The 125,962-nt window shown below is 33.1% G+C and overlaps 25 protein-coding genes, 2 long non-coding RNA genes and 1 pseudogene across 52 annotated transcripts; 15 read left to right on the forward strand and 13 right to left on the reverse strand.

Moving 5' to 3' along the window:
* Positions 1-12,772: 12,772 nt before the first annotated feature.
* On the reverse strand, positions 12,773-14,994 carry LOC105681215 (cysteine-rich venom protein 1-like). Of its 3 annotated transcripts, XM_012389471.3 has the most exons (4): positions 14,387-14,977; positions 14,132-14,307; positions 12,926-13,018; positions 12,773-12,824 (listed from the first exon to the last, which is right to left on the reverse strand). In XM_012389471.3, the coding sequence occupies exons 1-3, from the start codon at positions 14,436-14,438 to the stop codon at positions 12,926-12,928; spliced, it is 321 nt and encodes a 106-aa protein (XP_012244894.1). In that variant the 5' UTR covers positions 14,439-14,977; the 3' UTR covers positions 12,773-12,824. The 3 variants fall into 3 exon arrangements, with proteins under 3 accessions (XP_012244894.1, XP_012244896.1, XP_012244895.1); XM_012389473.3 differs by lacking the exon at positions 12,773-12,824 and having other exon boundaries at positions 12,831-13,018; positions 14,132-14,304; positions 14,387-14,994; XM_012389472.3 differs by lacking the exon at positions 12,773-12,824 and having other exon boundaries at positions 12,833-13,018.
* Positions 14,995-35,289: 20,295 nt separating this feature from the next.
* Positions 35,290-37,947, reverse strand: LOC100745629 (COP9 signalosome complex subunit 2). The gene is made up of 9 exons (XM_012389501.2): positions 37,559-37,947; positions 37,036-37,230; positions 36,841-36,966; positions 36,599-36,766; positions 36,354-36,528; positions 36,133-36,271; positions 35,832-36,048; positions 35,612-35,752; positions 35,290-35,540 (listed from the first exon to the last, which is right to left on the reverse strand). Exons 1-9 carry the CDS (start codon positions 37,610-37,612, stop codon positions 35,421-35,423), a joined length of 1,335 nt encoding a protein of 444 aa, XP_012244924.1. The 5' UTR covers positions 37,613-37,947; the 3' UTR covers positions 35,290-35,420.
* A 26-nt stretch (positions 37,948-37,973) lies between these two features.
* LOC100745828 (neuroblastoma-amplified sequence) lies at positions 37,974-45,060 on the forward strand. Of its 2 annotated transcripts, none has more exons than XM_012389491.3 (14): positions 37,974-38,105; positions 38,202-38,436; positions 38,503-38,921; positions 39,002-39,385; positions 39,468-39,678; positions 39,755-39,975; positions 40,038-41,611; positions 41,693-41,992; positions 42,056-42,344; positions 42,414-42,734; positions 42,801-43,203; positions 43,284-44,233; positions 44,316-44,438; positions 44,515-45,060. In XM_012389491.3, the coding sequence occupies exons 1-14, from the start codon at positions 38,019-38,021 to the stop codon at positions 44,788-44,790; spliced, it is 5,793 nt and encodes a 1,930-aa protein (XP_012244914.1). In that variant the 5' UTR covers positions 37,974-38,018; the 3' UTR covers positions 44,791-45,060. The 2 variants fall into 2 exon arrangements, with proteins under 2 accessions (XP_012244914.1, XP_012244915.1); XM_012389492.3 differs by having other exon boundaries at positions 39,758-39,975.
* A 417-nt stretch (positions 45,061-45,477) lies between these two features.
* On the forward strand, positions 45,478-47,258 carry LOC100745947 (DNA repair protein complementing XP-A cells homolog). Its single transcript, XM_012389513.3, has 6 exons — positions 45,478-45,860; positions 45,949-46,124; positions 46,194-46,305; positions 46,387-46,511; positions 46,588-46,864; positions 46,972-47,258. Exons 2-6 carry the CDS (start codon positions 45,976-45,978, stop codon positions 47,131-47,133), a joined length of 825 nt encoding a protein of 274 aa, XP_012244936.1. The 5' UTR covers positions 45,478-45,860; positions 45,949-45,975; the 3' UTR covers positions 47,134-47,258.
* A 33-nt stretch (positions 47,259-47,291) lies between these two features.
* LOC100746066 (3-hydroxy-3-methylglutaryl-coenzyme A reductase) lies at positions 47,292-57,856 on the reverse strand. Of its 5 annotated transcripts, XM_033322560.1 has the most exons (10): positions 57,286-57,758; positions 54,484-54,581; positions 51,789-51,999; positions 51,547-51,658; positions 51,121-51,208; positions 50,747-51,044; positions 50,514-50,665; positions 49,435-49,966; positions 48,099-49,339; positions 47,292-48,020 (listed from the first exon to the last, which is right to left on the reverse strand). In XM_033322560.1, exons 3-10 carry the CDS (start codon positions 51,969-51,971, stop codon positions 47,897-47,899), a joined length of 2,730 nt encoding a protein of 909 aa, XP_033178451.1. In that variant the 5' UTR covers positions 51,972-51,999; positions 54,484-54,581; positions 57,286-57,758; the 3' UTR covers positions 47,292-47,896. The 5 variants fall into 5 exon arrangements, with proteins under 5 accessions (XP_033178451.1, XP_033178453.1, XP_012244918.1 ...); XM_033322562.1 differs by lacking the exon at positions 54,484-54,581 and having other exon boundaries at positions 51,789-51,993; positions 57,286-57,856; XM_012389495.3 differs by lacking the exon at positions 54,484-54,581 and having other exon boundaries at positions 57,551-57,758.
* Positions 57,286-62,249, reverse strand: LOC100746424 (BLOC-1-related complex subunit 8 homolog). The gene is made up of 3 exons (XM_003492053.4): positions 61,904-62,249; positions 60,897-61,815; positions 57,286-57,390 (listed from the first exon to the last, which is right to left on the reverse strand). Exons 1-2 carry the CDS (start codon positions 61,956-61,958, stop codon positions 61,409-61,411), a joined length of 462 nt encoding a protein of 153 aa, XP_003492101.2. The 5' UTR covers positions 61,959-62,249; the 3' UTR covers positions 57,286-57,390; positions 60,897-61,408.
* Positions 62,250-62,267: 18 nt separating this feature from the next.
* Positions 62,268-63,700, forward strand: LOC100746309 (translocon-associated protein subunit beta). Its single transcript, XM_003492052.4, has 4 exons — positions 62,268-62,406; positions 62,848-62,992; positions 63,065-63,379; positions 63,465-63,700. Exons 1-4 carry the CDS (start codon positions 62,384-62,386, stop codon positions 63,579-63,581), a joined length of 600 nt encoding a protein of 199 aa, XP_003492100.2. The 5' UTR covers positions 62,268-62,383; the 3' UTR covers positions 63,582-63,700.
* Positions 63,701-64,390: 690 nt separating this feature from the next.
* On the forward strand, positions 64,391-67,769 carry LOC100746545 (ceramide transfer protein). Of its 2 annotated transcripts, XM_024369911.2 has the most exons (10): positions 64,391-64,856; positions 64,952-65,005; positions 65,107-65,226; positions 65,325-65,562; positions 65,693-65,976; positions 66,048-66,215; positions 66,275-66,703; positions 66,780-66,912; positions 67,004-67,330; positions 67,379-67,769. In XM_024369911.2, the coding sequence occupies exons 1-9, from the start codon at positions 64,815-64,817 to the stop codon at positions 67,129-67,131; spliced, it is 1,596 nt and encodes a 531-aa protein (XP_024225679.1). In that variant the 5' UTR covers positions 64,391-64,814; the 3' UTR covers positions 67,132-67,330; positions 67,379-67,769. The 2 variants fall into 2 exon arrangements, with proteins under 2 accessions (XP_024225679.1, XP_012244921.1); XM_012389498.3 differs by having other exon boundaries at positions 64,391-65,005.
* Positions 67,770-68,337: 568 nt separating this feature from the next.
* On the reverse strand, positions 68,338-71,784 carry LOC100746666 (actin-related protein 2). Of its 4 annotated transcripts, XM_033322566.1 has the most exons (9): positions 71,643-71,784; positions 71,417-71,527; positions 71,066-71,083; positions 70,613-70,630; positions 70,183-70,262; positions 69,981-70,116; positions 69,534-69,893; positions 69,183-69,461; positions 68,338-69,099 (listed from the first exon to the last, which is right to left on the reverse strand). In XM_033322566.1, exons 1-9 carry the CDS (start codon positions 71,688-71,690, stop codon positions 68,929-68,931), a joined length of 1,221 nt encoding a protein of 406 aa, XP_033178457.1. In that variant the 5' UTR covers positions 71,691-71,784; the 3' UTR covers positions 68,338-68,928. The 4 variants fall into 4 exon arrangements, with proteins under 4 accessions (XP_033178457.1, XP_033178458.1, XP_033178459.1 ...); XM_033322567.1 differs by lacking the exon at positions 71,066-71,083; XM_033322568.1 differs by lacking the exon at positions 70,613-70,630.
* Positions 71,785-72,125: 341 nt separating this feature from the next.
* On the forward strand, positions 72,126-72,977 carry LOC100746785 (6-pyruvoyl tetrahydrobiopterin synthase). Of its 3 annotated transcripts, XM_033322573.1 has the most exons (4): positions 72,220-72,420; positions 72,502-72,581; positions 72,636-72,674; positions 72,904-72,968. In XM_033322573.1, exons 1-4 carry the CDS (start codon positions 72,347-72,349, stop codon positions 72,951-72,953), a joined length of 243 nt encoding a protein of 80 aa, XP_033178464.1. In that variant the 5' UTR covers positions 72,220-72,346; the 3' UTR covers positions 72,954-72,968. The 3 variants fall into 3 exon arrangements, with proteins under 3 accessions (XP_012244940.1, XP_033178464.1, XP_012244939.1); XM_012389517.1 differs by having other exon boundaries at positions 72,126-72,420; positions 72,636-72,977; XM_012389516.3 differs by having other exon boundaries at positions 72,490-72,581; positions 72,636-72,977.
* A 365-nt stretch (positions 72,978-73,342) lies between these two features.
* On the reverse strand, positions 73,343-75,557 carry LOC100746898 (alkaline ceramidase). Of its 4 annotated transcripts, none has more exons than XM_012389511.3 (5): positions 75,514-75,557; positions 74,333-74,445; positions 74,071-74,227; positions 73,761-73,998; positions 73,343-73,682 (listed from the first exon to the last, which is right to left on the reverse strand). In XM_012389511.3, the coding sequence occupies exons 2-5, from the start codon at positions 74,423-74,425 to the stop codon at positions 73,361-73,363; spliced, it is 810 nt and encodes a 269-aa protein (XP_012244934.1). In that variant the 5' UTR covers positions 74,426-74,445; positions 75,514-75,557; the 3' UTR covers positions 73,343-73,360. The 4 variants fall into 4 exon arrangements, with proteins under 4 accessions (XP_012244934.1, XP_003492105.2, XP_012244933.1 ...); XM_003492057.4 differs by lacking the exon at positions 75,514-75,557 and adding an exon at positions 75,118-75,190; XM_012389510.3 differs by lacking the exon at positions 75,514-75,557 and adding an exon at positions 74,615-75,067.
* LOC100747460 (tRNA (guanine-N(7)-)-methyltransferase non-catalytic subunit wdr4) lies at positions 75,339-77,830 on the forward strand. The gene is made up of 2 exons (XM_012389506.3): positions 75,339-76,602; positions 77,605-77,830. Exon 1 carries the CDS (start codon positions 75,414-75,416, stop codon positions 76,575-76,577), a length of 1,164 nt encoding a protein of 387 aa, XP_012244929.1. The 5' UTR covers positions 75,339-75,413; the 3' UTR covers positions 76,578-76,602; positions 77,605-77,830.
* Positions 76,651-78,607, reverse strand: LOC100741869 (26S proteasome regulatory subunit 10B). Its single transcript, XM_012389505.3, has 7 exons — positions 78,446-78,607; positions 78,199-78,278; positions 78,088-78,127; positions 77,866-78,002; positions 77,422-77,794; positions 77,076-77,339; positions 76,651-76,998 (listed from the first exon to the last, which is right to left on the reverse strand). Exons 1-7 carry the CDS (start codon positions 78,540-78,542, stop codon positions 76,808-76,810), a joined length of 1,182 nt encoding a protein of 393 aa, XP_012244928.1. The 5' UTR covers positions 78,543-78,607; the 3' UTR covers positions 76,651-76,807.
* Positions 78,608-78,744: 137 nt separating this feature from the next.
* On the forward strand, positions 78,745-80,226 carry LOC100747222 (mitochondrial RNA pseudouridine synthase rpusd4). Its single transcript, XM_003492060.4, has 4 exons — positions 78,745-79,105; positions 79,166-79,343; positions 79,419-79,608; positions 79,668-80,226. The coding sequence occupies exons 1-4, from the start codon at positions 78,928-78,930 to the stop codon at positions 80,163-80,165; spliced, it is 1,044 nt and encodes a 347-aa protein (XP_003492108.1). The 5' UTR covers positions 78,745-78,927; the 3' UTR covers positions 80,166-80,226.
* LOC100747575 (39S ribosomal protein L34, mitochondrial) lies at positions 80,225-80,732 on the reverse strand. Its single transcript, XM_003492063.4, has 2 exons — positions 80,571-80,732; positions 80,225-80,494 (listed from the first exon to the last, which is right to left on the reverse strand). The coding sequence occupies exons 1-2, from the start codon at positions 80,609-80,611 to the stop codon at positions 80,293-80,295; spliced, it is 243 nt and encodes an 80-aa protein (XP_003492111.1). The 5' UTR covers positions 80,612-80,732; the 3' UTR covers positions 80,225-80,292.
* A 327-nt stretch (positions 80,733-81,059) lies between these two features.
* On the forward strand, positions 81,060-83,244 carry LOC100747107 (proline-rich protein PRCC). 3 transcript variants are annotated; one of them, XM_033322565.1, is made up of 4 exons: positions 81,063-81,540; positions 81,614-82,037; positions 82,107-82,163; positions 82,231-83,244. In XM_033322565.1, exons 2-4 carry the CDS (start codon positions 81,627-81,629, stop codon positions 83,143-83,145), a joined length of 1,383 nt encoding a protein of 460 aa, XP_033178456.1. In that variant the 5' UTR covers positions 81,063-81,540; positions 81,614-81,626; the 3' UTR covers positions 83,146-83,244. The 3 variants fall into 3 exon arrangements, with proteins under 3 accessions (XP_012244923.1, XP_033178456.1, XP_003492107.1); XM_012389500.3 differs by having other exon boundaries at positions 81,060-82,037; positions 82,234-83,244; XM_003492059.4 differs by having other exon boundaries at positions 81,063-82,037.
* LOC112213416 lies at positions 83,134-84,340 on the reverse strand. The gene is made up of 3 exons (XM_024369913.1): positions 84,110-84,340; positions 83,999-84,018; positions 83,134-83,960 (listed from the first exon to the last, which is right to left on the reverse strand). The coding sequence occupies exon 3, from the start codon at positions 83,908-83,910 to the stop codon at positions 83,368-83,370; it is 543 nt and encodes a 180-aa protein (XP_024225681.1). The 5' UTR covers positions 83,911-83,960; positions 83,999-84,018; positions 84,110-84,340; the 3' UTR covers positions 83,134-83,367.
* Positions 84,258-86,088, forward strand: LOC100747340 (alpha-endosulfine). The gene is made up of 3 exons (XM_003492061.3): positions 84,258-84,702; positions 84,939-85,055; positions 85,220-86,088. The coding sequence occupies exons 1-3, from the start codon at positions 84,661-84,663 to the stop codon at positions 85,388-85,390; spliced, it is 330 nt and encodes a 109-aa protein (XP_003492109.1). The 5' UTR covers positions 84,258-84,660; the 3' UTR covers positions 85,391-86,088.
* A 939-nt stretch (positions 86,089-87,027) lies between these two features.
* On the reverse strand, positions 87,028-96,918 carry LOC100747697 (very long-chain-fatty-acid--CoA ligase bubblegum). 2 transcript variants are annotated; one of them, XM_003492064.4, is made up of 13 exons: positions 96,764-96,918; positions 92,037-92,104; positions 91,853-91,904; positions 90,627-90,825; positions 90,418-90,552; positions 90,140-90,335; positions 89,962-90,063; positions 89,742-89,888; positions 88,592-89,064; positions 88,001-88,215; positions 87,774-87,925; positions 87,579-87,704; positions 87,028-87,489 (listed from the first exon to the last, which is right to left on the reverse strand). In XM_003492064.4, the coding sequence occupies exons 2-13, from the start codon at positions 92,097-92,099 to the stop codon at positions 87,295-87,297; spliced, it is 2,055 nt and encodes a 684-aa protein (XP_003492112.1). In that variant the 5' UTR covers positions 92,100-92,104; positions 96,764-96,918; the 3' UTR covers positions 87,028-87,294. The 2 variants fall into 2 exon arrangements, with proteins under 2 accessions (XP_003492112.1, XP_003492113.1); XM_003492065.4 differs by lacking the exon at positions 96,764-96,918 and adding an exon at positions 93,171-93,291.
* On the forward strand, positions 94,370-95,050 carry LOC112213430. The gene is made up of 2 exons (XR_002947324.2): positions 94,370-94,826; positions 94,911-95,050. It is a non-coding gene; the product is annotated as an uncharacterized LOC112213430 (long non-coding RNA).
* A 637-nt stretch (positions 96,919-97,555) lies between the features above and the next one.
* LOC105680220 lies at positions 97,556-98,249 on the forward strand. Its single transcript, XM_012389519.3, has one exon. The coding sequence runs from the start codon at positions 97,713-97,715 to the stop codon at positions 97,947-97,949; it is 237 nt and encodes a 78-aa protein (XP_012244942.1). The 5' UTR covers positions 97,556-97,712; the 3' UTR covers positions 97,950-98,249.
* Positions 98,086-99,339, forward strand: LOC100741986 (protein TIPIN homolog). Its single transcript, XM_012389508.3, has one exon. The coding sequence runs from the start codon at positions 98,185-98,187 to the stop codon at positions 99,076-99,078; it is 894 nt and encodes a 297-aa protein (XP_012244931.1). The 5' UTR covers positions 98,086-98,184; the 3' UTR covers positions 99,079-99,339.
* On the reverse strand, positions 99,235-100,273 carry LOC100747898 (U6 snRNA-associated Sm-like protein LSm6). 2 transcript variants are annotated; one of them, XM_024369974.2, is made up of 3 exons: positions 100,164-100,273; positions 99,473-99,563; positions 99,235-99,410 (listed from the first exon to the last, which is right to left on the reverse strand). In XM_024369974.2, exons 2-3 carry the CDS (start codon positions 99,561-99,563, stop codon positions 99,262-99,264), a joined length of 240 nt encoding a protein of 79 aa, XP_024225742.1. In that variant the 5' UTR covers positions 100,164-100,273; the 3' UTR covers positions 99,235-99,261. The 2 variants fall into 2 exon arrangements, with proteins under 2 accessions (XP_024225742.1, XP_003492114.1); XM_003492066.4 differs by lacking the exon at positions 100,164-100,273 and adding an exon at positions 99,635-100,104.
* A 26-nt stretch (positions 100,274-100,299) lies between these two features.
* On the reverse strand, positions 100,300-100,928 carry LOC112213425 (annotated as a pseudogene).
* A 2,257-nt stretch (positions 100,929-103,185) lies between these two features.
* LOC100748017 (lysophosphatidylserine lipase ABHD12) lies at positions 103,186-107,273 on the forward strand. Of its 6 annotated transcripts, none has more exons than XM_033322570.1 (11): positions 103,186-103,451; positions 103,527-103,610; positions 104,396-104,478; positions 105,456-105,574; positions 105,646-105,751; positions 105,813-106,012; positions 106,117-106,252; positions 106,329-106,446; positions 106,526-106,687; positions 106,743-106,870; positions 106,928-107,273. In XM_033322570.1, the coding sequence occupies exons 3-11, from the start codon at positions 104,408-104,410 to the stop codon at positions 106,965-106,967; spliced, it is 1,080 nt and encodes a 359-aa protein (XP_033178461.1). In that variant the 5' UTR covers positions 103,186-103,451; positions 103,527-103,610; positions 104,396-104,407; the 3' UTR covers positions 106,968-107,273. The 6 variants fall into 6 exon arrangements, with proteins under 6 accessions (XP_033178461.1, XP_012245110.1, XP_012245111.1 ...); XM_033322572.1 differs by lacking the exon at positions 103,186-103,451 and adding an exon at positions 104,910-105,120; XM_012389687.3 differs by lacking the exon at positions 104,396-104,478.
* Positions 107,274-108,100: 827 nt separating this feature from the next.
* On the forward strand, positions 108,101-111,468 carry LOC100748138. Its single transcript, XM_003492068.4, has 11 exons — positions 108,101-108,520; positions 108,592-108,693; positions 108,784-108,914; positions 108,991-109,081; positions 109,164-109,283; positions 109,403-109,601; positions 109,677-109,812; positions 109,926-110,146; positions 110,311-110,576; positions 110,662-110,835; positions 110,926-111,468. Exons 1-11 carry the CDS (start codon positions 108,277-108,279, stop codon positions 111,333-111,335), a joined length of 2,094 nt encoding a protein of 697 aa, XP_003492116.1. The 5' UTR covers positions 108,101-108,276; the 3' UTR covers positions 111,336-111,468.
* On the reverse strand, positions 111,455-113,978 carry LOC100748260 (mitochondrial import inner membrane translocase subunit TIM50-C). Its single transcript, XM_003492069.3, has 8 exons — positions 113,747-113,978; positions 113,172-113,512; positions 112,971-113,090; positions 112,782-112,889; positions 112,139-112,270; positions 111,930-112,053; positions 111,750-111,853; positions 111,455-111,684 (listed from the first exon to the last, which is right to left on the reverse strand). Exons 1-8 carry the CDS (start codon positions 113,886-113,888, stop codon positions 111,592-111,594), a joined length of 1,164 nt encoding a protein of 387 aa, XP_003492117.1. The 5' UTR covers positions 113,889-113,978; the 3' UTR covers positions 111,455-111,591.
* Positions 113,979-122,949: 8,971 nt separating this feature from the next.
* Positions 122,950-124,635, forward strand: LOC117152089. The gene is made up of 4 exons (XR_004462332.1): positions 122,950-123,182; positions 123,333-123,434; positions 124,017-124,309; positions 124,530-124,635. It is a non-coding gene; the product is annotated as an uncharacterized LOC117152089 (long non-coding RNA).
* The last annotated feature ends 1,327 nt before the right edge of the window (positions 124,636-125,962 follow it).

Below are 125,962 nucleotides of genomic sequence, written 5' to 3' on the forward strand. Positions count from 1 at the left end.
AGGAGGGAAGGAGGATCTCCTTAATTAAGATTGTCACCTTCGTCCACACGGAAGCTTGTATTGAACTGGCCGTGTTACCTTCTCTACTGCCAGGAAAAAGCGACTGAATAATGACTATGCATAAGGACGCGCAAAGGATTTCATATAAATGATAATGTTCCCGGTAGCTCCTTCCGTCTCCGGCTACTAGTAGGATGGGCTCAAAGGAATTACAAATTTCGACCGAGGGCCAAAATTGGTCGCATGAAAAATACATTTAAAAATATACCGGGACCAAGACCTCGCCCCTCTCCTTCTCGATATCTCTGATATTGTCGGTAAGCTCGACTTCCCTTTGACCTTCTTTCCTCCGGTTCACAGGATGGAAATAGAACGAACAGTCTGCAACACTCTGCGTTGCACCGTGTTAAAGATCAGGTTTGTACCAAGCATCTTCTCGTACTAAATATCGACAATCTCTATTTCGATCAGTCGATGATGTAAATAGACGTCTCAGTTCGAGACATCTGACAAGGTAAGAGAAAAATCTCAGCTTATAATAAGACGATGGTAGGATAGAATGTTTCGAATTTTCAAAATCCTCGTGTTAAACCCAATTACTAGGAGAATATGTAAAAGAATATGAAAAAGGAATCTCGTGCTTATTCCCATTTTCCCTGCATTCGGCACATCGATTCTCCAACACCCTGTCCATTTCTCAGTCCCTTCACGTGTTTAACCAAAGTTGGTAATTTAGCTAAATTTTGGTGAACGTGGCATGGCTGCGCGACGACATCGACTGCATCCAGCCACTTGACGATAGAGTAACTTAATTCGGTGCATATTCACAGGAAACGAACGGACGATTCCCGCGAGGCGATCATACCATGGAGCAGATTCAACGAAAATGAATAGCAGTCTCATCGAGATTCCTCGGTTACAGATTGAAAATGTACGTAAGCCATACGTTGCTCGCATCGTATCGAGTACATCCGTAGAAACCGAATCAGCCCCTTGTCTGTTCGTCTGTACTTCGTGGCACGAAACAATTACAACGTTCCCCTGTAATTGAAACGAACGGTATTTCCTTCGTTTCGTGCGCTAACTTTTCGTACCGATCCACCGGAGCATTTCTAACGAGGCTTTTAAACTTCCGAAGAATTCCAACCGATAGAAACACATCGCGTTCTTCTTTCTTTTTCCGAAAGAAACCTGCTTTTTCGCTATTCCCATCCTATGCCTCGAGCTTTCAATTTCTACCTTCTCTTTTTTCCGTTATTTTTTTCTGTCCTTTTTCTTCTTTTCGTTTTTCCATCGACTCTCGAACGACGACGGGTTCGAACGGATTTTTCCCCGCAACCAACACGATCGCGTCTCGAATCGAGGACGCCGAAAGAATCGACATAAATTACGCATTAACGGGCGCCGGGCTTTTTCCGCGACGAAACGATACACTCGACTTTAACGACCGTCGGTTTCCTTCGTCGCTCGGGGGAAATGCGGCACGGCCCCCGCGGAATGCGACAACAAATCACATTCAGGAGTACACTCGTTCCTCGCGCACAGGAGCGTACGAAGGGTCTGCGTTTGATGTGTCAGAACCACGTAAATGTGTGCAGGTTTTTCAGTATACGCGCAACGCGACCGCGAGAAACTGAGGGAACCGAGTTCTGCGCGCGGATAGGGGCTGTACCGCGCGCGCGAACTAGATGCCGGGGAAAAATATTTTTTCTTCGCGCACCACGGTCTGTCGATAACAGCCATATTCGAGAGAGCAGGGTTTCAAGAAGCGAGCCATACCTCGCGACACCGTCGGGATCTCTGAAGCCGAGCTAAATCGAGCCGTGACAGCTTGAGTGCACGGTTTTCACTCTGTTCCGTGTATTTACATACTTCTCCGGAAACGTCGAGCATAATGACGACAAACCGTGACGAGTATAATGGAAAAGCTTAAGAGAAGCGTCGCTTTTTTCTTCGTCAATTACTTTGCCATCCTTCATCGACACGAGCGAAGAGCCGTAAAAACGAAAACCTTCGATTCACGTTGCAAGTGGCGTTTATTTCTTATTGGGCGAACCTTGCGTCAGAAACGTGCGAACGTTCCGCTACGAGACTGGTATAGTATGATACAACATGGGAAAATTTCTTGCGCTTCCTCCTACAGGAACAGAGATAAACCGCATTTAAAGTTCTGCCTAAGCCAAAGCGACTGCAAACTTAGTTGTAACTGCGCCTGCTTAGTTTTAGCGGAACACGTGTGTGCAGGATCGCGCGGAATACATCTTTGGCGTATCGTTTCGATCAACTTGCTTTAATCTGCTTTGTACTGGAAACCGAGCGTGCGCAGTTTCTACAAGTTATCCGTATTCGGGATCGAAGCTCGTTTGAAATTCATGATGGAAAAGGACGATATATCGCTCCGTCGTGGAAATATTTATCGCCTATACGTCAATACGTATAAATGGAAAAGTAATTTCGCCAATTTACTAAAGATTAATCTTTCAGTCCTATGGGTACTCGATGTAGATAGGTCACGTCGCCGAGACCGACTCCCTATGAGAATGCGGCTTGCAAATTTAATCGTAAAGCCGAACCTCGCCATCGATTTTTCATTATCGACTTTGCCTGATATTTAGGGATGACCACAGGCAGAATACATGGACACTCGTGAGACTCGAGATCGGAATTCGATCGAGTCAGGAAAAATAGTAAAAATAAAGTAAGATTCGTTGCGAGCTTTTATGCCCAGATTTTTTTCGCGTGTCACCGGCACGATCTAGTGTCGCGTCTAATGGAAACATCGCGCACGGGGAAAAAACGACGGCCGAACTCGGTTCTCCCTCGGTATCGTTCGCGTAATCACCTTCGCGGCAGTAGATATGCTCTCGACGGATGCGACGATAAATCAACACCGAGGAAAACATGGATGCAAAGAGGTCATCTGTATCTGATGCACCTATCGCCATACGCCGAATGTATCTCTCGCTCGGGACCGGAAGGCCTTTGAATTTTTAAATTTTCTACTCTCTTTTTTTTCAGTTCCCTAGTCGTTCGTTTTTATATACATAGGTGTGCGTGCCCACGCTTCGTATTCCGACGGTGGTGGTTTGCTGGCAATTCGCACGTTTACGCGTTAATTCGACGATCAAAGCGAAAAGTTAGTCGCAACATTCGTAAACAGAATGTTTCTTCGATCGACCGGTACGCCACCCCTACAACAATATCGCGATTCATCGAACGGATTAATTATTTCGTTACACGGGATAAACACGAGCAAACCAATTTCGTTGATACCGGATTTATCGGTTTGTTAGTTGAATTTGCCGGTAGATTATTAGTTTAATTCGAGTGCCGCTGAATTATCCACACCACCAGCCCGAAATCAAATCGAAAGTTCGGTTAAAAACATTCCCCAACTGGCCAGTCGCGCAAATATGCCAACGAGTTTAGCCGAAGACCGGGTAAACGGTGAATATTCCCGGTTAAAGTATCGGTACACATGATCAGCGTTCAAGTAGAATTAACAGAGAACGAATTCCACGACTCGACTATTCGAAAATTCGAGTCTACGAAAATATTGCACGCGTCGATCGTAAGTTTTCGGTGTTTTTCCAGCGTTCGCTTGCCCTGTAAACAACGAAACCGGCGTACAATTACAATGCGATAAAACAACGAAGAAACGCCCTCTCGCCTCGAAAAAAAAGAAAGAACGGTTTCAAATTACAAACACTAGGATAATTTGAACGGAAAAATAATAAAACAAGAAGCACGCTTGCGAATTACCATGTTCCATTAATTATCTGATAGCTTTTACGTGAAATTTCATACGGTCTAGAATACTAGAAGTACTACTACTACTACTACTACTACTACTACTACTACTACTACTACTACTACTACTACTAGTACTACTACTAGTACTACTACTACTACTACTATACTACTATACTAACTAGAAGTAGTGGAATTCGTGCAAGAAGGAAATAGACCGAACGAAAGTGTAATTTATAAAACTGTCGAATCGAACCGATAGAGACGAAACACAAAATTTCTCTGCGACTATCGAAGATCCTGAGTACGATGAATGACAATGAACGGACAGGTAGACAGGTGAAATCAACAGATTGATATTCTCCTCTGCGTCGATACCAATCGCGAGTTTGCATACGTAACCGGTACTTTCGCAGAGGCTATTATTCTCGCTGCATTTCCGTCGGAAGATGCATTCGATGTATCAGATAAGGGAGAAAGGGGAAGAGATCGAGGACACGGGAGGAGACGAGTCGCGCGAGAAGCAGGAAGTTCCATTTTTGTTTCGTCCCGGTCGACGCATCGACCGCCTTCCAGCAGCATACAATGTCGATAGCAGAGTTTCCATAGCCGGAATTATTTCCGGTTAATATTCTACCAGGCCGGCAGCAGCTAGATATAATTAAAAACCCCGCCATCCTGCGGGGAGCGCCTTCCACCGCGAAATTGCATGTAAAATTGGACCGAACACGCACACGTGCTCCCCGCGCCAGTGTCCGTGTCCGCGCGTGTATCGCGATACCGCAAAACCTCAGCGCGAGCTGGCCGTAGGTAATTTTCCAGAGGGGCGACTGTTCTCTACGTCCCTTTCTCTCTCTCTCTCTCTCTCTCTCTCTCTCCTTCCTCTCCCCTCCCCCCCTCCCCCCCCCTCCCCCCCCCCCCCCCCCCCCCCCCCCCCCCCTCCCCTCTCTCTCTCTCTCTCTCTCTCTCTCTCTCTCTCTCTCTCTCTCTCTCTCTCTCTCTCTCTCTCTCTCTCTCTCTCTCTCTCTCTCTCTCTCTCTCTCTCTCTCTCTCTCTCTCTCTCTCTCTCTCTCTCTCTCTCTCTCTCTCTCTCTCTCTCTCTCTCTCTCTCTCTCTCTCTCTCTCTCTCTCTCTCTCTCTCTCTCTCTCTCTCTCTCTCTCTCTCTCTCTCTCTCTCTCTCTCTCTCTCTCTCTCTCTCTCTCTCTCTCTCTCTCTCTCTCTCTCTCTCTCTCTCTCTCTCTCTCTCTCTCTCTCTCTCTCTCTCTCTCTCTCCCTCCGAATCCCACGCCCCTTTATCCCTCGCCTCTGTTCCCTATCCGTTGGTGAAATCAAAGCTCGGAAAAGAAAATCCCGAAATCCCGTGACCCGTGCGTGTCAACTGCATGGCTCTAGTTTTACCGCCGCTAAACACAGCGGCCGGACCGCATTTTGTGTCGGCGTACGAATGCGTTTGACTCGCGACACCAACACCCCTGTAACGTGACACACTATTTCCCGGCACGGACACGTCGAACCTGTACGAATTTCCATCAATCGATTTTCAACGTGTTTTATATGTATATAAAGGCTAGAGTAAATGTCCGAGCGAGAGAAGATGCGCGCAGTGAGTTTGTGAGATGGTGGTGGTTACGATGGTCGCTTATAATCTATCGTCTTACAGTGTCGAGTCACAAGTGCATTTGGTATGGATATTGGTTGCGATTCGACAAATGCAGATTGTATTTATGACGGACAATCGATTTCGCGATTACTCTAACTGTAATTCCAATTCTTTAGACCGGAACTTATCGCTTAAAAATTCATGGTAAGAATTCTTTATTAAGAATTAGTTAAATATACATCTATAAAATTAAGAATATCGTGCTAAGAGCAATGACTGAGCTTAATTTAGGCAGTTCGGACCAGAATCGTATAGAGGGTGGTGCTCGTCGATATGACAACGAGGAAGAAACGATAAATACACTGTTCGAGGGTCACGTGAAAATCTCGAATCTAGAACGAGAGTGTCAGATGCAATGGTTTGGATTCTCTGCCGCTAAACACGTTGCTACGACCGCAGCTCGCGGTACTTTCGTAGAACTAATATATGTGTCTGAGTTGTGGTCGGTTAGCCTCGTAAAGTGTCGGTATTTGTAAATGGCAGCGAAGCAAGTCCTGCGTTCGTATTACTCATACCGCGAATACTTGATTTCTTCTTCGTCACGTCGCCGAGCTACGCGTGGAAAGTGACTCCCTTCCGCTCATGGTGAAAGAGTACATTCCACCGCTATAGTCGCGCGTGACTACTCGGTATATTAACTTTCGGTCGTTGGAAAATTCGGCGTGAAATTTAATTTTCACCCGGCCGACAAACCGATGTCCGGTTCCGGTCGATTTAATTGCAAAACACATTGGAATCGCGAATGAATTTCAGTTTCCATGAATCCTCAACGTGGTTTAATTAGAATATAATTAGGCTTCGTTCAATGCTCGCGCTATTTTCTTTGCGTTCGTGCGCGCGGAAATCTTTTCCATAAAGTTCCCATTTGTGGTTCGTTTACGAACACGGACAAAAATGTAAAAGAGCGTACGAAACCACGGGAAAAAATTTATTCGCTGGTAATAACTAGATTAAAAAGAAAAGAGGGGAAAAAAAGGTAACATCGAAATGGATACAACGAAGGGAAAATGTTGCCAGGTCCATGGTACATTAAATCTACGACGATACGTGATTGGAGTGGAGCTCGTGTTTCTTGTTTCGTTCTTGGATAATCCCTCGACTTTCGAACCGATCGAATAAACATTGATAAAAAATTTGTTACTTCCGTGAGCAGTAGCGGCGAGAAACCCGTTAAAAGGTATCTCGATAAGATATTCATAACGAAACCTCCTATAGATCCTCTTCGGGTTAGCTCCGGGTCTCAATCCACTTTCTACACCGTAGCGTGCATTTATATTTAATGTAGCGTTCTTTAAAGAAGGGATTAAGGGAGATGACTTGCTACCCGCCATTTGTAAACCCGCCACGCGCATCCCGATCTTTCAAATTTTCACAGAATAACGACAGTATCTCGTTGTGTTCATCTTTAGCGTGTACCACTCGTCATGATTTAAGCGCGAAATTACTACCGAGCAAACATGTCGATGCGAAACTTTTAATTTATCCGCGCTTGAAAATACAAACAGCACGCGTGTATCTGCCTAGAAAATATATATTGTTGTGCAAACTTTGCGCGCAACCATTCTTTATTCAATGGTTTCGATAAAGCGTAGGTACGTTCTATTGAATTTCAGCGCTCATATTTTAATACTCTGTTAACTTCATGCTCTCACCTTCACCCCAAAGATATATATTTGCGATTAAATTGATCGAATCAAAGGTATACAATGGAGGGAATTATCAAGAAAAGCTGACTCGTCCCCACTCTGTCCTCGTCTCCTTCTACCGAAATCGTTTTATCGAAAAGAAAATCGTTGTTTCGATGGAAATTTCGAAATATCGTATCGTTTCACCTATCGCTAAATGCCCTCTGACGATAACGAACAACGTAACTTGGCCCAACACGTTGGTCGAAATGACTGGCCACGATACTTGCCCGGCAATTATCGAGCATTATCGATTCAAATTCGAGACTAATCGGCTCTAACTCCCGGTAGAACAGCATTAAGCACTGCACCGACCCGACGCGACGTCGGTAATATTTTATGAAATTGATAATCATCCGTCTAGTATTTCCGGCGATTGCCGTCGCGTTTCCCGCTTGAAACCCTGAACACTTCGGGTGGGGAAGCGAACGTTTCTGATTAATCAAATAGGAACATTGAAATTCCGACTCTGATATCCGAATGTATGACTTTCGCGCAGCTACGTGACATACGCGCCTGCACCGACACGCTTACACGCGTGCGCGCGATGCAGACGTATGCTAACTAAGTAATACACACCAATATACACGGAACCGTAATATAAACCAGGCTTAATGCTTCGCGGTTGGCACGAAGTTTCACGAGGTTAAGTTATTCACATTCTGTAAACCCTCGGGATATAACCAAAGAGAGGTGGAAGTGAGAGGATGGCGTGTCAGAGGTTGCTGAGAATTACCAGAACAAGAAGAACTTACTATTTTCCGCATCGACGAACCTATAGCAGAAACCATGCCAAAAAGTAATTACACGAGCACACGCGTACACGCGGAACTCGAGGTCAATTCTATTTCTTGCTGGTCATCTTTGTGATCTGTTTCTCGGTGAAAGGTCAATGTTTAGACAAAATGCGGAATATACAGGGTGGTTGATAACTGATGGTACAAGCGGAAAGGGGGTGATTCTACGCGAAAAAAGAAGTCGAAAATATAGAATACAAATTTTTCGCTCGAGGCTTTGTTTTCGAGAAAATCGACTTTGAATTTTGGCTCGGTACGTGTGCACTTTATCGCGTCTCGTTATAACGGATCTCACTGTACATCGTTGTCTCGATGGAAAAATTAAAAAAAAAATTAAAAAAAGAATTTTTATTCTATATTTTCGACTTCTTTTTTCGCGTAGAATCACCCCCTTTCCGCTTGTACCATCAGTTATCAACCACCCTGTATATTCCGCATTTTGTCTAAACATTGACCTTTCACCGAGAAACAGATCACAAAGATGACCAGCAAGAAATAGAATTGACCTCGAGTTCCGCGTGTACGCGTGTGCTCGTGTAATTACTTTTTGGCATGGTTTCTGCTATAGGTTCGTCGATGCGGAAAATAGTAAGTTCTTCTTGTTCTGGTAATTCTCAGCAACCTCTGACACGCCATCCTCTCACTTCCACCTCTCTTTGGTTATATCCCGAGGGTTTACAGAATGTGAATAACTTAACCTCGTGAAACTTCGTGCCAACCGCGAAGCATTAAGCCTGGTTTATATTACGGTTCCGTGTATATTGGTGTGTATTACTTAGTTAGCATACGTCTGCATCGCGCGCACGCGTGTAAGCGTGTCGGTGCAGGCGCGTATGTCACGTAGCTGCGCGAAAGTCATACATTCGGATATCAGAGTCGGAATTTCAATGTTCCTATTTGATTAATCAGAAACGTTCGCTTCCCCACCCGAAGTGTTCAGGGTTTCAAGCGGGAAACGCGACGGCAATCGCCGGAAATACTAGACGGATGATTATCAATTTCATAAAATATTACCGACGTCGCGTCGGGTCGGTGCAGTGCTTAATGCTGTTCTACCGGGAGTTAGAGCCGATTAGTCTCGAATTTGAATCGATAATGCTCGATAATTGCCGGGCAAGTATCGTGGCCAGTCATTTCGACCAACGTGTTGGGCCAAGTTACGTTGTTCGTTATCGTCAGAGGGCATTTAGCGATAGGTGATGATGAGTGTCCTAACGCGACGACTTAAAATAATTCGTAAGTTATTCGTTGTACGAAGAAATGTTTCAAACAAACGTTGCATGGTATCTAGGAGGACACATGGTTATATAATCTGTTTTTAATTAGCTTACCTTTTTAGCGAGATATAGGTCACCTTCAGTTTTTTTAACGAAATGTCTGATATTTTTTCTCAAATTCGAATAAATCGTCAAATTTTGGGTAAAAAGGTATTACACAAAATGGAACTTGAAATGAATAATTACCGAGGTATTTTCAAATGAATGATCTTCTATTAGGAAGTACGCTCGGCCAACGTGATTCTTAACACGTCTTTGTTTGCCGTACGTCGTGTTTGTAAACCTTAGTTTTTGTTATCTTGGCCCGATTATTTCCTCCGGGGAACACTAAAAAATGAAGTTTATCGCGAGCCATCAACGACAGTGGAAAATATGCGACAACGTATTATTAGTGCATGCGCTGCCATAACCACCGGAACGCTCGAAAATATTCTTCGCTCACTGATAATTCGATTACGCAAGTGCATCAACGTGTAATGAACAGCACTTCGAACACCGCTTGAAATAAAACCTGTTTTAAAATATTCGTTTTAAGTCCCACCGCGTGTAACGCTTTTTATTAAAAAGTACGAATTTGACGATTTATCTAAATTTGAGAAAAGATATTGAACGTTCTATATAAAAAACTGAAGGTGACCCTAATATCTCGCTATAAAAGTAAGGTAATAAAAAACAGATTAAAGCGCTCTATGTCCCTCTATATAACGTGCAACTTTTATTCGAAACATTTTTTCGTACAACGAATAACTTACGAGTTATTTTAAGTCGTCGTGTTATGACACTCACCCTGTATATATATAGTTGATTTTCTTTCTTTATCTTTTTATTTAATACTCGATGACGAAGTAATTTTGGATTCTCGTGATTGGGCCCGATAAGTCAGAAAGAATTCGATTTTAGCCACGAAAGATCGTAATTTGTCGGTGAGTTCAATCTTCTATCGAACGGTACGTCACACAGTGCGAGTCTGGGGAAGGCACCCGCGCTCATCAATTATTCGCGGCGGAACACGCGATTACGGGATACGTGAGTTCGAAAGAGAGAATGTAAGTATAAATGCGATGACCCACCCCGAGTCTTGCCCCTATAAAAGTTGCATTGCCGAACGGAGGAACCTCTCATGAATGTTCCATCCCAACAAGATGCCGTCCGGTGAAATCCACCAAGTGGCACAAGCCAGAAATTCTTTTCTCCGCTAAGCCGGCAAGGGCTCGATACAATGGTTTCGACGAAGGAAAAAGCTGCGTCGCTATCTGTCTCCATTATGTTTCCCAAGTAGTATGAATTTAAAATAGCATTCCGTAATCGTCGATTAAATCCTCGTCTTCTTTTGCATTTTTAATTTTATGTTTTTTTCGCTCGATATTCAATCGCGGAAAGTATCCAGCTGATGTCGGCGGAGTTTCTATAGAAGAGAAGAGAGAAACGATCAGAAGCAATTCCATCGGAAGAATAAATAAATCGTAGTTACGATTCGAGCAATAAATTCAATTTTAATTTTCAATTCGTCCTTAGCCATTTTTACGTTGTTCGTTTTATTTTTCTTCTCTTCTCTCATTTTTTTTCACCTGATATCCCACTGAAAACGGTATCGTTCGTGCCAGAGAAGTTTATATAGAAGAAAGGAAGGGGGTGGCGATCAAACGCGAACAACGGATCAACCGAATGCAATGACATTTTAACTATGCCAACAGTCAGCGAGTCTGCAACGACCATCAAATATGTCACAGGCTTGGAATTCCCTTTGATGACCCGTATACGTAATAGGCCCCCGTCCTGTTAACCGATTGCTTCACCGGATACGTCAGGAGACAGTCTACATTGTCGTGTACATCGTATACACGTATTAGAAATCCAAACCGGTGTACTTTCAACCCTAGTTACGTCGGCGTGTTCGTCCGTGCTCTTCCAGGAGCTCATGAACTGCGCATAAACTGACCGCTAACTACTCCGCGAGTAGTTTGAATTGCTCGCGTACAATGCTTGGATGTGTCCACTTAAGTAGTAAACGCTCGACCGTGAAGCAACGTCGCGGAAATTGATATCAGCGTGTACTAACTGCTGCGTTAATTGAACGGAACGAGTTTCCGTGGAGCGACAACGCGAGGAGAGCTTCTGCCAGAGGAAGGACGCGTTTCCTTCTCATCGAAAAGGATCGAAAGACGCGAAGAAATGCGTAGACGTACGGTGGAGGTGAAGAATAATCGATTTCGTTTTCTTAACGGTTCGAGAGAATCGGCCAATTATCGGACCGCAAATTGATCGTTCCGCGTTAAAGTAAGCGGAATTCGGGACGATGCAACGCCCGCAGAAGTGCAACGCGGATAACCGTGAGCCGGTCGATTAATTAGTATCGTATCGCGACGCGAGTGGCACGCTTAATTTCGCGCAGGACCCACGCTGGCAAGTACTGGCGAGAATCGGCCGGTCTCTGTGCGAATCAATTACCGATTATCCGTTTAGCAGACTCCGATAAACCCCAGTGAGGTTTCAAGGAATGTGAAACGTTGCTAATGAAATGCTTCCGATACGTCCGATACTTCTCGGTCTCTGGATCGAGTAACATTAAACGAGGAAGATAAAAGCGACCGCTGATAAGTAGAATGAATCGTAAGACGAATAAAAATGGAAATGGGATCAATGGAATGTACCGTATCATGTACTGGGAATAGGTTCTAATTTCATTAGAAAATCTCGAAAAACACGTACGTGCTTCGACGAAAATAATGATGCTTTTACACGTAAGTAGACTCGAATCTTGAACGAACGGGTTTAAAAGATGTAAACTATATGTTCAAGCGGGTCTGTATCTTTTATGAGCACTTTAACCGGAAGCTTCTTATTTTCCGCAAAGACGTATCACGGTGATACTCTTGTTATAACTTTCTCTTTATGGTATTGGATACAAGCGAAATCAGAACATACTGCACGTGTAGGAGCCTATATCTTTCCAACACCAAAGTTCCCCCAATTAAGATTTTATGTTTCAGGTTTAATATATCTTGTCGAACGATACCCACCAAATATCGTCCCGATCGGTCACCGGAATCATTTGGAAGAATATCCTAGTTTCCTTATATGTAAGTGCCTCATACGAGCGTTAGGTATCCTGCAAGTGAATTCCATATTAGCATTATACCGATAATAAGTATAATAAAATTGCAACCAAAAAAAGTTTCAAATTTTATGGTCAAACGCGACTACTTTCTTCAAAGAATCACTATGTGACTCCTTATAAACGTATTCAAAAACATGAATGGTACTTGATAATGCGAACATCACAAGCTGCAAACCTAGTGAATGACACAACATTTCTTCTGCCGTACATACTGCACAATTATTTGTGAAACGTGCTTTGAATCCAGTTGACAGATTCAAAGAAATGGTACAAAAAGGCATTAAAATTGTATATATTTTCATCGCTTCGATTCAGCCACATTCGCGTTTCAATGTAAAAACGGAAACGGTTCTGCTTACGTAACTAAAAACGAATACAAAACTGTTCTACAAGGTAGAATTCAAGGTAATCTATGCGTAAACAATTTGTGAACGATAAAAATGCAGTCGTTTTAACGGATAGAGTCGTTATATTAATAATTAATAATTTGCGAATCGCGCCACACGATTTTTTATAAATATTAAAATATATTCGATCTGAAATATTTCCATTTGAAACATGCTCTACAAACTCGTTAGTCTAATAACTAGTCGATATGAATATGTATTTAAGTACTGACTATAAATTGTGCAAATACTTATGGACAGTTTTCCGGTAGCACACATTCGTTAGTGGCTTCATTTCGTAAAGTACCTCCGACACACTGACAGCTGGGACCGGAAACGCATACCTGAAGAACATTTATCGATAACGTTAGAACACAAATAGCTATTTTATGCAGCTATTTTATGGTAGATTTTGAAGTTTGGATTTCAATAATCTATCTATATCTGAATATATGTTGACAAAATTCAGTCACATTGATATTCGGGCACGGACATCTCTTTATTTATTCCTTTGTATAAGGGACGATAATATAAACATAGTTGTTGCTTATTCTATGACAATGTGAACTATTTCTTGTAGTTTGAGGATATATAAACAATTTTTCCCGAATAATAACGCTTTTTATTATTATTTAACAAAAAATAAGGTTCCTCGTGAGAGGTACTACGGTCACGTTACCATCGTCAAAGCTTGATATTTAGACTGCTATATGATTCAACAAAAAAAAAAAACAATTTAACATTGAAATTCACGATCAAATCGATACTTTTGCTGCCCATTTTTAAGACATCACGAGTATACAGATTTAGCAGATCGTGAGTATAATTGTTGGACATCCTATGGATACAATAAAACGATGCAAGGAATTGTTTACATACTCTCAAACTACGGTAAATGGTTCGTATCTTCGTAGAATAAACAACGCGATATATAAATCATCACATTTTATGCAAAGCAACGAATGCAGAGATAGCGATGTGTCTAAATATCAACGCGACTATATCGAGCAATTTTCAATAACACGATCGTAAAGCTGTGCGTAAAATATCGGACACACGATATGGTCTGTAAAATGGCCATACATACGCGTTGATTTTTACTCACGAAGCATTCGACTATCCTTAACGCGACAGTATAACATATCGCGCAGTTGCGCCAAAACCGACGCAACTCAGAAAACACATTTTTCGAGTTATCACCGTGAGAATGTTACAACAACACTCGTTGACCGATTATGCAAATATTAATTTGACCGATACAGCAGAGTAGACGCTGTTGCTAATTCGAAAGGGACTGGCCTATATTGTACGAAAGTGCCTTATTACCAATTTTGTCATGATATTATCTGCCGATTACCCGATCAATAATCACCCAGTCTCTTTCCCACCCGTCCTAAGCATCGGGTCGTCCACTTTCTCGGGTTTTCGTACGCCTCTAATAATTTCATAATACTCACGGGACCAGGACCGCCTGGAAAAAGTTCAATACGTAGACTACGGCGACTGCGGGAACTGCGGGGACAGGGGTTTGTGATATTCGGGTGTCTATCGTCGCAACTTGGTTCGCACGACAGTCCGCAACGAATCCATTCTTCGTTTGTTGAGCAAACTGATGCGGTTGCAGTCGAGCCTACTAGTGTCGCATAGGCATTTATGAAAAGCAAGGAGCAAAATAACGCGGATAAGGTTTGAGGACAATGCAGAATACTTACAATCAGCGAGAACCACAACGACAAGTAAGAAAGCTACGACGTATGGCGGCATGATGACTTTCGTTGAGAATATTCGTTCGGTTAGCAGGTTCCCAGCGCGTTTTTGCTTTTAATGTGAAGGCACCGATGTTCGTGATTTTTATATGGCAAATTTCTGCCTAAAAACACGCATTTGTTTGGACAGTGTGTGCTCCACGTAGATAACACGTAGCAATAAATAACAGGCGTTTAACGAAGGAACGTTGATCAGTGTATTATATTTGGAGTTAAGGTGGAATTAACCGATGGAATTGTCGGAATTTTATTATATTTAACCTTACCATGCGGATATTTTTAACCTTGCTCGTTACATACAAATAAAAATCGCTATAGTAACATGAGATAAAACGTACAATGGGTAAGTTACGTCGAATATTACCTGTTCCATCAGCTGTGTTAGATAAGTTGGGATAATCTAAAGGCTAGTTCTAACTTAAAACACATAGTATAAATATATGAAATTGGCATTGTTTGGCAAACGTTCTTTCTAACAATGTCAATGCAACTCGTACCGACCAACAATATTTTTTCGAGTTTTCCTTAAACCTTGTCCGCTATATCTACAGATAAAAGTTGCTATTATAAGAGTAATAAGACAAACACACAATAAATAACAATAATAATAATAGCACACATAATAATAGATAAATGTCGTCGGAAACTATGCGTTTTCCAGGTAGTTTAGATAAGCCGGGGTGACTTAAAGACCAATTTCAACTTAAAAAACACGGTATTTATATCTAAAATTAAAATTCTCCGCCAACGTTTTTTCTATCAATGCTAATGAAGTTCATGCTGACGAACAATTGTAATGTCATAAAATAGTTTGAACTAGAGATCGATTGAAAATAGAAAAAACCGTGTACGTCGTCTTTCTGTGGTTTGTTTACATTTAAGAGCGCCTATGTGACTAAAGTCACCTAGTTCTTACATAGGTATGAGAAAAACAATAGACAACGTTAGATCAGAAGGACGGTTTCGTGTTTCAAGGTGGGACGACCGAAAGGTCAGAGTGTGCGAGTCGAAAAGTGTGTGTGTTGCGAGAGTCAGAGCTAATCGAGTCGTCGAAGAGTAGAGTCATTAGAGTTAATCGAGACACCGAAGAGTAGAGTCGAGAGAATTGATCGAGTTGTTAGAGAGAGAGAGAGAGAGAGAGAGTGTGTGTGTGTTAGATTCGTTTTGACGAGAGTGGCCAAATAACTGTAAAGTTATTTGATATAGATACGAGTATCACATTTAGTTTGCGTTAAACAAACATCGTTTCTGTCCAATTTATATCTGTATATTCGATTTAATATTAATAAATTGTAAGCAATCGGGGAAAAATGTATATCTTTATTTTCCGATATTACACAATGCTCTTTCGAGTCTTTCTTGAACTATCGACACATGCCTTTCGAAAATAGAACTTGTCATCGTTGAGATTCACTGCAGCCGGCTAGAGAAAACTTTAATACGTAACGTATAGAATATTCTTCTCTACTGGTACCAAGTTTATTCATTTTCCTCGCGATTATCGATATCTGACGTTATTTTAATCTTTATAAAATACGCTGCTTTAGCAACACCACCGAATAATGTTTGCAGAGAGCTGCAAAAGTTTATATTTTATCCTGAGTCGTTACATAAAACGCCAGCGACTTGCCTTTTAAAACCGGTATCGCCTTCATATCGGTGAGATAACAGCAACGCAACGACAAAAGTTTCCATTTCGTGGTTTCGTTAATGAAAATTTTACACTCTATCGATTTTAGTGACCCAGATTATTATGTTATGAAAGTCAACATGCCGATAATGAATAATTCGGCGTGTACATAATATAACCATTACCAAGCCTTAGTTTCCGAAATACAATAGGACTTTAATTATTCGAAGTCTTTTTCGGCCGCTCGATCGGAATAATGTCGACCAATAAAGGGAAACAAATATTATAAATACACCTACCTACGTGTTCATTACTATTATACCATTTATTATAAAACCGCGGAATCGTCGAGCACAGGGTTCAGCGAAGAAAGCAGGCGAAAATTAGGGTAATTTTAACGCGTTTGACAATGAAAATAACAATATGTACGACGTAGGTGGCGAAGAAATCGTGGAAAGAATGAAAGGGAGATTTAACAGTAGCAAAGACAGCAATGAATCGTGTTAATAGAAATATTTAGACTGTACAGCGCATGTACACGCACACATACATACACATATAGGCTAATTTTATTTTTTTATATCTTATAGTTTCTCGTATCAAAGTGACGTTGAGTTTTTTAAACGACATCGTGTATTTTTTATAGCCTTAGCCGACTCGAGATAAGCTGCCCTCCATGTCCGGTTTTGGGATCACTGTACTCCAGCTGTTCGAGCTGTCCTACTTTCGTTCGTGTAAGAAGGTTTGCTCGCACCCTTCCAAACGATTTTTAATCGTCAGTAACTAAGAAACAAAACCGAAAACGCAACTTTTATATTCATTTCGGATTCAAAAATCGCCCCTTAAATTTAGTTACACCTGTAGCTGAACACCCTGTATACCGTACCCAACGTTTGTAGTACGTAAGATACATCGTTTCGTCTTTCAAAGTTCGAGCACTACCTTCGCGAAGATCGATTCTTTGAAATGTCAAGGTACTTACAGATATAAATTCTAAAGTTGGAATCCCACGGAGGGGAAAATTTTGTATCGGAATCGACCTAGACTCGACAGTACATATTGAAATTGATCCGAGTGACATCGTAAAAGAACGACGAGGGGAGAAAGACTTTGAGTATCGAGAATACTTTCGTCGTGTTTGGGGAATCTCGAAAACAGTGTGGTGGACGTATGAAATACAGGTGTAATAATCGTCTGTTGGCGGAGATTGGTTTAGACGTTACATCGTCCATACGATAGAGGGTCAGCTGTTTCCTATTGTGCAGCTAATTACATCAGGGATCCAGGGACTGGGATATAGCTGCACCGAAATTAACTAATCTACCGATGAAAGAACCTACGCCACTAAACGCTCCACTGCATAAACTCGCATCGTAGGAGGTTGGCCTTTTGATACCCCATATCCCCGTGGTGTATTCGCGGAGAATGCAGCGAACTGCATCGATGGAAATTTGATTGCAGCAAGGTCGGATTTGCGACGTCTATTGTTACCCAGAGAACGGAATTTCAAATGAACGAAAGAGGCGATTCGTTTAGAACCGCGCACGAATATCCTAATTCGAAATAATTATTTATCAAGAGCAAATAACTTTCATCGTTTCGCCGATAGGAAAAATTACCATTGCAGTCGTTGCAATCGTGAAATTCGCGATGCCAGATACAATGTTTTACTTCTTAAAAGAAAAAGGCACGCAACGAAAGTACCTTTCTTTCGGTTTATGACAATCGCGTTAAACGAGTGGCATGATTCAGGATAATAAAAAGCGACCGACCTCCAAATTTTTACGACGTAACGGCTAGCATTGTACTACGTATACCTGCAAGCTTTTTCTGTTTCTTTCCTCTCTCCTTCCTTCTCCCCTTCTTTCTTTTTCCCTTTTTTTCCCCTTTTTTATATAAATTACGTCCACTTTTCCAGGATGACCGAAAAAAAGCAAAGGAAAGGGAAAACGAGAAGAGACAGCGCGAGCAGTGGGAGAGGAAAAAGAAAGAGAGACTAAATTGCGCGCATTAATGTCGCTCCCGCGATTCTCCAGTCAAGGGTCCCTCTAATGAAATTCACGAGCGTTTTGAAACGGGAAGCTTTATTAAACCAGGATTAAATAGCTGGAATTATTCAAAAGCTCAATTATCAGCTTATTGTCGGTCTAGCTGGCACTACTGGCTAAAAGCGTGAGAAGGGCGCAGATGGTGCACAACCAGCCCTCTCTTACTCTCCTTTCGCCAGCCTTCCGTTTGCAGCCTAGAAATAAAGGATTTTTAGTAGCCGGACTACAAACTAGAGATATATCAGCTCCTGGGATACGCTTTACAGGACTCTGCTTTACAGAGAACTAGGCTTTAATCCACTTCAGCTGGCCGTCCTTATTTTCACCGAACGTTTTTCCAAACGCCAGGGTCAAGAAACGAGTCGTCTTTTAAAAATATTTCTCGTCTCCTATCAACCTGTCAATCGTTGAAACGCGTGAAATTCGTGCGAAGATATAACTTCAAAATGGACACGGTGAATATCTGAAACTTGTCAGATCTAAGTTTCAGAAGGGATAACTTTACGATAGGCTATTAGAACTAGTTTGTATCTCTAGCAGGTTATCGTATTTTTAATAAGGCTGTCAAGTTCGCAACAACTCTGGAAATGCCAAAGTGGTAAGTAGTAAAAGTCAGTTTATAGCCAGACCTGAGACGCGATAATGACGTTTAAACCACTAAACTTGCGAAGACCAAAAAGCAATAAATGCTTAATTACAGCCAGATTTCAGTCGTTTCGGCAATAATAACGTTCCAGTCCCCGGCTGGTAGTCCACGTCTATAAGCGGTTAACGAGTAATTAGATTCCAAAGCGCACGTCCGGCCCTCATCTGGTTGGCGAGTCCACGGTGTGCACGTTAAGGAATAATTATAAAGCAATACGGTGAATCGGCAATCGACCACGTAGCTTACAGTAAACTATATGATATTCGATATAATATTTTATATTACATATAGTATTTTTGTGAATCGATAGACAAGATACGGAGTATATCACATATCGTGGGAATGAGAATTTATTTGAAATGACACGTGATTGAGAAGCAGATTGAGATTCTTGACGAGTATCGACGGCGAAAAAATTAAAAACCAGATTTGATTAAAATTGATTAAAATTTTAAATTTGATTAAAATTTAACCATGCGAAATTTTTATGCGAATAACGTCTGCACCGATGAATCCAAGATGAAACTCTCAAAGAGATTAATTTATTTATTATTTCATTATGCCACAGTATTTTTGGAACAACTTCGCAAACGTTTCGAAAAATGGGAAATCGCAAGAAAAAAATGAACAACAGAGAATAAAGCGCATCTGATATCTGATCTTTCACGCGATCGTGAATGCGGTTGGATTCGCGTGTTCTTGTATGCACTTCCGCAGCAACTAGCCGTACGAATTGGCTGACTTTCGGTCGAACGCCGGTCTCGCGAATAGCTCCGGAACATCGATATTGAAGTGCAAATTCCGTAAACCAAGGCTGAACGGAGCCATGCACATTTAACTTTGCACCTGCGACGATCATATAACGCGGCCAACCCCCATGTTTACAATGCACGTGTCGCATGGGCTGAGCCACAGCCACGAAGGCATTGTGACGCGCGCGATAACCGTAATAATCGAAGTGCTCGCGATCTACCGTTGCGGTCGAGCGAATTCGCGTGCCGCCAATCCCAAATTTCCCAAAAATCCCCGCGAATTGACGCCCAAAACGATACACTTTCCGTCTATATCGTAATATCGATAAAAATCGTTATAAATAGCAATTCTTTCACACGCCGAACTATCTTTAAAATGCCATGAATATCATAACACAAATTTAGAAAGGACCAATATATGCGAGTCAAAATTTATCCGTGTAAAGGATTCCTTATTTGGATTAATCGAAGTAAATGAAATTTCTATTTTGAAAGAATGGACAGGAAAATTGAGAGAAAATTCACAGAAACAGAACAGGGAATAATGTAGAATGTAACTTGTTTTCAAGCTTCGGATTTGACCTATCGTGTCGGTTTTAGGGCAGGGCTGAGTACGACCGCAACTCTAATAATAACGTTTGTTCCAGTTCTCGTGAAACACGTCGGTAAATCGTGACACGGAATAAAAATAATCTAAAACAGGCACAAAGAGCATCGATGGCAAGGTTGCACTCGCGATTTGTTATTTTTGTTAGGTCGGTTTCCGTTTGTAGAGCGACAGGTTTCACGCGGCGATATACCGCGTCTACACTCGCTGAATCTTATCTGGGAATATGATAGACAGCTACGTATTTCATGAATAAAACACGGAAATATACCTACGAGCTGACAAGCCGCGGTAACCGTGCCGAACATGCCAGAGTGTAAAGCGGGTTTACGTGCGCGAAATAAGAAGAAACTGCTGACATTGGACTCGCCAATTTTCGAATTCGATGGCAAAACGCTTAAATATTTGACGAGACAACGATCCGTTCGATTTCGCGAAACAGTCGAATCTGTGTACAAGATTCCGCGAGAGATTTCATTTATAAAATGAATGAACGCGATTTCGGTTTACGCGATACGAAACGTTTCGTGCAAACAACGACGATGTTCGGGAAATGTTTAGATAATCGTTCGAGACAGAAGTTTGAAGAAACGTATAAGAGATAAAGTTTGTCTGTATTAAAAAATTAATCGCAGTAAAGAGAGAAAATCAAATTAAATAGGAAATTAAATAGGAAATGATATTAATAAAGCGGAGTGAGAGTGAGAATCGGCGTTACTTTCAAACTCCATTTCTGCGCTCTTCAATGGGTATCGGTGCGTTACGCGGTTAATTTTACTAATTAATAAAGCCACTGTCACTCGGTCATTAAATTTAATTAATTGTGGTTACATCGCGTTGTGTTGCGGACCAGCGACAGGGCAAACGGAAAATTGTTTGATAAACGCACTCTTCTGGGCGGACGCATCATCGTGCCGCGACCAGCCGCTTTTAATTAATTAATTTATGCCCTCATCGGTTGATAAGTTTAAAACGTTCGTTTCGCACGATCCTCCCCTTTCAACCCTTACAGTTGCCGCGTGCAATTTCGCTTTTCATTAACCGTGATTTTAATCCGGCGTTACATCGCCGATCCCTCCATCAGATCCCAGTAGCTATGCCAGGACAGCACGAATTCGTCATCATCCGTTACGATAATAAAATTTTCACCTTCCATTAGTAGCAAGCGCGCTAACGCATTAATTAATGGCTAATTAATCAAGCGAGCGACGCGGCAAAATCCGTGATCCTTAATGCACAGTTATCCGACCATAAACACTGGGAAGGTGAGCGTTACATCGGTAACCAGCAGCCACCGTTTTCCATGGACAAAGTTTCGCGCCACAAGCTCTACTCTCCCTTTCCCCTTCGTCACTGTGTCTGCCTCTTGTTCAACCATCGAAGTACGAGGTAACGTTGAACACCGGTGGCAAGAGCGAGAGAAAGAAGGGACGGAAGACGAGGAGAAGTAGGATGCAGGATGCAGCCCGAAACTAGAAAGCGGCTTTAGAATTTAATGCGTGAGAGGTTTCGGGTGCAAAGGTATTCGAACGTATCCCGCTGGGTTTTATCGCTGCTCACACACAACTTCACTGGGCGTTTACGGGAAAGACGAAAAGGAGATAGAAGGAGAAAGGAAGAGTGTCGGAGAACGTTGGATAACAAAAAGAGAGAGAGAGACAGGCAGAGTTTGGAATAAGTATGCGGAGGACCGAAAGCCCCGGGTTTTCGCGTCGACGGCGCCCACGCCGGTATGAATATTTAAACGGATGTAAATTGCGAATTAACTATTGATAAAAACAAACCAGAGGGTCCGTGTTAAGCCTTCCTCGTAAATCACGAAAAGGGACGGATTCGGGGGCTGGTACGACAGCTGCGGCTTGGAATTTTACAGATCAACTTTTTCAACACCGGCGATAATCAAAATCGAGATTCTCCTGTGAACAGTGGTTTATTTTTGACCGTGAATCGCAATGGAAAGAGACGAGAGAAACGTGCAGCGGTTACTTTATAGCGGGTAATGAAAGTTTCATTCTGACTATGGTGTCTGCCAACTTCTCGCGAAGATGCGTCCATCAAATGTACTATCTTACACTGGATTATTCTCCGTATTCTGTCTATATATCTGGCTACGATAAATATTTTTGCAAATACTTTGCTTCCAACTTCGTCTCCTCTGATTCGAAAATTACTGAAGACAATTGCAGATTGGCAACTTGTGAATTAACTGAAACAAGGGTTAGTAGGAAGTAACACAAGAGCGGAATAATCGAAGAACTATTTAACCGAGGATTGTTCGAGAGGCTTTTGGAACACGCTGGAGAATGCAGGGCAAAATCCTCCGATAAAAACTTTCGAGTCATGACCGAGACATCGTTCAGAAATAAAACGTCCCGTAGGAGTAATAGAGTCGGTCTGGAGGATCTACGATCGTCCACACAGAATCATCGTCGCTGAGAGTTACTCTAGTCGACGACAGTTGTTGCCTCTGCTCGCGAGTGAACGCATGCTGCTGGAATAAAGAAGCGACGAGGAAAGGCTGGAAGAACGGAGCGACAAGAACGCTGCGAAGAAGGAGGCGAAAAGAAGAAAAGTGTAGCAAAGCGCAGGAACGCAAAAGAGAAGTTTAGAGATTGTAAAGATGAAACGATCCGATGAAATTGAAAGGCAAAAATAAGCTGCAGACCGAAAACGAAACGAAGCATGACGGAAAGAATGGCCGAAGTCGGAATTCTGAGTTAGCGTAAAGGGAAGCGCGGATAACGGGGGACGGTGAGGGAGAAGAACGGCTTGAGAGGCAAATAAAAACAAGACGAAAGGGATACGTGAAAGGATGTCAAGAAAAAAGAAAGCAGAATGTAAGGCGAAAAGTGATAAGGCAAGAAAAATAACATATACTCGCGTGGAATATGCAAGGACCGACGTGTTAGCAAAAGTGGGAAACGCAGATGCAGGTTCGAGAAAAGGCGCTAGTAGTCCGCAGACGAGAAGTCTACAATCGTGGAGGAGCAGAAACGAAATGGTAACGTGTGAGCAAGCGAGCGAGCGAGCAAGTGAGCAAAAGAGGACGAAGTAGAAGATTATAGGCACGTATTGGCGCATCGGCCCCCTGGGCTCACCCTCCTCCCTATAGCTTGCGTGGGGGTATAAATGTAATCCAGAAGCCAGACGTGACGTACATAGCTGGTAGAACGTTCGCCTTTCGTTCGTCCCTTCTTGCGTGCTCCCATGTCCAAACTCTTGCCGTAGATACACCGGTATTGCTGGCCGCGCATGCACAATGTATCGATACATCTCTTCTGCGTATCCGATGGATGCACGATGGATTTGGGTTATGTCTATACGAGCATGCTGTTCCAAAACGAAGAGGATATAGCTTATTTCAATTTCTTCGGAAAATCCGGAACAAATCTTCGTTTACGAAGCAACGACGACGAAACGGCACGGCGAGAGGCGTCAGAGGTAGTAGCTGTGCTCGACCGGAGCCCTTAATTCTGGATGGGACCGAAAGCGAAGAGATTAAAGGCGTTGCCCGAAGGAAGGAGCGTGCGGTGGATCCAGCGATCAAAAGTAACGCTAGTACGGCTGGACCGGTCGATTGAGAATCACGAACACGTAGGCGCTTAACGAGGGTGCTCGTGCGAAGAGAGCGAAAGAAGCGACCGAAATGTACGCCGACAATATGACGCTCGGAGATATTTGGATTCGTGAACGAGCATCATCGGCGCCCCCTTTTTATTGTGTCGCTTATATACGACCTGCTTCCTCGTCTTCGATTCTCATCGTGACTCTGGGCACGCTGGAACAAAAGCAGCCTGATATTATGGACGAGAAACCAATGAACCCTCGAAGAATCCCCTTATTCCAATGAAAATATGATCTTTGGTAACAATCTACGACCTTTCTATATCTTTCTCCTATACCCTTTTCGAGCAAACCTAAACACACGCACGGTGCACCAGACAAAGCCATTCTATGGCCGTTCGAATCGAAACAGCGATTAATAGGACAATCGACGTTTATCACGCGACAGGTATATGTTGTTGCTTGCGCGGTGTGTCGCGTATCAGTCAGCTCGTCGAGCCTGTAAAAGCAACGGGTTATGGAGTAATAATTCGACGTTGTACGTTGCAGCGCGACACCGGGACAAGACAAACACGGTTCACGGCTCGCCTGCACTTCCGTAAACTACAGATGATCCTCGGTCTCTCTTCTCTCTCTCTCTCTCTCTCTCTCTCTCTCTCTCTCTCTCATTCGACCTTTCTATTCCTCTATTTCATCGTTCCAAACATACACGTGGATTGAATTGAAAAAATTTCTCTTTCCAACTCTGAGAAACGATTTTCGAACATTCTTGAACGTACGAAGCTTTTGACCCTGAAGAAAACCAAGGATTTAAAACGGGATTTGGAAACTTTCAGCTTGTATTTTGAATATTCTAGGATGGGATACACGTTACGTGGTGTGCAAATAGGTGCAGAGCGTGAGGATTTACGTCATATCCGCAGAAGGGAGCCGTAAGATCTTGCCAAATACACGTCGCCTCCTCCCCCCGTCTCTCTGAAACGTAGAAACGTCCAATATCGCGTCCCAAGAAAGCATCGGTATCTACCGTACCAGCGAGAAAATATGTCATTCCGGATACACGTTATATCCGAGAGTTCCGATAATGATCGCGCGCGTGATACGGCGCGGCAATTTGAATTTTAAATATGTCGACGATTTCGAGCGGCGCGTCTCGTGAAAATTTTTAACCGGCTGAAAATTTATAAACTCGTCCGCCGTGTTGACGTTGGAAATCAAGCGACAAACGACAAAGAGCACGAGCGCTACCGATATTCGATGCTATCGGATTTACAGCGTGGCAACATTATCAACGCGATCATTTATTAACGGATGGAAGCACCACTAACAACAACCGCCGACCAGGCCAACGCGACACGGCGCAACGAGGACGAAGTAGGCGCGATATCGAATTTACAACAGGCGAATTCGCTGAATCGCGAAGAAATTCGGTCACCGATAATCGAAGGGCGCGTCGCAGCACGAGATATTGCACGCTCGACGATATTTCATCGATAGCCCCCCATCGATTGTGCACGTGCACGTCGCAATATTGTACCGTCAACGTTTAGCCCGATGTAGCATGAGTCGGTCGTAACCATTTTTATCCGGGCAAATACTCGCCGGCCGAACGCTCGAGTTGTCCGTTGCTGCACAACGTTCGGCATCGATCGATGAAAGTCTCCGGAGGATTTCGTCGTTACTTTCGACGAGGGGCCATACCCAGGAAATAGAGTAGCCTAATCGGTGGGTCGCTTTCCCGTGGAATTTTCTCGCTAGAAAACGGTCAGATGGGAGCGGAATATTGGCTTCCAGCCGTTCCTTATTTCCCGTCTTACGGCTCTATCTTGCGTAAAACAGTATTTCATGCGGATATGCAACTACACGTAATGATTCGTGCGAATAGTACGCGATGGTTTTCTAGTAACCGTCCGCCAGACAATATTACGGATTATTACATATTTCATTCTTCTCGAAGCTTGTCTTTCTCTTTTGACTCTGAATTTTTGTAAGAATAAACTATTCCAACGCTATCAGCTTAAAACCATCTCAATGTTTCACACGTACAGAGAATCCAACCGGTTGGTCTAGTGTCTCTAATCAGCTCAACCTCTTGATCCGGACGCCGGCCTCGATAGCGCAGATTTACGCCGATAACTCGACACCCGGTGTATGATTTCCGCCGCGGGCCACAGCAGCCTAAGTAAGAAGGTAATACGTTGCAATATTAAGTAGAATTCCCAGCGGTATTCCAGCCGGAAAAGAGAGTCGGAAAGTAACGGCGAAAAGGGGTGAAAGAGGGGCGACTCAGACCGTACGAGGGCAACATGTATGCCAGACATGTGCGACCCGCACGACTTATATCTGTTACGGGAGAGTATCTCCCAGCGTGAATCGCAGACATAACACCTTCGAAGAACGTAAGGTTATAAATATATAACTGACAGTGCACTTTTGGCGAGGTGAGTCGCGGGTAACGAGATCGAGGACGTGATATCGAGTTAGGTTTCTTTTCGAATGAAAAGAATCAAATCTTTTGTGTCCGAAACCAATAGAACGAAACACGTCGAATAATGGAACGTAAAGACGTTGATCGAATTTTCAGTTTGTTTTTCAATGGCCTTTCACGTGGATACATTTACATCCTTTTATCTAATCGGATGTAAACCTAACGCTTACCAAGTGATACCTAGAACATACATCACGCTGACATAAACAACCAGTTAATACGATGAGTATTTCTACTGCATAATGTATCGCTGGAGGTGTTGTGATTAGGTGTCAGTCACGCTGCCTTCGTAAATGTATAAACGAACAGATATATGAAGATACAGCGCGAATATATACGAGAGAAATAGAGAGAGTGAGAAGATGAAATTACGACATGTATGCTAGACATGTGCGACCCGTACGACTTATATCTGTTACACGTATGCATATCCTAACACGTAGAACACACACGTACGATTCATCTGGCTACTCGATTGTGTGCCGAACACAACGCGTAACAAATACGAGCTTACTTTATCTGTAATAAATTTACAATGCCTTTACGACAGCAACTACGAGCGATTGAATATTTGTTCGAGATATTTAACGCGATCTTTTACCTTTTCGTTTTATTCTCTCGATATATATAGGAACGCAAATGTTCAATTGAACGTAACACGTTTGTATCTTTTGCTATTGCCCGTGTAAACTCTAAACGGGCGATTTTATCGCTGGCGCTAAACGCGAACCACAGAAATTACTGTAAATCGCTCCATTCAGCGGCGCCGTCTTGAAAAATCCTTACCCACGGGATCAGCACGATGTAACGTAATCCCCATGGAAAACCAGGAAAGAATTTTTTTAAAAACCACCAACCTTCCGTCCACCTTTTACCTCGTCGTTCCACGCGCTTCGTCGTGTCTGATCCTGTTATTCCTCGCATATTATATAATTAATATTTTGAATTATGCACGGTGATAACAGAATAACCTGCTTGTCCGACAATGAGAACGAGTCTGGTTACCCTAACAAAATATAATATGAATTCAACGCAATAGTTAAACTGCTACTGTTTGCGCAAGTTCATGTTTCGCGAACACAGCCCTCTAAATATTATAATATCTTATAATTAAAATATGATATCTAAATATTTACTTTGAATATCTTGTACATCTTTGCATATTACGACACATTTTGTGTACATTTTTAAACATTTAAATATCTCGTAACACATTTTAGACATTTATGGAAAGTTCAAAAAGTGCAAAAATATGCCGACCGTAATATGCAGAAACGAATAAAATATTCAAAGCATAGCGAATGTTCGGTTGCCTTCTATATTTAATAGTGGCGATACAAATGCAGTGAGCTTTAACTTTTAAAGGCAGCGAATAAATAACGTAGCGGATAAACGAATAAACGGAGATGACGAGTAGTTGAGTGGAAAATCGCGGATACACGGTGCGTACCGATAACTAATTGCATACTCGTCGCGTGATAGTTTAATTGTGCAGTTAATTCGGTCGTTGAAGCGACCAACGCAACGGAGAAAGATACCGTTTCGTCGAGGTAGCATCGAAGATACGTGTTGTGTCACGTGTAAGGTGATAATTTGATCCCGCCTAAAGGTAAGAAATAGCGAGAAGCAGTTGGAGTGAATTCAGTTTCCCAGCTACAGACAAATTAACGGATCGTCGAGTTATTCCAGGTATGTGCGTGTACATGTATATCTAAAATAGAGGGCTGAAGAGGCGAGAATATTACGACGTTATCGTTCGTTACGCGCACGATACACCTACTAATGAAACACGATAATACGTACAAGCAACGTACAAAATTATTGGTTCTGCGATCGAAATGATTAGAATTAGTCTCGAGCGGTGGGAAATTGGCAACGAAGAGCGAACCAATCGCTGAAAACCCATCAAACTAAATAATCGATGAAATACAAAGGAGTTACGAAAAGCAAATGTACACGAACAAATTAAACTAGCTTACCGTGTTGTTATCGACAATGGCCCACGCGTTTTTTCTACACGTGTCCGTCGTTGCATAAATTGCAATTTAACAAAAGAATAAAATTAATAGTGGAAAAAAGCGATGGACGACATTAAAAAGAGAAATTTGAAAATCCAGATGGAGATGGAACGATGGAGTTCAACTCGACGTAAATCTCGTTACAACACGCTGATGTAATAAACGAACTATTAAGCGCGTTACAATCCAATTAAAAGCTTCGCGGAATCATCCGTTCGGATTAATGTCGTCAGCCTCTCGTCGACGTTTTATGAATCAAGGTTAAGCCGCGAAGTGGTCGAATTGCAGAGAAAACGGAGCGGAGAACCATGCTGGTACGCGAAACATTAGCGGGACAGTTAACGTAGTCTAATTAACCGAGCTAATTATGTGCCAGGAGCGTAAGACGGCCGTACACTCGAAACCACGAACGAAAAGGGTCTATAATGGCAGTTTGTAGCTGACGTTACGCGAAATGCAATTAACAGGTCTGATGTTGAACAAGCTAAATATCTAAATAAACAAACGGAGAATGCTGATAAATAAGAAACCAAAGACATAAACAAATAAATTGAGAATATACATATATACGAATAGACAAACGAAAGATGTAAATAAACGTCAATAACAAAACTTCTCGAGTCAATAACAAAAACGATTTGTTCGTCTTTTCGAAGCACGTAATGTAGATTCGTATCGTTATAATTAACCCATCGTTGAATATCAGTATTCCAAGGGAGAAGTCAGCGGATCTTTTTTCAAACTCCCCAAATAGCTAATCAACATAATTGATGAACAGTCGGTCTTCCCTCGTAATGACGTCCTTGCGAACATGAACGCCGAAGCAGGAGAATCTTTGCTTAGCCTAATTAACACCTACCAAGCTCGAAACTCCAACTAATCTGACAGCGTTACGCTAAGGTGCTTGTTTTCGACGGAAGGTATAATGCATACGTATTGATGTTGGAAGATGTAGAAGCGATGTAGATTCCGGAAGTCGCGATGCGGCGTTCCAAGAGAAACAGGAAGAGAATAATATCGAGATCGAGATAGAGAGAACTGTACACAGCGCAATGTTTCCGACCTAATTTCGCGGCAATATTAACCATCGTAAACAGAAACTTATTCGAAGAAGAATCTCTATGTCTGAGTAATTTCCACTTGGTCTGAAAAAAGGAAGAGCTTGGAACGATATTTCGATCGTATATTCGCGATGAACAAATCGGGAAGGGATTTAGAAAACTCATTTCCCAAAAAGGTTGATCTTTAATAATCGAGTTAATTACAAGATCCGAAAGGAGATCGTGCGATCAGCACTATCAGAAGCGTCCGATTATCTGACGTGAAATAACGAAACGCTTTCCGAACTCGTCACACACGAAGTGAACGGCACGTAGGAGTTACATTGATCCTATATAATTTCGTAATAATCCCCTCGTGTACATTTCAAGCCGTGGAAAGGAAACTCTATGGAAATCACGTATCCGCTGATCCTCGGCTAAGTTTATCTTAAATGAGTCCACCGGATAGTTATCGCGCGAGGCGCGGCCGCACGGATCAATTGCGGCCAGGGCAAATGGAAAACTCGTTCGGTAGCAGTTTGCTCAACGCGAATACCGCGAGATATCTGCGACGAGACACTCCCCTATCACGGCCAAAGAAATGACATTCCTGGCATGGATGGCCGCGAGAATATTGGACCAACGACAGGAAATAATTCGTGGCTTGTTAAAACGGAGATAATTACGTTGCCTCGTCGGTCGCCCTTGTTAAACTTCGAGTCTATTGAAAATTTCGCATTCAACGACCAAAGAGGCAAGAACCTTTAATCTTTAACCCACAGCTTTTACGACGATATTGCGTTACATCGTTGCTAATATCTAGACTGCCGATGTTTATGCTTCTATAGGAAATTTATAGGTGGAAAAATGTAAGTGCATAGACTGCAACGTGATATTCAAAGGCATATAAAATACGTCTAACGTTTATTATACAAAATTTATTCTGTATAAACATCCGTAATCTGTTAGTATCATTCGCTGTTAAAATATGTACAAAATTTCATTGATGCTTGTCGTTTGTTTCGTTGATTGCGAACTGAGCGAGTAACATCCTGCAATGTAAATGTCGATTGATCGAACTAACCCAGAATTTTTGTTATGTCACGTGCCATATATATATATATCGTTTTTAATCACGCAGATAACTATGTTAATTTTGTATTTCCCGCAAAAGAATGATAACACGACAGAATCTCATTATCCGGCATATCGCCGTTAAGAACAGTCTTAAGAAAAACGATGGTACAAGATTTCCCATGGAAAACCAGTTGCTTTATCATGGCAGTATCGTATCCGTTCAATTATGGAATTAACAACGTAAACGGCCAGCCCTTTCGGTCAGCTGCGTAATAAATATTCGCCGTTACAACGATAACGGGTCGAATGAATGCAACGGATATCGGTATTTATGCGATCCAGATATCAGTGGAACAATAACGGCCGCCACGGTATCGTACGCAAACGCGTGCGCGTAATTATTTTGGAATTAATGGGGATGCGCACTCATTGCTGAAATACTGTTACCGGGATCGACGGGAAAAAATGATAGAGAAAAAAATATCCGTGGAACAACGCGCAGAAGGGAAAGGAAGGAGAAAATTTGTTCGCTTTTCTATCGAGAACGGTCTAATTGCCGCGCAAATTAAAAGAAGAAAAATCGATACGAAAACATGAGTTCAACTGATTTGCCGAAGCGATAACGTCGAAGCGAATGATACGTTCTTTCCTATCCATTTTTTTTTTCTTTTCATTTTCATTGATGAGCGCCGTAATTGAATGGCACGAGCGTACATACATTTGCTCGACGAATTCAATGGGTCATTCCTCGGAACAAAAAAGATATTCGTTAGGGAAGTTCTCCTATGGTTAACTTCAACGATTCTTGCCTATAAATAAGAAACAAATGTCTCGTGATAATAGGCGCTTCCTTCTACTATCTCCGAATAAAAAAGGAAAAATAAACCAAGCAAGAAGTAGACCATCTTGCAGGGGCAGTAAATAAAATTCGTCGCGGCTGAACAAGATAGCAAAAAAAGAAATTAAAGCGTCTCGAAACCGGATTTCGAAAACTTACGTACGTTTTCTACTTTTATCTCGGTAACGAGTGGTCCTTTCGTCCTTTTCCTCTCTATCTCTCTCTCTCTCTTTATCTTTTTCTTTCCTTTACCGCGACACACATATATCATACGAATAATACACAACAGCGTGATAAAAACAAGCTGGAGGAAGGGAGAATGTCCTTGGCGGGATATTTGTGTGAGAACGAAAGGATGGCTCGGCTTAAGGAATGTCTACGCCGGTGGCAACAAGGGTCGAAGGACTCGACAAATATCATAAAATGTAAATGTCGCGAATTCATGCCCATGATCCCAAGCAGAACTTCTCAATTTTCCAATACGCCAAAGCCCTTTTATCCGGCTTACGGGCTTTCGCGGCCCGATTAGTTGCACGCTCGTTCATCTGCCATCTTCGCGGCCTGTTCCTCTGAGATTAAAATTTCTGATCTCGATGCTCGTATATTTTACATGGAACAACGGCCATAGATACGTTTAACTCTGTCGACTCGGCCCATCGATCGAACAAACTTTCGTCGGGATCAAATCGTTCTCCGCGCGCTACCGCGCTAAAACTAGTCCGGAAAGGTCATCTATCCAACGGACGAAAACGTCCAAATTTTATTCATTCCATTTTGAGCGTTCCAATTAGGCAAACTTTTCACTCTGGGCGCTGCAGCCGTAAATGGAAAAGTCCTCTGATCGAACGAATATTTCGAACGAGAACGTTAACGATGCAGGTTTAAACAGTTTGCTCAAAACTATCTTAACGTCAGAAACTAGAACCGATTGTCTTCTCTACAACGGACATCCATGGAAAATTTCCCAAGTAGTCGATTCAATTTTCCAATTCGTCTTATCCAATTCCAGGCAATGTTACTTGAATACTCGTCGGCAAAAGTTACACGTCGGCTGCTAGGACCCTAGGAGACGACTTTGTCGACGTAACCGAGAAAAACTGCTCTCGCGTCATCCTCGACTATTGCGTTATGGTTGTCTTGACATCGAAACTCACGATATCGCACGCATACGCGTATGTATGTACGTATGTGCGTATATATGTACACGTATATGTAGTATACGTACACGTAGGAATAAGAACACACGATTCGCTCGCTTTACCGTAAGTGTTTGCACACGCGCTCACGCGTGTACATCGGATACACAGCAAGTTAAGCCGTATAAGATAGATGGCTCAGCCAGTGGCCCCCTCTGCCCTGAACGTTTCACTCGCACTTATGATATATGGCGACGCCGCTAAAAACTGGCAGATGTGTTGCAATCCCCTTCGTCGTACCATTCCAGCCAACGTTTCACGGGAATTGTCGACCTACCTTTCCCACCTTAGCAGCTGGATAAATCGACGCGAGGCGCGAACAATACTTGAGAAATTATGCTGCTCTGCCGACATATAGCGTCGTGACGCCGCACGACGACGAAAAACACTGTATTGCTTGTTCCTATGATGTATATCCCCTTGCGAGTTGTCGTTGACGATCGTTTTTACTAAAACTTATTTCTTGTGAGATTATCGTCAAAAAGATTATCGTTCGTCGCGACGAATTCCTCTTGAGTGTTGATGCTGATATAAAATAAAATTTTTGTTCATTCGCCTCCCAATGTAATATTACGTAGAGAAATTGGTGAAATTTAACCTTTACACGAGGAATTCCGCTCAACAATTCAAATCGCAGCAGAGAAAAAATCGTCACGTGAAAATTAGATAGCGTCGTTCCGCGTTACCGTTGACCACTATCCTCAATTCTTAAATCTTTCAATCATCGGTTGAAAATTAATCACCCAAGATGGAATAGAATAAAAGATATAATAAACGTCTTGGCGTCAATGCAGCTGTCTATCCCCTTTCTATCTATTCTCTCCTCTTATCGTTTTAGCGGCAATTTAACAAAGTTAGACCAGATCTAACAATTAATCTATCTGGAAAAAAGTTGGAAACTTCCGAAATTCGTTGAAAGATGTCTCAAAATTGTGGAAGATATCCTATCCCTATAGTTATGCGCACGGCAACGAGGTATAAAACTCGAATATTTCTTTTTTTCTCAACGTACAGCGTAGACCCGTGGGGCATCCTCCAACGGAAGAGACACTGAAAATGGAGTTTTCACTTAAATTAACTCTTCTCAAAGGGTGGAATCTACTCACAGCTGCACGAGCTACGTCCCTCGTGTACGTTGCAACATGAACCTGCAACGGACGTGATGTTCGAATTAGAGAAAAAAAGGAAGCGTAAGAGAAAAAGAGATGAGAAATACTGGTTCATTAACGTTCAGTCGGATCTATGATTTCTTGTTGACTTTATGTTATTTTCATCTGAAAGAGTCTTCTTTATAATAATCACTCACTATTCTAACTCGTATCATTTTTCCCAGATCAAAGCATCATCGAGATTCGAAAGGGTTGATTAACTTAATAAACTTTCCTCCTCCTTTTTCCAACTTTGATCAAAGAAATCTTAATACTGAATCATCGATCGATCGTCCGAGGAATACCGTTGGCAATCTGAAGGATGAATCACCTCGATTGTTCCACTAGTTCTATCTCTTCGTTGAGAAGATTTCGAGGAAAGTTTCATTCCAAAATCTGTGGAAAAGCCACGTGAATACCGGTAGATATTTCGAGCTGTGCTTTGATTGCAAGTGCCAATTAACGTTGGGATTCCGTCGACATAGTCGTTATCGTCGACGTCGTTTTACGCGTATACTCGCATGCCCGCTAATCACGCCGACTGCAGCTCTAACCACCACTCCCTGGAACCTTAATACGAAAATACATAGAAACGCATCGGGATATTTCTATAGATGACTTCTCTATACTTCGAGATGCGATCGTCTAAAACTTTCATAGATTTGTTAAATATTAGGAAAATCATTAGAACAGAAATAATTCTCTGACAATTAATCGTAAAAATTGAAATAAGGAAAGCCATCCTCATGAAAATATCCAACTTACGAAATGGAAAACGAAAATCAACAATCCATTATATTTGTTGCTGATTTTACTTTCTAAATTGATTTTCTCACAAAGTAAGTTTCCGTGGCTTTGCAAGCTGCCACCTTAAACGTGGCGAGGATGAGGATGAACCTGTTCGAGGACGAGAGGATTATACCATCCCGTAGCAGTGAGGATGTAGGACGAGCCTAGGGACCCTGCCGCCCGTCCTGCCTGGGGTTAACCAACATTTACATAGGCGCGAACGTAGACTGAATAACAATGCTTGAAACGGAGCTAAAACCAGTCGTGCAGTTCCACCGAGACGGCACGTTCGTCATCCTTCTGTTGAAGCATTTCCTTCTACAGGGTGTTCAGTTGTATCAAACTTGCATAGAAATTAGAACGGATAAATAGAATTTCGTTAATTGAAACTTACGAATTTCGAAATTTCAAGAAATTGATCAACTACTTTCGATAATGTGATCAACAAATAAGTAATCTATATCTGACGTTTCGTTATCGTCATTGCACGTAAGAAACTGTAACAACTTTCTGTTGAATAATACATGTAAATCAATAAGCATGCACCAAAAAAGGACGCAATAAAGTAACTCTCCTTTTGTTAATTGTTAACTCGATCTTTAAAGAAATGCAAAACTGCAGAAGAGAAACCGATTGAATATAGTTCTCATACTCGTATATCGAAAAATAGACATGCAAAAAATAACGTACTCTAAATTTGATTGATTGGACAGAATTCAAGAGATCGGACACTTGACAAAATATCGTGTCGGAAGCGAACAAGGAACTACAGCTTATCCCCAACATCGCATCCGTTCATGATCTCGTGATATTTTTGAAACAACTCAATACCCTTGATACCAACTTAGCAGAAAATCAATAATTATAGAAAGATAGCATAGCCTATGTGACTAACGTTATAAATGAATTGACTTGAATTGATTTGATTCGTAGTATACAATAAATAGATAAACGCAATAAGTAACAAGAAAGAATATCACAATGAGAAGGTATAATAAGCGAATCGTATTAAAATCCTAAGTTTATTATATCACAACAGATTTTATTTTTCATATAATCGGAGACAGGTATTTATGATATACTATACAATATATTATTTTAAGATCAGTGTTATTTTAAATTCACGCGCATCGTGTTCTTTACGACATCTTATTTACTATAGTTAAATGCAAAGAGTGTAACTGTCCTGTCCACTTATCAAGAGCGTTATAACGCGCCGCGCATACTGATTTTTTATCCAATTCGAGTACTTGGTTCACCTGTATACAATTTAATATACGATGAAGCAAATAAATAACTTTTAAATGATATAAATTATTTGTTGCATTACCTGGTCAATACGACCACGGATAGTACTATCCAAAATACAAGACACTAAGAGACTTTCAACCTCTGATACATCGATATTTAATTCTTTGCTTATAAAAGGGATGTAAATTCTAGTGTATGGTTTAATTAATTTGATTAAAACCTGCAAAATTACGTAAATACATGTTATGTTTAGATTTTCGAAATTCCTGATACATATAGAGTACATGTACTGCATATACCTGTGTGCGTATATTACGTAATAAATCTTCAATATGTTCTCTTATGAAAGGATCATCCATTATATTATTCCTGTTTTGTTTTAAAATTAATTCAAACTGATTAATATCATTATTTTGGTAACTGACTACTAAGTTTGTCATTGCCAAGATCTCTGGATCATTTTTGTATGGTTTTGCTTCCTGGGAGTCAAATGGATTGATACCAGATTTCATAAGCCTGTTTTTATATACATTCAAGCATTAACAGCAGAGTATATTAATATTACAATATGCTATTTCACCTGTTTAATTTTTTACTTACATATTTGCTAGAACTAAATATTTCAGACATGTAGTACGTCTTGGTGATCCGGATTCATCATAATTTTTGAAAGCTTCAAAGAAATCAGTGTGTGCTCTTTCAAATTCACCTTCTCTTAAATGCATTTTTCCTCCACATTCTTTTATAAATAAATAAAAAAATTTTATTTTATGTTGTTAGATATATTTAAGTAATCCCATTTTCAATTTGAAGTATACTACCTCTAATGACACCCATTATTAATGGATGTGGTATAGCACTTTTAATATGTAAACTTTGTTCATATAAAGTCTTTAATTTCTTGTTATTCTTTTGTGCTGTATACATTTGTATTTCTAACGCATAGATCTCCAAAAGTTGCGTACCCTTCTTTAAATCATCCTCCCCATCATCGGTCTAATAAAATGGGATACATATGTATTGTACTAATAATTCTCATTTAATAATATAATTAGAGAAATTCTACCTGGCAACTTTGATGAAGTTGTTTTAATATCTTTGCTAATTTGTTAAAATCTGATCGATCAAAGTATAGCTTTCCCAATTTTGTATTAGTTTTAAACCATAACCTATCATTTTTAGCATCCTTTAACGCATCTAAAGTAGTTTCATAAAAATCTTGTAATAATTCCATCTGTAAGATACAATAAGAAGCAAATATGTTTGAAATCTAAATTAGTTTATAATTTACATTAGTATATTACTCACATTCTTTGAGGTACTAATATAATCTAATATGGAATTTATTGATTTTTCTGAATGGTTTCTAGTAACTGCACTTTTAATGTAAGTTAATAATTGCTTATACCTTGCCATCATTTCCTTATAATTACCCTGAAAGAATCAAGCATCGTAGCAAATATAAGTATATCTTATAAATATATCACAAATCTGATGATGTACCAATTTAAAATTAATTTTTATCATTTGCTTCAAAGCCTTGAAACCCCATTCGCCCTTCTCTCCTCCCTCTAAATCCAAAACTTTTTGAAAACTTTGTAGAGCTGCTTTTGGATCATCCTCTTTTAAAGCTTTACTATTATAATATTGGTTTTCTAAATCAACATCAGGTTCTGAATTTGAGTCTTCAGAGTATTCCTAAAATTATTACAAAAACAATATCATTTTGAAATTGATTTTATTCTAAAACAATCAGTTATCATAGTTAAGCAAAGAAAACTTGAAAAGTGTCATCTTGAAAGCATCAGCATAACCTAAGCAAATTTAGATTATGATATAACTTCAATGTCTTTATTGTTATTAAACAAAATCTAAGCAACATTATTTGCTATTATTTAAACATTACAAGATACTTCTGAACTATTTTTAAATTTCATATACGTCAAGATCAAAATTCTAACCTATTTCTTAACCAAAATTATTCTCAGTATATCAACATTTCCTTCCTAAGTACACAAATACTCACAAGACCATAATCTTCCTCTTCCTCGCACATAAAATCATCTTCACCGTCTGACATTTTACAAATATTTAAGAAATTTCAATTGTAAAAATAAAAAGTTCACGCAATCCTGTTGACAACTGCAAGCACGACCAAGTTTGTATTTTGAAATTCACATGTATGCACTGTGTTACACATGTGCTTTATGCAACTTCTATAAAGATACCAAGCTCTGACCACATCAATACTGTTCAATTATTCTAAATTATTTTTAACAAAACATATGCATAATTCTTTTGATAATTAAAGTTTCTTACTAACATGTTTGAAAATATTCAAATAATTTTCATTTAAATTTATTTATCTGCTTTTCAAGAATATGACGTTGACTAGTGACTTATCAGATTCTGACTGATTTCACTCCTAACTCCCACCTCAGGTCTATGTTTTCGTCAACGTAGTAGGTTATGTTTCTGATTACAAAATGGTTAATTCAAACGAATCATCAAATAAACCAATACTTTATGAATTGTTAGAATATTTTATTCGCGAGCAAGAGCCAGAATTAATAGTAAGTTTACACTGTTACTTGTTCAAAAGAAATCTGGAATGAGACACCTACATCATCTACAATTCTTACGCATTTATAATATAATATCTATTTCAGAAATGCAAAAATGATTCTGTAATATTGCCTACGACAGGGACAATAAAAAATGCACTTAGATATCTTAATAATAGATATTCTTTACCAGAAAGTATATCACAACAAATTAGCCTTACTCTACCATGGAAATTTGCAATTGGGGATCATGGACGTTTACTTGCTGTTTTACAAGAAAATGTCATAGAAATTCGAAAAGCAAAAGATGAATATTCTTCAGTTGTTGGGAAAGCTTCCGGTAAATTCATATGATTTCTTAAATCTGCCTAGGCTTCAAAAATTCATGTATGTTTCATTATTTTAGTACCAAAGGATGCTTTTCCACAATGGCGTAAACTAGTTTGGAGTCCAGATGGGACATTTTTAGTATTAGCATCTAGCAATGGTTATGCTTCTTTTTACAATGCCCTGGGGAACAATATTTTTAATATCAGTCCAAAAACAATATCCCAAAACCCTCATATTTTAGAAGCTGGTGATGCAATAACTTCTATGATATTTCTCAAACCAAGGACACAGCCTGACAAATGGTCTTATGAATTTATGTTAATCACATACAGCGGTTTACTCAAATCATACCACATTTCAACAACTAATGAATTTGAAGCAAATTATGAATTTTCTTTTGGCACTTTTTATAAAAATGGAATAAATGCTGTTGTTTATGATGAAAAACACAGCTTATTTTATGTTGCTGGAAATACCATATCACAGAAATTAATGGTAGTTAATGTACTTTTTTATACTTTATATATATATCAATTTAGGAAGTACAACATCCTGAACTATATAAAACATTACAGTCAACAGCCTCAGACAGTGGATTAACATCTTGGCGACCCCTGAATGAATATCCATATTGCAAGTTGTCATTTACTTTTGATGATGAATCGAAAACTAAGTCAAGATTTTCCATATGGAACATTATCCCCACATTAAGCTTGCAACCAGAATCTATCATATTTAAAGTAAAAATCTCTCCAAATAATAGATTTTTAACATGTTTACATACAGATGGTTCAATATCTTTATGGAGATTACCAACTTTGTTGATGCAAAGAAAATGGAAATTATCAGAGCAACCAGACTTTAATATACCTAATCCTTTAGGACATGCAAAAACAAAAAAGTTTCCACCAGGTGTTACTGAATTCCATCCAATAGATATTGGCTGGTGGTCAGAAGAGGTAATGTTTATTATTTAAATGTACATACACATATATTTAAATACATGGTCATGTTAATTTTAATTTATTGATATTTTTAAAGGCAATTATAATTACAAGATGTTCTGGATCCACTTCTGTATGTTCTACAACCGATTTAAAGAATCTTTTAGGTTCAAGCCCTGAATTTTTAGCTGGGCAACCACAAATACATGAACTTGGTTCAGATCGAGGTTTTTTATGTCTTGATTGTGAAACATACATAACAAGTAAAAAACGGAACAGAGAATCTAACACAGAAAGTCAAACATCAGGTTTGTGCTATAGTTCTTAATTAAAAAGTACATATTTTCTATACATATAATATAACATATTAATTCAATTTTTAAGAAGCCTCTTCAGAAAGTGAAGAAGAAAGTGATGAACTACAACCAGCTAGTATATTAAATTATACAACGAATTTAATGCAAAGTACCTTGTATTCTATCACTGACATTGAAAGATTTCAGCCTAAAAAGAAGAAGTCAAAAGTATTATTTAGAACATATAGAATCCTTGGACTTAAAAGTACTACACCCGAAGAACTTTATTCAAGAAAAATTGATATAGAGGTATGAGTATTTGTGAAATTCAAAATAGCTGAAACTAAAGTAACCAAAAGATTGTATTATAGGAATATGAAGAAGCATTGGCTTTAGCGAATACATATAATTTGGATACAGACTTGGTATATCAAACACAGTGGAGAAAATCTGAATTATCATTAAATGCTATTCAAGAACATTTGAGTAAAGTTACAAAAAGGTCTTGGGTCTTACATGAATGCATTACTCGAGTTCCAGATACTATCGAAGCAGCAAGAGAATTATTAAATTTTGGTTTAAAAGGTGCTAACCTGGAAACTTTAGTAGCAATTGGAACTTGTGACAATGGAAAATTTATAATAGATAATACTGATGAGGAGTGGAGTGAAATGGATGAAGCTAGTATAAGCTTAAGACAGATACAGAAAATAAATCAAGTGCTGGAAAAGATCGATATTAAACATTTATCTGACGCCCAAAAGGATTTAATTAAATATAGAAGGAAGCTTCTAGATCATCTAGATAAGTTACTTACATACGAAATTATTTTAAATTCCTCGTTAAAGTACGATAAAAACTTTTACGAAGAATTTCGACAGCTTTCAGCTGTTGAAAATGCAATTAAATTTGCGAAGGATGGAGATTGTCGGGGAGTTGAAATTATGTTCACTTACTATGGTGAATGTTTGTTACCTCATTGGTTAGCTATTATTAGTTTCTTTCCAGAGACTTTAAATCCATTGAAATATAAAAAACTTCTACCAGAATGCGACATTGATGGACAATTATTTCTGTTTGATCAACGTGAATTACGACAAAAAGATTGGGCTGAGAAAGCTGAATTCAATGAGATAATTAACTTAGAAAGCGATGATAAATCACAATCACTTTATGAATATGATCCATCGTTAATTATATACAGAAACACATTACTTACACCAGAATTGTTACAAAAATGGTACGAGTCGCGAGCTTATCAGATCGAGAGGAATAGTTATATGATTGATAATGCTTTCCAATTAATAAAAATTGCCAAATTACATAATATTAGTGGATTAGACAATTTGTTGCTAGATTTGGAAACTTTAGACGATATCATTTACAAAATTTATATAGAAGACCTATCTTTAGATCAATTACAAAAATTATCTAATTTGGAAAAAATTAAATTGCTAATGAGCATGACTAGTGAAGAAAGTTTTGTTGATGATATAAAAAGTTTTCTATTATCATTTATAAAAAGAAGAAGTCAGTATCTGGGCGGAGAATTACAGAGACATTTATTTAGTGACTACTTAGTGTCTACTAGTAAAGAAGACTTAAAGTTACCAGTTAAACTTTTTGAATACTTAAAACAATCTCAAGATGATGAGATTCTTCAAATGATAGAGAATATTGCGATTTTAGCGTTAGATTGTATATACGCTTGCAATGATCCTAATATGTATGAAAAAGCAACACGTATTGTAGATTCCATCGCCAAAGACCGTGAAATGAGAAGAATAAACACTCTACTAGAAGAGCTTGATAAAGAACTTGAATGTACAAAAATTTTAAATAAATATGGCGTTAAAACTACACTACATGTACTGCGAAAAAATAAGAGTAATCCTGATGCTGCAAAACAACTACTGATTCAAATGGCAAGGAGTTTAAACAAAAGGTGACTAGGCATTTTTTTATTTTTTTATATTCTTTTTATAAGAATGTTTTGTATTTCAAAATGTTCTCTATTTAATTTAAGAGTACCACCTCCAGATGAAAAACAATGGGCTCAATTATTAAATGAAATGTTAGAAATTCATGGTCTAATTTTTACATGTCTCGACATAGAAATTTGTTTTGAAATCTGTGTATCAGCACGTTTGGTATCAGGAGTTAAATCTAACATACAAAATTGCACTGCTTTAATTGAGACTAAGAAAAATGAACAGTCTTTATTGAAAGTGTCTTATGAAAAAACGGTGAATTTAATTTTAGATGCTAGTAAGGAGTATTTTAATAGCTCAAAATCCTTAACTGACTCTAATATGGAATTAGCTCGGTAAGTGTTCTTAGTTCTTGCACTGATTTCCTACTTTAACTTTTATAAATAATATAATTTCAGAGCTTGCCTTCATCTAATCATAGATGATAATGCACAGATAAAAGAAGAGTACGATCTCATTAACTCGCTTCAAATTTTGAATGAATTCTATATTGATATATTACCACTTCAAGTGCGATTAATGCAAGACAGATTACAGTTGATAAAGGACTGTTTAAATAAAAGGGTAGATGCTCATAAAAGTCGTCAGAGATTATTAACGTTAGCGAATTACTTACGAATAGAGAGGAATAATAGTAGAATGCGGGAAGGAAAGGTTTTGGAGTTAATTGCAAAAAAAGCACTTGAGGTAGAGTTATTTTGAAGCTAGTATTTAATATTTAATTGCAGATAATTGATCTATAATATAATATGATAGGTAAAGGACTTTAATGTTTGTGCTGCTACCTGTCAGCAATTAATGCAAAATAACTATATTCCTGCCTGGACAGTTGCTTTAGAATTAGGATTTTGTGGAGATTACGAAGATCTGAAAACTAGGCAAAAATGTTTATGGTTTGCAATAAACAATGGACCTAGCGATATGCTAAGCAAAGCACTAGATCAAATATATTTAATAGAAATACAAATGTTACATAAAAATTTGGAATTGTGGATACCTTCTGCTTTACTATCTGATGATTTCAATGATAGTGAAGACGCAGATAGTGAAGATGAATTTATAGATGCATTAACAACTGTAAGAAATTCATTAAAAAATACTACCTCTAACGAAAAACTATACTAAAATATTGTCAATTTACAGCCGCAAATAGAAACTAAAGAATTTGTCCCAAAAGTTTTGGAAGCTTCTACTGAGATAGTAAAAACTTCTGCAAATGTTATGAAAGATTCAGCATTTAGTTTAATAAAAAATATAAGCGACACAAATTTTTGGAAATCTAGATTAAAATTTAATTTCTCAAATAATCAGGATAATGACACAAGATATGAAAATCCTATAGAAGATGATGACATACAAAGTTTCCCATGTTTTTATGAAGATTTACATAAAAATTGTAAACTTAGTGAACTCGACACGAAATACGTAAATTATTCAATGCCAGATTTGCAAAATACGCAGCTCAAATGCTGTCGTGCTCTTTTGAGGATAACTATGTTGAATGAAACATTTTGTTATGGTTTGGAAGTGAGTGATATTAATCACTGTAAGTATTATGTATTCACCTAAACGGAAATGTATATAAGTTAAATACTGGATAAATAATAATTTCTTTTTTTATTTTAGTATTTTTAGAGTGTACAAAGTATACTATACAACAGGATTGGTTACTAGGCATGGCATATTTATTTAGTGTACATAAGAAATATATAGAGGAAATACACAATGTTTTAATGGAACTGCCACAAACAATGCTATACATACAAACTTCAATGTATTATTATTGTTTGGAATTATACAAAACCACGTATAAAGATTATTATTTTACAGATTTATATTTGTTTGATCCATTGAGTTTAATATTAAAAACGATGAGTACAGCTTACAAATGCAAAAAATCTGACATTTATAAACCATTTGAATATTGGCAAACATGTTTATTTAAAAGCTGCGGAATAAATAAGACGGAATTTCTTGAGTTACATCACGACATTGAAACGGAAAACGACGATAAGATTGAAGATCATAAAAAGTTAGATGAATTTAATATTGTTCAAACACAAAGTTCAAGTGTATCTACTGGAAATTCAAAAGAAGAAGAAATTTCGACAGAAAATGCGCGACGTAACGAGAAAGATAAAATTAAGATGAGTTCATCTGAATCTAATGACAAAAATGATATAGAATGGACTGATAATTGGGGCAACTTTTCAGATGAAGATATAATAGAAAACGTAGGGAACAAAAAAGATATTTTAAATCAAGAACTGTGTATAGAAAATAATACTTCTCTAATAAAAGATATAGGGGAATGTGCAACAGAAAAAGATCGCTTTGAAGTTTTTGAAAAAATATTTAGTAAAATAAGGAATGCTGATCATTTTTATGAGGCAAAGAAATTGTTATTACAATGGCCACAATTTAAAGATTCTCAATATACAAAAGTTAATAAACATCCAATTTTAAAAATGATGAAACTAGTTAATACCTTTATTATGGAAAAAGATAAAAACAAACATAGCAAACAAAGTTTTGAAGAATATAAAGAATTAATAGAAGCATTATCTTCAACAAATGTAAATTTCTTATTAAAATACAACTTATTAGATTATAACCAATTTATTAAATATAACTAATTATTTTTTTTATTTGTATTAGGTACTCAAAGAATTTTTGAACACAGAAGAAATTCCTCTTGAGCACGCAATTTATATTAGGTTGGATATGGATAATTCAGAATTTCACGAAGAAGCAGTAAATATTCTTATGGAAAGACATAAAGTATGTACAAGCACGTACATCAACAAGTTCATGCCTTTATTTTACACATTTCTATTAATGTTATTTTATGTTTTAGGAATTAACATTGTCAGCACCGATACTAGAAATGTTATTTTTGAAAAATTTAACGGCATACTTCGATCCGAATCACGAAATATTTGATCGAATCATTGAACATGTCTTTGTGAATCGATCTCTAACAAATGTAAAGGAAAATGCAGAAATTCTTATACAAGAATTAAAAAAAAGAAAGCATATAGCGCATGCCTTATGCATAATTAGATTAATGGAAGATATACCACCATCTTTATCTACATTTAGTACTTGTTGCGAACTTCTAATGAGGAAATAAATACATATATTCATTCCTTCCTATGATTTTAACTTGTACGAGATAAAAGTTCAAAAGATGACTTATTTAAAATTTGTAATTAATATTTTTATTCGTGAAATGTAAAAGACTTTTTTAAAAGAGGTAAGAAAACAGTAACTAATAGCTTCTAGATTTGCATCTACGTCCTTAAAATTAATATGTACATACTATGAATATTTATTTTGTACAATGTGTTATTTGTAAGTATAAGCGTGATATGTATATTGAAATATAAATATTCAAAAAAGATGTTGATAGTTAATGTCTTATCCCTACCTTGTGTAATCATCTTTATAAATTAATATCTTGAAAAACTGCGACGTAGAACTCGACTTGATTTACATGTATTACAAAAATTCAATATTTCTTTTTGCATTTCTTACAACAAAATTTCAAGTGAACAGAATAATGTATAAATGCGCGCACAGCCATGACTGTTTAATTTAAAATTCAAACGTGATATTCAATTACATTCATAATAATAACTTATAACATGCAATGAACTTAGAACACTATTCTATCATTTTTATCAACTTCTTATAATTAACACACAATATTAATCGCTTTTTCGAATTCGCTATGTAAAGTTCGAGTTGGTTAATTAAATTCAAAAAATTAAATTTCGCGGAATATAGAATTGGTTTAAATATATATATATATATATATTCTTAAAAAGATAAAATGGCGGATTGCCATTATTTACCGGTAGTTATTTCAAAATAAGCTAAAGAATTGAAGTTCAAAATATACAAGTGAAATGCATACTAAAGTACATATTGTTCAATAATTAGCTAGTACGTTTTTAAATGCTAAATATATATCAAAATCTTACATTTTATATATATTTTATCTGATTTTGCTACATTTTTTATAAAACACTATTTATGTTTAATTATATTATAAAATGTAGAAAGATTATCATACATAAGAATAAAAATTTATATTGTAATTATAATTATAAAATATGATCATTTCTTTTAGCTTTATTAGTTACATATTCAATATATAGTGAAGTTTATACTTAACCTGTCGGATTATACATAGGTTATGTAAGTTGTACTTGCTGTTATTAGGAATATGACATAAAAAATATTATTACACAATGCCCATTTTTTTATATATTTTATTTGTTTTCAGCTTAAAGTTTTCTGTACAGTTGCGAAAATGTCTATTACGTTAAATGTAAATGATCCATCAAAGGATGAAGAATTAATAGAAAATTGTCAGCACTTTAAAGAACGTGCAGAGCGAAATCGTCAAAAAGCATTACTATTAAGAAAATCTAAAATAGTTTCTCATCCTTATATAAGGAGGTACGTTGCCAATATCAATAGTTAGAAAAATAAAAAATTGTATAACAAAACATTTGTACTTTTTTAAAGTGAGAACGAAGATTCAGAAAAGAGTACATCATATAAAGTTCAAGGACAACGTGTTATAGATAGTGGAGGAGGTTTTCTTATAGAAGAAAGTGATGAATTAGAACAACAAATGGTATAACATTTTTAATTATTTTAATAGTTATTACACTAAATATTAATTGGATTTCATAACTAATATTTTCTTTCTTTTCAGTTACAAATAATATCAAAACCTGCACCTATTCTTGTAGATTTTCCTCATTGCGATGAATGTAAGAATGAATTTAAAGACTCATATCTACTACAAACATTTAATTTATCTGTATGTGATAACTGCAGGTATACAAGCATTATTTGAACTAGCAATTATTTTAATATAAAACTTTAGATTATTATAATTAGTTTTTTGTATTAGAGATCCTAAGGGCAAGCACTCTTTGATTACAAAAACAGAAGCAAAACAAGAGTATTTATTAAAAGATTGTGATTTGGATAAAAGAGAACCTCCATTAAAATGTATTACTAAAAAAAATCCCCATAATGCAAATTGGGGTGAAATGAAATTGTATTTGCAACTACAAATAGAACAGAGAGCTTTACAAGTATGGGGTTCTGAAGAAAAATTATTAAAGGAAAAAGAATTACGTGATGTTAAGAGGGAAGGAGCTAAAATAAAAAAATTTAACAAAAAGGTAATGATAAACGTATTTCAAATGTAATATCGTACTTGTACTTTAATACAAAATAATACAATATAGATATTTTTATCTTACCAACTTACTATTTTTGTATTGTACAGATTAAACAGTTAAGAATGCAAGTCAGGAGCTCATTATATGATAAAACATCAAAAGCTTCTCATATGCACGAGTTTGGAGAAGATACATATAATGAACATGATGATACATATACACATACTTGCGTTACTTGTGGATATGAAGAAACATACGAAAAAATGTAAATTTTATAATAATGAATTTTATAGGAATTATTGGATTGTGTTTTTAGATATGAGTTTCTTATATTAAGAAATTTATTTACTACTCGCGAAATGCATACACAATAAAAAAGGATAAAAAAATCACTTCCCTTATTTGTTTATGTATTTTCTCTCTCTTGTTTAATTTTCAATTGAAATTTATTTTTTGTACTAATAAAAGTTTATACATCATAATGTATTCCTAGTGTTTCTATCATTTAACTAGTTAAAAACGAGAAATATAATTAATAATTTTTATTTGTGTTATAGTACTGTAATGATATATATATATATACTTTTCTTAATTATGGAAAACAATTTGATTGTACTTTGAATATTCTACATGTTTTGAATGATAATCTAGCTAAGTCACTACAGCTAAATATTAATATTCTACTATGTAAAAATATAACTATTTCTACAAAAAAATAATCATTTCACCATATTAGCTTCATACAAACATTGTCAACTTTATATTTCATTGTAAATTAAGTATACATATTTCATAACATTTAAAATACTATCCTATTTCCAACAAAGTCAAACTTTTAGCATATTTGATCCATTCTTGAATTTGATTCAAAATTTCTATCGTTGCACTTTTGTTCAAATTATTAGTCATTTAGTTTTTTGGTTTATGCTCTTCCATGTACACAAAAAATATTACATATTACATATAACCAGCCGTTCAATACAAGGTATTCTAGGTACAGATTAAGATGAACTCATTTATATAGCATTAATGTTAAGACTTCTCTATGAACTCCTTACATACATTTTGTACAGGCAGTAACATATTTGGCACAGACAGTTTAATTCCTGTAGTATCTTGGGGAGTACTTATCGCATTTGTTACTGCGGTAGATGATCTGAAATAAAATTTTGTTTTATTTATTCATTTTATATTATACTTTTAGGGCTTTCCATTATTTTATTTATAGACATACCTGTTGTGCCTAAGATGACTTTTGACTAAATGACCAGCTGTAAGAGCAGCCATTAATGATAATTCGCCGGCAAGTACTGTGGCGCATATTATTCTAGCTAATCTACTAGCATTTTCACCAGGTTGATCAGTATGTGCACCTTGAACACCTAACATAGCCAAACATGCTCCTTGTGCAGGAAGACCAGTTCCACCTCCAATAGTACCAATTTCTATGCTGGGCATTGTACAGGATACATACAGATCTGAACCATCTGCTCCCCATGGTTCCATTAAAGTCATACAATTGCTACTTCCAACATTTTGTGCAGGATCTTGACCCGTAGCGATAAAAATTGCGGTTACAATATTTGCAGCGTGCGCGTTAAAACCACCTACGCTGCCAGCTATGGCGGACCCAATCATATTTTTACTTATATTCACATCAACTAATGCGTGAACTGATGTTTTCAGCACATTAGTAACAATATCTGCAGGGACCACTGCTTCACAAACAACACTTTTACCTCTACCTTGAATCCAATTTACTGCTGCTGGTTTTTTATCCGTGCAAAAATTACCGCTTAACGATAATATTTCCATGTCGGGGAAATGTTCCTTTACCGTGTTCAATGACTTTTCAGTACCTTTAGACAACATATTCATACCCATAGCGTCACCAGTAGTAGCCACAAAACGAATAAACAAATGCCTGCCAGCAATGCGTATGTGAATCTTCGTCAACCTTGCAAATCTGCTAGTTAAATCAAAATTCTCCTTCATTTCTTTGAAATTTTCAGGATCTTGCATCCATGCCATAGCTTCACTTGCTCTAACGATATTTGGAAACCTCACAACTGGTCCCCTAGTCATTCCATCAGCAACTACGCGGCTTGTTACACCGCATTTTAACAATGCCCTACTACCACGATTTGTAGATGCTACTAAACATCCCTCTGTTGTAGCCATTGGTATATGATATAATTCACCATCGACTAATAGTGGGCCAGCAATTCCAAGCGGTACAGGCACATATCCTATAACGTTCTCACAACAGGATCCTAATACTTTACTATAATCATAATTTTTGTACGGTAAATCGAGGAGAGTATCGAGAAATTTTCCCGCCTCTCCAATTATAAGACGTCTGATTCCAACACCTCGCTCCATGTCACCAACTGCTTTCTCTAACTGATACGCGGCTATATGCTTATTCTTCACTAATTGAATTATTTCCTCGTCCGTTAGCCCACTTGCTCCAAGCTATGAATTTAACAATATATTTAAAAATTAAATATAGATTAACGATATTTTCAAAAATAAATTGGGATATATATACTTATAATAACTTTACTTACATCAGATTTGTATATTTCGAGACATTCTTTTAAGGACCTAGGAACTTTCGATTCTGGAGGCAGATTTTTATCGTCCCGCTTATCTATATTACATTGTTTTTCGTCTATTTGGTCTTCCTTGTCATCGCTCCAATTATGTATGTTAGAAAGAAAAGAGATACTTTGCATTCTACTAAAGTTTTGCTTGAATGGCAGCTTGATGCTAAGTACATTCACATCTTCACTTTCATTTTCTTTTCCTTTCACACATTCATTTTCAACTTTTTCTTCTGTATCGTCTTCTACTTTGGATCGTAATTGTTTAGCGATGTCTCCTTTATCTTCGAAGAAAATAAATTTAACTGCGAGCGCAAGAAGGAGTATCAATATCACGATATTATCAGCACTGACTGACAACCAATTCATTAAATAATTCTTCACTTCGGATGAATTCTCTGTCTTGTTATAAGAATTCACTACGACATGTGAATTCGCGGAAGATACTTCTCTTTCTACAGTAGGTTCGCTTTTGTCACTTCTGAAAGACCAGCGACTAAAATAAATAAATATCTTATGTCAACGATTACATTGATGTAACTTCCTAAGCTTATGAATTATCTAATTTTATTGTATCTTCCCACATACAATAATGTACATAGATTAACCTGCCGCTATTTTTATGTACTATTTTGATAACACTTGAATTTACTATAAAGATATTAATAATTATCATCATCTTTAACTCGACACAGAAGTGTTATACACTGTTTCCTAACTTAACATACAAGGAGATAAAGAAACCCAAACCTCGTGGAGATACTATCTCCTTCTCTGCAATTCATTGAATATGAATCAAATGTATATTTATGCTACTGTGTAATAAGTTGAACCTGACCTGTGGAAGTTAAGAATAAGGAAACTGTCAAACAAGAAATATGCTCAAGTAAAAAAAAATACATATCGTATGGGGCAGATTTGTGATAACTTTTGTCAGTTTTCTTTCTATTGTTATCTGATGTATAAAACATAAAGTTCATTTCAAACGGAAACACGACTCGTATATATTATGGAAAACAGAAAATAAAACAAAAATGCAATACCTGTTAGCGTGTACCACAAATAGGCCAGCAATCATAATCAATTTAACACGTTCTACTACCGGATTCGGCTTTTGATCCTCTTCGTTTAATGGATGCATTATAAAAATCTTATCGGCAGTTAACGGTTTCATAGCATTAGTTTCACGAGAAAGCTGAAATATAATAATAGTACGAGGTAGAATGTACAATTCATAAAACTATTTTAACAATTAGCACAGAAATCTAAAAATTACCTCGAGAATAAGTGATAAACATGCAGGATAAAATGTCATAAAAACGATATAATTTACAATAACACCTAAACAAGCGAAGCTGCACAGGATTTCCAATCTTTTGACACCGGATAAAGACCCTATGCTAATAAGTAGAGTTTCTACTAAAGTATCTAACGTAATAGTTGGTCCTAAGAGCGACATGCCGCGAGCAATATTTGCTCGTACTTCTTCTTTGTTTCTGGAACTTAGAGCCAATTGTGCTAATATAGCGGCTTTCGAAAGATCGATAACAAGCAAGAAGAAGAATAATGCATCCCTGAAAAATAATAACTTTATACAATAGAAATTAAAGGAATTTCTGGACTTTACGATCCATTCCGAATAAGACTTACTTTAAATCAGAAATATCACTGCGTCCGAAATTCATTACGCTGGACGTGAACACAACGCTAGAAAATACTGTAAATAGGCCGGCAATACCTGTCAAAACATTACATTCAAGTATTCTTACTATTATCATTAATATCTGCTAATAAATTCTATTTATTATTTTGTTACTTAAAATTAATTCGCGCATTTTTCCCGGTTAAATGTTATGCGAATTCAATAATTAAGTGTCATCGCGTGTCGTACGGAATGAAACGATATTACTTTCCATAAAACTTTCTCTGACACTGAAAGCTTTCACGCGTACCGTGGAAAGATCCGGTTATATGAATAATCGGCCAATACATAATTATCCTAGATTCTTCTTTAAACACGTATTTCGTATCTTCAATTTTCCGAAATATCAATCAAACTTATATATATTCACTTACCTAAAATATATTTTGAACCCAATTTTTGTAAATTGCGAAACTGATGATAGGTGAATAATATAGCTAGACATCGTATTATAGTCATGACTATAATATCAGCTGCATTTAGGTCCTAATAAATAATCATATATTACATATATTGTGTAAGCAATTTTGAGGTTTACAACGATCATTTCCATCATTAAGACATTTCTCGACTCAAATTTGAAGATTCAATTGAAATTTACTCGAAATCTGCTTACATCCAAATTACATCTACCGGGCCGACAATGTAAAGCCAAAGGAAGAGTTCTACTATCTCGAGGATATCCACTTCCGGTCTCCATGTTCAGAATGCATGCTGTGAGTGTGAAGGTCGTCACAATTACTTCTAGGGGGTGCCCAGCACAAAACCGGCCGTGAATTTCGAACAGATGTGTCAGCATGTTTTTTGTTTCTGATACCTACCTACGACTTGAAATGACATAAAATGTTATTATGAATAAGATTATGATAAAAGAATATAAAATATTAAAATAATGTATTTAAACATTCAACATTTCTCCAACGTGTTCTCCACAAAGACCAACTTTAAGGTAGGACATTAAGATATTTCTATATCTCGTGGTAAAAAAAATGTATAAAGTCTCTCTTTATGTAAAATGGAACTAAGATAGATATAGTTACCATAAAGAAGACGATACCACGTGTATGGTGAAGTTGAAGAAAGTGTTCGTTTGTCGAAAGCGTTCTTTATTTATTGTTACAGAAAATATTCGGTAAAATCGACAGGTAGAGCCGTTTATTCTTTTCAACTGAGGGAAGAAGATACCTAACAGATCGCGTAAACATGAAAAAAAGACAAGGAACAACTTCAGCGAAAATAAGTGAAGGATTGAGTGAGTAAAGTGTCACACGGTAACGTTCCTTCCACATGTCAATAATGCTCCACATAACCATAACACTTTCAATTACGTTACGCACTCCACATGTGTGTAATGAGACACGATTTTTTTTTTTTTTTACAAAACCGAAATTCCGCCCGTACCGCTTTGACATTGATATTCGAATACTTGCAGCCGGGAGAAAAATGAAACAACACGAAGCAATGGCGAAAGGAATGCAAATGCCAAGAGGAAATATTTTTAAAATCGGGATAATAAATAGATGGATTGTTTTTATAGCGCTACAACGTGTGATTAAATCCCAGGATCTCGGAAACTTAATTAACATTTCAAAGATAAAAATAATTTCAAAGTAAGCAATAAATTTCTACAGCTATGCGTTTACTGAACTAATTATGCGCAATTACCTATATATGCAAAACAAATAAATGTAAAATAGGAGAAAAAATGAAATTTAATCACAAAAACAAAAGCTGAAAGGATATGCATCAAGAACGGTAACATTCTAACAACGTAAGACATCATTTCTGTTCGTACAAACCATTACTATTAATTACTATTACTAACCGTTACTATTAATTACTATTAATTAACCAGTATACTGTTATATATTATACGATAAATTGTTTCAGTTCTGATAGTTACATCTATAATTTGTTACCGACCATTTTAGATATACAAACCGTAATAGTAGTAAGTCCATTTGTAATATATGCTAAAGGAGCTTCTTCTTATGAACTTCTTATGAAATATTGGAGCTCATGAATTACCAAATACAAAGTACAGTATATAATTAACTATTATAATTTAAATGATGAGACGACTTTCATAAATATTGGACAAACTAATGCAAGTTTATCTTATGAAAGAAGAAAAGGGAAAAAGGTAGTTCAGATATAGATAAACAAAAAAGACATTGATTGCATTCAAAGCCAGAGGCAAAGCCTTTGGATATATACCTACGATTGTATAAAATTTGAATATTACAAGATTAATTACTATACGTTATCAGACTCGTACAAAAATACACTTGTACGTAGTGAACATATCATTATTTCTTAATGAAGCATAAAAGGTTAAACTTTACCTACTGCGTACAACGGGAGAACGTCGCATAGCTCAAAGTCTTGCTGATAAACTAAATACTCCCTAAAGAAATTACTGAAAACATTGTAGTCATCGGTACACAAAGTACAATAAATGCCACCTCATTAGAGTCAGAAAACGCGAACATTTAGAGACATTACTAAACAGGCGTTAGGACAAGAAGAAGAGCAGCTCGTGTATCAAATCACTTCACTTCAATGTTATTGAACATTTTCAAACTTGTTGGACCACTTATACATACATACATGTACATCAAATTTAATAATAAATCGAGTCAACGTAAATACAACTATAGCATAAGAGCTATAACTTGTACAAAATTAAGAAGGGTAGAATACCTTCTGAATGTTTTGATACCACTGCAAATTGTGACTTTTCTATAAAGAAAGTCACTCATTAAAAGATAATAACGAAAGAATACTGCATATTTGATCTTTATGAATAGTGGAAGACACGAGCGATGAAATATACACCAATCGCAAGATTAGAAATAGAATAGCAATTATAAAGAAGGATTGAATGATATCAGCAACGTCCGCTGCGTCTGAACAATGTTCCTCAGCTGTTGGAAATATTGTCACGTGCAAACGCAGCCATTTATTTATGAATAATTATACGAATTAAAATATGAATATTGTTTAAGACACTAGGCTCGAGAGATGTAGCAGCAAAGATTATTTACCGCCGGAATGATAAGCTGACAAGTATTTACCAGTAAAATAAGGGCTGCTAAATATAATTAGTCCGTAAGGTAAAGAATAAGAAGTATCACTTGCAGATATAAAGAAGTATGGGATTAAGTATCGTGTAACTAGCGAGAAACTAACTCTAACTGATACACTAACTCTAAACTACTCGAGATGAGGCTCCTATAGTTCCTCATACGAGAATTGTTGGCAAGGTAGAAACATGGTTTAACATTAATTGTTTATACATTTTAGTTTACAAGGGTAGTGCTCAGTTCAGTATAATTGGTAAAACTTCTTCTGCAAGTGGTCACCCCATGAGCACCGGGAGTCGAGGGTACGGAGTCGCCCTAAGGATCTGCACGGGAATTCATTTATGAAATATCGACATAAGCTGGTACAGAAGATAAAAGGAGAGAAAATCCCTGAGTCCCTATTTATGACAGGCAGTTTCTAACAGTGGAATAAGTGCTTCAAGTAATAATCGGTGCTAAAAAAAATAGAATTTCTTAGGTATGTACCTGTACATAAATGTTTACAGATATATAAATGTATAAAGATATAAATGTATGAAGCTGTAAATGAATAAAGGGATGAAAGCATACATCCTGCATATAGAATAAGAATAAGAAGAAATTCTGGCATGGAATTTAAAATTTTGTACATAATAAAACATGCAGTATATGTGTGCATAATAAGTATTTTAATACACATATACGCGTGTAGCCACGTACCCGCATATAAATATATATTACAAAAACAGAAATTAAAATAATAATACATCAATATATCAATTAAATATAGATATATATTATTATACAATTAAACACATTATACATAATTAAATATGCATATGTATTTTCACTACAGATTCAAAACAGTGACAGTTAATCTTTATACATGACTGATTGTAGATCTTATTAAACCATCGTTGAAAGCATTTACTCTGTCATTTCAGATTTTCCACAACGTATTTATAATCATCTAATATAAATTTCCTGTATCTAGTCGTTATAGAAAAACATCTTATTCAATGTGGTCGACATTGATCGATATCTTAACATATTTTTAATTACGTATTCCTAATGATAAATGAGAGGTCACGAATGAAACATGAATCTTATGTAAGCCTCGATATTTGTGCTATCAGTGTGACAAGTGTCCTAAAAGTATTACAACCTCAAAGCATATATTTGTATATAATTTTAACATTCTAGAAATCACATTGCAATGTCGGTCAGCGCCTATAATATATATATTAACTACATATTAACATAGCATAAATTGATGTAACTATGAAAGAATCAAAAGTAGTTAAACGGTGCGAGGAGTATACTACCGTTCAAATTAATAACACAAATTAATAACAAGTAATAGTATAGTAATTCTATAGTAATCACAAGAATAATAGTATAGTACTTCTTTGTTTTTATGTCTCTTTCTCCTTGATAGAAGTTTTGACAAAAACATTGAAGTTAGAATATTTTTTAAACTAATCATTTTTCGATCCAACTACCTTGGTCCTTTTGGTCTTTTGTACTTTTTGCTTTTGATACTTTGCTTTTTTTTTAGAGAATTAAAAAATGTATCGAATAATGTATAAAAAAATGTGTTGTTCCGTTTAAGAAAAATGGAGATGACTTTGACTTTTCATCGAAGTAAAATCTTTTGCGAAATTCTTAATATTGCAATTTGTAGTAATTGAAAGTCGATTAATTTTTGTTTAAATCATTTAATGTCCGACTATTAGAAGTGTCTGAAAAATTTTAAGGATTTTTAAACCACCTTGTACAGCTGTATAAAATCATTGCATTATTTACATTCTGTTAAAGATGAGCAAGTACCCGATATTTTGAGCGGTAATATAGATACGTATTTGCTTGTATATCTCTCTTGTACCGTCCAGCTAGTCAACTTATCTCTCAAGAATATCTTGATATTGTACAGAATAAAACAGACTATCAATTTGATTACGATAAATAAAATGAAGTATCACCATTATTTGCGAAAATACACTCCTTGGATTTCCAAATATTGATGAACCTAAGTCTACGATGCACAAGGTTTCGTTCTATCTAACATTTAATACGAAACAAGCTTGAGCAAAAATATTTATCCTCCAATAACTTTACGGTAGTTTTTATTTAATTGTAACTATTCTATTTTCTCAAACGATCTTATAAAACAAAAAAGTGAAAAGGAGAAAAAACGTGAAAGCCATGGAAAGCATTACTCCTTCGTAAAATAAATAGAAAGTATGATCGAGCACAATATAACGAACATGAAAGTATATCACCATGCTACCTTCTTTACAAGGGGACTTGGTATATAATTTTTCATAAAAGTATTTAACTGCTGTACTTTTGTCAATTTTTATTCCACAATCTCATCAGTTTTATAATCATTGCTAATATTATCTCAAGAAAACTCTTTGATATTAAACTGGTATTCTCGAAATTTGTTGAAAACATTCAGTTTCTTAAATATATGCCTATGTTTTCTATGTATCTCGATGATTTATCCTATCATCGGGTCTATCTTTATCAGCTGCGTTAAATAATTCGTTTCCTCTGTTCATCTTGTACAAAGCAAAAGATATTATTTTTTACAATATGAACTGAATCCTTAATACAATATGGAAATTTCCGAGTTGCTAAATATAGACTACCCTGTAAGTATACGTGGTGCTGAAACGTTAATAAATAACACTTTTTAAATACTCTATAATTATAATTTAAATACTCTGTAATTAAACTATATCAATTATCTATATGAACTTCAAATGCTGAATAACACGGATAAGATGTATTACTTAATCTGGTAGTTAAAAAAGATAAACATACAAAAGATACTAGGAACCTTAGTCATACGTTATATACTACTAATGATAATGTAGAGGTATAGTAAAATAACTTCAAATAACAGAACAACTTTTGCGCGGTAATTGTTCAACTAACATGACGTGTAGATGGAAAAGGAAGTTTTAACAGGACACTGTGTATCGTTAACTCCATTATTTCTGACACAAATGAAACAATAGCAATAAATGTGAACATGCGTACCTTGTTAACGTGCACGTAGCAACTCGATGAAACTCTTGACGTATTGCGCACGTGGTTCAGTATCGCATATATACATGTATGTGCTTGTCAACTCTTCCCTATTTTCTTTTAACGTCAAATAAAACAGTGTCAAAAATATGATATGCAATCGGCAGGGCTTTCTATTTGACTATGTCAAACTCCTGTGTACCTTCGACTTATAAAAATGCAATTAAAAAGTAGTTGTTAATTAAAATATTAAACAATTTGTTTCCGGAAGTACTACCTCTTCGACGGAAAAAGACTTCCACCAAATTTATCACGATTAAAAATCACATATAAAGGTGGACTACTCGATACTTCGAGTTTAGAGGAAGGAAACTAATACGGAACAAGCACAGTCTTAACAGGACGAAGCTCACCAGCAAACAAAGCTGCGCTAACGCTCGAATCCATTCGACCGGCCCGATCGACCTTACAGAATCAGTTTCGACCGTGTTCGACTATTTTCGTGCCCCTTCCTTTCTTCCTTCATAAGCACGTGTCTTCTTTCTCAATACATAATACTGAATCTTTAGTAGTCTTAGTTATTAGGAATTATCTGGTCTTTAGTAGTTTAATAATTTAGAGAAGACTAGTCTTTACGTTACGTGATTTGAAATTTGAAAGTAGCATTCGTCGTAATAATCGAATCAAATTTTAATAAATTACCGGGATAACGCGCTGGAATTTCGCGTTTAATCATCTCTTACACATATCATTGCGAAAATCTGACAACAATATGCATTTCATTTCTTTCACTTACTCGTACTTTTGTTAGATGTGACGGATGTATCCATATGTCACTTGGTTATTGCCATACTAGTGGTTGAACTATTTTTAAGTATACATTCTGTGAATATATGAATCAAAACAATATTGATAAATCAATTTTTATTTTAACTATGTATATCAAATTTACATTGATGTAACAATGATAAACAAAACTGTGCAAAGAATTATGTAAAATGTGAGTCTTTTCTAACAACATTGTAGAAGTTTGCGTATGACGATTTGACACGGTTTTGTGAGACAATTTACAAATTTAATGCGATTTGTTGTTCTCCATTCTTAGAAAATGTGAGTTTCATGTTTTACGAGAATTCAATTATATACAAAACTTTGTACGAGCATAAAATGCGAAAATACGATTATATTTCGTGCAAGATTTTTTAGTTTATTTCGTACGATAGATATATGAAATATATATGTCGGAGATGAAAGGAAAGCCGAAGCCTTTCCCTCGAAATTTTGGGAACATCCTCTAGTACTCTAGCCTAGATTTTATAATGGCTGTAATTATTCGAGATTTGCGATAGACACGTGCTGGGCTCGAGGTGACATTTGGTCGCCGAACGTAGCCACGGTCACAAGATGGACGTTGTGCATAACGGAGGTCTGGAGTGGTTGTATGGTTTTTTCCACAAATGTGGTTGTGGCGGCATGCGGCCTCGGGAGCGGGCCTAGCCACGTGTGATGTTGCCTCGGAGGTGCTGATATAATGGAGCAACCATTGTATTAATAATCAAATTCCAGGCAAAAACTGCGTAGCAACGGCGTTTGGAACTTTCTCGATGCTTCTAACGAGTATGTATCAAAATTAAGGCAGAAACTGCCTAGCAACGGCGTTTGGAACCTTTTTGATGCATCCAAACGAGTATAGAAAACAAATGCAATCGTACAGCGAGAAAAATCCCCACGAGGCTGGCATTTGTGCGATTACCTTGGGGAGTGACACATTGAGCATTTCAACAATCATGTTTTACGCCTAAAATTAGTTTACGCTTAGTAAAGAGTTATCCCATTGGCCGTGGATTCGTTTGAACCCAAGAACATTGTTAATAGCGTTCATTAAACTTATTATTCGTAAATCATACTATTCATTAAACTCACTATTCCTTAAACTTATTATTCATTAGACTTATTATTTGTTAAATTTTGTAGTAGTCTTGTATATACGTGTAAATATAATCTCGGCTTTGTAAAGCAATGGCTAATTCACGTGAAGAGTTGTTACGCGCCCAAAATACGTAACCATAACCCGACATATATATATTTTTTTTCGAATACAAAAAACGTAAATAAAGAGTCTAATGGTCTACATTAATATTTCAATATTAGAATGTTATAATAACACTAAATTAAGGACAACTAGAACACTTGGCTTCCATGGAAAATCCATTTATGTGTACATATTGGAAATATCGACGCGAAGGATGATTACAAATTTCGTACATCGCCTTTGAATGAAAAGTAAATAACATTTTAGTTGGAACCGATCTATAAGCGGCTTTAAACATAAACCTTCCTTCTCGGAACTATTTTAAATACAACAAAAGTAGCCAACACCGTTTCAAGAAAGACGCCATCCTCGTCAGAATCGAACTCCGTCATCTTACCCGAATTTAGCGGATCGTATTACGTGATCACAATTATAATCGATTAATACGTACTTATGTACGTATCGTATATATTATTTAAAATAATTAAATGAATATTTATACTAAAAATATATAATTTGTTTTTGTACGAATAAGTAAACGTAACTTCATGCAGAGAAAGACAATATCTAAGAAAGTTCCATTTAGTCAACTGACTTTCATTTGAGAGTCATTATCGTTTTCGAAAATTGAAGAATCGTCAAATATCTCAATGATGTTGTCATACAAATCATTATCATATTGTATAACATATGGAAAACTATCTGTAAACATTTATTATTAAGGCAAAAAATTGAAGGCCATACAGAAGTTAGTAAGTATAATGTGAAGCCTATACAAGATATGCAGCATACCTGACTTATAATCGCGAAGTACATTTGTATTTAAACGATTTCTCTTACTAAACGCGTATAGCATATTCATTTGTCGTATCTGTAGAATCTGTCTGAAAATTCCGTATAAATTGACTAAGAGTTCTACAGAGAATTAAACATTTATATTTAACTTAATTAAGTCTCAATATTAATATTGACAACCACGTATACCACAATTGTAATTCGCAAAATTTTAATGCATAAATTAATTATATAGGTATTTTCAAATATTAAACTACATAATTATTGATATAAACGATTGATGTTACCTAACTATTATTGATATCAAGATATATATCATATAAATATGTTAATTTCACTATTTATTCATAAGTATAGATTTTAATTTTATTCATTACAAAAATATTTATTATATATATGACCAGAATGTCATAATTTTACATTAATTAAAAGATTACATAAAATTGTTTTATTTTATAGTTAATATTCTATTATCACTTGCACATACATATCAATTATTGTAATAAATTGTTTCACATTGATATGTGAACAGATAATTTAATAATTAAGACGTACAACATTAGTGTCCTACTTTATGTCAATGTGGTAAAATATTTTAATCAAGAAATCGAACATTTTGTCACATATTAGTATGAAAATGTTTAAGATACTCTAGATAATTTTTGAGAAAATCACTATAACTATATAATAAAACTATTAATAAGCAATAAAATTATCTTCAAAAATAAAATAAAATTGTATATCAAACGAACGTAACCTAGAAAAAGAAAAAGAGGGTACTAAATGATCAACATACCGTAAAACTTGTTAGAAGATAAAATACGTTTCATGTAGATATCAGTGTTTAATAATTGGCATATCCAATATGTATGATTCAATATTTTTTTTACAATTTCACAAATTAATTAGCATTCTGTACACCAATACTGGACCTCTTAACAGTATTCTCTCTTACACAAATTATAACGACATCTATAGGACTTTGTCTACAACTTAAAATGATCTCTACTGATAATTTTTGTTTATACACTTTTTTTCTAAACGATATTGGCCAAATATTAACAAATTAGAGTAAATTAAAATATTCTAAATATCCAAAAATGTTAACATATGCAACTATTCAGAATATAACAACAATAATTTTATTTAACCCACCTATTTTATGGCATATAAATTGTTAGTAGTCTAATCAATTATTTACGGTATTTACATTTATATTTCTGAACAATATTATATTTTAATGCATTTAATTATCATTTCAAATTTAATTTGTTTTTTGAATCTATGTGGAATATTTAACATAATTCATCATACTTTGTTAGCAGTTCCTCTGACAACATCAGATATTTCGTTTGGTAAATGATCTAATGTAGGAATGTGTACAGATAAACTTTTATATACAGAATCTCTATTTCCATCTTTTTTGTGCCTTCGTTGTTCCTCATAGTTCAATTGTTGTTTAAGAAAAATAGCATTCTTGAAGAATTCTAAAGTGTTTCCAAAACTCTTTCCAGCACCATTCATTGCATCAATAGCACTTACAGCATACTCTACATCAAAACATCTACCTAAAAGTTGCTGTTGAAGATCAAGCACTTCTACTCGTTTCTCCATCATAGGAGGTAATACTTTCCTTATATGTTCCTGAAGTCTATAAAACGCAAGAGATGGTTCATTTGCAACTATATGCATATTTTCAGATATACGCTCAGTTGCTAGAATATTAAAAAAATAAGGTGTCAGAAACAACCAAAATATATTCATGACAAAGATATACACATGTAGTATATATAGAATCATAACCTTTCTTAACTCTCGCTTCTAGTTCTTGATCTAGTTGATACACTTTTGCAGTCATTATTTAAAATATTTTATTAATATTAAGTTTAAGTATTATATATGTATAAGTATATACAAATATTGTACAAAATTCTCAAATTAAATCAATTTAATCATCTGAAAGTAATATTTTGCTGTTTTACGATACGCCTCAGATATTTGATACAATTTCTATATTCTTATTAATATTTTACATATGATATTATAAATGAATAAAATCTTTTTTCTACATCAACAAAATTTTTGTATAAACACAATAAACACAACACAAGACATTAATTTATTTTCACCGCCATTTTATTAAACACTCTATACCGGAAGTTAATTGCTAGCAGACTGTGTTTTCCCTTGACGAAACGTGGCATCAAAGTGTGTACTGTTGGCACTTCTCTCAAATGTATCTTCCAGATCGAGTGAAATAATCGTTTCGCTGTCTTGAGTGACATGACGTTCTATCGTACAAAAAGGTAACAATTTTTATTGTATACATAAAACTTATGGAACTATTCATTATAATCATGAGACTTTTGTAAATGTAATAGAAAACTTTGCTATTTTTGTTTAGAATATTTCAATAATGAATAACTATAATATTTTACTCTTTTAAATAATGTAAATTACTGGCTTTTTATGAATGAAATATATAAAACTTTCTACTTTTTACGAATTATAATAAGTAATTTAATAACTACAATAAATTTTGTACAAAAGAATCATCAATTATGATCATTAAAGTCATTTATTTATATATTTGTATAATTTTATGTATAGATTTTATATCTGTTGATAGAATATAAATTAGAAATGTGACACACACACACACACACACACACACACATTGAATTTAATCAATGTAAACAATGTAATTTTTAGTAATAATAATGTTCTTTTCAATGTTAATATCCTAGCATGAAGTGGCATATCATATTCATAGCATTTGCTGCTTTTCTTCTTACTACATATGCAGAGGAAGAAGAAGAAGCTGCAAGATTATTGATATCTAAACAACTACTTAATAAATACCTTGTAGAAAATATGGACATTGTAATTAAAGTAAGTATAAAAATAAATATGGTTTATGTATATGTAATATTTTTATCTTAATAGAGAATTTATCATTTATAGTATACAGTGTATAACGTTGGCAGCGCAGCTGCATTAGAAGTTGAAATTACAGATAATTCTTTCCATCCTGATCATTTCACTCATATCAGTGGAGAATTAAATGCAAGGATAGATCGTGTTCCACCCTATACAAATGTCAGTCATATAGTTGTTGTAAGGCCACGTAAATTTGGATACTTTAACTTCACATCAGCCGAAGTTTTATATAAACGCAAAGAAGATGCTCCTTACTTACAATTTGCCGCAAGTAGTGAACCTGGTGAAGCAATAATTGTATCATTTAGAGATTATGATAAACAATTTTCTTCACATGTTGTAAGTAACTACTGAATATTATGTAAGTCAATATAAGCATTGTATTGATTGTAATAAAATATAAAATACTTATGTATCATTTTAGGTTGACTGGGCTGCATTTGCTGTGATGACATTACCTTCATTAGCTATTCCTTTTGCATTATGGTATTCTAGTAAAAGCAAATATGAAAAATTACTTAAAACTACAAAAAAACATTAATCATATACTTATCCTAAGTCATTCAACAGAAACTTTTTTCTATACAAATATGAGAAATTCGACTGTCCCCCCTTTCTGTACATCTAATTTTATAATAAATATTATTTATAAATAATTTACATACGCGCGTTCTTCATCATTATGCTTAGTTTAGATTATAAGTATACAAATTATGCTTATTCGTTAATAATTATTTATTTATAGATTACATCTTACGTTCATATAATCTTATAATTAGTAAATATTATTTATTTTTGAGAATAAATAATGTAAAAATTACATAAAACCCTCCCTTTATATTGCAAAACAGTTCAACTGTATAAAGGAATAGGATATGACGAATCCCTGTTACTATTTCTTTACATTATTACTTGAGACTATGTACATATGTATATCAAATAACTGAATGTATGACATGTACATAAATTACATAACTAGACAACTTTGACAACATCATTTTTGTATAAATAGTTAAAGGATACAAATTTAATCGTGATTTGTTTACATCATTCATATGGATTTACACCAATCTATTCGTTACTAAATAACTTTTAAACCAAGTATATACATACTTCGATAATTATCGATGCTTTAAATCGATATTCGTTACTTTTAATCGAACTGTGTTAATTTAATTGTTATTATTAAAAAAGTAACGGAATCACATTGGATTTCAAATATTTCTTACTTATCCATTATTAGTTGAAGAAAAATATTGTTTATATAGCTTAAAAAGATAATAATTAATGTTTAAGGAATGTTAAAAATATTTAATTTTCAACAATATGACCAATCAAGAAAGATTATAGCTCACATATAACATTCATGAAAATACTGCTTAAATAAAACTGTTGATTTTCTTATTTGGCACTTAGTCTTGTTATTTGCCGAAAAATACAAGCTGTTGATGTCTCATTTATTTGATAAGACATTTTATATAACAATACGTATGATTATTAACGATCAATATGTTCTGAAACTTATTTTGTGAACAATTACTGGTTAATTACTTCGCAATTTTCAAATTACTGTAACTGTAGAATAACTATCGATAGATTATCCCGCGTTAGAGTAACTTTAAAGATATTATTTGGATATGTTAAGTTTATTTTAAAAGTAATTGATTCTGAAAGTGAGATTTACTCGCAAGAATGGCCGATGAAACAGAAACGATTCGACTTGCCAACGACGATATTGAATGTATGGAAGGAGAGATAGATGCTGATGATGTAGATGAAGAAGGTTCAGATGGAGTTGTGGTTCCAGAACTTCAGGGTACATTATCCAAATGGACAAATTATATACATGGCTGGCAAACTAGATTTATTGTTCTCAAAGATGGTACTTTATCTTATTACAAATCTGAGCAGGACAGTGGATTTGGATGTCGAGGTTCAATAAGCTTGTATAAAGCTAATATTAAGGTATGAATTGGTATAAAGGAATCAGTCTCCTATAAGATTTAATTCTCTGATAAAATTGGTAAAAAACTCATGATATTACTCTATGCTATTTGTTTTATTAGGCTCACGAATTTGATGAATGTAGATTCGATGTGTCTGTAAACGATTGCTTAGTATGGTATTTGAGAGCAAGTAATCCAGAAGAAAAGCAGCGTTGGGTGGATGTTTTGAAATCTTATAAGGTACTAAAATTTTATTATATAAATTAAGTAAGTTATTAGATAAATCTAATAAATGTTCCTTTGTTCTATTAAAAAATATATATGTTTGCTTTAAACAGTCGGAATCAGGTTATGGAAGTGAAAACAGTTTGAAGCGACACGGTAGTGCTATTTCACTTATATCAAATACACAATCTATTACAAGTGCAGGTAGCTTCACTAAACGTGGAGTTAGAGGACTAAAAGAGAAGTTAGCAGAACTTGAAACTTTCAGAGATATTCTGATCAAACAAATTGATACTTTGCAGAAATATTTTGATAATTGTGCAGAAAATGCTAAAAATATTTCCACGAAAGGTATATAAATTAATAATTTCCATTTGTGTAGATTCATTTGTTATGTATTCAGTTGTTTCATGTCCTCTTTTATTTTTTAAATAAGTACTTTTTTTTCTTTGCTTTTAATTGAATGGGAAAATTGTTTCAGAAAATAAAGTGGAGACAATGTTTAATCCAGCTGAACAGTCTGTGGACTTTAAAGGTGAAGCAATAACATTTAAAGCAACGAGTGAAGGTGTGCTAGCAACATTACAGCACTGTGTTGAATTAATGGTGCAACGAGAAGATGCATGGCGTCGTAGATGGGAAAAAGAAATCGAGAGAAAACGAAAAGTGCAAGAACTTTACAAAGCTTTGAAAGAACAAGTTACAATGCAACAAAGTGACTTTCCTAGACCTAGAGTTCTTATTCATGGAGGTCCAGATTATGAGGTTCGATTTTATAAATTAACAAAATATCTTTAAAAAAACATAACATAGTAAAAAAAATTTTAATGTTTAAGGAAGGTCCACATAGTGCTCTTTGTGATGAAGAATTCTATGATGCAGTAGAGACTGGATTAGATAAAATTGATGAAGAAAATCAACTAAGAGATCGTTTGAAACAAAAATCAGTTTCAATTTTAACTACTCCGATAATGTCAGCAGTTAAACACAGACTTTGGCCAGAGGTAATTATTTATTTTTAAAGTTTGCCATATCTATATTACAATATTATAATAATTTTTAGATACAAAAAATAACGATGGAACAGTTGCATTATGCGCGTCTTGGAGTAGGAGCCGGTGGATGGCAATTATTTGCTGAAGATGGTGATATGCGAATGTACAGACGCGAAGAGGAAGCGGATGGTTTAGTGGTAGATCCTTTGAAAGCTTGTCATGTTGTGAAAGGAGTTACTGGTCATGAAGTTTGTGAAATATTCTTCAGCCCTGAGTATAGGACAGGATGGGAAGCTACCCTTGAAGATATGACTGTGGTTGAAAATATTTCCAAAGATACTTTAATATTTTTACAAACGCATAAGCGAATTTGGCCAGCAAGTCAGAGAGACGCATTATTTTGGTCACATATGCGCCGAGTCTCCGATGATCAAGATCCAGATGCACATGATTTATGGATAGTTTGTAATCATAGTACAGAACATCCTGATTATCCTGTAAGATTTTATATAATTTAATTATATATACTTATATATAACATGAAATATTTATATAGACATGAAATATTTACAGCCAAACACTGGAAAATGTGTAAGGGTTTATCTAACTGTTTGCCTTGTGTGTCAGACTTTTATTGATCCTCCGAAAGATGAAGATGAAATAAAAAGAGAGAATATAACTTGTAAAATAACTTATTGTTCTGTTGGTTTGTACTATATCATTTATATATTTAATCTGTGTATATTGATATAGTAATATTCTATTATATCTGTAACATTATCTTTTTTTGAATACAGTTAATCCTGGTGGATGGGCTCCAGCATCTGTTCTACGTGCTGTTTATAAAAGGGAGTATCCAAAGTTCCTTAAACGTTTCACTAACTTTTGTATTGACCAGTGTAAGGATAAACCAATTATATTTTAAGAATAATTAATAGAACTTCCATATTTTCCATCCAATTTTTCATTTATTACATCAAAGCATTTTTATGCCCTTGATGTACTAATATATCAAAGAAAAAAATCAGAAGTTGAAAGATAAAAATTTGGAAGCAAAAATTCTCTCAAGTAATGAAAGTGTTTTATATACTATTTTTCTTATTTGCTTAACGTGATCGATGTATATATATATATATATATATTATAATATATATATTATTATATATATGTATATATTCATAGCTTAGTAAAACAGGATACAAACTGTTACATTGAAAGTGATTTATTAAAGCGTAAAAAAGTATTATATACACTTCCAAAATAACTTTATAACGTGGGACGCATGCGCTAAAGCACTGTTTGTAAATTATATTTACTTCTTTAAATAACAGCTTGTTACTTTATTGTTATACAGAATGCTATCGCAAGTCACTTGTACAAATCTTAACAAATTGAATATATACACATTTATCTATTGTTATATTATATATCCAATTAAACATGAAACTGTATGATACAAATTATATTGTTATTTTTATTTATACATAAAATGTGTACACATTGATACACAGTATAAGGGTCAAATGGGGAAACATAATAAAGACTGTTGTAGATTTGCCGTAATTACTTCGAATCTGTTACTTTAATTTAATTCCTTATCATTGTTGAGATGTCATCAACGAGAATCACATTTTTAATTAAATATTTTTATTTGATTCCTATAATTAGAAAACGATTATTTACTGTACAGTTTTAACAATTAAATATGTACAAGGTTTTAAAATTAGTGATAGAATTTTCGTAAGAAATAAATTTATTTCTACAAATTATTCAACTAAAATAAAAAAAAAATCATATATATATATATACATATTAAATATAAAATTCTTTTATATATACCTCATATGCTCTACTATCAGAACATTGAAATTTGAATTTTGTTCCAATAAGTGTAGCTTAAAAATATTAAAAGAGGATATAGAGAGATGTATATCCTCTGCTTCTCTGGTTTCTTACAAACTATTATGATTTACAATAATGGCCAAAATTCCGAACAATTACGTGAAAAAGTATTTTGAATTAAAAAGATTCTATATCAAAAAATGCAACTCTGTAAAAATTGCTTATCGCTCAGTAAAACATACTTCCATACATAAGAGATAACAGAACAAATAATGAAATTAAATTTCACTATTGTATTTACAAATTTAATTATTTAATTTTAGCCATTATATTAACAAATTGCTAGTTTGAGCAATTATAGATACAATATTTAATTCGAACATTATAAAATAATTATAAACTGAATAAATAGACATACAATTATTTGTAATTCATGATGTATCTCTATTGAAAAAGATTGCAATTTAATTGATTATGATTGAAGTACTAATAAACAATATATTTACAATGTATCATCCACAAATATGCTATATGCGTTATGGCAAATATACACATATGGAGTATACAATACTCCAGAAATAGTTGGATAGTCTACAAAATTTAAGTCAATTTATATCAAATTTAATAACATTTTAATTCCAATACAATCATATGTTAATGTATTTAAATAAAATTAATTCTAATTTAAAAACTTAATATTTTTAAAACTTATGATACTGCATTATATGCCTCTCTAATTATACTTGTTACCTGTATATACTTGAAATAATTTGGTATAAATCAATCGTGAATATAAAATATATATGCTTTGCACTTTGGAACGATTTCAAATGTATAAAAAAATGTATATTTCTTTTCTATATTTCAATAACTATTTTCCTTATGATTCATAAGAACCTAATTTTTTTAATACACTAAGACCTTTTTCTTCATATTCTTCTCTTGTAATCCATACTGATTCACGATCTTTTGTAATTTCTGCTAATACAGCACCACCCATAAAAACCATATCTTTACGTCTCGGGGAATCTTCAATTTTTATCTTAAATTTCTGAAAAATATTAAAGAATAACGAAATAATAATATATATTCATTAAAAAATTGAGAAAAAAATATAAGATATTTTATAATTACATTTAATTTCGAAGTATCATTTTTTAATACTCTTTGAAGATAAAGTTGCTTAATTTCTCTTTCGAGTCTAGACGGAAGCCCAGGATACATTGTACTGCCACCACTTAAAACAATATGTTTATATAATTCACTTCTTATATCAATATCAGCTGCTTGAATAGTACTAAATACTAATTCAGCAATTCCTTGAGCCTCAACATTTATTAGATGAGGCTGGAATAAAGCTTCTGGTGCTGCAAATCTCTCTCCACCTACTTTTATTACCCTCCCATCTGGCAGCTAAAACAGATTATAGGTACAAAACATATTTCAGTGTCATAAATTTTGTTTTACATTACAAAATTCACTTACAGTATATGATTCAACCAAAACAGTTGTTTCAAGAGCTAATTTTTCTTCAGTTTCTATATTATAGCCAATATAACATAATTTTTCCTTTAACATTCTAACTGTTTCAAAATCAGCTGAATGGTTAAATGCATAGCCACGTAATAAAAGAAGTTTTATTAAATACATTGTAATATCTCGACCAGCTATATCCAGTCGTCGTGTGAGATGAGGTAAAGCATACTCTTCAAATACAGGACAAATATGAGTGACTCCATCACCAGAATCTACTACAACACCACTAATCAATCCTTGAGCATACAATGTAAGTACTGCTTGAATTGCAATATATGTTCCAGCAAAACCATATTTTTCAAACATTACCTGCAATATTTCAATTATAATTTGAGAAAATAAGAGTATCATAATTAAATTATTAATATATCATATATAACGATAACTTGATATTACCTCAATCATTTTTTCACGATTTGTGATAGGATTCATTGGTGGTTCTGTTAATAAAATTTTGCATTCTCTAGGATTAATATTCATTTTTTCCTTTCCAAAAGTATAGTCCCATACATGACACATGTCTTCCCAATTTCTATTAGATATTTAAATAATTAAATATCTCATAGTACGTACAAATTATATATGGGCATATACACACCTAACAATTCCATTTTGCATTGGATAACTTATCTCTAGCATAGACCGAAGTTTGCTTGCTTCATCCCCAACCATTAAATCCTATTAATGTGAAACATAATGAAAATATGTAATTATGTAGATTATTATCAGATGAAATATAACATGTTAATAGAAATTGTTAATATTTCAATAACTTAATACATTCTACCTTTATGAAAAAATCGAGAATAAAATTAAATACAAGTTTTTTTAAATTTTATAACGCTAATTGTTTAAATTAATATAACATATAAAAAACTAGGAGATGGTAGAATACTAATAGATTCTTACTCAGAGATCAATGTTGGGTAACTTATGGAAACTATTACTGTAAAGATGTCCAATTTGTCAAGTACTGACATAATATTGATAAATGTAAATATTAACATTAAAAAATGCAATGAACTTACAGGCATGTTAAGCACATCCTATGAGAGCAAGTGTAAGGATACAAATCAGTTAACAAATGCAAAAATTTACATTAAGTAGGTCTCAAAAATATAAGATATATAAAAATCCACACATATATAAGTATAAATATAACATCTGTAAATATTCTATTTTATATTTTATTTCTTATATTTATTCAATACCAATAAATAGAAAAACAATTAGCAATATATTGGATAAATTTATTATAAGTTATCAAAATGAAAAATATAATGTTATGATTGTCATAGTTACTAATTAAGTTTTCAACAAAGATGTTATATATTCCAATACTTTTAAAAATATCTGTCTTACTTTTAATATGCACAATCCATTTTAATTTTGGTTAGTAAACAAGGTTAATAAATGAGAAATGCGTTTTCAATCAGACTTAAACTCTGGGGCACACAGTGTAATATTATGAAGTGACTTACACGAATACAATATTCTTGCTGAAAATTAAGTAAATTTATTAATAAACAGCATAGAAATGATGGATTATGATTTTGTTTCTATGGTTAAATAAAAGAATCTCAAACTCCAAATTGAAAAAATCATATAATCAATTCAATTACTAATGTTCCTTACAAAATATGAAAGAAAGATGATTTATTTTATTTAGGGAAAATAAGTAGTATATTTTTATAACAATGAATATATATTAAATATAGAACAACAAATATTATCCATAAATTACATTAATAAGTCTTTTTTAAATAAATAATTGAAAATACAATAAATAGTCTAAATTTGATTTGCTATAATTGGAGAATTAAAAAATATACCTTCACATCAATGTCTCCTATTTTATTGACAGCTCTGATAATAGGACGTCCAACTATGGATGGAAATATATGTGCTGGGAAATTTGCTCCTGCATATCCACACTTTACAAACTATAAAAATATAATGTTACTTTGGTACTTTCAGAAAGAAAATTATACAAAATATAAATTTAAAAGGTATAAACGAAATAGAAATCAAAAAATAAAAGTAAAGTTATAACCTTACCCCTGTTCCGTTATCGCAAACAATAATTTTTCTACCCTTGCTATCCATTTTTCAATATGATGTTATTATTTAAACGGACTATATGTTTGTTATGTTAAAACTTATTAAATATTGCATATTCTGCGAGATGACTAATTGTTATAAGATCTAGGGCGTTACCGGCATGACGATTCGGAAGCAACAGCGACCAATACAATCACCTAGTTTATAATCAGATTACGGTCATATTAAAACAACAGATGTTTGCCATTTCGTTTTAAAGAATCAAAATTTATAACTTACATGAACATTACTAACGTAAACTCACTCACTTTGATATAAACTCGCAAAGGCAATCGTTCTGTAAGTCTAATGAATATACAATTATTCTACTCGGATTGGCTCAATCGAATCTTTCCCGACTCCTGAGCAAGTTGTTATCTATTTCTATCATTTACTTTAACAAATAAAACGTTTCTGTTCAAAAATTCTTCGTATATTTGAATTCTGGTTAAATAATAAGTAAATAAAAATAAAGGACTAAATGATATAGTATTGTAAATATTTACAAAAAATAATATGTTTTATAAGAAATGCTCTCATAATCAAAAAAATTCTCATTATCCTTGAACAATCTTTTTTATAATCATGCTGTTCCTTGCACAATAATTCTTTTCCTGCATTTAATGCTTTATGAAATCGCATTCCATACTTTTTAGTGAAACATGTACATGATGGAACGTCCAATCGCGTATTTAACGAGAAAAGAAGTAATATCCAGCTGTCACCGTTTACACAAGTATTATATGATTATTTTTATACATAAAATTTTTCTGATACACAAGAATATTTAAATATTATAAACAAGAATATTTTTCAGTGAAAATTTAACTGAGGAAGAAAATAAAAATATATATGGAAAATGTAATAACTATTGGGGACATGGTCATAATTATACAGGTAACTATTATTGCTATATTAATGTTCACAATTTCTCATTATATTTTATTTTAGTGGAAGTGACTGTATGTGGACCTGTAGATCCTGTAACAGGTATGGTCATGAATATATCAGATTTAAAATTATTTATGAAAAAAGTGTTAATGGATCAACTGGATCATAAGAATTTGGATAAAGATGTACCTTATTTTAAAAATACTGTTTCTACTACTGAAAATGTAGCTATATATATATTTAATGAACTAAAAAGAATTATGCCTAACTCAGATCTTTTATATGAAGTCAAGATCTACGAAACTGACAAAAATATTGTTATTTACAGAGGAGAACAAAAATAAAATGTTAAATTGGTCTAAGCATATGTTAATTTAAATAACAAGGTTATAAAAAGAAAAACACTAACTCGATGTTACCTTTATTTCTCTTTTCTTAGACAATACAACTACAATTACAATATATTACAATATTAATTCACACTTCAAGAGAATAAATATCTTGTACACTATCTTAATATTGCATTTTTACAGACCTTACTAATTTATTAATCACATATATTTGTACAATAAGTAATAACTAGATTAATATCACAAATTTAAAAAATGAATAAATCTATCTTCGAATTAAGATAGATAAATATAAAATGTGTATATTTTTCTTTGTAAAAACGCTAGTACAAAGTTAAATTCTTTAAATAAGTAAAGTAAATAGTATATTGCGTTTTAAATCACTAATCATTATTTTTAAATACAAAACAGCCTTCATAATATTGATGTTGATAATTATATATTTGTATTTATATCAAGTTTAACATAACTTCTAATAGTTACATATGGTATACCAAGTTCAAAATCATTCTTTGGCCAATACTTTAGTACTGGTGATTGCTGTGGCTTTTCCTCTTTTACAGAGAAATATGCAAAAAGTACAGCTGCTGTGTAACTTGCAATAAAAATAAATAAATGCCAAAGTGCATGTAAATAAGGGAAATTCAGGTTCAGCCAAGTATCACAAAATAAACGATCATTCAGCCAACAAGCAACTGCTAATAACCATACAGCACCACATCGTAAACCCAATCTATAAACCCTCATTGATTTTGTCCTTAAGAAAAGCATGCATGATGATATAATTAGAGATTACAACATAAAATCTTATATAGATGTTAATTAAGAATTTTACCTTTTTAATTCAATGATCATAAATCCAAATGCAGGTATACCAAGACTCATTAAAGCAAATGCATTTATTGCGGGATGTATAAATGACAAACCAGTTGCAATTAGAGTTGGTAAAGTTGCACATATGGCAAGAAGTTTTCTATCATTATGTAAAATATTTGGAAAATACCTTCGTGGAAGAAACATACAAAAACCAGCCATATATACCCATAAAATTGCTAATTCATCTAGCAATTGTCCTATGACAAAAAAACAAGTAATTCTTATGTTTTTATTTATGTTCTATAAATCTATGATATATTACTACTTACCTATAAGGGATAATGTAGCATGAAAATATGCACTACTAAGACCTACTATCATCAGTAAGAACCAAATTATATGAATTCCAGGATTTACGAATCGACCATAATCTCTAAAGAGATGCATTAGAACAGGTGGAAGTAACAAAAATACTACATTACTTAGCTGTGAATAAAAATATTTTTAGTTTAATATTTTAGGAATTTATAAGTTCTATAATTTTAAAAAGAAAAAAGAAAGAATTTTGTTTATATCATTGTACATACAAACCGTATTCATAAATTCCGCAATACTAGAAGAAATACTATAATTGCGTTCACACCAATCAATTGGTGAACTACCAGCTTCAAACGGTTTCCACATATCGAAATATATATTTTTACCTGATTTTTATCAATATAAAAAAGTATAAATGTAACATTTGTAATCTATAATCTGTATAAAAAATGTATAATTGTAATAATACAGAAATGAGTCACTAAACTATTTTAAGTTTATGAAGAATATGCAAGTCAAAGAGAAATGTTTATGGATTTTTTATGTCTCTCATACCTTTTAATAACACATATTGTCATTTCGTATCACTTTTATATGCATTGAGGATTTCTATTATATATGCAAAGCATGACACATATCTATTGCAATTTGCAGACAAATTGCAAACAAAAGATGATTAACAAATATATATATATGTATTTTTCGCGCGATTAATCAACATTATGTCACATACATGTTTGTATGTTTGTCAAAAGTTGAAGACAATGATATTTACGCTTACGCTTTAAGCTGCTTAAGAATGCAACGGTTAGAAAGACATACATGTACTTAATTGATGATACACATTAATAGATAAATCTTTTAAAGATATTGATCTAACGAAAGAGATCTTCACAGCTTTTTCGCGATATTAGAAACGGTTAAAAATGTTTAATACTAAATAATTTTTTCAAGGAATTTGATTCTGTATTTATGTTTCTGGATTTTCATACATCTATAATTTCTTTTGTAAAAGTTGGTACCAGTTGATACTATTCTACTACTGTATAATCTACTACCTTGTCTCACGTCTCGATGGACATAATATAGTTTACATGTATAGTTTATATCACACATTCAACATGCAATCCACGCGGAACTATTCATGTGCAGTGAATGTTGACAATTTTAAAAGTTAATATATGTGATATATAATCGAAAAAAGGATTTAATTTATTAAAATTTTATAACTTAGTAAAATATATACAAATTTATTCTTTTCGAATATATGAACAACATATAATAATAAACGTAAAAATAGTGTTCTAATTAAAATTATTGTATTTTTTGCTCATAAAAATTTCATTTTTCAATAATGAGTTTTTGTATATACGAATCAGACATTATTATATGTAATAATGAACAAATTGTAATGTATAATATTGAAAATGGTACAGAAACAACTATTTCTTTACCTAAATTGCAAAGTGATAAAAAAGTTGATTTGCATAACAACGTAAACAAAGAAACTTCTCACACGATTACCAACGTAATGTTCTCATATGATGGAAAATATTTCTTTGTCTATACAAATCGTAAGCAACTATGTTTGTATGAAAGAAAAAGTCAAAATCTTGTGTTAAATAAAATACTTCCTAGAGCTGCCAGCAAAGTGCAATTTACTCCAAACAACGACATAGTTGTTGCTGATAAAACAGGAGATGTTTACCTATTTTCTAATAAGCAGTCTGACAATGGGGTCCTACTTTTAGGACATTTATCAATGTTACTTGACATATTAATTACGGAAGATGGAAAGTACATTATTACAACAGATAGAGATGAAAAAATTAGAGTGTCTATGTTCCCAAATTCATATAATATTGTATCCTATTGTTTAGGACATACAAAATTTGTAACAAACATTTTGGAATTACCTCATGACAAAAATGTTTTAATATCTTGTGGAGGAGATGGAATGTTTATATTATGGGACTACAAGATTGGAAAAGAATTATTATGTATTAATTTTCATAATAAAATATCTAAAAGTGATATTGAAAAGTTTAACGAACAACTTCATAATTATAACTTAGAAGAGTTTGTTGATGTTTTACCTGTTAAACATTTAAAGCTTTTGGCACTTAATACAACTTCATCTTTAGCTATAATGAGCTTTTATAATAATACGTTATTATTAGTATACATAATTAATAGCACATCAAAATCAAACTTTGAAGTAGTATATGTGCAATCTATAATTGCAGACAGCGAACCAATAGAATGTTATCTGTACAAAAATAATCTATGGATATTAAATGAACTTGGATTTAAAATATATGAATTTAAAAATAACAATTTTATACTTACTGATGGAGCAGATTATAAAATAAATAACTTAAATAATTATTGGAAAACACTAAAAAAAGATTTTACTCAACAAAATTTATTTTCAATCCTGTATAAAAGAAAATATGATAATGTGCAAGAATATTTACAACGGAAAAAAACGCGTCTTACAAATTCAATTGATGCATAATCAATTGCATGTAACATTATAGCAGGTATGAATGATTTTTATATAGAAAAAAATATAATTATAAAAAATAACATTAGATTGAAATAAAATGTTTAATAGAAATTTCATAGATATTTTCATTATAAAATACAAATAGTATTACAATAAAGTAAGATAAGTTTATTAATCCACACAGTATTTAGTAAATGAATTGAATTTGAAATTTCATGTAATCATTATATGTATATAAATTAAACAGGCTTGTAATCTAATTTTGACTCAAGCTTCTTATTATCTGAGACTTTCCTTACTGCTTTCATAAAATCTTCTTGTATTACATATTCCCTTTCTAATCTTATTGCGAATAATCCTGCTTCAGTGCAAACATTTCTTAAGTCAGCACCATTAAATCCATCTGAAAGCTTAACTACTGCTTCATAATCTGAAATAAATTTAAAATGATTAGGAGCGTCTATAAAACGAGAAAAGAAATTTTGTTGAAGTAAAGATAAAAATTACCAATTTCTCCATGCTTAGATATAGGACCAGCATGAATTTTTAAAATTTCTAAACGTGCTTGTTCATTGGGTAGTGGAATTTCGATTTTCCTGTCTAATCTACCCGGTCGTAACAAAGCTGGATCTAAAGTGTCTGGTCTATTTGTAGCCATTATCATTTTAACTTGACCTAAAGAATCAAAACCATCCATTTGATTCAACAATTCCATCAAAGTTCTTTGAATTTCTCGGTCGGCACTTGTACCTTCCGAAAATCTGCGTCCACCTGCATAAGAATAGACAATTAAAGACATTTTATTTTTTACTCTCCTCCTTCCTTTTTTTCTTACGAATAATAATATTTATACCAATTGCATCAATCTCATCCATAAATATAATACAAGGTTGATGATCTCGTGCATAATTGAACATTTCTCTAATTAACCTTGCTGATTCACCAATATATTTATCAACAATAGCACTTGACACAACTTTCAAAAAATTTGCATCTAACTGACTAGCAACTGCTCTAGCCAATAATGTTTTTCCAGTTCCTGGTGGGCCATACAAGAGACATCCTTTTGGAGGGGTGATACCAACTCTTTGAAATAACTCAGGATTTAGTAATGGTAATTCTATAACTTCTCTCAGTTCACGTATTTGTTCACTTAGACCACCAATTGCACTATATGTAACATCTCCAGGATCTTCATGTGACATATTATAAACTAATGGGTCAACCTAAATATATAAATAAACATTTAAAGTTTACTGAAATATGTAACATTGATTTATGGCAAAATAAATTTTACCTCACGGGGCAAATAACGCATTATAGTAAGAGTAGTCATGTCAAGGGCTACTCTTGTTCCAGATTTCAATTTATTTTTATCAAGTTGGCGCCTACATCCAACAACATAACGTGGACCATTTGTTGCTTTTACTATAACTATAAATAAAAACCTATGTGTTTATATATATATTATATATAAGGACACCTTTTTATTTTACTCAGAAACTTTACTTAAACTTACACTTTTCTTCTGTAAGTTGTTTCAATACTTCTCCGACGATCTAAAGTGTAAATACATTACATTTATAATAGAAAATACTAAGAATCATTAAAAATAAGATTTATAACATACCTGACCAACACTTTGTAATGCTTTCAAATCACTTTCAGATTTATCATACTGTTTTGTTAAATCTTTGAGATGCTCTCTCACTAAAAAGATAAAAATATGGTAAAAGTTTATTAAATCATGTACATAAATATAAATAGGTTCTTTAATAATAATAATAATCCATGTATGTAAGATTAAGGTTAAGTATTCCAAATTTTGTATAGAAGTACAACAAGCAAAATCAATATATCTAATAGATTTAACTTACTTTCCTTTAAACGTGACTCCACTTCTTTATGTTCTATAAGCTTTTTTCGATAATCTTGAAGGGCTTTTTCCCTAACCGAATCCACGGTGGTTGCCATCTTTACTTAATTTGCTGTCTAACTGTCTCAGGCAATGTTTCTATGAACACCGTGTAAGCTGTAAGGCCTGTGTTATGTGCATATAGTTATTTTGAAATATTAATTTCAGAATTTAATAAGACAAATATTTTATCCGAAATATCCTTTTTATATTCAATAGTACTAATTAAAGCTGGATTTAAATTAATTATTTACTGCTTTTATATTGTGAATCCTCTTTTATTGCAAATGTTACAATGTATACATACACAACTTATTTACTGAGTTATTACTTAACTACATCGACTCAGCTGTGACTTAACCTATGTTTTTTAAGGTATCTTGCATCTTGATAGTTTTTTGATGAAATCATAAAAAAGATTGTATTGGAATCAATGAAATTAGAATGCTAACTTTAATAACTAGATCTTATGCACTCAAATGTGCATATACCAGAGGTACATCATGTAGAAAAATATTGAAAAGAAATTATATAGAAAATCATCCTTATAAACATATTCATCCCTGGAAATCATTTAGACAATTTTCGGATGATCTTTTAAACAATATAGTTTATAATAAAGGTAATACACTTAACATAAACTTATATCTTCAGGTTTCAAGCTTTAATTTTGATTTTATAGATGGATTAGTAGCATTGAATAAACCATACGGAATAAGACGCAGGACTCCTGACACAAGCACAATACCTACACGAAATAATCTACCCAATAGTGTAAATTATACATTAAATGATGCTTTACCTTATATAGCTAAACAATTGAATTATTTAAATTTAACTATAGTTAGATGCCCTGAAATGTAACTACAAATCATTTATTAATAATTGTTAATAGTGTGTTTCTTATTTACATTCACAATTATTCTTGAAATTAGGTATATGAGTGGTATTACATTATTAGCAGCAGATGAGCGTGTTCATCATGCTATAGAACTTGCATGTGCTCGTTCTCACTTTGAAACAAATACTTATTGGATAATTACAGTCGGTATACCAAAACAATTGAAAGGTCAGACCCGTTTGGGAATTAAAGTAATTTCAAATCCTCAATTTAACCACAGAAAGGTAAGTTTATCAAATACTGTTTGAAAAGAAATTATATATTACCATAAAAAAAATTTCAGATGATTCTTACGTCATCATGGTCTCAAAATGAAGAAAAGTATCGCAAGATAAAACTGTTAAAAACACAATACAAGGTGTTATCCAACTCTACACTTAATTTGTGTTCTTTAATTGAATTAAAATCATCTACTCATAGTAAAAATGCTCTTAGAATGTTTGCTACTACATATATGTATACTCCAATTCTAGGAGATAATATTTATGCATCTCGGATTCAGAAAATAGGGAATACTTATGTAAGAGTTGACCCATTTCTTACTAGTCCTGGACTACCAAAATTGGATATAAGACTTCTGCGATTGTTAAATGTAAGGCATAATCAACAAGAAATTATTCCTGTTCACATTCACTTAAAGTCAGTAGTTCTACAACAATTTTTTGGAGAAACTTTAACAATTGAAGCTCCTTTAATGCCACCTTTTGATTGGACATGTAAACAGCTTGATTTTAAATATTTAATGCCAATAATGTCTTATAAATCACAATCAGCATTATAAATACCATGATTTAAATCTGAGTCTTTTTATTTTGTAAAATCATATTTCTTAACCTTATATATAGTATTCTAATATATTTATTTAAGAAAACAATATAATTATTTAGTAATGACTCAAAATACAATATTTAATGACTAAGTACGTATTTGCCTTTCAATATTCTTCTCATAAGAATTTTCCGTCCACTTAAAGTTGACATCCTTGTATCCCATCCATGTCGTTTAATACGACGACGCTCATTAGGACGGGGAAAATGATACCTCATTCTAGTTCTACTCAATATAAGACCCCATGGATTGGTTATTATTGGACTCAACGATGCAAGCCGCCTGTAAAACAGTGTAACTAAGAAAAGCACACCGACTTATATATTATTTCGATCAAATATACTGAATAACATCATACGGAAATGTTTGACATGCACTGGAGAATAAAGTGCCTATCATATTGTAAAATTTTTAAAAGTAATTTTATACTTTAACTTATTATAACCACAAATTAGGTATTATTCGGACACCCAAGTCCTACCAGAGAGCCTTGTCTTTGCACCTGAAAGTTGTATGTGCTAAGGTCATTTGCTGTGGAGGCAAATACGAATCGGTTCACATGATCGTGTTTCAAATTAATACATCATGTTTATGATTTTTCATAATGTAGCATGTAATTGTAATTTACAACATGTTACAATACAAACAATGTAACATGTAATTTATTTGTAAAGCTAAAGTGACAAAGGAATCAATTTAACAACTGGGTTAAAAATCTAAATTTTTAGATAATTTTTAACGTTTTCAGTGTAACCGTGGTATATAACCAGAGAGGAACCTGCTTTATGGTATAGTTTTCAGCAGTTGCGAATTCTACCACTAGGTGACTTTTGCTTAGATATGCGAATACAGAGACGAGAAGTGGCTGCGGAATTACACGATGGCACAACAAACAAAGAAGATTGCATCCATTTGTATCATATATATGTATATAGAATGTATATACACGCAAGTTTAACTAGCAGTAGACAATAGCAGCAACCGCAACAATCACGTTTTGTTTATCTTTACTGACTCTCTCATTGGATGGAGTATAGTCGGCAGCCAATAGTTGCAGTTGCAGCAATCACATTTTGTTTATGTTTACTGCTTCGGCTTGTTGTATAGATTATGACTACGATCACATAAATGATTACATTATATAATTATATGATCGTGAATTGTATCTCACTAGTGGTTATAACGTTAAAAGTTTATTGTTTATTCTTAGCTGAATCAATAACGTTGAAAGCAACAAAAATAATAGAGAAATTTTCAGGCTATACCAGAGTTCATCTCTGGCTATACATTAAATAAATTTATCTCATACCTTCTCATACATTGTATATGTATGTGTATAATTATACAGTCATTAATATTTTTCTGAGGTTCTAATTCTAACGTATATGTTGCATCAAGCAGTGATTTTATTTATATGAACGATAATTCTTTTCACGTGAAAATGAGTCTCGTTGCATATGGAAGTAGCGATGAAAGTTCAGACGATGAAAGAAGTAATTGCAATACCGAAATCGAAAATAGAGTTACTTCAGAGGTTACAGTTTTACACACAAATCACAAGTTATATTTACCTACTTCAGAACACAGTATATTTGCAGAAAAAGGTGGTGAAAATAGTATTAACATAGAAATACCTAAGACAAGCGCATCATTAGAAAAAATACACTTTGATAAGTTACCTAAACCCAAAAGTATGATTACTGAAGCAAAGGATGTCACAGAAGAAGATGATATACCACCGAAAAAGGAAATTGAATTTAAATCTGAGAGACCAATAAAAAGGAATCGAGTTCCAGTTAAAATAACAGTGCCGTCTGTATCTGAAGTAAGATAAAATTTTATCTCTATGTACTTCTCTTATTTCTTGTGAATCGATACATTGTTTTAATTGCAGTTTAAAGATGTTGCAAAGGAAAATGAATTCAAATCCAATAAAGTTGAATCATCAAGTGTAAGTATTATGTATGTATAAGAAATAATTTGTAATGAATGAAATTAAAATTCATGTATAATTTCAGAAGGGTAGTAAACTTTTAGTATTGTTGCCACCACCTAAAGGAACTGAAGTCAAAAGTACCAATAATTTAGTACCTAGTGTTATTAATAAAGTTGTTAAAGAATCTAGTCAAATTACAGTTCAACCTAGCAAAGATACATATATAAAAGATTCAAATAGCAGAAAACTCATAAAACCTATTACAACAAAAAGTTCCATAAGTATAACTTATGATTCAAATTCTGACGATGAAGATGACACAACCATAGGCAGTGATAGTAATTCTGTTACAGATTTCTTTGCACTAACAACAGCTAATACTGTTTCATCTTCCACTTTACCAGATTCCTTGAATGTTAATGTAGAATTAAATAACTTTGATCTAGAATTTAAAAATAATCCTAAAGAAGATAACAATTTACCTAATTGGTCCACTGGTAATTCTGATATAGTTGTAACAGAAATGAGTATCAATAAATCTCAAAAGACATTAGTGAGTAACGTCATGAATTTACCAAGAGAAGAAATATTATTAAAAAATAAGACAGAAATAGGTCCAAAATTACCACTGCCTGAACAAGAATATAATGTAGATTCAGAAGGTAATGTGGCTTTTGATGATAAGGCTATTGAGTACCTCTGTGGGAAAAGAGGAGTGAAACGAAAATCTAAAGAAATTGAAGAAATAAATATTATAGAAATAAATGGAGAAGATATTAAACCTGATGAAAGGGAATGGTTAGTAAAAGCATTAACAGAAGAGCCTGTACAAAGACCAATATCTATGCAAGGTGGGGGAGTAAGTTCTCAGTCTAAAAAGAAACACCAAATAACATACTTAGCACATCAAGCTAAGGCAATGGAAATGGAATTGAAGAATCAATGGGCACAAAATAGGTTAACCAGAAAACAAACACAATCAAAATATGGTTTTTAAATATAGAAGACTTGTATTAGATATGTTTGTACATACAACATTTTTTCTTTGTTATTGTATAAAAGTGAAAAAGTTATAAAGTAAGATATTGATTAACAATACTGTTACACCTATCATTCATTTTGCTTTCTCCAAAAAGGTGTTCTTTAAAGTTTCATATTCCTTTTTTTTAATTACAACTAGAGGTTTAGCTTGTAGTAAACTTGGTGGTAAATCTCTATATTAACTAAAATATTGATTAAGTTCTGCTAATTCATCTGACATTTCTAAATACCTATGATACTTATTTAATATTTTTTTGAGATAAAGATCTTCTACTTGCATATCTGCTAAGTCAGTTTCTAACTTTTCTGCAGTTTGCTGATATTCTTTTAACTTTGTAAATAATGAAACATGGTTACAGTGAATATCCGCTTGCTCTTTCTGAGAATCCTCAATAATGCTTTCAAGTGAATTTACAGCCTCTTGCAAACAATTAAGTTTCCTTGAAAAAATAGTATATTTTCTAGAATGATCATCATATAATAACGCCAACTGTTTTTCTTCATACTGTCTCTTCTTTTCTTCTATTTTCTTCCTTTCACTCACTATATTCAGAGTAATAGCATCAAAATCACTTAGCTTTTCATACCTTAAAAGCAAGGCTATTTTTTGTAATCCTTCTTTGATGTCATTAGGCAAAGATTGTGATTCCAAGTTTAATTTATTCAATAATAATAATATCTTCTTCCTGAAAGCTATAGTTTCTTCGCTTGTTTCTAACATTACTTTTTGCAGAGGTTGTAGTAACGACTGTTCTTTTAGCAAAATAAGTTCTTCATGATATTTTGCGCTACAATTTTGCGTAAAAAATTCCATCTATTGTTTTTTAAGAGTTATTTATGATTACTATATGATGTGATAGTAGTTTCATTTTTATCAAACTTTAATAAGGCTGTAAAAGAATTTCATAAATATTACGCATTTTTACCTCGCTGTTACACTTTTGTTATTCATTGATTATTCACAAATTTAACACACATTTTCAAGAAAAGCGATTTAGTGAGATGAAATATTTATATTAACCATTTTTATCGACCGCATTTTCCGCTTCGCAAATGCACATCTGCATCAAACTATTACCACATTTTATGACAATTCGCTTATATAAGCTGACGTGTGTATTTATAAATCCTTATTTAAATATTGATTTTTATCGTCTGTACGTTATGAAAATTCACACCTAGATCAAACTCTGGTAACGGCTATCTAGAAATATATGACTGTATGCGAAATATTGTTGCTGCCTGTGTTGAGTCCACTTTCATTGACAGATATTTGTTTTCGGCGATGATAAAATTTCTAAAATTGTGAATAATTAAATTTTGTTGAACGAGAACGAGTTTTAATGTAAAAAATCGGCGTCTCTGCGCCATATGCTTTTATGCTGTAGTGTTGAAATAAATATTTGACCGATACTTGTGTAATTCTAAAAGCCGTCATCATCAAAAAAGTGGTTAGAAACAGCAACCAACGATGAGCAACGATCAAGCAAATGAACTGTCTGAAACAGTTGAGGTATAATATTAAAATAAATAATAGTTTTCTATTTGTCTTGCGTTTAAATTATAATACGATATTTATTATTTTAAATTATGTTCAAGTTCGTTCCAGAAAATTTAAATGTTACAATATTTTGAAGATAATGCTTGTTGTTAAAGCTAATGTTGTATCAATATTGTAATTTTACTGATTTTTACAATTATATCTATACACAATAACTATCGAAAAGTATAAAATAATTTTTGTTTCAGTTATCTTCAAATGATATTGAAAAAATAGAAGAAGCAAAATTAAGAGCAAAATTTCCAAATACTGGTCGCCCAATTAGTGGACATTCAGCATTTCTACAGAAGAGGCTAGCTAAAGGGGTATATATACATACATATATATAAATTAATTATTTAAACTTCTATGAGTTAATAGATAATTTTTTGATTAAAATGCTAAATAATTGTGGTGTTATAATAAATATATCTATAATGCAAATTGCCATAAAGAAATTTTTCTAAGTTATATGTGAAAAAACTTTCAGCAAAAATATTTTGATTCTGGAGATTATCAAATGGCAAAACAAAAATATACAGCTAAGCCAAAACCAGCTGGTGTTCTGCCAACAGGTGATGCTATACCTACACCTGAAACTGTACCACAACGAAAGACATCTATTATCCAACAAAAATTCAATACAACAAGTACATCATAAGTTTTTGTAATGTTTTAAAAGTATCGTAACTCCAGTGATATATAATGCGATTATACACAATCTAAATTTTAAATGTTCAGTATCTTTATGTTTTGTAGATGGTATTATCTTAAAAGATTAGTTTTCATAATATTTTTGGAATGCTTATTCATTATCAATACATTGCTTTTTAATACAATACATGTGTGCTATGAAAGTTTTTCTTAAAAGTTATATTTGAAGATATAGGGCACTTAAAAGAATAAAAATTGTAACAATTTGTAACAATGTATCATGTGTCAAATATTATAATTCTGTTTTTTCATATACTAAAGGTGTTAATACTTAGCAATTTTTATGTTGTTTGTAAGTTGATTTTGAGGTCTAAGTTAATCCTCATTGTATCTTAGATTCAAATACATAAATGTAGAGTTTCAAAATTTCCTATTAAAATAAGCAATGAAACTAATCCAAAATATGAGATTGATGATAAAAGATGATACTGTAAATGTAATCACTTGTATATGCAATAGAGTTTCAGAATGAAACGTTATACAGACCTGCATTTCCAAAGTTGCTGTGATGTGCTTAATAGACTATATTCTTATAAGATGTCAAGTTATCATAAGAATCTGTATGTAGCATAAAAGAAACTTAAATATAATAGTTGTTTTGGTTATTGTAAACTACATTAGTAATATATTGTAATTTAAACTTTCTCATATTTATTTAGTTACCTATCCATTATTTTCGTAAAAAAAAATGATTTAAATAATAGGTTTTTACACATTAACTAACATTAATTATTTTTCATATTTATGTCGAAGCATATAGAAATCTAAATAATTTTATTTTGTTGTATAAATACATTTTTCTATATTTAAAACTAATTAATATAGTAAAATTTTTAAAAAGTGCACTTACATAAGATAATTTTATTATTACATCATCAATTAATTATAGCTTTTAGGTATATATTAAGAAATATTTTTATGATACATATATTAATAAGCACATTGGAAAAAATTTGTATTCTTTTTATTCATTAATGTTTCAGCTAAATATAATAAATTGAACAAAAGTATCAATTATGTAATATTAAAAAGCTTTTAATACATACATTACTTATCTATTTCACTATATTATTTAAGTGTTATATCCCACATCTGCCAAATAAAATTTATTTTTTTTTATATCTTTATATTTTATATATATAGATATTTAATGTAATAGTATTAAACTTATTTTAGATATATTCAATACCCACATACCATTATATTCATATGTAACTCATATTTAAAGATATAAATATAATTTGATCTAAAAATTATTATTTACAGTAATGTGAAATAGGCACTTATTTTATTCTTAGCCACTTTTATCTATCCATTTTTTAATGGAATATCAAAAAACAATTAGTGTAAATTTTATTGTCACAGAAAAATATATTGATAAGCAATAATTTAGTTTTAATAAATTACAAAATGTTTTATACCAAAAGTTTTTCTATCAAAACGTTTTATATAAAAGTTTATTTTAATTATACTATAATATATATATATATATATATATATGTATACTGAATATTTCTAAATACATTATACATGTATCTTATATTCAAATTTCAAAAAAATAATTTATGTCTACTTTCTTTATAGTTGTTATAAGAGAATAAGTATCTTATGGAAGTTTTAAAATTAAATTTTGTTTAAAATATTTAGTAATTAAGATTAATTCAAGTAACATATAAATTAGTAGTGAGAATATTACATTAAAATTTTCTAAATTGTGTAATTTCATAATTAATTTGAATATTAAAGCACTTTATGTAGGCATATTTTGACTTCTGTAACTTCTGTATTTATTTTAGAAATGTTTTTTCGTTTTTCCTTCTTTTAAGTAATAAATAGGACCTTTTTAGATATTTACTTATACATATCTTCTATCAAATTTTCATATTTTTTATAAACAACATTCCTTTTAAGTTTAAGCGTTGGTCCCAATTCTCCAGTGGCATGTGAGAAATCCTTTGGTAAAATTTGGAACTTCTGTACTCTTTGTGCATTACTTATAGATTTCGTATTGGCTCTTTTAATTGCTTTATCAATTTCTTCATATACCTAAGAAAATGTAAAGTTTATAGATAATGTTCAATAAATATCAAAATTTATTCTCAATTTACTAAAGCTTTTGGTATATATAAACTTACAAGAGGATCATGTGTTTTTAAAACATCAGAAATTGTTTTTGATGTACTTCCAATAGATTGTAACCATTTTAAAGTTTCTTCAGTGAAGTCATCTGTTGGTTCACCAGTTTCAGTATTAACATTAGTCTGAAATATATGCAAATTATATAAATAACAGTAATGTAAACATTATAATACTTAGAAATCTTATCTTACCTTTAAAGTAACTAATATGGTAAGATATTTTCGTTTGTCTCCAATCAATAAAGCATTGCTTAATGCAGGCAATTCAGCTAATACTAGCTCTTCTATATGAATTGGTGGTATATTTTCTCCACCAGCAGTAATAATTAATTCTTTTATTCTTCCTACATTCGGTACAAAAATATATTAAGACTAACATTGAGAAATTAAAAAGAATTTGTACTTTAAAATAAGTTTACCCGTAATATGTAAAAATCCATTTGAATCAATTTTTCCTAGATCACCGCTGTGTAACCATCTTTCTCCATCTAATGCTTCCCCTGTCTTTTCAGGTTCATTTAGATATCCCATAAATATGTGTCTTCCATACATACAAATTTCTCCTTCACCATTGCTGTCTGGATTATCTAATTTTGTCTTAAGTCCAGGCATAGTTCGACCAACAGAACCTAATCTGAATATCAAATAGATTAGAAAAAATTAATGTAGTAAATTATCAAAATTTAATTCGATATACATTTTTTTAAATCGGTCATTGCGAATGTGTCCAGAAGATGATAAAAAATATTTCAGACATGAATGAATAGTTTCAGAAGATATATAATTCAATGTTAGTCTTTTGTAGATAGATAAGTAGAATTTCTAAATTTAAAAAATTTGCTATATACGCAAACAACCTAAATTAAAAAGAAATTAATTTAAAAAATGTCACCCAGACTCATCTAACTTTTATTTGAAATATTTTTCAGCATCAATATTTTCAGTTTCTAAAATATTCACGGCAATCAATTTAAATAGGATATCGTGTACAAAAGTAATTAGGTATTTACTTGAAATGATCAGGTGCACTTAAAATATGTCCACCGCTACATTCAGACATTCCATACACTTCAAATATAGGGATGTCTAAACTTAAAAAATATTCTTTGATATGTGTACTTAAGGGGGCAGCTGCAGTAGCGCAATGATGGCATCTATCCAAACCAAGTGCTGTTTTTATTTTGTTAAAAATTAGCCATTTGGCAAAGATATAGCCCCAATGTTTGTGATCGTTACCATTCATTTTATTTACATTGTAATGATATCCTTGAGATGTTGCCCAAGAAACAATACTTGATTTAATAAATCCAGTATTAATTTCACTTTGCAGTTTAAAGTATATTTTCTCCCATACCCTTGGTACACCTACAAATATGGTAGGTCGTACCTCAAGTAAAGTATTAACTAAACTGCCTTTAAGAGCATTCCTGTCCGCGAAATGTAACGTAGCAACTGTATATATGCAGTAATATATATCGATTATCTGGAATTATCAAAAAAATTATATAATTACAACATATACAGACTGTTTCACATAATTTAGTCAACCAACTAAGCGGCAATTCCATATGCAACAATATATCAAATACGAAGATATAGAACTTTTTGTCTAAGGCTTTGTTTTTGAAAAAATCAAATTTGAAAATTTGTCCACCATTCTTGAACATAGCTAATTATTGGTTAAGTATAAGTAATCAATCAGCAAGAAATTATTCTATATGCAAACATGAGTCAAATATATGTAGAATAAAATTTTTCTGTAAAAATTTTCGTTTTAAAGAAGACAGAGTTTGAACATGTTTAGTTAAAAATTGGCCTAGCACACGCGTATGATAAATTTTTCAAATTTACTTTTCTTGAAAACAAAAGATCTTGTAAAAAAATTTTATTGCACTTCCTCAGCTCATTTTCACATGTAGAATATCTTTTTGTCGATCATTTACTCTTGTCTAATCCAAAATTAGCCATGTTCAAATACACTTGATAAATGTTTAATCTCGATTTTCTCTAAAAGGGAGTCTTAGACAAAAAATTTCATGTTACATTTTCGTCTTATTCTTGCACGTAGAATCATCATTTACTCTTGACATTATGCGGGATTGCCTGTATAATATAACATATAATTTTAAAAATTTAAAACAAAAAATTTAGATAATTTACCTGTGCTGCAACGTGAGATAAAGGCAAATAAGAGATTATATGTTGATAAGCGGTTTTAAATTTAAAAGTTCTATTCATAGATCGAACATTATGTATAAGATTGTCATGACTTAACATTACAGCCTTCGGATATCCAACTGTACCTGACTGTAAATAAAAGACATATTTGTTTTTATGGCACTTCGTAAAAGTATTCTCATAAAAAATTGATGTTTTGTACCGTGAAAACCAAGGTACAGCATTCATTCGTTGCAATTCTTTTCAGAATTTCGTTTAATTTGTCATCAGATTCTGCTTCTCCAATTTTTATTAAATCATTCCACTGTAAAGAAATTATTATTATTATTCACTTCATAATAATGAATTCGTTATCATAGATCATAGATAAGATGATTTACGCTTAAAACGTCCTTTTCGTTCGGTGTGCCGGTGTATTGAATAATTGCTTTTAAATGAGGAAGATTGTGTCTTATTTGTAATATTTTTTCCAATTGTTTTGAATCTTCGACTACTACTATGTTCGCCTGGCTAGTTTGAAGGCAATGTTGACATGCATCTGGAGTATTAGTTGTATATATACCGACAGCAATTCCTCTAAATGAATTGCAAATTATGTATGAAATATTGAAATTAAATATTATAGATCTTCCTCAGAAACGTAGATATAGATATTTACCCTGCGTATATAGCGCCGAGATTTGAGAACAACCATTCCGGGCTATTGAATCCTAGAATGCAAACCCCGTGGAATCGTTCTAAACCGAATTTTATAAAAGCCTTGGCCACGATTTTTATTTGATTTTCATACTCGCTAAACATATAACGTGACGAAAATTAATAATTCATGTGAAACAAGTTTTCATACTTTCTCTGTGGATTACTTACGTAAAAGTATATGTTCTTCTGTGACCAGTTTCATCAGGTGTTGCTGCTAGAGCGATATGATTAGGATATTTTTTAACTGTATTTGACAATAATCCAGGAACTGATATGGGATTAAAATCTTCGTCATTTAATTGTATTCGTACACGTCCGTCTATTTTTGTAGTCGTGAAACTATCAGCGGGCAAAATTTGATCAGGTCCTATAAAAATAGAATAAATGACATAAATAGTAAATAATGATAACATAGAGGGTGTACCAGCTGAAGAAGGCCACTTAAATATATCCTTTGTTCTTAATACCATAAAAAAACGTCTGTAGTACGATTAAATTTGATGATTGATTAAATAATTTCCAAAGCAGAATATCATGGAAGAAAAATCGTTGTTCGCTCATTGTCATTTTTTTATGTACAAAGCGTATATCTTTTTCTATTATATCTTGTAGCAGGCGAGAAATTACATATAAATATGCCTGAATCATGACCTTCAGATGAGCTTGAGACAATGTTAGAATAGTATGTAAACTCACGATTTGAAATTTAAAATAAATGAAATGTTCCGAGTGATAGTTTTTTATTTTCAACGTCATTGATTCGTTCGAAGTTTTTAATTATCTCCACATACGATAAACGTGATGGACTGTTGCGATCGGAAACTCGTTCTTTATACATACAATCACATAACTTCTCTTACGCGTCGTTTTGCCTTATTATAAATGTAAATCAGTTCAACTCCTTCATGCTTTGAATAACTGGTTAGATTGAAAGTTTTATTAATACATTAATAATCGCTGCCCAGTTACTTAGAGAATGGATTTTGTTTATGTCCGTCGATAAACATAAATTAATAGTTATCACCGAATATCCCTTTCAAAATGTAATAACATAAATGTAATAACATCGTTTTATAATTTTATCATCCTCTTAGTGTTCAAGATTATCTGAAGATCATAATCTAAACATATTTAAATGCTTTCCTCGTTGCTTCTTAGATAAAAAATAATGGTAATCTCGAAAAAACAAAAAAAAAAAAAGAAACGAACAAATCAAAAGCTTTCTCTTCCATGATGTTCCCCGTTAGAAATCATTTATATCTACAAACATTTTTCATGGCATTAAAAACAAAGACAGAGAAATAATTAAGTAATTTCCTTCAGCTAGGACACCCTGTATATATTATATTCGTATATTCAAAACTTTTTAATACAGGATTCACATAGATACTCACCATCTAGACCAGTTTCGTTACTCGGATAATAGGAATCTTCACTGGCTATATCCTGTAATATTGAAAATACCATTCATATCAATATATCATTCTTCTTGTTTCACTGTGTAAAAATGGTATTAAAAATGAAAAATTAAATTAAAAATTTTCAATTTGCTATTTGATCATTTTCTTACTGTCGTACCTTGTTGTTCATCGTAAATCCTTTTATTGTTTCATTTGTCTGGAGCGGCTGTACCGTATTCATGTTATCTAAAATGACATATTATATGTGTTATAATAGTGTATATGTGTTTGTTTTATAGTATGTATTGTATGATTGAATGCAGTGTGATTTTTACGATGATATACGATCGAACGATTTGAATGATTCAATCTCATTACTATATTACTATACATTACGTATTATTATAAATGATAACACTAGCTACATTTCACGAATTTGTTATTGTCGGAAATCGAAACTATCCAAATATATTAAAATTATTGAAATGCGGTATAAACTTAATGTATTTTTCAACATCACGCAAAATTATTTCAAAATTATACGAAGTGCTCTGCACTAAACTTTGTACCAAAAAGTACAGAGTAATCTATAGATATGTCATAATCTTTGACCTCACGATCTCAAAGCATTCAAAATCATCGACTTAAATGAAAAATGTATGTTATATTATGTATAACCAAATTTTTTATAGTTTAAATTCAACAAGTATAAATAATTTATGTAATATCAATGTAGTATTCAAGAAGAAGCAAAGTAGACGCGGAAGGAAGTTTAATTTGCGTAATTAAACCGCATCGTGTGAATACAAAGAAAAGAAAAGAAAACTTTCGTGAACGCGATATTTTTGTATGTAATTTTCATTATTATGAATTGTTTACTTATAACCATTTGTATGTAATAATGCGTAGTTTCTCATAGGCCTTCAAAATATATTTTTAACAATTATCAGAATAACGATGTTGCAACTAGACTAAATTTTTTTAACTTTCTTCTGTTCTATGTACCCTAGACATGAGATGATGTGAACAAAGTACACTTGATAAATATAACAGTAACAGCTATTCATATCGCGTACAGTAAGTGATAAATTATTTTTAAACGTCAGCGAAGTTTATTTTTTACATGTATGTATATGTAGGTTGAATTTAGATCATACGTTTAGTATCATTACGCTTTAATTTCTCGTCAAGTGAAAGTTCATTAAATTATTAGTTCAATGATAATTTATCAAATTAGTCGGAAAATTCATATAACTTATGCAAATTCTGTGTCGAATAGTTCATCTGTAATTAGTAAAACTCTAACAAATACCTTTGAAAAGTAGAATAACCATTTTAGATGAAATTTGAAGTTCACTGGCCTGCTGAAACTACAAAGGTATTGTTCGACTAGCGAAAATCAATAACAGAATATCGTACTGCCTTTCGGCGGTACATTTAATCTTGTTCTCGAATTTTTACATCTCAATCCCGATTTTTTAAACAACAAAATAATTTTTACTGTCACAAAAAAGCTTCAGCGCAAGATTACATATTAACAACATTATTTCTTAATATACTCGTGGAATCTATCGACGCGAAATTGAGCGAAAATACAATTGAGGAGAAAATTATTCAAAGACTGTCGAAGGATTCAGCAATTGAATGATTTATAATCGTTTTTAAATCCTTTTGCTGATTTTATAAACGACATTGACCGTTAAGCTAAATGCATATCTAAAAACTAATAAAAATCACAAATAAGGTGACGAAGAATAAAAAAAAAGTAATTGGACTTTATAACATGTTACACAATTTCGTGTCTCGTAGTAAAAACGAGGTGCTGTAAGAAGGAAGATTAAAAAACGAAATATTCATGCATCATGTATCCATATCAATATTTCAATTTTATTTACCGAATACTACTACGTAAGACAAGAGAAGAAATCCCTGTTATTAGATGAAAAATAGAAACGACATGACATTGATAATTTCAGATTATGTAACAACAAATGATATTTCCCTGTTAATATGTAATTAAAGTCAAATTACAACTTTAATATTTAATTAACTTCGGAAATGAACAATTTTATTCGGAATATAATTTTTTAGTATGTATGAAACTTAAAAAGATATCTCAAAACCGACATGATATTTATTATATGTTGTTCTTTAGAAATATATAATTAATTAAATTATGAATCTAAAGAATTCTTTTTACCTATATCATTTATTTCTGATTCAAAGTTTAGAACAAAAAATTTTCAATCTGTTTTTACTTGCAGTCTGATTTTAAGTTTATGTAAAATATTCTAATAGTGTTTTACGAAAAATACGTCATATTAGTCATAATTATTTGTTGTAATTAAAAGTTCATTAATTATAGGCGTCAAGTACAGTCTGTCCGATAACAGTGTATCATAATAGTGTATTAACGACACACGATATATTTACAAAAATTAATATATTTTTGATACGATTATCGATTACAGATACAGGTAGTGACCCCCATATTTTTCGACTGTAGTCTTAACCTCTTTGGTACCGATCAACGTCATATCGTTGTTTGTAACAGTTGCGAAAAGTGTCAACAACGATATATCGTTGCGTATACGATGACGCCTTACTATTTGAATCTCATCTCAAAATAACTTTATAAAACATTATAAATGGTTGAATTTTTCTGCAGAAGTCCTGTGTGAGGTATTCCACAAATTGAAAAAATTGTTTAGGGGTTTAACTTTTCGTTATATTCTGCGATGATTGATACCGAGATTGTGTATGTGCTAATGCCGTAAGATAAAAATTCGACACGGGAGATTTGCTTGAAGCCTTAGTCACAGGTTGTAAATAATACTATTTAGAATAGAGTATCTTCCTATGTTTCACAAAATAATCTTACATCGATAGGACGAGAATAAAATTTTTAGTGGGCCTGTGCGAAGTTCACGCACAATTTGTAATCTGTGCAAAATTATAAATTATCTATGTGAGTGATAATAAGTAAATATTACACATTTTCAATAGCCGGATAACTATAGATGTTTATAATAATATTAGAATGTTATTTCAGTGATGTTATACCAGCTCACTTGTTTTCGAGCAAGTAATCCTCCTGGCGCTTACTGTGCATCATGGGATTATCATTTAGTTTTGTGTTTTGATATTAGAAATTTTGTTACAAATAATTGAGGATGCAATATTTATGCTTTACACTACGTGTTCTACATCAAACTATGACTAAACAATGATTCTTCTTATTTGCAAATACTGTTTATAAAAGAAAGCTGATTTTTCCATTTTTCCTATTGATTGTGGATAAGTATTATTAGTATAATTTTCAACAAATATTGAAATACAATTGGCATTAATTTATTTTTTCTTTATTTCGTAATATGTTCCGTTTTAAATTTCGTAAATATCATTCTTACCAATATCAACCTTACCAAATTACATCAAATTGGTTCGGTATTCTTTATTTAGGTACAATTCTTTCGGTCGGCGCAAAAAGGGTTAATAAGCCACTTTGATAAGTTCTTAACCTTAAAATACGTTTTGCTTTCAATTTGTGCTTTATAATAGACCAAAAAAAATTATTAATGAGATATGCATTGGGTTTGGGACTGGGGCATTTGCACTGAGACAGCCAATCCAACACAGTGATACCGTTCTTCGTTTAGTAGCTTATTCATTTCAGAAAACTGTACTCTTTTTAATGATTAAACTGAGAGCACTGTGTATATTTAGATTATCACAGTCTCATCGTCATTAAACATCAATTTGCGTAAATATCGCCAGTAAGCTCTTATGAGGCTGTATAAAACTATTATTAAAATTTATAAATGACTAAACGTAAAAAGAAATAATGTTAACGTTATTGACATCTTTGTTATAAAAGTTTCATTCTATCCCAACTCTTTTTCCCTGTGTTCCACTAGGAATAGTACCGTTAATCGTTAGTACAATCCGATTCATTCGAAGACAAGAAAGTGGGTCTATGAGCTCGAATAATTTATTTTATGAAATTGCGAAAGAAATGGAAAAAGGTTATTAAGAGTAATTGTTAGTATTCAATCAATGTAATGATAATGAGCTTTTACTAGTATTTTATCAACAAATTAGCAACTTTTATTTTAACGAGTAATTATACGTTATTATAAAAAATATTACAAAAGAATCGTAAAGATAGTCATTTAAATAAGGAATATAAACACATATATATATAGTATAACGTTTCACTATGTTCAGTGATGTTTATGTTTCATCGCTTTATTATTTATTCTATGACGATTTAGAGTAAATGACAATATTTGATAAACGCAGTCATTAAGCTTTTTCTATTGACGTTGAGATTCGTGATTGGTCGATTCCTCAACTAAATAAACATACGATCCCATTAATTTAACCAATCAACGGTTTATTGCAAAAGGATACGTTTCTTTTTGAATCAATAAAGCATACCTCCTTTTTTACCTCTTTCTAATACCTCTTATAATATTAAAACGACTAAAAAAGAATTCTAAGACGATTGAACATAACGAATCACTGGAAAGTTACAATCCGGAATTGCTGATCACGCTATATAAAACTTTACATACGTATATGTATATAGTGTATCGAAGTTAATAAACATCACATTCATATACATATCGTTTATGAATTTGTTATACCGGAAAATGCTTATTACTCTTGTTCAATAAAATATTACCGTTAAATTGATTGATTATTTATTACACATTACATAGTAAATTCAATTAATTATTCAAATTCATAAATATTGAGATATAAATATTTATAATAATTTTTACATTAAACTTCGTAAAATTACAAGATAAAAATGAAGATTTATCTTTATTATTTTAAAAATAAAGATATTGCGTTTGAATAATAAACTTTTCTATAAATCGCGTCAGCAGATGTGGTTACCTTGGTTCCTGGTTTCCTTCTGAGTGACAATTTTATAAGTTGACGAATATACAAAATATATTTGTATCTCTTGAGACTTCCACTAGATAACTCCGCACGGTACGAAAGTTCTTACGATACTGATGAAACTCTGAGTTTACCGCGCTAATCCACAGTCAACTTACGATCTGTATCATATGAAAATTTTACACTTGGAACCGACAATTACATAAAATCTTCTTGCCATGTGGTAGGAATTTGTACTTTATATGGAAATGAAATCATAATTACTTGCACTTTGTACATGTTTGTACATGTTTCAATGAAACGTTTAAACATATTCTAAATAACGAATAATTGGATAAATCTTTCTTTTTGAAAAGATACAAATTCATCTTCAATGGAAAAATAAGATAACATTTTATATTTTTCTTTTGCTATGTGCTATGGTTATTTGTAACAAACAAAATATTTTATTTCTTTGGGCATATCTTTTACTGAATTAAACAAATTATATGATTTTTTAAATTTCAAATATATTTGTACATGTATACATTAAAATATTAAGATTTTATGTTTAAATATGACTATTTTATAATTTTTACAATTAATTATCTTATAGATGCAATACATTTGATTTTAGATTTGCTGAACAAATTAAAATGCGAAATTCAAATTCATATGTATTTGTTATTATATATCCATTTTATTAAATTTTAAAGAAACACGAACATTTAATAGTTAATTATGCTGAAATAAACTGTTTGAAATGATAGTACATACATATGTAGGCGCGCACAAAATTCTTCAAGTTATCTACATGCGCAGAAGATGGTATGTAGTATGTACTTACATATAGGTTAAAGAATTTTGTTGCCTGTAAGGTTATTATTACTGATCACATAATCTTATTTCTCACAAAATCAAGTTTGTTATTGTGGAACGTGATATTTTCATCGAACAATACAAAATGCCAGGAACACCGATGAAGGAAGAAAACGATACGTTACAGAAACTACAAATAACGGAACGCCCTCCGGTTGTAAACTGTGAGCCTGTTGTGCGAGAAATAACGCAAACCGATAGATTAAACAAAAAATTATTAGTATCCCTCTTAGAAAGAATGAATAAATCAAATGGTGAATTCGATAAATTTATGGACAAGGGAAATACTAGTTACGATTCTCAAGATGATAATGAATTTTAAGTAAAATGTAAATGTGTGTTTTGAAACATAACCTAAATACCACTGACTGGCTATATTACCGTTACAATTGTACAATTACTAAGGAATAAATATTACTTGATAAAAAACAAAGTAAAAAATTTTCTGTGTTCAAATATTAATTGTATTTAAGGACAACCTGAGAACATTAAATGCAAATTTAGTATTTCATACATACATACATACATATACAAAGTGGCGGTACAACTTGTTGAATATGACGACATTATCGAATACTTCCGATTACGATGAAGAAGATGAGCACGACATAATAGCTGAATATGAGAATCAAGAGTCAGATGGAGATCAGGGTAATGTTCAGAAGAATTCAGATTCTGAAAATGATCAAAGTAAAGAAGAGAATACTGTAAGAAGAATTGATCCATCATCATCTAAGAAACATATAGTAAGAAATCCTTTACCCAAATTAAATACAGAACGTTTAAAGGGTCCTAAAGGAATTCACACTATTGAAAAATATTTTGAAGGGTTTAAGTTTCATGGACAAGGATATGAAAAGTTAGATTTGGATCGAGTTATGAAAAGACTAGAACATTGGGGGCACAGACTGTTTCCTAAATTGGACTTTGATGATTTTCTTGAAAGACTAGAGAAATTGGGTACTAAAAAGGATCTTCAGGTGTTTATAAAGAAATATAGACAAGATATGATTAATGAAGATAATGATATTATTAATGAAGATAACATAGATGCTGAAGAAAATATAGTACAAGATGAACCCATTGATGAATTTGACTTATTGATTGCAGAACAAATAGAAAAACAAAAAAAAGTTATGCAACAGACAGCAATTAATGTACCTACTACTAACAATGATGTATTTGATAAATTATTATCACAGTCCAATACCACGAATTCTCAATCTGTAACTAATGCTTCTACTTCTTCGCGCTTAAGTGATGAAGTAAAAGCACGTATAGAAAGAAACAGACAACAAGCTATTCAAAGAAGACTTGCAAGATTTAAAGAAATAGAGGAAGAAGCAAAGAGAAAAAAACTTGAAGAACCAGAATGTAATGAAACTCCATATGCAGAGAATAATGAGCTTGAAAATAATTCACAAAAAACAGATAAAAGTCATGAAATTTAGAATAAAAATATAACACGATTTATAAAAATATAAAAAAATTTTATATTAAAATATTAATGTAGCAGTTTAAAAAAATATGTCAAATAAATAATCTGTTATTAAAGATTCCATAAGAACGTTATTTAGATATTTGTATAAGGTAGATTGAACAAAAGCTTAATATAAATTATATATTTATTTTACTTAAGTTCTACGTTTTTGTGTACTGATATATAAGACATTATTACCACGAATAAAAGCATCACCATACTTGTCTTTTAATTGACCATTTACATATTCTTCTGTTTGTTCAAGAGCTATATTCATATAACCATCAAGACAAGCTAAAACACCTAGGAAATAGATAATTTCGTAATTAATGAACTATTTTATAATGCACCACGATATATGTTACCTCTATAATCTACACCACTATTTAGCTTTACGACAACAGGACGTCCATGTATTTGTTGAATAAATTGCGATAATGCTTCTTTACGACTCATCTGCAAATTACGTTTTTCTTAAGAAAGTAAGATTAAGGTTAGAATCAATCTTTTAGAAATAAGTTAGTTACTTCGAAAATGTTACTGCTATATGTAATTTTTAACGTTTATTGAATTCTTTTTTTAATTACGCTTGAAATACCACGTTATTATTGCCACGGCTTTTATTTTACAGTTTTATCGTTCAATACTAGATAATCGTGCTATAGTTGAAATGTAAACAGCAGGTAAACTGAAAGTTACTGTCGCGGTCGTATACACGATCTGAAGACTATCATGGAGGGGGTAAGGCTCTTAGTGTCGCTAGTTGTGATCATTCATTAGCAAAGGGTACTCTATGCAAGGTGGTGGAATACATCCTCTGTTTAAAAAAAAAAATATCAAATAACGTATTTAGCAAATCAAACTAAGGATATGGAAATGGAATTGAAGAATCAATGGGCACAAAATAGGTTAACCAGAAAACAAACACAATCAAAATATGGTTTTTAAATATAGAAGACTTGTATTAGATATGTTTGTACATACATTTTTTTTTTTATTATTGTATAAAAGTGAAAAAGTTATAAAGTAAGATATTGATTAACAATACTGTTATACCTATCATTCATTTTGTTTTCTCTAAAAGTGCGTTCTTTAAGCTTTCATATTCCTTTTTTTTAACTTCAACTAGAGCTTTAGCTTGCAGTAAATTTGGTGGTAAATCTCTATATTTACTAAGGTATTGATTAAGTTCTGCTAATTCACCTGACATTTCTAAATATCTATGATATTTATTTAATATTTTTTTGGGATAAAGATCTTCTACTTGCATATCTGCTAAGTCAGTTTCTAACTTTTCTGCAGTTTGCTGATATTCTTTTAACTTTGTAAATAATGAAACATGGTTACAGTGAATATCCGCTTGCTCTTTCTGAGAATCCTCAATAATGCTTTCAAGTGAATTTACAGCCTCTTGCAAACAATTAAGTTTCCTTGAAAAAATAGTATATTTTCTAGAATGATCATCATATAATAACGCCAACTGTTTTTCTTCATACTGTCTCTTCTTTTCTTCTATTTTCTTCCTTTCACTCACTATATTCAGAGTAATAGCATCAAAATCACTTAGCTTTTCATACCTTAAAAGCAAGGCTATTTTTTGTAATCCTTCTTTGATGTCATTAGGCAAAGATTGTGATTCCAAGTTTAATTTATTCAATAATAATAATATCTTCTTCCTGAAAGCTATAGTTTCTTCGCTTGTTTCTAACATTACTTTTTGCAGAGGTTGTAGTAACGACTGTTCTTTTAGCAAAATAAGTTCTTCATGATATTTTGCGCTACAATTTTGCGTAAAAAATTCCATCTATTGTTTTTTAAGAGTTATTTATGATTACTATATGATGTGATAGTAGTTTCATTTTTATCAAACTTTAATAAGGCTGTAAAAGAATTTCATAAATATTACGCATTTTTACCTCGCTGTTACACTTTTGTTATTCATTGATTATTCACAAATTTAACACACATTTTCAAGAAAAGCGATTTAGTGAGATGAAATATTTATATTAACCATTTTTATCGACCGCATTTTCCGCTTCGCAAATGCACATCTGCATCAAACTATTACCACATTTTATGACAATTCGCTTATATAAGCTGACGTGTGTATTTATAAATCCTTATTTAAATATTGATTTTTATCGTCTGTACGTTATGAAAATTCACACCTAGATCAAACTCTGGTAACGGCTATCTAGAAATATATGACTGTATGCGAAATATTGTTGCTGCCTGTGTTGAGTCCACTTTCATTGACAGATATTTGTTTTCGGCGATGATAAAATTTCTAAAATTGTGAATAATTAAATTTTGTTGAACGAGAACGAGTTTTAATGTAAAAAATCGGCGTCTCTGCGCCATATGCTTTTATGCTGTAGTGTTGAAATAAATATTTGACCGATACTTGTGTAATTCTAAAAGCCGTCATCATCAAAAAAGTGGTTAGAAACAGCAACCAACGATGAGCAACGATCAAGCAAATGAACTGTCTGAAACAGTTGAGGTATAATATTAAAATAAATAATAGTTTTCTATTTGTCTTGCGTTTAAATTATAATACGATATTTATTATTTTAAATTATGTTCAAGTTGATATCTCCTTCCTGAATGCTATATTTTCTTCACTTGTTTCTAACATTCCTTTTTGCAAAAGTTGCAGTAATGATTGTTCTTCTGGCGAAATAATTTCTTCACGACATCTTGCACTATCATTTTGCATAAAGGATTCCACCTGTTGTGTGTTTAAGACTTACTTATAATTACTACATAATGCAATAGTAGTTTCATTTTTATCAAACTTTAGTAAAGTTCTAAAAGAATTTCATAAATATTATACACTACCTCACTGTTACACTCCATGTTAAATTCTCATAGTAATGTCACCTTAGTCCATGAAAATAAAGGAAATTTCTTCTCTACTATTGCAGAAATTTTATAAATTTACAATATTAAAAATTTCAAATTTCCAGAAGAAAATTTAGATAAACTTTACTTTAGGGGTCCAAAAATTGTTGACTTTTTATGTGCAATCCTGTAGTTTTCGATGCGTAGAATCTGAAATTGCAAGTTTAAAGTTGCGATATGCAGTGGTTCAAATGTTATGACCATGTCAAACTAAGCATTTTTGGAATATTTCACATATGATCATTTGTATAAACAGGTGTTGACACCCATATACAGAAGACTAGGAAAAACCGTCCGAAAATTGAGTCGTGACCATTTGTAAAAAATCAACATAGAAGATTAGAATGTTCTCGTTTTGCGCATGCGTGATACGGTAAGAATGTTTCAGACAAAGACAGGGATACTCTATTTATCTTTGTCTATCTCGTAATAATATAGGTTTTGTTGAACTTTCATATTAATTTTCCGCGATTAGACACAACTCAATTTTCGGACGGTTTTCTATAGAGAGTATCGAGAACTGTTTATGTGTTTGTGATCCAGCTAGACGAGGCAGTAAACATAAACAAAATTTGATTATGCGTCTGCAACTATTGGTTATCGACTAATGAAACTCGAGTGTCACTATCCATAGTAGAAAAATAAAATATAAAGAAAATGTAAAAATATTATGGTACATTTTTTGATGTCAAATTGATATCTTACATTCATTTTATATATGCATGTATTATAATAATTCTATTTATTAGAAAATAAATCAACCAATCAAGTTTCAAATAATAACCATAAATATATATTATTTAATTTATAATTATATAATAATTATACAATTTCTTTTCTATTTACGAAATTGTATTTAATATAAAAAATTGTTATAAGCATAAAAATATTTAGTAGAAAATTTTACCATCATTACTATTTGTGCAATTTCGCTTTGTAACATATGCAATTATAATAGGATGATATAAATTATCAATATTTATAGAAACAACAATTACGTTCAAATTTGATAGTTGTCGATAGTTTTGTAATATTATAGTATTTTGTTTAGTTTTTTTATTGTTAGTTTATAGATCAAAAACTAAAAACTCTATGGAATATAGTTTGCAATGTAAGAATTTAATAACATTTATTATAGTTTGATTTTTAAGCGACATATTTTTAAAAATTCTGGAGAAATAATTGATTGAAATATTAATTGATTTATAGTTCTTATGCTTTCTCTGGCTCTTCCTATGATATTGTCCACATTTTGCCTAATCAACGTGATATTCGATTCGTTTTATATACGACCATATATTCTTGTGTCTGTGAGATTGCTTTATTAGTAAATGTGACAGTGTACTAAATAATAGGTTTGAAAAATTTGTTCTATTCAAATGTAATTTGAAGCAGGCAATTTTTAAAAATTTGTTCTTTCCTTACATATTTGTGTAGAATGTAATGGTTTATGTATTTGACTAGGAATCATAATTAAAGCGTAATTATATATACTGGTGTTTCTATACTTTACAGATAGAGATACAAGTTGCTCTACAAATTTTACTAATTTGTAATTATAATGGTATATTGGCTACCAAAGAAACGTTTTAAAAAGAGGTATCATTCCTGTTTCTAATTCTTTATCTTTTAATCTTAGATTTGTTGCATAATTGCATTACATTTATAAGTACTAACCTTTTGAAATGTTAATGTAAGAGGTATTTAAAAAGTAAGTGTAATTATTTCCATTATTTTCAAAATATTTAAGTTTTTAGAATCGTAATTTGTTTAATAAATATGTTTTACTTTACTCACAGTATGTATATTATAGAATTTTTTTCTATTTCAATTTAGTTTTATCTATGAATAATTATATTAAGAAATTATTACAATGACTTGCACATATATATTATTTTACCTTAATCCAAAAATTTTAACATGTAATTCTTAAATTAATTTAAATATATTTATTTATTTTATAAATACAATATTTTTATTTCACACTTCAAATTGTTTAACAAATAATAAAATTGTTAAATACAGTGATAAAGCTTTATTAATTGACATAGTACATAATACAATTTTTAAAAGCTTATCTCTTAGGGAATTATATAAATTAGTGTTTCATAATTTCCCTGACACTTATTTATAACATAGAATTCTTATCTGCTCTGGCAAATTTAAGATAAGGAAATAATTGGAAACTTTTTAATTTATATGAGCAATTTACTATAATTCATATTGATGTAATTATAAATATAACATTTTCATGGATATAAAATATGCTAGTTAATTGAATTATTATTGTATTATTAATGTGTAGTAGTAGCTTGCCATGACTTGTATACAGACAAATATATTACATTAACGAGGGATTTGAAAAGGTACCTTATGTTTGATAGCTACTAACAAATATGCAGACAACTTATCTACTATTAGCTGCACTGTTACCTTTCGCCGTTCATGATATTTGGTATGCAAGAATGTAAGTCACTTTGTTATAATCATAATATATCTTTGTTTTTTTTTTTTAAATTCTTATTAAGCTTGTGTAATTTCTGAGATGAAGAAGATATTCAATTATTTTTTTTCATTAAATACATTTTTACAAAATGTAAAATAACAACATAATCTTTTTTTTAAAACTTCTGTTTAATGTTTTCTTTAGTATGAATAATATTTTTAAAGTTTTGTATATTAGAATATAGCTAGACTTATTCTAATACATTTTAATAACTACTTTAGGATATATTAAATAAATATTCAAACATTGTTATGTTGTTTCTTTTATTATTAAAATTCATAATGCATGATTATGTATATTCCCTTTGGCTATGGTTTGATACAGAATGTATAAATTTATATAATGTTCAAATGTATAAATAAATATTTTTTACCTTAACTTTTTTATTATAGTATTCAAGATATGTCATAAAAGAATTAAAATATTGGAAACTGTAATAAACATTTAAAGATAAATTTTTTACATATTTTATAAAACAAATAAACTATTTCTTCTGTGTTGTACTTGATTTGATCAATTTTCAAATTACAAGCATTAAATAATGTGCAATAATTATTATTTAAATTGTAAATATATGCATCAATCTCCTATACAATTAATAAGGTATAATTATATATACATTATATTCTTATGTTTTACTGGCGATTTGTTATAAGAGTCATAGTATTTTTATTCATATACTTTTATTTTTAATTAGCTTAATTTATTTTTAAATGCTTATTCAATCATATTTTATAAAAAATAAAAAGTGGATGAGTATAATAATAGTAAAATGTAAAAATATGTAGTTTTATCAATGTTATCATATTATTTTTATAAAGTAAATTAAAAAGAAATTTTTGTAAAGTAAGATATTATAATGAATAAATAGATATATTAATATTTGTTCACAATGTGGTTGCTTATTCATAATGATATAAAAAACATGTATATTACAGATACTTATTTTGGATCATGAAAGTATCAATAATCACATACCTTATTATATTTGGGCTTCTGCCTATTATATTTCACTACTCATATACCATACAAAAGAAGATTCTTTTTTTAAATTTTGGTAAGTAAATAAATATAAATAAGTTTATACAGACTATTTATTGAGTTTTATATTTAAACATGTACTTTTAGTGCAATGGCCACTTAATGTAGATTTTTCGAAACCAGAATTAGTTGGAATGAAAGGAACAAGAAACTTTTATTTACAGACTGATCAACAAGTAAAAATAGGACTATGGTTGGTATATTTAAGTAAATATACATACAATTCATTCAAATTAAATAAAACATGCTTTCAGGCAAATATTACCTCAGTCTTTACTAAATGATTCAATTATTACAACTGATGATGATTATGAAACTATGTTAAAAAATGCTAAACGACCAATTTTCCTTTATATGCATGGTAATAGCGGTAATAGAGCAAGCAATCATCGTTTAGAATTATATAAACTTTTCCAGAGTTTAGATTATCATGTTGTATGTTTTGATTATAGAGGTAAGAAAAAATTTTCGTTAGTTGTAGGAACCAAAAAATAATTTAATAGAAATTAATATAAATGATTATTTAAATATTTATGACTTCAATCTTCTGTAATATAGGTTATGGTGATAGTGAAGAAGCAGAACTTTCTGAAATAGGTGTAGTTAGTGATAGTAAATATGTACTTGAATGGTTATTAAAAATAGTAAATGGTACAGCTCCTGTTTTTGTATGGGGACATTCATTAGGAACTGGGTATAAATTTCACAGTTACCTGATGTGATAAAATTAATAATAAAATTGAAATTTATAGATCATTATTATATTACAGAGTTTCAGTTCATGTATTGGCATTATTAGCAACAGAAAAAGTTCAGCCTGCAGGTTTATTCTTGGAATCACCATTTAATAATATAGCAGATGAATTAAGTGAACATCCTTTATCACAGGTACTTTATATAAAAAGTATTTTATATCTATTTATAAAAGTTGTTTCCAATAGGTTCAAAATTTAAAACTTGTTTTTAGATATTTAAACATTTACCATGGTTCCATTGGGTAATTGTTGAACCGTTTTATGATAATTATCTCCGTTTTGAATCTGATAAACACATAGAAAAAATCCAATGTCCTATTATGATATTGCATGCAGAAGATGATAATATTGTTCCATTTGCTTTAGGTGAAAAGGTATGGATACAGTTTTTTATATAAATATCTAAAATATTAATACTATCCTTTTTAGTTATTTAAAGCGGCAATAAATTATCATGGAAACGACACAAATCGCGTTCAGATGACAAGGATTGATGCAACACATGGTTTTGGACATAAATATATATGTCGTTATAAAAACTTACCTAATATAATTAAGTAAGTATTGACCATAAGAGTAATATATCACAAAATTCTCATAATTTCTTTTTTCAGATCATTTGTACACGAGGTACGTAAAAACCAGACTGATTAAAATATATATTAAAATGTCAGCATATATGTACCTTTATATAAGTATTTTTTACACTAAATATTAGTAGATGATTAATATAAAATATAATGAAAGAATATCTTTTATGCTGCAAGTCAGAATCAATACTATTTTACTGGAACATGTAAAGTTTATTTATTGTATAATTGTATTTTCTCTTTTAAATGAAGCGGTTTTCATTATTTACATCCCGTATAGTACAAGACTATTAAACCTTAAATGTATTCATGCTATAAGTATAAAAGTGATATTTCTTGTACATGGAAAAATATAGCGACGTCAAAGTTCGTGCTGTGATAGCTGTTTGAATGCCATCAACTCAGTACATATTTATTATCTTATATTTTTTAATTAATGCAATATATTTATAAATCAACAGATACTCATTTTTTTCAATATTATGTTATATAATTAAATATTTTTATTGACAAATGTATTAATATAATACCAATATACCCTATGTTCTCTACATGAATAAAAAGTAAAGATAGATGATAATACATTAAGAAACCAATTTTCTTTGTAAGTTCATACTTATTACAATAATCTGTATTGTACATTCAATAAAAATTTTATATATTTAGTAAATATTCAACCGAAATTAAAACTTTTATGTTTCTTCCTGATTTTCGTTCAAGTAACTTTCTGTAACATCCCTTGAAATAACTCTTTACTTTTCTAATAGTAAAATTATAATAAAAAATATATCGGGTGTAAAAAAAATGTGTAAATGGTAACAAATGGTAAAACAAGTAGTCTCATAGTTATAGATCATTAATTTCAAGATCAAATCTAATTTTGCGGTATATCTTTTAGATAGATCATTACTGATCCAGAAGTATAAAATCATGTGTATAATTCATTTCTTACGATGTAGAGTGCGTTGAAATATATTTTTCTAAAATGTACGGCATGTTTCAATCTAATTTTGTATTCTATGACAGTTTTGAGCATGTGTATTATATTTTCCTGTAAACAAATGTATTACCGGCGTTATGAATATTGGTTAATTAATAACCATTAAACACTAAAAACATTAATCATTAAGAATGTAAAAAAAATATTTAAAAAAACTAAAAACTTGCTTTATTTTCTATACGTATTGCAATGTAAACTAATTATGTATTTTCATAGCTGTATTTCATTCTGGTTAACTTTTCGTTTACGCTACGTGGAATAATTTCCATTGATTGTGTTATTTTCCATCAAAGTGAAAAGTGGAAGAAAGAACAGTAATATAATAAATTTTACCAGAAAAATGCTCATGCTATCTATATAAAAGATATTTAAAATGGAGAAGCAGAGTATTTTAACATCGAAGTCATATCAACGTGCTAAAACAAACTTGCAAGACAAATTAAAATTAGCATTTTTGAAACATTACCCTCATTATTTAGTACCTGGATATAATTTACATAGCACTTTCCCTGCAGCTGATTCTGAGTTGGAAAATGTTATAGAACAGTACCAAGAATATCCTTATCATTGTGACTTACCAAAGCCTTTACTACCACCTGCTAAAGTTCCTAGGAATAGTAAGTTTATTGAGTTAATTAAATATCAATATATAAATGAATATAAGCATATATATTTCTAAATTATATAGTGTTGAATGAAGAAGATCCCGCATTAGAATTAGTTACTCTTAAGAATTATGTGAACAGTGATATAGAAAGAATGAAACACTATTATTTAAAACATGAGAAAGGTAAATCTAATAATAAATGTGCTAATTTTATAAAATAAGTTTATATTTGTATTTATATATATGTGTGTATATTTAATAATATTTTTATAGAGTTAAAACTAATACATAAGAAGGACATAAAATGGAATCATACGAAAGGTGAAATTACTGCCAAGATACCTAAATATGTAGCAGATATAGCAAAAATTATTGACAAAGATCCAGATCCTTGTTTTGAAGGAGTAAAATAAACTGATATCTACATGAAATTTTAGATGCTTTTTAACAGAAATTCAAATTCAGATAAATTTCTTTTAGGTCTATAATTGGTATTATACTGGAGGATCAATAGACTGTGTACAATTATATAATAAAAATATTTTACTTTTTCCATTTATGGGAGAATTAGGTATTGGTACATAACAAAATTATTTTCTTTTTTTTTATTATGGTTTACAATCATTGTATCTTTTGTTTCAATGTATTTTTAGTAAGTGTTCCCCTTGACAATATAGAAGATTTTTTATGGAAACCACTCTTCGAAAAGGCAGCTAAATGTGAACTCAGTGGTACATTATATGAATTAAAACATAACGTCAATGTTGATGCATGTAAGTATACATACATACCCATTTTCTTAAACTAGTATTTGAGATAAAAGGCAGTATAGTATTGATAACTTAAAATTTTTATTAATTATAAAATTAATATTTGATTTAATATTTTATAGGTATGTTTTTAGGTAGATATAAACGGCATTGTAATTTTTATACATTATCTGAACGTGATAATAAATGTAAGCTTACTGACGTACATACACAAACATCGAAGACACCATATATTGGTGCAGATTTAAGTCCTATTAATGCAAATCAATATTGTTTAGTAAATGTTGAAAGATGTGTAACATTATGGGATATAGTTAAGATGTGAATATAATTTAAATGTGTATATGCTCTTTATATTTATGAATAAGAAATTTAAATTTACCTTTGATTTTCTAGGAAACCAATAAATTGTAATACTGTAATGCAAGCCACTGTGTTAGATGATTCATGGAGCAGTATAAAATTTCAATCCGCAGATCCTAATATTCTTTTACTTGTAGATAGATGCTGTCTTCATTATCTTGATGTTCGGGTAAGAATAAAAATATTGATACTAATTGTTTTTAATATTATTATTTTTAATATATTGTAGAAATAATTTCTTGTCTATATAAGAGAAGGATGAATATACATTCCATATTATAGGTTCCATTTGATCAACCAGCATTAACAATGTGCCCAAAATTTTATTTGGAAAAATGTGAACATCTTTCAATAGATGTTGCTAGTAGAAATAATTTTTGCAGGTATATAGGAACTTATCATAGTATGTTAATGTGTGATAGTCGTTCTCCGCAGCAGTGCGTGCAACAGAAATGGACTCATCAATTTAAAAGTCCACCACTTACAAGTTCTGTCATAGCTAGGTAAAAGAAAATAAAAATGTAACTATAGATGAATTGTATGTATATATATGTATATATATATACATATGTATATATGTATATATGTATATATATATATACATACAATTATATATATATATATATTATATATATATATGTATAACTAATTAATTTATCATTTTTAGAGACGATAAAGAATTTGTTGTTTTATCCAGTCAAATTGCTGGTGAAACTACAGTCATTGTAAATACTTGGACAGATAATGAAATTCCACAATCATATAATTTTCCATATACTCCTCCTCACATTAAAGAAACATTAAATGAATCTCAAATACAAGGAATGTGCTTAAATCCATATTTGAGAGATAGGTTTGAACTATCCAATACTGGTTCTTCTCTGATAAAAAATGACACTCAGAATATATTTCTATTTCTTCAAAATTCTATTGGTATGTAGTTTGTTGCTTTTTATATCGTTTTATATCGTTTTATATTGACAATTGAAGCAAGCTTTAATCTAAATATATTTCTTAGGTGACATATATTATCAGTGCTTAACACATGATATTGCGTTAGATAAATATTCACCTATCAATGGTAAATCATACTGTATATTGAATGCTTGGCAAAATGCAGTATCCATAGAAACAGATGCTATAGCACCTCTTACAATGTCTAGCAAGTCAAATATGCATTATCCTTTTAAAAGTAAGTAAATTGATAATTCGTTTTTAAAAAAAAGTTAAAGGTTGTATAAAATTATTTAAAGTGATTGTTATATGTACATTAACTTGATAGGTTTCACGAATAAAAAGTTACGATTGAAGCATAAGCATGACTCAGTTGACTGTTTTGAACCAAGTTGGAAGCAATCTCTTGAAAAATTAAACACCTATATGGATATATTAGCACCTGAACTTTTAGCTGTGTGGGAAATATATGAAGAAGTCCCATTGCCTTTAACAGCAGCACCTCATCAAAAAGTTCTAAACTGGTTAGAATCTGCAGATACAAAGGCACCAATTTTATCACAAGAAGAAATAGAGAATGTATCTACTCCAATTAATACTCAAGAATTAATAAGTGTATCTCAAGAAGTAGATATAAGTTATTTGGATGACAGTAATGCATTACAAGATCTTTTACCAAAAGTTAAAACTACACGTTCTACAAAAAGGGGAAGTGTACGAAAAAGACAAAGAGTGTAAAATATTTTAAAATATGTATTTATGTAATTGCAATATCTGATACTTATTTTTTTATCTGATAATTATTATATCTGATAATTATAATATCTGATAATTATTTTTTATAATAAAACAAAATATTTCGACATATGAATTACTTATTTATTTATAGCAAAAATTATACAATAATAGTTACATAATATGCATCGACAAAATGAACGAATATATTAATGACAATTTGCAGAGTTTTGTATTTTATATTGAATTTTCTAGCGATTTAGCGATCCCAGTGAAAAGACGGCTTCCATTTTGACGTGAGTACTTTACTACTTTCTTGTTGTGCTTTATTTTCCTCTGCTTCCATTTGCATCTGTAAACAAATTTTATAGATTATAAGTATCAAGATTTAATACACAGATATAACGTAATACATACCAAGAATTTTCGTTGATTTTCTCTAAAAACTTTTAATGGATTTTCAAACTGTCTATAATAAGTAAGAACTTCTCTTACATCTTCCACATTTGTCGCTAATATAACTAAAAAGCAATAACCAACAAAATAAATAACTAAATTTCCAGAATATATTAATCAAGATTGTAAAAAGAAATGCACCTTTGAGAAATGCAGCTAAATCATACAGTGTCGTATCATCGTCATTACCAGTCCATTGCAGTAACTGCAACGTGTTTTCGGGATGAAACTTTGTACTCTTTGGGTTCCAGTCAACTACTATGACCTAATAGTAACAAATAAAATAAAATATAATAGACAAAAATTGCTTTACATAAAAGGTGGATGTAAATTATGGGTTCAATACTTACTTTACTAAGATCACGGTTAAGAGCATTTAAATCCTTAACATGGTGACCATCTACAAAACGTGTTGTATCTCTTACTAGTCTGTACATGATATATCCATTAGGATCCAAGATATCCAAGATAGGAAAAACAGTCTAAAGGTGATATATTACATAAATAATATATTTTATCATCATTTTACGTATATGGTATATTAAAATAATATACATATAATAGAGAACATAGCACAGCTCAGATTAGCCAGAAGAGAAGTTAATAAAAGTAGTAAAAGTAACATATTTCATAGGACGAGGGAAATGGTGTAATGTACAACATACAATATGTATGGACTTGAAACCAAAGAACATATACTGTACAAATGTCTGTGATACTCAGCATGTAGATTCCATATTGCAATGGAATACCCTGAGATACTGTGAATCCCCAAAGAAGCACAAATAGAAGCAATAAATTATTTTATACAAACAATGTTAAAACTAAGAGCCTTCTGTTTAAACAAAAAGACTTAAGGATGCTTAGAATACAAGGGTATGAAATAAGAAAAATTTCTGTACCTATCGAGACAGGCAATTATTATCATTATTACTATATTAAAATGATACGTAAGATTATTCAACGACAATTTGATTAACTAATATTGCTTACCATCCCTTGTTCTGCTGTATATACTACAATTTCAAATTGTGGTGGAGCTATAGCCTCTAGAAATTGGTCCACTCCAGGCCTCTTTTTAAACCTCCAACCTGTTTCATACTAGACGATCGATTAATAGAAATAAATATTTATAATATATTAAATTTAAAATTAAGGAAGAAAAGACAATATGCTACTTACTGTCCAATCAGGGTGTACTAGAACATCTGTCAATTCTAGTACCAAAGTATAAGGAGGTTGAATATAAGGGTATTTTAGTGGATCTGGAAGAAGTTTATTTCTGCTAGGTTCTTGCACCATCTGGAAAGCATGTGATCGAATTAAAAGCGAAGCAAGTAAAAATTATTCATTTCAGAAATTATACATTTGTGCTTTTGATACCTTAGTGTAATAATTAAATTCTCTTTTGAGCATTTTATATATTCTTTCGTAGAATGGTAAATTTGAGAATTCATCTTCAATAACATTTCCATGTTCGTCATATTTTGTTCGTGTTAAATTATATATTACATAAGACAGTCCAACAGTGGTGAATACTCCTAAGAATGCAAAACTATATTTAAGCACTCTTTGCGATTGTTCACGTTTTTCTCTTTCCTCTGCTTCCTCCTTTGCTTCTTCGTCTAACTTTTTATTGTCTAATCCATCTGGCGTTAGAGATTGTACAGTTCCCCCCGATGATTGAATATTTGTTAAACTACCAGTTATTTTTGGTCTATGTGCTGTAAAAATATATAATTGAAAGTTATTTATTTATACCGTTGTACATTCTATAAAATCCAAAAACCATGAAATTAAATTTATTATTTACGTAATAGTAATGTATTATTAGGGAAAAAAAGTCGATGAAGGTTTTTGTCACTGATATATATGTCGTTTAAAGAATTTCACGAGAAACAACATGCGTGTAGCGCGTGTTTCGGCTTTATAAGGTTATAGGTTTTATATTTACTTACCTTCAGTGTTATAATAATATCTTTGCGCCGTTTGGACAACTGATATCCGAGCGACCGGTAGACGAAGTGCTGGGTATACAATTGTTGCATTTGCATTGTATATCTTGTATAAATGTCGTACACCTTTTGTCGCAAATGCCATTACTTTAAACAACTCATGAGCTTTCTGGCAGATGTATGCAAAGAGCTCGTGTTCGTATTTTCTAATATGTTAAACACAGTCGATGTTTTAGAAATCTAGCTTTCCGACATATCTTAAGGCAATTTACAAAGAGCAAAAACATTTGTCTGTGGTTAATGATCATCAATTTTTAAAAATGTATTGATGTTGCAGATAATTATAACTGTATATTTCATTATTAATATATTATATTAAATATTGCGAGGGACGGAAAGTAAGCAAATAGCTTTTAGAGTTATTATGACGCACTTGAAAAAGTTTTCACACAATTACGTGTAACAAATTCAAACTTTAATTCAAAGAAATATTAAATTATTATTGTATCTTTTCATTTTTTTAAAAATAAAATTAAGTTATTAAACATTTAAATGAAGTTATTTCGTTGTTTAAAATTTGTACAATAACGGTTTCACAGCTTTTTATATCATTCTAATTATTCCAATTATTTAATTATTTGGAAACGAATCTTACATTCTATTAAATAACGATTATTTAATTGTCTGAAACAAAGCCGTCTCTCAATTCAATGCGGGCGTAGCAGCTGAAGCCTTTTCCGGTTTAATCAAGTTCAGGAAGTTTGCTAGTGGGCGGTAGTTGCCGGGTCGGTATATGCATTCTATACTAGCCAGGGGAATTTTGTGGACATCGCGCGGTCAACCACTCTAATATTAATAGCTCGGGTATGAAATTTGCTTAATCATGACTAACGGGATGACCCAATGGAATGACAATAATTTGTCAGCGTTCACTCGCCGCGTCAATCTCGAATAACGATCGCCAACGAAATTAGGACCATTGTTAAATGACGTATTATCAATAGAAAATATTAATTACCGTGTTTTCGCTTATTATTCTCTTAAACGCGCAACAGTAAAATTACCCGAATATCCTCTTAACGATGTCTACCCTTTCTCTTCCACTTGGAACGTACAACGTTTGTGTAAAAAAGGGTCGCCACGAAGGGTCGCGAATTTATCGTTGAATTTTTCCAGGATTTCCCAAGACAACGCTTAAATTTTTGTCCCCGCAATACATAAACCGTACACGTGGGATGAACCCGTCTGCTGTTTGTGTCAGCTGCTGTTAGAACCGTAATGAGAGGTGCCATAACGTTAACGGCCGAACGCATACATTCGAGCAATTACGTCGCTCCAACTAATTTCTGTCCCTGGGCAAACTTGAGGAATTCCATACGGTACGAGTAGAGGTGCTACGAGTGCAAGGGATTGCAAACGCGTCGTGGGGCATGCCGAGGAGGAGGCGGACGTTACCGCTGACCATTTCGTCGGATCTCCCCGCGTTTTCACCGCTTCTATACGCGCGGTCGCATGCTCTCTGTATACACGCGTGAGAAGCGCACAAACACAAAAGCAACGCGCCCTTTAGCGAGCACGAATGCAGCCGAGAGGGTTGTTTGTCAAGAGAATTTTCAGCGGTGAACACGCTGGCCAACGAGTATTACGGGTTGGATTAATTCCTAACAAAAATATGTGAAATATTTTCACGGTGCAGACGAGCGAGCTACGCACACCAATTCTTTGTTCCAGTACAAAAAGGCCGCGCGTATACGTGTACCGTTTGTTGGACGTTGCCCTACACGTTTTATGTTTTGCTTTCGGATTGCGCATCATGGTTTTCGCGACAAATTGCCTTCGGGCGAAAGACCTATTCCACTTTGCGCCTTTACACCTATCTCGTTCTTTGCTCTTACAGACATTCGACGTTTCGTTTTTTAAATCTTCTTCTTTTAAATTTTCCCCTTTCACCTTTGGCAATTAATTTGTCTGGGATGCATCGCAGTCCGCTGTACTTATGATAGAATCGTTGTATTAAAATGAAATTTCTATCGAAATTTGCAAAATGCAGGGAACGATTCATCGGGCACACGGCGGCAGAAAGTACGAAACATTCCATTCGAATCAAATATGCGTTTTACGCGATTGAACTAATGCCTATACGCGCGTAATAACAATATAGGAATACAGAGAATCTGGAATCATTTAATTATAACATTTTGTTCTATTTTATCCGTATGATATCGCATAACATTTAGGCATTATAGAACGGGATCGAATAACTAGTTAGAATGATTGAACGTTTCGTTGAACAATAGACAGTTGAGCCGTAGTTCGATATTGATTCACGCATGCTCGCGAATCTATAATCTGTCAGGCATAATATCTGATTTCTTTTTAGATAAATGACCGATTATTCGTGCTGGTGCGCGAGTATAGGATCGTCACGGCGACGACGCTTCTTAACGTCGGGGTCTATAAATGTCTCTGCCGGTAGCATGTAAATGGAAGAAAGCTTCATTCCAGGCGATACTCGTGTCCCGTGCACACGGACTCGGTGCTATTTGCACGCGCTTCTACATCGTCTCGTGTCGAAAGATTTCCCAACGAAATTCCTTTTCGGTGCTCAGAATAGTGGAGTCATTCAAGTTCCTTGGCGACGTTCTATTCACGAGCCCGGCTGTCGTCCCTTTTCTTTGCTCCCGTCGATTCATTCCTCCGACCGAGTGAATCGACAATGATTTACCTTTCGAGGCGATCGAAATCTCCGACCGAGAACGGTAGATCGCGACGTGAGATTTACAAGGTAAATCGACGCGCCAACTACCCTCTAATCTTTTTCTTGTACCCGTTTCTAATCTGCCTCGAGCGTCGATTGTAATTGGCTGTCGTAAGTTTCCAGCTACGTAGACGTCTAAGTACGAATTACATATATGCATCGAAGCAACCGCAAACGCCAAGGATGGAACGGGAAGAACGAGGCGCGTAAGAGGGTGGTGGCGTAGAGGCCGAGGGTTGCGAGCGAGCAGCCGCGAAAGGGAACATTTGGTGTAATCGAAGTATCGCGTGCGGCGGTGCCTGTGGAACGATAATTCCATTACGCGAGAGAACAAACGTACGTACATACGTACCGCGAAGGCAGGACATTTTTATCGGCTACGATCTGATATTTCGTCGATCAGCGTCGAGCGCGTTGTTCTAAAAGCGCGTGCGTGAGATACGCGAGTAATTCTCCTCGCGTGGGAAAGCAACGTTTCCAGCCGGCATAAATATAACGGTAGAATCGTGGACGAGACGAACACGCTCCAGGTAGCTTCCCTCGGCCGATATAAGCTCGCAATCATCCTGCGACCGAGTGTTTGTAAACTATTAATTCGCCTGTCGCGAGAAACTCGCCCATGTAACTTCGATGTATAGCCCCTGTTTCCCTCTTTCTCCCTCTCTTCCCCGTCTTTTTCTCTTTTCCTCTTCTCTTTTTTTATCTCTCGAATACACGTGGAATTTGCGGATCGTTATTATGATTCGCCGGGTTTTGACGCGAAAGCGAGCCACCTGAACTTTCTTAATCTGAAGTAAACCAAAGCGCGGATAATACGCCTCCTCAGGCCATTCGGAGACTTTAATAATCTAACTTTTCGCGCTACTTTGCGTCCCACTTTTAACCTAAAAATTGCTTTTCTCCCCCTCGCTCGTGCAAATCAAAGTTACGGAGTGGGGAGAATTGTAAAACGAGTATTTACGCGTCTTTGCGCGTGTCGTACTTTCAACGCTGCTACAAAAGCAATAACAGAATTACTTTCTTCTAAGTACGTTCTTCGCTGTCCGATCTAGTAGAATTAAAAAACAAAAGTGCGAACGTGTATTCGTTCGTGTCTTCGCGACGTACGCCTGTAAACTCCACGAACGTTCGCACGCTGAGCACCATAAGATATCCAATGGTACGGAATAAAAAATTCTTTTATCGTCTATCTATTAATAAGACGAGATCGTTCGTTCCTGTCGAAAAGCAAACGCGTTAAGGGATAGATTTCTTCGATAGCGAAGTTTCTGCTTTATGCGGAGAATAAAAGTGGCCGAGAGATTTCATATAGATCGTCTGAATTACAAAGCTCGTGGAAGCGATGGCTGGTAATAAAAATCGGCTCTGCGTATCTGTCCGTGCACGCACCCTATCTTCTCCACACCCTTCGATCTCGCCGCTCACCACCTATTCCTGGCATTCATCGAGCGACGATCGATTACAGTGCTCTGTCGCGGACAATACCATTCGGGACAGTGCGAATTTCATTCTTTCGTTTCGTACTGCGCGTAGAACCGCCGACAAAAGCTCGGCCAACAGAGTACGATGATGCTTTCACGTATATGCCTTTTTCGTCCTTTCTCTCTCTTCCATTTTCTCTTCCTCTCCTCCTCTGGTTAACGTAAGTCTTGCGTGAATTCACATCGCGAACCTACGTATCTTTTTTTTTTTTTTTGTACGTGGAGAAATCCTCATGGACACTCCGCTGTTGCAATAATTGCGTAACAGCAGAGTAGTAGTGTCGGACTCCTATCGACTAAAACTCCACGATGACCATCCTACGCGTTATGACAGGGGTGCTCCAGGAACCTCTTATGAATTAACTTCTGTTGTACTCCCTTCCCGCGTCCTCTTGTTCTAGCCAGTTCTAATACTTCCTAACTATTGCGTTGACATTTTTTTTTTTTACGTGGAGGAAATCTTCATAGACACCTTACCACCCTTGCGCAGGTGGGCAGAAGATAGTGCCGGATTCTTACCGGCTAAAACTTCCACGGGCGGGACGGTGGACTAGAACGCGAGTTGATCGTCGGGCCCCTGTTGTGCTTAACACCAAGCACCTTTAACCGAGCACTCCCAGAAAGTACATCCACAGCACACGCAAGGGAGGCCTGTTGTATATTACTTTTAAAAGTAACTTTCCGTTCTGTGTTTAGATGGATGGGATTCGAACTCGCAAACGCATCGTCTTCAGTACTGGGCTTTAACGAGCGTAGCTGGCTGTCCCGCCGAACCTACGTATCTAGGAAACTTATTCGAACGCGGTGTTATTGCAACGTGATCATTTCTCATTGTTTCGCCATGTATTCCGATATTACGCTGCAATTTATCGTACGACCGAGCCCCGCGTACCTTGTTAACGAATCGATTTTAATAAAATGTATATCGTTCGAAATAACTTGAACGAATTGCGAGACCATACATTTCCCCAGCCGGCCGAGTAACAATCGGATAATCCGTAACGTTGCTTAATCCTTTGTGAATTAAATGAATATTTCTGGTAATGGTTTTAATGTTTTTCCATGTTTTGAGAAATCTCGTTTGCAATTTTTATGGTTGGAAAAAATCAAAAATTGCCTGCTCGTCGTGATTTACTGAGATTAGACGCGAAGGACAGAATTCTTTCTTCTTTTTTTTTTTTTTTTTTTTTTTTTTTTTGGAGCTGGATTACTCTTGCGCTTTTACTTGTTTCTACGTCATTTTGAATCTTGAGCCTCATGCGTGGTGAAAGGACGGCTATATTTTTCAGGTTGCTCGAGCTGTAGACGACCGTCATTTCGGATAATAGGTTCGGAGGGAAAAAATTTGACGACGGTCTGGTTAGCTTAAGTTTAGCGATACATTAAACGAATCATGAAACTTTTTAAGAATTTGGCGGAATACGTTCGTATCGTAATCAGATTTTACCTGTCGGAATAGTTAATTGCGAAAGGTCGCGCCACAATTTTTGTTGCATGAAATTTCATCGAATAAATTTCATGAAAAACGATAAATTTATCATATTTATTTATATATATTTATCGTATAAAATTAATTGTTATATATTTTGCACGTTTGAATAAGTAATAACGATTGGTAGGAGTGACCGATTATCGTACGTGATTCTGGGTTCCCTCGTCGACGAATACTTGTAAATGAAATTTCATGCGTACACGTACACGCACCGGGACGTGATCAAAATGTCTAACATATAGGCGAGCGTTTATCCGAAAATTGACGATACTGCTAGCTGACATATCTTAACATCCTACGTTATACATTATATCACCTTTATGTACAAGTTCATAAAATTCCAACATCAAGTTTTATACTTTTCGATTAACCTTCATCGCTGGAACTTCCAACTTGATGGTGATTAAAAAAAAAAAAAAAAAAAATAAAGAAAAGAAAGAAAACCCTAGCAGAAACTCATGAATATTCTCTATCATACTCATTCCGTTCCATGGTCGAATTCAGAACGACCTCGAATTTCTCCGAATTTCCAGCGGATTTTTCTAGTCGCGTACCGAATCGAGTAAATTAAGTCTCCCGTAATTATTTCAAGCGATTTTCCGGGAGCACGTGAATGAAGTTAATCAGAGCTATTTCAGAAAAAGGAGAGAGAGAGGGAGATAAAGAAAGAGAGAAATTCGGAATGGAAAACAGACAGATTTTCAAGCCGTTTTTATTTCTTTGCTACTATGCTATGGCGGCGAGTTGTAAGCCGTGCTTTTCCTCTAGTTCGGTAACCGTTGACTAATGGTCCATCATCGTTCATCGTTGTTCAGTTGGACGACCAACGTCCGTTACTGTCTTACGCCCGTACTATCCGGACAATGTGACTTTATTCTTACCGGTGATCCGCGTCTATAACCATAACGTGCATCCGAATCGAACAATACCTTTTACTCATCCGCGCGGCAATAATTTAGACGCCGTACGGCGATACGTTTCGCGAAGGACCGGATCAAAAAATATATAGATCCGGTGCGAGCCGAGGGCTGCAAGCATTGTTCGTGATCCAGAGAATTTACTGCGGCGCCGCGATTTCGAGGAGGTGCTTGGCGCAAGAAACTGTTTCGCGTTCATTACTGCGATACGTTTTCACCGAGGACCGAGATTGAACGACTTTTGCCAGACGCGAAGCACCTTCGAATTTTTTATTAACTCCAGAACGATTCCCCAGTGAAGTTTTACGTCTGGCAAGCTATTACCCCGAAGTTTGTATCGGTGAACGAATTTATGATATCTACGAAACGAGAAAAAAGGTGAAGCGTTCCTTCGACATTTTTACGTACTAGACCGATGTAGGTTTTCGTGCAATTAAGATTCGATGGTTTTAAAAAGCATCATTTCTTCGGTACACTTTCGAACGTAACCGATAAATTTCGATCGAGAAACTTTTCCCTTCTTTCTTTTTTCATTTTTTCATCATGGCGCGAGAAGGGTACGAAATGAAGCATTAAGTTATCCGAAACAACATCGCTCGACTTACCGTGTACATTTTTTACCGAAAGGTAACCTCGGGGAAGAAATAGGATCATTATTTCTTCTTTATTAGCAATCATTCTCGGTGGATCCGCCACCTGACATCCTTGACAAGGGGACGTATATCAAAGACGAAAATATGTTCGTCTCTCACCCGGGGCATCGTTAGACAGGCTTAATACGCTAGTAAAACATCCGGACGGCATCACACGGTGTTGGTCCATATTAAATTCTTAGCGGGTACAGCGTGTCGGTCTTGATGTCCTTCATTAATCAATGCATTGTGCCCGGACCCAGTAACTGGGATCCAAATGTTTCGACACTGGACCTTTCCCACTCTCTGTGCTCTTCCTTCTTTCTTTTCCTTTTTTAGTCTTCGACTCGGTTGGCCCACCGGTTTGACCATTGTGTACAATTGCGCCAACAAGCCTTCAGCTATGGTCTCGTACGCACCAGCTTGGTATATTATCGCCTCTTTGCATTCTAACTTATGGACTTCTATTATATGTAAAGTAGAACGTGTCAGGTCAGTCTTACTGGTTCGTCCTCCTATTTGTTTAACCCCTTCGAATATGTAACATTCTGACGAACACTAGGGGAAATTTACGGGAATGGTTTAGATGTAATGTGATGTCTGGTGATTAGAAACAGGTGTCAAAGCGACCATTGCAGTATCAGCTTTCCCGATTTTGAGGGGAAGGGTTGAACGAGTGTCTACAACGAAAGGTTGCGACCGGTCCGGTTCCGATTTGGGTGAAACTCTATAGGCTCGAAGAACAGTAAAAAATATTATATAGGTATTCTTTTTACTTTGGTAACATAAATTTAAGAGACAAAAATCTGAAAAAAATTCTGTTATCTAAAATTACAATAAATGGTCTCTAACGCGTTTGGGAAAAATGCCGGAGACAAAAAAGAAATTTTGAAAAATATAGAAAACTGTTACATCGAACATATTTACGATCTTTCGTTTTTATTAGATGCGTGATGTGTTTGTTTGTCCTTTGTCATTGCCTTTATTAAGTAAGATCGCGTTGGAAAGGATTTTCAATGTTAATTTCTTGTTGTAAATCATCGTTGTAAGAAATGTTATTTAAGATAATATAAATATTATAAAAGTACAGAATTTTATATCATATCTATAATAATAGTTTATAATCCGATAATCACATTCTGCTTTAATCCTAAGTTTTAATCTTGTTTTAGACTGAATCGATAAAGTCGCATGTGACATAAAATTGGTAACGTCAGCTGACCCTCGAAAATGCGACCGGAGGAAGAATTGCATGTCAGATCCAACCTACGTTTCTGTGCTGATATTCATCTACTGCAAGTGCATGCATATAGTTAACGAATGTATTTTTCAGATTTCATTATAAAATATGAAAGACTTGAGTGCACCGAAATATGGTAATATTTTTTTATACAAGTTTTATGAACAACTTTTTTTAGGCTAAGTAATTACACATAAACGACGATTAAGAATAACATTCCCTTTCATTTCAAGACAGAATAATTTGTTCATTGTTTTTCTGTTAATGCTAATATTTTTTAATTATTGAAATATTATTATCTCTACAACGTTCTTTACTTTATATTAATAGCAACTTGAGTAATTAAGTATTATACTATAGTAGTCGTGTTGATATAATAGTATTAGTGGTAATAGTATTAACGATATTTGTGGTATAAACCAACCATATGAGTAAAACAGTGATATAAATTCTTGTATAATAGATAACTAAAAAGTTCCATCAAAAATATAATTTTATAATAGAAACCATCAACATTTTAATTATATTTGTAGAACTAACATTCGTAACGTTTAATTATATGTCTATTCATTAATGATTATTATTTGACCGAATAAAATTAATTTCTAACGTATCCATGTTGCAGTTTCACTCTTCCTTTGTGTGAGATATGATATGTCTATGAAAACATTTCTTACAATACACGATTTTTCGGAGATATCGCCGATGTGTAATTGAATACGCCCGACTTCACGCCGAACTAACTATCCCCACCAATGCGAAATTTGAAGGTGAAACGCGGCGCGGGGTGTTATTCGGCAGTCAGGAATCGAAGATTATGGTGTCAAGACGTATTAATCTGTGCATGGCTCGTTAACTGCGTAATATTCCTATTGCTATTTTGCCTATTTTATACATAACTACAATTAACAACTATTAGGTTTGTTTTGATTGTATACTTGGTTACTTCAGTTTTCGATAGCTTGTATTGCCTGAGAGAGATGTTGAATTCGATTATCGTTTTAATTTACTGTAACTGATTTTAGTTATATGCGTATATGTTTTCAATTGTTGGTTTTCTTTTACGTAGATTATTGGTTAATGGCGGTACAAACATCGATGCAATAGGAATTCAAAATATGGGCGCCATGATGATTAGCAGTCTTTTCGATGGCTTTTCATTGGTGTTTCGGTAATTTCTTTTATATTATTGGTACATATTTGATACCTTAAGTCGTAACTCGTGGAGAATTACTACACGTAATAATTAGCATTTTGCTGCACTTCCCGCGCAAATTCTCTGTAGTAGCGCCATCTTGTTTATTCATTATTACACGTTCAGCTTTTCGTGTAACATTATCGTGTTCTTGAAGCAAGTTTAACCGAAGAATTTTGATTTGTTGCAAGTATTTTTTAATATTTATACAACCTGATATATCTATTATTGGATATATATATATATTCCAAACTGCTCTAACAAATAATCGTGACATAATTTGTTAAATCATTTATATACAGTATTTTTAAATATTTAACGCTACTCAGGGATATTTGATATTCGCAAATAATATCTTATATTTATTCGTATCAGTATTAAATATGTATTCCGCTCTCGTAGTATTGATTTATGACACTTTGAAAGATAGACAACAACGAGTTGTCTCGATAGCTTTATAAAAACTATATATGTAATGTTTTTGTACACAAACGCTCGTTTAGAGGTGTCTCCCTCTCCCTCTCTTTCTCTCTTCTACTAACGTCCTTTTACTTTCAGGCAATGTTTGGGATCGCGTGCAATGCGGTTGATAGAGTCGGTGTATGCTGCGTAATAGTGTTTTCAATATTCTGCAAAGTGTTTTTTAAGCTTTTATTAAAACTTATCTACGTAATTATAGTAGTCATACGCGGAATTAGAGTCAGTGCTTGTTCATCGAATCACTTAAACGAGCGCGTTACTAGTATTTTATTTTTCTCTTTTTACGTATACGTACATTTTTTTTTAAATATCTGTTTTCGGTATTAGAGTCAGTGCTCAAGAGGATTCAGTCTGTCCAGGAGTTCAAGAATGTAAGTATTTTTGCATATTCTACTGCAATTTATTTTATCTTTTGTATTTTGCTTGAATTATTATTATTATTTGTCGAAACGAAATTTTGAAGTTTCAATATTGAATCATAATATACATAGTTCCAAGATCAATAAAGTTCATTAATTATGTAAGATGTTGCATACATTTAACACTGTGTCTTTTAGGGAACAAATTATAATATGTCACATTTTGTTAAAGGTTTCTCATAACCTCCACTTTCTCCTGTTCTCTGGAGAGGATTCAATGATGCTTCAGAAGCCAGGAATGTAAGTACATATTTTCATAGCATATTTATTAGAACTTGAATCTTCTTTATTATTATTATTAATCAACACTGTTATAAATTCTTGAAGAGTAACGTTAGAATCTGCCGCACTTTATTTAATTTGAAGTTGAACTGACGTTAACATGTAATTAATTTTTTAGTGTTGCGATACGTGGCAATCGGGAATAATTCAAGTAGTTCTTTTCGTTCAGAAAGAAATAGTGATATTTATTAACTTCATTTTAAGAATTGCTGTTATGCAGGATCTTTTTCATCTAAGTAGATTTACGGTTAGATAGGCTATCTTTAAGTTAAGTTAGATCTATGATTAGGCAAGCTGTATTTTAATGTTTTGTCACGTAAGACAAGATAGTTTAATATCTCGTGAAGTAGGAAATATTGGTTTCCTATATCATAGAAAAATTGATTGATTCTTTCCTAGCACTATTAACGAGTTACATTAATATACTAACAAGCCTACATTAGTATTAAATGTATGCATAATTAGCGATAATATTCAAATTAATTAAATAATTCAAAGCAAATAGGTGGAAAATAAATAGTTGATTAATTAATAATAGATGATTGCGTAAAATTTCATAATCCCATTTAAATTTCAATCTTATAGGATTATTTTTGTTATAAAGTTGTTGATCATATCGTGTGACTCACTGTGTGTCAGACCTATGTTGTACCTGCTCTGTAGTATGCAGCACATGTTTGACACGATCTTGGCAGATGTCGTTAGTAGTTCTTCTTGGTGCAATCCTTTGATAAATACAAGCTCGAGATAAATACAATATCTTACAGACCCAAGGGCTTAATGTCAAATAGATTGACTTTTAATTGAAAAATATATACCGCCGTGTTTTATCGCTTTTCGAGCATCAATCTTTCGAGATCAGTTTTTGCGGGCTCGTTAATGGCGAATTCTCGCAATTCAACGGTACGTCGATGAACGTTAAAGCAGGGGATTTGTTATCCGCTTGCCCCGGTGTTTCTAAATGTGCAGAGAAGGTAGCCGTTTCAGGCCTAGGTGTACATGGAGTGCGCGTACGAGACACGCCAACTGACCATTATGCAGATTTCTAATGATTAGATATATCGGTCGTTTGCCAGAGTGAAATGAATGTAATATACCTTTGTAGAATCCGTTCTGCTCCCTTTCGTCCTTTCAGCATTGCTTCTTCCTTAATTTGTTATCTCGAACTAACGACTCCTTGTCTGTGAAAGAAAGACTTCAGGAGTAAAAGGCAGAAAGAAAAAGGAAGGAAATCTGAAAAGAAAGCGAACGAACTCTGACGTGGCTTCGAAGAAAAGCGATCAGCTCGTGAAATAGGTTTTCCCGAACTTCTATGGACCGCCG

Source organism: Bombus impatiens, unplaced genomic scaffold, assembly GCF_000188095.3.
Source record: "Bombus impatiens unplaced genomic scaffold, BIMP_2.2 scf_0647, whole genome shotgun sequence".
Lineage (NCBI taxonomy): Eukaryota > Metazoa > Arthropoda > Insecta > Hymenoptera > Apidae > Bombus > Bombus impatiens.

What these genes read in the sequence shown, in the direction of transcription:
- LOC105681215 (XM_012389471.3), bottom strand. Translation starts at nt 14,438, where the DNA reads ATGCCGCCATACGTCGTAGCTTTCTTACTTGTCGTTGTGGTTCTCGCT. An exon ending in CGTTGTGGTTCTCGCTGATT is followed by an intron (nt 14,308 to 14,386) that starts GTAAGTATTCTG and finishes ATGCGACACTAG; the next exon opens with TAGGCTCGACTGCAACCGCA. An exon ending in TTCCAGGCGGTCCTGGTCCC is followed by an intron (nt 13,019 to 14,131) that starts GTGAGTATTATG and finishes AATGTTCTTCAG; the next exon opens with GTATGCGTTTCCGGTCCCAG.
- LOC100745629 (XM_012389501.2), bottom strand. Translation starts at nt 37,612, where the DNA reads ATGTCAGACGGTGAAGATGATTTTATGTGCGAGGAAGAGGAAGATTAT. An exon ending in AACTTCATCAAAGTTGCCAG is followed by an intron (nt 36,529 to 36,598) that starts GTAGAATTTCTC and finishes CCATTTTATTAG; the next exon opens with ACCGATGATGGGGAGGATGA. An exon ending in TCCGTGGTCGTATTGACCAG is followed by an intron (nt 35,541 to 35,611) that starts GTAATGCAACAA and finishes AATTGTATACAG; the next exon opens with GTGAACCAAGTACTCGAATT.
- LOC100745828 (XM_012389491.3), top strand. Translation starts at nt 38,019, where the DNA reads ATGGTTAATTCAAACGAATCATCAAATAAACCAATACTTTATGAATTG. An exon ending in AGCAAGAGCCAGAATTAATA is followed by an intron (nt 38,106 to 38,201) that starts GTAAGTTTACAC and finishes TATCTATTTCAG; the next exon opens with AAATGCAAAAATGATTCTGT. An exon ending in AAGCATTATCTTCAACAAAT is followed by an intron (nt 44,234 to 44,315) that starts GTAAATTTCTTA and finishes TATTTGTATTAG; the next exon opens with GTACTCAAAGAATTTTTGAA.
- LOC100745947 (XM_012389513.3), top strand. Translation starts at nt 45,976, where the DNA reads ATGTCTATTACGTTAAATGTAAATGATCCATCAAAGGATGAAGAATTA. An exon ending in TCTCATCCTTATATAAGGAG is followed by an intron (nt 46,125 to 46,193) that starts GTACGTTGCCAA and finishes ACTTTTTTAAAG; the next exon opens with TGAGAACGAAGATTCAGAAA. An exon ending in TCTGTATGTGATAACTGCAG is followed by an intron (nt 46,512 to 46,587) that starts GTATACAAGCAT and finishes TTTTTGTATTAG; the next exon opens with AGATCCTAAGGGCAAGCACT.
- LOC100746066 (XM_033322562.1), bottom strand. Translation starts at nt 51,971, where the DNA reads ATGCTGACACATCTGTTCGAAATTCACGGCCGGTTTTGTGCTGGGCAC. An exon ending in CCGGTAGATGTAATTTGGAT is followed by an intron (nt 51,659 to 51,788) that starts GTAAGCAGATTT and finishes ATTATTTATTAG; the next exon opens with GACCTAAATGCAGCTGATAT. An exon ending in AGTGATATTTCTGATTTAAA is followed by an intron (nt 51,045 to 51,120) that starts GTAAGTCTTATT and finishes ATTATTTTTCAG; the next exon opens with GGATGCATTATTCTTCTTCT.
- LOC100746424 (XM_003492053.4), bottom strand. Translation starts at nt 61,958, where the DNA reads ATGACTGCAAAAGTGTATCAACTAGATCAAGAACTAGAAGCGAGAGTT. An exon ending in AGAAGCGAGAGTTAAGAAAG is followed by an intron (nt 61,816 to 61,903) that starts GTTATGATTCTA and finishes TTAATATTCTAG; the next exon opens with CAACTGAGCGTATATCTGAA.
- LOC100746309 (XM_003492052.4), top strand. Translation starts at nt 62,384, where the DNA reads ATGACGTTCTATCGTACAAAAAG. An exon ending in ACGTTCTATCGTACAAAAAG is followed by an intron (nt 62,407 to 62,847) that starts GTAACAATTTTT and finishes TTAATATCCTAG; the next exon opens with CATGAAGTGGCATATCATAT. An exon ending in AACAATTTTCTTCACATGTT is followed by an intron (nt 63,380 to 63,464) that starts GTAAGTAACTAC and finishes GTATCATTTTAG; the next exon opens with GTTGACTGGGCTGCATTTGC.
- LOC100746545 (XM_012389498.3), top strand. Translation starts at nt 64,733, where the DNA reads ATGGCCGATGAAACAGAAACGATTCGACTTGCCAACGACGATATTGAA. An exon ending in TAAAAATATTTCCACGAAAG is followed by an intron (nt 65,563 to 65,692) that starts GTATATAAATTA and finishes AAATTGTTTCAG; the next exon opens with AAAATAAAGTGGAGACAATG. An exon ending in ATGGAGGTCCAGATTATGAG is followed by an intron (nt 65,977 to 66,047) that starts GTTCGATTTTAT and finishes TTAATGTTTAAG; the next exon opens with GAAGGTCCACATAGTGCTCT.
- LOC100746666 (XM_033322566.1), bottom strand. Translation starts at nt 71,690, where the DNA reads ATGGATAGCAAGGGTAGAAAAATTATTGTTTGCGATAACGGAACAGGG. An exon ending in TTTGCGATAACGGAACAGGG is followed by an intron (nt 71,528 to 71,642) that starts GTAAGGTTATAA and finishes ATATTTTTATAG; the next exon opens with TTTGTAAAGTGTGGATATGC. An exon ending in ATGATACTTCGAAATTAAAT is followed by an intron (nt 69,100 to 69,182) that starts GTAATTATAAAA and finishes AATATTTTTCAG; the next exon opens with AAATTTAAGATAAAAATTGA.
- LOC100746785 (XM_012389516.3), top strand. Translation starts at nt 72,347, where the DNA reads ATGTACATGATGGAACGTCCAATCGCGTATTTAACGAGAAAAGAAGTA. An exon ending in AGCTGTCACCGTTTACACAA is followed by an intron (nt 72,421 to 72,489) that starts GTATTATATGAT and finishes ATTATAAACAAG; the next exon opens with AATATTTTTCAGTGAAAATT. An exon ending in ACATGGTCATAATTATACAG is followed by an intron (nt 72,582 to 72,635) that starts GTAACTATTATT and finishes ATTTTATTTTAG; the next exon opens with TGGAAGTGACTGTATGTGGA.
- LOC100746898 (XM_003492057.4), bottom strand. Translation starts at nt 75,175, where the DNA reads ATGTGTGATATAAACTATACATGTAAACTATATTATGTCCATCGAGAC. An exon ending in CCATCGAGACGTGAGACAAG is followed by an intron (nt 74,446 to 75,117) that starts GTAGTAGATTAT and finishes GATAAAAATCAG; the next exon opens with GTAAAAATATATATTTCGAT. An exon ending in ATGATCATTGAATTAAAAAG is followed by an intron (nt 73,683 to 73,760) that starts GTAAAATTCTTA and finishes GCTTTTCTTAAG; the next exon opens with GACAAAATCAATGAGGGTTT.
- LOC100747460 (XM_012389506.3), top strand. Translation starts at nt 75,414, where the DNA reads ATGAGTTTTTGTATATACGAATCAGACATTATTATATGTAATAATGAA.
- LOC100741869 (XM_012389505.3), bottom strand. Translation starts at nt 78,542, where the DNA reads ATGGCAACCACCGTGGATTCGGTTAGGGAAAAAGCCCTTCAAGATTAT. An exon ending in GGAGTCACGTTTAAAGGAAA is followed by an intron (nt 78,279 to 78,445) that starts GTAAGTTAAATC and finishes TTATCTTTTTAG; the next exon opens with TGAGAGAGCATCTCAAAGAT. An exon ending in CATTACAAAGTGTTGGTCAG is followed by an intron (nt 78,128 to 78,198) that starts GTATGTTATAAA and finishes TTTACACTTTAG; the next exon opens with ATCGTCGGAGAAGTATTGAA.
- LOC100747222 (XM_003492060.4), top strand. Translation starts at nt 78,928, where the DNA reads ATGCTAACTTTAATAACTAGATCTTATGCACTCAAATGTGCATATACC. An exon ending in ATAGTTAGATGCCCTGAAAT is followed by an intron (nt 79,344 to 79,418) that starts GTAACTACAAAT and finishes TCTTGAAATTAG; the next exon opens with GTATATGAGTGGTATTACAT. An exon ending in CTCAATTTAACCACAGAAAG is followed by an intron (nt 79,609 to 79,667) that starts GTAAGTTTATCA and finishes AAAAAATTTCAG; the next exon opens with ATGATTCTTACGTCATCATG.
- LOC100747575 (XM_003492063.4), bottom strand. Translation starts at nt 80,611, where the DNA reads ATGATAGGCACTTTATTCTCCAGTGCATGTCAAACATTTCC. An exon ending in AGTGCATGTCAAACATTTCC is followed by an intron (nt 80,495 to 80,570) that starts GTATGATGTTAT and finishes ACTGTTTTACAG; the next exon opens with GCGGCTTGCATCGTTGAGTC.
- LOC100747107 (XM_003492059.4), top strand. Translation starts at nt 81,627, where the DNA reads ATGAACGATAATTCTTTTCACGTGAAAATGAGTCTCGTTGCATATGGA. An exon ending in CAGTGCCGTCTGTATCTGAA is followed by an intron (nt 82,038 to 82,106) that starts GTAAGATAAAAT and finishes TTTTAATTGCAG; the next exon opens with TTTAAAGATGTTGCAAAGGA. An exon ending in ATAAAGTTGAATCATCAAGT is followed by an intron (nt 82,164 to 82,230) that starts GTAAGTATTATG and finishes GTATAATTTCAG; the next exon opens with AAGGGTAGTAAACTTTTAGT.
- LOC112213416 (XM_024369913.1), bottom strand. Translation starts at nt 83,910, where the DNA reads ATGTTAGAAACAAGCGAAGAAACTATAGCTTTCAGGAAGAAGATATTA.
- LOC100747340 (XM_003492061.3), top strand. Translation starts at nt 84,661, where the DNA reads ATGAGCAACGATCAAGCAAATGAACTGTCTGAAACAGTTGAG. An exon ending in AACTGTCTGAAACAGTTGAG is followed by an intron (nt 84,703 to 84,938) that starts GTATAATATTAA and finishes TTTTTGTTTCAG; the next exon opens with TTATCTTCAAATGATATTGA. An exon ending in AGAAGAGGCTAGCTAAAGGG is followed by an intron (nt 85,056 to 85,219) that starts GTATATATACAT and finishes AAAAACTTTCAG; the next exon opens with CAAAAATATTTTGATTCTGG.
- LOC100747697 (XM_003492065.4), bottom strand. Translation starts at nt 93,192, where the DNA reads ATGGTTATTCTACTTTTCAAAG. An exon ending in CTCGGCGCTATATACGCAGG is followed by an intron (nt 90,336 to 90,417) that starts GTAAATATCTAT and finishes CAATTCATTTAG; the next exon opens with AGGAATTGCTGTCGGTATAT. An exon ending in ACGAAAAGGACGTTTTAAGC is followed by an intron (nt 90,064 to 90,139) that starts GTAAATCATCTT and finishes ATTTCTTTACAG; the next exon opens with TGGAATGATTTAATAAAAAT.
- LOC105680220 (XM_012389519.3), top strand. Translation starts at nt 97,713, where the DNA reads ATGCCAGGAACACCGATGAAGGAAGAAAACGATACGTTACAGAAACTA.
- LOC100741986 (XM_012389508.3), top strand. Translation starts at nt 98,185, where the DNA reads ATGACGACATTATCGAATACTTCCGATTACGATGAAGAAGATGAGCAC.
- LOC100747898 (XM_024369974.2), bottom strand. Translation starts at nt 99,563, where the DNA reads ATGAGTCGTAAAGAAGCATTATCGCAATTTATTCAACAAATACATGGA. An exon ending in TAGTGGTGTAGATTATAGAG is followed by an intron (nt 99,411 to 99,472) that starts GTAACATATATC and finishes TCTATTTCCTAG; the next exon opens with GTGTTTTAGCTTGTCTTGAT.
- LOC100748017 (XM_033322570.1), top strand. Translation starts at nt 104,408, where the DNA reads ATGCAGACAACTTATCTACTATTAGCTGCACTGTTACCTTTCGCCGTT. An exon ending in GGACATTCATTAGGAACTGG is followed by an intron (nt 106,253 to 106,328) that starts GTATAAATTTCA and finishes ATTATATTACAG; the next exon opens with AGTTTCAGTTCATGTATTGG. An exon ending in AACTTACCTAATATAATTAA is followed by an intron (nt 106,871 to 106,927) that starts GTAAGTATTGAC and finishes TTCTTTTTTCAG; the next exon opens with ATCATTTGTACACGAGGTAC.
- LOC100748138 (XM_003492068.4), top strand. Translation starts at nt 108,277, where the DNA reads ATGGAGAAGCAGAGTATTTTAACATCGAAGTCATATCAACGTGCTAAA. An exon ending in TTATTTAAAACATGAGAAAG is followed by an intron (nt 108,694 to 108,783) that starts GTAAATCTAATA and finishes ATATTTTTATAG; the next exon opens with AGTTAAAACTAATACATAAG. An exon ending in CAGATCCTTGTTTTGAAGGA is followed by an intron (nt 108,915 to 108,990) that starts GTAAAATAAACT and finishes AATTTCTTTTAG; the next exon opens with GTCTATAATTGGTATTATAC.
- LOC100748260 (XM_003492069.3), bottom strand. Translation starts at nt 113,888, where the DNA reads ATGGCATTTGCGACAAAAGGTGTACGACATTTATACAAGATATACAAT. An exon ending in TTTAGCTGCATTTCTCAAAG is followed by an intron (nt 111,854 to 111,929) that starts GTGCATTTCTTT and finishes ATTGCTTTTTAG; the next exon opens with TTATATTAGCGACAAATGTG. An exon ending in AAAATCAACGAAAATTCTTG is followed by an intron (nt 111,685 to 111,749) that starts GTATGTATTACG and finishes ATTTGTTTACAG; the next exon opens with ATGCAAATGGAAGCAGAGGA.